The sequence below is a fragment of the Coregonus lavaretus genome, assembly GCF_964263955.1.
Source record: "Coregonus lavaretus genome assembly, chromosome: 19".
Taxonomy (NCBI): Eukaryota; Metazoa; Chordata; class Actinopteri; order Salmoniformes; family Salmonidae; genus Coregonus; species Coregonus lavaretus.
The window spans coordinates 36,540,531-36,684,709 of NC_140006.1; the positions used below are offsets into that span (position 1 = coordinate 36,540,531).

The following is a 144,179-nucleotide window of genomic DNA, read 5'->3' on the forward strand; positions in this document are numbered from 1 at the left end:
TAATAGGTCAGGGCCTCAGTAGAGTTATTACAGAAATGTACTGCTCAAATAAGGTAATGGTGGTCTCTGCAGTACCACTAACATCATGTGGGATAAACAGATAAACAGCACAAAAACTAACTGGTTTACTTTGAAAATCAAGTTTGAAACCACTTATTATCAATATAACATCAATAAACAATATAGCTAGTGTGATATATTCTCATTAGATGCATATCAACATCACTCCAAAACTTTGAGATGTAATTCCAGAGCCATTCTACATACTTGCTTTATGATCAAACATCCGCACACTATTATTAGACTCAAGCATGGGGTGGCAGATATAGTCTCAAGGTTAGAACGTTGGGCCAGTATCTGAAAGGCCGCTGGTTCATATCCTGCGGCTGAAAAGGTGAAAACCTGTTGCTGTGCCCTTGAGCAGTTAACCCCAATTTCTCCAGGGGACCTGGACAATGGTGACACTAGCTATGATTCCACTCCCTGCGGGTGTCTCAGGGGGAGTTGGGATAGGCAAAAAAAAAAAATAATCCATTACACACGTGTATAACAGGATAAATATAAGCACCCCACCCCCATACTGCCAAATGTTGGGATGGATCTCTTCATTTGGACTATGTGGTCAATATGCCACAACTGAAACAAGGACACAGACAGAAGGGGCTATTGAGTAGGTGCACAGGATGTAATATAACAGCAACTCACCTTTCTCGATGTTGAGAATACATCTTATAAGGCAGTAGAGGTATTCTTTCTATGGAAGAAGGAAATTAGCACACACTGACTGCATACATCAAGATTATGTTTTCATACAACAACAAAAATATGTTAACATGAATAGACAACTGGAGTAGAAAATAACAATGATAGATCAAAGTGTTCAAGGTGCCCTCACTGTTTTTCAATTTATCAGTAGCAATTTATAGGTACCCTAACTCAAGATCAAGGTACCACAATATTAAAAAGCATTGTCCTGACCTTTTGAGATATGGTCCTGATTGACTGCAGCATAGCCTCAACTTTTCTCTCTCATAGCAAGTCATTTACCAGCGTCCAATGCAATGAGTCAGTGTGAGTTGAATAGAGTTACTCGAAACACTCACCCCATTTCGTTGTAAAAGATTAATAAGATCTATTGGTCCAGCTGTAATGTGGGCTCCTTTATGTTGTTGAACACTGGAGCTGTAATCCTTCCTCTTATTTGTGTCCGTATACGGATGCTTCCGTATTCCACAGAAATGTCACTGCAAAGGGCAAGAATTGTCTATGAATACTGTGGACATTCGCTGTCAATAAAAATTATATGCGCTGTCCCTTCACTTGAAAAATCTTGCCACGACGTCGGACATCGATGCCATCACGAAACTGGAGCAATGTGTTTCGTTGGCCACAGTCCGGCAGTCATCATGTGTAGATTTCTCTGCTTTTCTTCTCTTTGACTGCACATCAGTAACCTTGTAGCGCAGTGCCCCGCGAAGCTCAGGTTGTATTCCTCTTGAAGGTGCAATGTGTGAGTCCAAAGCGTGCAGTCTTCTGCACTGGTTACAAAGTATCGCTTGGCGTGAGATACTTTTTTTATTGGTTACATTTCATATCCCGACACCACCAGCTGTGCGCGGTGCAGCGCTTTATGGCTACAATTTAATACAGTTCGGTTTTCAACCCGTCTATATACCACCACCTGCTGGTTACCGTTTGGTGGTGGGTCAAATTACATTTAATCTAACAGACAAAACTCACTACAGTAGTTTAGAGTCTACTTCACTGTTGACCATTAGCAAATAGATTAGGCCTACTAGTAAACACTAACCAATCTGTATTTCATTTTCACATACCTCACACTAAAACAAATTCCTTAGGCCACAATTGCCTAGGGGGCACGGCCCAGATGTAAAGTCTATGAGCTCAGTGCTAGTAGTCGAGTTAATCATACACTGCTCAAAAAAATAAAGGGAACACTTAAACAACACATCCTAGATCTGAATGAATGAAATAATCTTATTAAATACTTTTTTCTTTACATAGTTGAATGTGCTGACAACAAAAGCACACAAAAATTATAAATGGAAATCAAATTTATCAACCCATGGAGGTCTGGATTTGGAGTCACCCTCAAAATTAAAGTGGAAAACCACACTACAGGCTGATCCAACTTTGATGTAATGTCCTTAAAACAAGTCAAAATGAGGCTCAGTAGTGTGTGTGGCCTCCACGTGCCTGTATGACCTCCCTACAACGCCTGGGCATGCTCCTGATGAGGTGGCGGATGGTCTCCTGAGGGATCTCCTCCCAGACCTGGACTAAAGCATCCGCCAACTCCTGGACAGTCTGTGGTACAACGTGGCGTTGGTGGATGGAGCGAGACATGATGTCCCAGATGTGCTCAATTGGATTCAGGTCTGGGGAACGGGCGGGCCAGTCCATAGCATCAATGCCTTCCTCTTGCAGGAACTGCTGACACACTCCAGCCACATGAGGTCTAGCATTGTCTTGCATTAGGAGGAACCCAGGGCCAACCGCACCAGCATATGGTCTCACAAGGGGTCTGAGGATCTCATCTCGGTACCTAATGGCAGTCAGGCTACCTCTGGCGAGCACATGGAGGGCTGTGCGGCCCCCCAAAGAAATGCCACCCCACACCATGACTGACCCACCGCCAAACCGGTCATGCTGGAGGATGTTGCAGGCAGCAGAACATTCTCCACGGCGTCTCCAGACGTCTGTCACATGTGCTCAGTGTGAACCTGCTTTCATCTGTGAAGAGCACAGGGCGCCAGTGGCGAATTTGCCAATCTTGGTGTTCTCTGGCAAATGCCAAACGTCCTGCACGGTGTTGGGCTGAAAAGCACAACCCCCACCTGTGGACGTCGGGCCCTCATACCACCCTCATGGAGTCGGTTTCTGACCGTTTGAGCAGACACATGCACATTTGTGGCCTGCTGGAGGTCATTTTGCAGGGCTCTGGCAGTGCTCCTCCTGCTCCTCCTTGCACAATGGCGGAGGTAGCGGTCCTGCTGCTGGGTTGTTGCCCTCCTACGGCCTCCTCCACGTCTCCTGATGTACTGGCCTGTCTCCTGGTAGTGCCTCCATGCTCTGGACACTACGCTGACAGACACAGCAAACCTTCTTGCCACAGCTCGCATTGATGTGCCATCCTGGATGAGCTGCACTACCTGAGCCACTTGTGTGGGTTGTAGACTCCGTCTCATGCTACCACTAGAGTGAAAGCACCGCCAGCATTCAAAAGTGACCAAAACATCAGCCAGGAAGCATAGGAACTGAGAAGTGGTCTGTGGTCACCACCTGCAAAACCAGTCCTTTATTGGGGGTGTCTTGCTAATTGCCTATAATTTCCACCTGTTGTCTATTCCATTTGCACAACAGCATGTGCAATTTATTGTCAATCAGTGTTGCTTCCTAAGTGGACAGTTTGATTTCACAGAAGTGTGATTGACTTGGAGTTACATTGTGTTGTTTAAGTGTTCCCTTTATTTTTTTGAGCAGTGTAATTCCTGTCTTTTGTAAAAACAAGTTGAATTGTCCATCACTTAACATGAGCGAAAAGAAACCTTTATTTTTTTCAAAGATTTTACAAGGATGACATTTCAGTGAGAGTAACAGATGACCAAAGAACTACATAATCATAAATCAAACAATTTCCATGAAGAAAGAAAAATCACTTCACTCCAAAGCAAAACCCCCTCAAAAGCAAATAATAAATATAAATAATACTAGGATGACACCAGCTATGGGGGAGAAAGAGGAAAAATATAGGCTATTTTGTGTCCTAATTTAAGGTTCCCTGCACACCATTGAACCCTCAAAAGTGGTGTTTTGTTTGCTCATCTTCCAATATAGTTCAAAGGATCAGTTTCCATTTGCAGTGGACCAACATTTAATCTACTTGAATTCATTTCATACCCTCTCCATTTAGTTGTATTTGGACCAACATTTAATCTACTTGAATTCATTTCATACCCTCTCCATTTAGTTGTATTTGGACCAACATTTAATCTACTTGAATTCATTTCATACCCTCTCCATTTAGTTGTATTTGGACCAATATTTAATCTACTTGAATTAATTTCATACCCTCCCCATTTAGTTGTATTTGGACCAACATTTAATCTACTTGAATTCATTTCATACCCTCTCCATTTAGTTGTATTTGGACCAATATTTAATCTACTTGAATTCATTTCATACCCTCTCCATTTAGTTGTATTTGGACCAATATTTAATCTACTTGAATTAATTTCATACCCTCCCCATTTAGTTGTATTTGGACCAACAATCTACTTGAATTCATTTCATACCCTCTCCATTTAGTTGTATTTGGACCAACATTTAATCTACTTGAATTAATGTCATACCCTCCCCATTTAGTTGTATTTGGACCAATATTTAATCTACTTGAATTCATTTCATACCCTCCCCATTTAGTTGTATTACAACATCTTATTTTCTATTCAGTAGCTCCCCCTTTGAAACAATAGGCTAATTTCATAAAGACACATTAATGTTTAGTGATGAAACCTGATAATTGAGGTGTACTATTGAATAGCACATGCACAGATTGTCAGACAGGGAACGCTGTCACAAATAAGAACACATTTTCATAATTTATCTGAGGGAAGGGGTTAATGTCTAGAAGATATGGATATCAGCAGATCTTTTTGGTAGGTACAAACACATTTAGTCAGAATGTGCAGCATCTTAAATGTATTTTCACAGGTGTTCATAACAGAAAATGTTTAACCATGTCACTAGCATTCGACAATGACTTCTGAAAATCATAGCCTCACACGATTCAGCAAAATTACATGAAAATGATTGTCAGCTGACACTATCACACGCATGGAATGGAGGGTACCGTAATGAATAATGAGTGATGGTTACATACAACTCATAATAATAGAGTGAAAGATCCCAGACCTAAAACTCAACACGGCAGGGAAGTGACAAATAGGATTTACACAAAATACTACTTTTACACGTGAGAAATCTTACCATCAATGATACAAATTACAGTGCCTTCAGAAAGTATTTACACCGCTTGTCTTTTTCCACATTTTGTTGTGTTACAGCCTGAATGTAAAATCGATGAAATTGAGCTTTTGTGTCACTGGCCTACACACAATACCCTATAATGTCAAAGTGGAATTAGGTTTTTTAAATATTTTTTAATTAATACAAAACAAAAAGCTGAAATGTCTTGAGTCAATAAGTATTCAACCCCTTTGTTATGGCAAGCCTAAATAAATTCAGGAGTAAAAATGTGCATAGACTCCCTGTGTGCAATAATAGTGTTTAACATTATTTTTTTATGACTACCTCATCTCTGTTCCCCACACATACAAGTATCTGTAAGGTCCCTCAGTCGAGCAGTGAATTTCAAACGCAGATTCAACCACAAAGACCAGGGAGGTTTTCCAAGACCAGGGAGGTTTTCCCCAAAAAAACACAGACATTTAATATCCCTTTGAGCATGGTGAAGTTAATATTACACTTTGGATGGTGTATCAATACAACCAGTCACTACAAAGATACATGCGTCCTTCCTAACTCAGTTGCCGGAGAGGAAGGAAACCACTCAGGGATTTCACCATGAGACCAATGGTGACTTTAATGGATGTGACAGGAGAAAATTGAGGGAGGATCAACAACATTCTAGTTACTCACAATACTAACCTAAATGATAGTGAAAAGGAGGAAGCCTGTACAGAATGAAAAATATCGCAAAACATGCATCCTATTGCAATAAGGCACTAAAATAAAACTGCAATAAATGTGGTAAAGAAATTAACTTTATGTCCCAAATACAAAGTGTTATGTTTGGGGCAAATCCAACAACACATCACAGAGTACCACTCCCCATATTTTCAAGCATGGTGGTGGCTGCATCATGTTATGGGTATGCTTGTCATCAGCAAAGATTAGGGAGTTTTTTTAGGATAAAAATAAACAGAGCTAAGAACAGGCAAAATCCTAGAGGAAAACCTGGTTCAGTCTTCTTTCCAACAGACACTGGGAGACACATTCACCTTTCAGCAGGACAATAACCTAAAACACAAGGCCAAATATACACTGGGGTTGCTTACCAAGTTGTCATTGAATGTTCCGGTGTGGTCTAGCTACAGTTTTGACTTAAATCGGCTTGAAAATCTATGGCAAGACTCGAAAATGGCTGTCTAGCAATGATCAACAACCAACTTGACAGAGCTTGAAGAATTTTAAAAAGAAGAATATGCAAATGTTGTACAATACAGGTGTGCAAAGCTCTTAAGAGACTTAACCAGAAAGACTCACAGCTGTAATCACTACCAAAGGTGATTCTAACGTGTATTAATAAGTGAATACTTATGTAAATAAGATATTTCTGTATTTCATTTTCAATACATTTGCTATTATTTCAAAAAACATGTTTTCACTTTGTCATTATCGGGTATTGTGTGTAGATGGGTGATTTTTACATTTTTTAAATCCATTTTGAATTAACTTAGTCCTAAATATTTCTAAAATTAAAAGCATTGTATTTGGGACAAATCATTCACTAAACGTCAACTAAATCTTGTAATGAATAATGTGGAAATTGAGCAAGTTGAGGAGACTAAACTGCTTGGAGTAACCCTGGATTGTAAACTGTCATGGTCAAAACATGTTGATGCAACAGTAGCTAAATTGGGGAGAAGTCCGTCCATAATAAAGTGCTGCTCTGCCTTCTTAACTATCAACAAGGCAGGTCCTACAGGCCCTAGTTTTGTCGCACCTGGACTACTGTCCAGTCGTGTGGTCAGGTGCCACAAAGAGGGACTTAGGAAAATTACAATTTGTTCAGAACAGGGCAGACACACACAGGCACAGACACACATAATAAGAGACGCACTCTACACACACGTACACATGGACGTTGTATTGTAGATATATGGTAGTAGAGTAGTGGCCTGAGGGCACACACTTAACATGTTGTGAAAAGTGTTATGAAATGTAATGTATATTTCAAATTGTATATAACTGCCTTAATGTTGCTGGACCCCAGGAAGAGTAGCTTCTGCCTTGGCAGGAACTGAGGATCCTTAATAAATAAAAATACACATTTAGGCTAGGAATGACATGTGGCCCATTGTTTACCTTGTTACCTGGCAACTGTAATCAGGAACAGGAACTAATGGGTATCCTTAATAAATACAATAGAAATACAACAAAATGTGGAATAAGTCAAGAGGTATAAATACTTTCTGAAGGCACTGTACATCAATATTGTTTCTCTATGTGTGACAGGGTAGGCCTACTACAGGTTTGAAGATGTATGTATTGGTAGTTTCATAAAAACTAAAAAGGACATTCAAAGGGGAAAGTAAAATGTCAACTTCAACTGAAAAAAAGGGTTCACGCAATCAAATATTTTTTTCCCAAATGGGTTATGTGGTAGTCTCGAAAACCCGAACCTAGGCAACACAGTGACTAGGGTCTGGTTTGAAGTATGGACTCTTGGCATAATGGAACTACGTCACTACTTTATCCACTTAAATAAAATACAAAATAGTAGCTACCAAGATGGAGATCACAGAGCTTATTTTTAATGAGTGCATTTAGCAAGTGGCTAGTTTGCATAAACTACCTCAAATAAAACCACTGCAAAGGTTTTGCCTGCAAACTTTGGTTTAGAATCGCGACATTCTGGCATGTCTGCCTCGTGGTTTGTTGGAAGAGTACCCGGAAAATGTTATTTTTTCCCCTTATCAACATACACTACATGACCAAAAGTATGTGGACACCTGCTCATCATTCCAAAATCATGGGCATTAATATGGAGTTGGTCACCCCCTTTCTGCTATAACAGCTTCCTCTCTTCTGGGAAGGTTTCCTTGGAACATTGCTGCGGGGACTTGCTTCCATTCAGCCATAAGAGCATTAGTGAGGTCGGGCACTGAATAGGCCTGGCTCGCAGTCGCAATTCCAAATAATCCCAAAGGTGTTTGATGGGGTTGAGGTCAAGGCTCTGTGCAGGCCAGTCAAGTTCTTCCACACCGAGCTCGACAAACAATTTCTGTATGGACCTCACTTTGTGCACAGGGGCATTGTCATGCTGAAACAGGAAAGGGTTTCCCCAAACTGTTGCAACAAAGTTGGAAGCACAGAATCGACTAGAATGTCACTGTATGCTGTAACGTTAAGATGTCCCTTCACTGGAACTAAGGGGCCTATCCCGAACCATGAAAAATAGCCCCAGACCATTATTCCTCCTCCACCAAACTTTACAGTTGGCACTATGCATGGTGATCTTAGGCTTGTGTGCAGCTGCTCGGCCATGGAAACCCATTTCATGAAGCTCCCCGATGAACAGTTATTGTGCTGATGTTGCTTCCACAGGCAGTTTGGAACTCAGTGTTGCAACTGAGGACAGACGATTGCAACACAGACAGTGTTGCAACCGAGGAGAGACTATTTTTACGCGCTACGCCCTTCAGCACTCCGCGGTCACGTTCTGTGAGCTTGTGTAGCCTACCACTTTGCGGCTGAGGCGTTGTTGCTCCTAGACGTTTCCACTTCACAATAACAGCACTTACATTTGACCGGGGAAGCTCTAGCAGGGCAGAAATGTGATGAACGGACTTGTTGGAAAAGTGGCATCCTATAACTGCCACGTTGAAAGTCACTGAGCTCTTCAGTAAGGCCATTCTACTGCCAATGTTTGTATATGGAGATTGCATGTCTGTGTGCTCGATTTCACACCTGTCAGCAATGGGTGGGCCTGAAATAGCCAAATCCACTCATTTGAAGGGTTGTCCACATACATTTGTATATAGTGTAGGTAGTGACAGTTCCTCTATGCCAAAAGTGTCCATCATTAGGGGCATTCCTGACAGATCTTACAACGCCTGGATAGGCATTTTAAGTATCAGCTAACCACATCATATGTTATAGAAATCTGTCAGTCGATGACACAGTTGATGACAGGGCACGCTTGATACATGCAATGTCTGAGCAGGGGAACGCAACCATTGAAACCAGACCCTAGTCACTGGTCGCGTTCCCCTGCTCAGACGTTGCATGCATCAACCATTGGTTGCGTGCCACGTCCGACTGTGTCATCGGGCACCAGATTGCTATAAATATGATGTGGTTAGCTGATACGTAAAATATCTATCCAGGCGTTGTAATATCTGGCCTGCGTCAGCAACGGGCAGAGGAACGCACCCACTAGTTTCCCTAGGGTCAGGTTTGAGACTAGATCTGTGGTGGGGGCTACACAAATCTACACCCTTTCACTAAATATAAACTAACTACTGTGTCTACAACATCAATATACAAATGGACTAATATTTATTCTCATCCTCTGCCACATACTGACAGAAATGCCTCCCGTCGGTCAAGAAACTCGTCAAGGTATGGCCAGAAATTATATTATTTCAAAGTGAGTTCATATCCTTCATTCAGTTATCATTTTCACACGGGACAATGATAGCTGGCACTGAATACCTACATTTAGCAGCTGCCAGAGGCTTCTAACTTTCCTTAGTAGTCAGGTCCAGACTTCCACTGAGTCTTATCCCAGTAGTATTCACACACTTCATGTCTATAACCTCTCTGAACATAAATTAATGTTCCCATGCAACGCCTCTTATGAGTAGCTGACCAATAAAGGAAAACATGATTTAATACATCATTTCATGTTTAAACTTGGGGCTCTAGGGATAACCTCCCTGCTTACTGTGGATTAATGAATTAGCCATGTAGCCATGCAAAAGATAAGTGCGTTCTACAAGTGCTTTCTTTGTGGCATTACATATATGTGGAGCTGTGATTCTTTTTAAACTAATAATTTGGAGGTCATTTTAAAGAGCAAGTGATTACAATAAGTTGGTTATGGTGTTCTTTTTACTCTACTACAGAAAGATAGACTTAAGAAAAAAACTCTAACTTGTCTCGCAAACTACAGATCTTTCAAGTCCACCACTTCAGATCTCGAGACAATAATGTTTTCCTTTAATTGTTTCAAGAGCCATTCCACCACTTTCCTTCAGAAAGACCAGAGCGGAAAGCCAGTGAAATTCACCAGCTTTCCGTTTCAGAACATCTGCGACAACAGACCTCATGTAGAAAACTTTCCAACTCAAAGTTGAAAAAGATGAATGGTCAGTATTCTTCCGGCTCCTGCACCATTTGATTCCGTTTGAGACATTCAACAAGACCACTTTTGGTCTGCCCAAACCCTCTCTCCTTCTCTCTCTCAAACATGTTCAAATGCAGAGCATGAGCACGGATCAACTTTGAGGTTAGAATTTTTCCCAAATCGACTGACTGCTTCAAGAGTTTCCTCCCCTTCTTTCCCTCTCTGTCTGGCAGGAGGCGGTTTTGTAGAGTGAGGTTGGAGGGGTGTGAGAACTCCTCTTCTCAGTCTCTCTGCTCCGAGAACAATGTCCTCAGCCAACAAACTTTTGGTGTGGAGGAGAGGTGGCAGGGATGTGACTCCTGTGTCCCCAATGAGGATCCACGACCTTTCACCCCTTGACTCATCATCGAAGGGCTCGTCGCTCCGACGGTGCTACCCGGGCGTATGCTGCTTCTCCTTTTCTCAGTGTGCGAGCAGCGCCTTCTCTCTCCCTCCTCCTCTCTCGTCTGTCCAGCTCTACCCCCATTTTGCTCTCACTCTTGTGATTGGTTGGTTTCTCTCGGTCTCTTTCCTGTTGCTTTCACACAGTGGTGCTTCAGTTGTAGCAGTGGAAAACGGGTATCCATGTTTGTTCTTTTTTTAAATATTACCCAGATTAAAATGCCGACGAACTAAGCTCAGCACAGGCTTAGCTCCTTTTCCCACAACCTAAGAGTCAAATAAAACAAAGATTACTTTTATACCCTGACAAAGAGTAGATCTAAAACAGCTTCTGGTATCCCATTTACTCCACCTGATATTATGATATTACTAAACAACACATCTTACAGTAACTGTTGGCTTAGCTCATAGAATATAGAGCAAAACGTTCAAATGTAGTCTCTTACACTCTAGTACTGGGACAGTCCAGTCACACCATGTTGATAGGCTCTTTCCCCTTGGTAGGTGGAGTCTTGGGAGAGGGCCACGTCAATCTGGGACTTGAACTCATCGCCAAGGTAGCTGTCCTGTAAGAAAAACAGCAAAGGAGAAGCTTTTAGCCTGCATGTACATGTCTATGTCAGACCAAGAACGTCTGCTATAAGACACAAATGTAAACGTTCTACTGCCTTACCTGAGAGAGTTCAGGCTGGGAGAGGCCAGGCTGGCTCATCTGGGAGGGCTGGCTCATGGTGATGTAGCCCTGGGTGAGTGGTCCCTGGGAGAAGGGCTGGGAGCCCAGGTCCTGGCTGGCCTGGCTGCCACTCATGAGGCCCTGATGCACGCTGCCCCCGCCGTGGTTCCCCATGCCACGGCTCCTCTGGCGCCCACCTCGCGCCCCTCCGCCGCCCGCCTTACCCTTCATACCTCCACCACGGCCTGCTTGGGGGCCGTTGACCTGGCCCAGGTAGCCTGGCGGGGGCATGGGAGGCATGACCAGGTTGAAGGGGATGGGGATGTTCATGGAGGCCATGGGGCCCGGGCCAATCATGCCGATCTGGTCGTGGGTCTGGAAGTACATGTTGGATGTACGTCCTAGAAGGAAAACAAAGAGACCATATTGAACAACGGCAAAACCGGTACAGAGACACACAAGTTTACAGTTTGACGTCATCTCTCACCAGTGTTGCTGCGGTCATACACAGATCCAGGAATAAGAGCCTCTCTGGCATCATACATGGCTGTGCTCATGAAACGGCCCCCCTGAAGAACCCACACATAGAACAAACATTTCAGTAAGTCTGTAAACTGTAACACACACACAGTAGCCCATGTTCTTTTAACAATGGTGTACTGTCTACAGCCAAAGTAAATCATGAAAGTAAAACACCACATAAACATGTACATAATCCAACACACGTGTTTAAGGGGTGGGCGAGACTCACAGGGTTGATGGCGTTGACTAGCTTGCGGGGCTTGCTGAACTGCATGAGGCTCTCTCTCAGGTTGTTGAGGGGTCCCTCCACCAGAACCTTCTGCTCCTTGTAGTAGTTGAGCAGGTGGTTCCACAGAGGCTGCTTGGACAGGGCTTTGGGGTTGCCCACAATGATAACCCCATACCTACACACACACAGATAGGACACACTTCCTTTCAAACACTTCCTTCACAGATACAGAAAATAATATGACGTAAATAATTACTCTTTGCAGTGTGACAGTACTTTGTTACTGCCCGAGTAATGATAACTTCTAAATCCTCACAGCAAAACGTTGACATAATTCCAAAGACAAATATTCAAAGTCTTGCAAAACTTGAAAGACAGGATAATGCTACTATTTTTCTCATTATCTGTTGAGCATCAGGAGACAGAGAGAATGGTCCAGGTGTTGTTTACCTGGCCCTGGTGAGAGCCACGTTGAGACGGCGCGGGTCGTTGAGGAAGCCGATGCCCTGGTGCTCATTGGCTCTGACACAGGACAGGATGATGAAGTCCTTCTCTCTGCCCTGGAACGCATCAACGCTGGCTATCTCCACCTCCTAAGGACAGCCAAGAAACAGGAAAGCAATTAGATAAGCTAACATAGACGCATGCACCATTCCAGTCATCATCTGGCCTTCACTTAAAACATTCGAATGGATGAATGATTCCATGAGCACATTACTAAACCAATGTAAACTGGTTTATTTATATTTATGGACTCACATTACAAGCTATAATTATCTTTAAAACCTGCTACATTACAGTGAGAATATGACTGACAGACTTGAGTGCCGCAGCGGACCAGATTGATCACACATTTTACATCCAAGCCTGTGTGTTGTACCTGGTAGAGCTTGGTGTGGAGGGAGCCACTAAACTGCATGTACTGCACCAGGTAGGACCGCTGGCCCTCGTAGGGGGTGATGATGCCTATCTGGTCAGGCTTGGCCCCAGCCTTCAGCAGCCTGGTGGTGATCTTCTCCACGTTGGAAGCCTCAGTCCTGTACAGCGGGAGAGAGAGAAGAAAGCAAATTCACGAAACAAGCAAAACATGCCCTTTTTATGACTGGAGTCTGTCCGTTTGGTCAGTGTACGAAAGCACTGAAATGACATGACAAATGCTTTAGTTTGTCAAATACCTGTTTAGATAGGAGGTTCCAGAGCTTGCGATTTCCTCCTGGCCCAGGGTCACGTAGAAGAACATGGGCTTGTCTGGCTGTGGCCACTGGAAGTCAAAGCCTTTCTTGATGCGGTCAGCTGTGTAAATAAAATAGAAATGGGGAAAGGGAGTTAGTAAAATGTACATTAAGGTTAATCCAGATTTAAGTATAAATGAAGCCAATGTCATGTTTTACCTTTGTTTTGGGTGTTTGAAACCTGGTGAAAACTGAGTAAATCTGGCTGTTATAAGGAAATACATGATTGTTTTGTTTTCTTTGTCCTTCGAGACGGACTATCTAAACTACCCAACCAGTTTGTACACAACAGGGAGTCCATTCCCCTCTTGCTGGCCAAGCACATCAGCAGGGCAAGCTCACCCTCACCTGTGTTTATGAAGGTTCTATAGACGGGTTGGTTGACAACGTTCCAAAAATGATGCGCGTAGTAAGTGTGGTGTTATGATTTTGAACGGTTAGATCGCTTGCAATAATGACTAGAAGCTGCCATGTTGGAAATCATAGTTGGCTCGTGTCAGCTCGTTGTATCTTGTTATTGATACCATGTCTTGACTCATGTCATGTCTATGCTAATATGGCTCAAATTCACTAGCTAGCTATCCAGCAACTGTAACGATGTATTTGAGCGACAACAAGTCCTCATTGTGCAAATGTATTTATGTTAAACATTTGAAAACTGAATATAGTTTACATGTTGTCAACAATCTAAGCCAACCCAGTCTGTTCTGCCCCATAGTTGCGCACGTGTCGGTTTTGTTGGTAAACAACCAACCCGTCTACACACTGACCCCGACTTCCATTCCTCACTGACTTACCTGCGGTGACTCCGTTCTGCAGGGAGCCCTCATAGAAGATGTTGGAGGGGAAGGCGCTGAGGGCCGGGTGCATACGGTACTGCACCTGCAGACGGATGGGCCTGATGCCCAGCACCACCAGACGCTCAAACAGGGACTGGGACAGGCCTGCCTTGGCTGCCTTTTTACACATCACTACTGGACCCAGCTGGCAGTGGTCTCCCACCAGGATCAGCTGGAAAGAAACAAACAGAGAGAAATCATAGATTTAGTATGAATAGAAAGGCCATTCCAATTCAAATCCAATGTTGTGTGGTGTGGAAACTAGCATTGGGTGTAGTGTTTGCATATCACATCTCAGAGAACTTAGCCCCTGTCTCAGTGTTCTGCTCTTGCAACAACGTCAAATTCAACCAAGCACAGACATCCGGAGCAAGGTGATAAATGTAACTGCACTTTTCCCTCAGCAACAACCTTTGATAAACATTCTGTACGAGAAAGAGGGAGAAGTTGGGACCTGTCATGGAGCTAACTGACTGGACATCATTTTTCTTAGAGATTGCCCTGAGACGTACCTGCTTGGCCCCCAGTATGACAGGCACCATACACTCTGGCTCAGTGGCCTGGGTGCTCTCATCGATGAGGATTGAGCGGAACTGCATCTTGGCCAGGCGGGGGTCTCCTGCCCCCACACAGGTACAGCAGATCACGTCAGCATTCTGTGGAGCAGAGATGGGAGACGTGGTCAGTGATAATCAACTTGAGGAAGTAGACATTTATTTACAGTGGAATTATGTCATTTTTAGGACTTTGTTTTAAGGGAGAGTGTGGAATAGGGACAGGTGTTACCATGAGTAGTTCCCTCTCGGCGGTGCGCTTCAGGGCCCTGTAGCGCTTCTCATCAGAGGAGGACAGCTCCCCAGTCTCGTCCTTCAGCTGCTGGAGCTTCTGAAGCTCTGGTATACTGCACACAGATACAACAAAAAACACAAACTGACAAACCAGTACTCTTTAGTGTGGAGAAATGATGTAGCCTATGATGAAGGTTCAGGTTCAGGTTCAGAAAAGCTGCAAGACAGAGGAAAGGCCTCTGAACATGAACTGAGGATCTATGCTTTCAAACTGAGGCAACTCTCATTGCCCATAGCCAAGTTCTCAAGTGGAATCGATCATTTGTCTACTGAGATAGCGGGACACCTGATAAGATAAAGACACCGTTCCTCTCTCGATAGCAGTCCCAGGTTACCTGTCCATGTTGCGGATCTGGTTGTGCAGAGCCAGGAAGGACACAGGGGAGTCGATGGCCTCTCTGCTCTTGGCAGACAGCCTCACCACTTTCAGACCTGACATGTGGATCTTCTCAGTCAGCTGGTCTACCGCAATGTTACTGGGAGCGCACACCAGCACAGGCCTGAGGACACACACAACTAGTGTTAGGGATGGACAAAGTGCTTATAAACCTTTAAGTTGGTCAATTTAGAAAATCTGTATATGGTGTCCCCTATTAAGTGAGCACATCTTACCCGTTGCCCTGTCTGGCCAGGTGATACACTACAGTGGCGGAGGTGACAGTTTTCCCAGTGCCAGGGGGCCCCTGGATGAGACTGAGAGGACGCTGCAGCACAGTCTTCACAGCATACACCTTTGTGATGACACATTTTAAAATGCCAAACATTCAGCAAATATAGTTTTAGATGGGATAACTCAAATCTACTCATAGCTTCTGCATTTGGTAACACCCACCTGTGAGTGGTTGAGGTCAGGCAAGCCCTGGGCAGTGAAGCGTTTGGGCAGCTGACACTTGATGACCACGTCCTCCACCTCGTGACCCAGCAGCTTGTGGTAGATGTACCCGGACACAGAGGTCTCATCCACGGCAAAGGTCTTCAGGGCACTCTGCATCCTGGAGGAAAGTTTGAAACAGTGTGTAATAGTTAAGTCCATTGCCAAGCAAACCGAGCTCAACCCATTTGTTGCGTTTCATATCGATTGGTGTCAGAAGGTTCCTACCGGTCAAAGGAGGTGGATTTCCACACAAAGTCAACCTGGAAGTTATGTGGTACTTCCACGGGAGCCCCAGCACTGCTCCTCAGCTCAATGGCTATCTCATCACCATAGTCTATTGTCACAGGATTAAGGACTACACACAAACAAAACACCTATTCCTTCCAGAGACTAATGCAGAGATATTGGGGTGCTACTGAAAGGACAAAGTCAAACAGAGAGACAATCATAGCCAATCAAATGTTTGAATTTGAATAAAATGAGTAACTGAAGAGTAAACGGTAATATAAAATAAGAGCATAACAATTAAAAAACAACAGAAAAGATACTGTCTGGGACTTTGATGACATGTCCAATGCCTTTCCAGAGTGGGGCAAGGTCTCCCTTATACCTCAGGCAAATCTCATCACCCTGCATCAGGCGCATGTCTACAGAAACACAGTGAATAGTAGAAAAAAGAAGGAAAGCGAGGGCAAGGGAATTAGCTGATGAAAGGCACAATTTAGAATTTTTAGATTTTAGGACATTAGTCATACAAACACATAATCGTACACATTCAGACTCAGACTATAAGACACTCCGGCATGCTCGTCAGTGAGAATGCGAGGGAGGTTGTGGCCGGAATGGAATGGACATGGACCACTCGTGGACACTTTGTGACGTTGATGAACAAAAAATGAATTACCACCTGAGTCCGTCTTGGGAAGGCTGAAATAAGCAATCCGCTTTTTATTGAGTCCCAAGTCCCACCTGACAGTTATATTGTCTTGGGTCTGTGAAACAAACAGACAAGACAGCAATTAATTTACCATTTAAAACAAAACTGCCTTTACCTTCACATCCAAAAGCATGAGGAGCTAGCCTGAACACTCCAGCAGAAAACAGCGGAACTTACCTGGGACTCTTTGAGTTTCTTATCGTAGTCGGCCTCCAGTTTGACCAGGGGGCCAAAGATGTTCTGGTACTGGTAGGCATCCTCATAGCGCAGCAACACGTGCTGAGGCTCCTCGTCCACGCCGGGCTTCTCCAGGTCCTCCAGAGTGGCTGTGGGGTTTTCCTGAAGACACCCAGACAGACAGTCAAACAACAGCCATAGATAAAGAGAGTGCTGCTTACTCCGTTTGAGATTTAAAATTCCAAAATAAAAGCCAGTAGCTCTACACGACCAAAGTAAAAGGCCACTGGCCTACAGTAAGCTGCTGGGTTAACTCATGCTAAATGTACATTTAAGTCATTTAGCAGACGCTCTTATCCAGAGCCACTTACAGTAGTGAGTGCATATATTTTCACGTACTAGTCCCCCGTGGGAATCGAACCCACAGCCCTGGAGTTGCTAGCACCATGCTCTATCAATTGAGCCACACAGGACCATAAGGTAACTAAGGTAGCTTATGAACCTTCCAGAGCTCCTCCAGCTTGTTTATCTGCTGGGCGGTGATCTGGCGGGCCCGGAGCTGCTCCTGCTCTGAGGGGATCTTAACCAGCCAGGACAGGAAGCAGCGGTCCTGGATCAGCGGCTGCCACTGGGAGCTGTCCCAGTTGATGTCCTTCAGACTGCTCTGACTGGCACATGGCTGCCTGCATTACCAAAACAAACAATACGTCCATTAACGCACTCTACTACAAAATCCCTTTGATTCAATGATAAGAGCAATTGGATTATGGGTCTAAAAAGGGCCAAGAACATTTAGAGAAATATGACAACTGATCATTGTGAAACAGAATGGTACAACGAAGGTTAGTAAACACCATAGATCTGCTTTACCTGCAAAGCAGTACCACCACAGAGTCTGCCTTGGCAGGGATGAAGCCCAGGAGGAAGACGTTGCGACAGCCACAGTTGTAGCACTCCAGCACCGTCTCCCCCAGAGGACCATCCTTGTGCAGAGTCACCTCCTTGGACTTGGCTCTGACCAGGTGGTTCACAATGTGGCTGAGAGAGAAGAATATGAAAAGATGTATCAACATTTATAAAATGTCCTTTGGGACTCCAAGTCTACATGTGCCTCTTTATGTGTGTGTATAGTCTACCACGTAGACATTTAAGCTACACAACAGACAAGAGCGGGTTGGTTGGTCTTTGAAACTTACCTGCCAGACGTATTGCCACGTCCATTGCAAAACCACTTCTTGCTGGTGTTGCAATACACCACGCAAGCAGGATCGTGAATGCCACAGTAACTGGGGGAAGCAAAACAAGGATAATGTCACAACTGTCAAATCTTTATGGGTAGGAAAACTATTTTTTCTTTAAAAATCTGCAAGACAGCACTATACGATGCATCAAACCTATTTATGAACATTACCTGCATGCATGAACTGGGAGGTCTTTAGTATAATAGCTGTCTTCCTCATCTTCTTCAAAGTTCAACTCTGCAAGAAGTTGACTTGCTTTCACAACAGGGTCATCCCCATTCTGCAGAACTCCATCAGGCCCATTCGCCTGGAGAAAACATGGAAATGTCAAGACAATAGCTGCGGGCAAAATAATGTCAATAACCTGGAAATGGACACCACAGATAAAAAATGTTTTAACTACAAGTGCATTTGACAGCTAGCTAACTAATTTACTATCAAATGTACTTGTAGCAAGCTCACAGCAGCTAGCTAGCATACCTGCTATGTAAAGCAGGCAGATAATGAATTTAAGAATGCTACACTCAGTGCCATGGCGTTATCAAGAAAATGACAGGCTGCTTGACACTCCTGGTGTCCATCCCACAACGAGTACATGCAGATTAGCTCATGCTAACTGCTAAATTATATGTAAACATGCTAGCTAAGCTAACTGGTTAGCCAGCTGCGTGGCCTCTGGGACAGATGCATGTGTTTTCTTTGTAACTATACAGCTACTAGCGTGCTAGCTGTGCTTACATAGCTCCTTCTGCTAAACTAGTTAGCACGCTGGCTGGCTAGCTAGCTACCTACAAGGTTCCGTATTTACAATACCCTATAGCTTGTTAGCGAGTTTTTACTCGCTAGTTTGAAACCAAACAGGCAACAAAAATTACACGAACCTGGTTGTCCAACTGACTCTGCGTTTGGCCTGTTTGAGTCTGGCTCGGCAGAGTAAAATCCGTGAACTCATACTCCGAACCCTGGGTATCCGCTCCAAGCAACTCCGCTTCCTCCGTGTCCAGGAACGTGAGAGTCTGCGAGCTCGGCCCGTACGCCTCAACACTCATTTTCTCCACCAACAGTGATATTTCAGAATTCTATTTTAAATTCGATAGCTAACTCAGCAATGTGTAGATATTCCTGCCAAAATTAAACGAACAAATATCGAAAAACCTAAGTACATGAATAAACTGAGAACACACGGCCTCGTTAGCCTCAACTCCCACTCGAAGTAATGACGTAACACCTTGCACACCGCACAAAATGCATAGAACACATAAAAGCTCGTTAAATTTGACAAAAGCTGGATCCCTTCTAGCCAGAACCACATTCAAAGAGTGTCCATGGCATGACGTTTACACATAAGGTGAATATTTTTCACAATCCTTGATTAGGCCTACAGTCAGAATTTGTTTATCATGAACAGTCATTTAGCATATGCTGTTATCCAGAGAGACTTACAGGAGAAGTTAGGATTAAATGCCTTGCTCAAGGGTCACACTGATAGATTTTTTACCTAGTTGGCTCAAGGTATCAAACCAGCAACCTTTTGGTTATTAACCCAACTCTCTTAACCGCTGGGTTACCTGACGTCTCGCAAATGCTTACTCTTTCCTGATAATATTATGTAAGTAAGATGAAGTTCAATCGAATGCTTTCCAATTGCAATAGATGTAAATGATGAATTCATAGGAAGAAGAGCACATACAGTAGCCTACTATAGGTATACCAATAGTTATTTTACTTGGTCTGGATTAAGCTTATTGGCACATTTTTCTTTAAGTGGTTTAATCACAGCATTAGACCTGTTCCATATTCTGAATTATAAACTGGGTGGTTCAAGCCCTGAATGCTGATTGGCTGACAGCCGTGGTACATCAGACCGTATACCACGGGTATGACAAAACATTTATTTTTACTGCTCTAATTACGTTGGTAACCAGTTTATAATAGCAATAAGGCACCTTGGGGGTTTGTGGTATATTGTCAATTTACCAAGGCTAAGGGCTGTGTACAGGCACTCCGCGATGCGTCGTGCTTATGAACAGTCCTTAGCCATGGTATATTGGCCATATACCACACCTCCTCGGGCCTTATTGCTTAAGTAGAGAATACTGATACCGAAGACAAAATAAACATTTTCATATGATTATTCATCACATTACAAATATTGATTGTATATGCAAAAAATTACCTGAGATAATAACACATGATTGAAGTATATTAATCAAAGAAAACATATTGTTGCGTCCTTATATTGTACACTATACAATATACAGATATTGTACAATTTCACAACAAATATTAAACACATGTTTAGAGATGATACAAGAAATGGCACGCTACATTAACCATTATGTCAAAGCGAGAGTGATTAGTGAGGGGAATAAGGAACTAAAAAGGGAACTATTTAAAATAGCCAGTCATACAGTTGTCAGAAGGATGTGGCTTAAAAGCACACCAGTGCACACTGGATATACAAAGATGATTCTCTCATCTACAGCACCGTTCATTGGACCATTACAGTCGCTTTGTGAAATACAGTCAAATATCCATACCCAGAGCCATAGATATACTATATGTGGATACCAGAGGAGGCTGGTGGGAGGAGCTATAGGAGGATGGGCTCATTGTAATGACTAAAGAGAGGGCTATCAGCGTTATCTGTCCTTAAATCTAGAATCCTTAGTTGCTACATCCATTTCGGGACTTATAAATTAATGCTATATTACCATTGATTCTTGAAGAATATAACTTATAAATGCCTCATGAGCTTAGTTCAACTTTCATACCCCATCAGAACCCAAAATATAAGCTTATTGTACTCCAATGTTTGTAAACAAACTAAATGTAAACAAACTCTGTATAGCCTCAAAACATGGTTAAAACTATATCATGGATGGTCCTTGAATATAGCTCTGTCTATGAATTTGAAAGTGGTTACATTTCTTCAGGCCCATCCCTCAGCTTTTTACCAAAACAGAGGCTGGGTCTCTGTTTTGTATTTGTTTCAATTACGGATTCCAGCTTTAAGTGCTTTATCTGTCAATTGGGGACAGGAGCAGTGAGTTGAGGACAGAGGTCACCAGAAGTCATTCTTTAGTGAGCGTGCTGATGGTGCTGGTGGCTGCAGTGGTGGTGGTCGTGGTGGTGGTCATCATCCTCAGCTTGACCCACAAGCTCCAGCATCTCCCCCACTACGGCCTGCAAGGCTCTGCCTAGGTCCTGGGCACTGTAGGGCTTCTCCAGAGGAGGAACGTGCACAAACGCTGACCTGCCCTTCCCCAGGTACAGCGACGTGTAGTAGGTGTAGTCACACAGGTATCTGACCGGGACAAAGGTTAAGTTAGGGTTAAAGAGACAACAGAAGACATTAGCTTTTATCAGAATCAATGGATTTGCCATTTAGGTAAATGGGATTTCTGAAGCGGCAACTTCAGATTACAAAGGGATAGACCACCCACATTATTATATAACACTATCTTATCAATACCTATAAAGTATGCTACAATTAAAGATTTTGACGTTCATAGATAGGATACATTTGTAATTTGGGTGAACTATCCCTTTAATGTAGTTTCATTGAAAAACTATGAGAAATAGTGGCATGTGACAGGTTGAATGAGAGTAGAGTCGAGCACGGCACTCACCGGCCTGCGTCCTTTGATACTGACACTGCCACGCCCAGCCTTGAGGAGTTGACCCTCTTGCAGACCAGGTCCATGTCTATGACTGAATCGATGCAGTCAGGACCACCGTCCATGCAGCACTGAGAGTCTGGACAGAAGCTGCAGTTGTCCACCCGCTTGTAGCCGTGGTTGTGGCCACATTTCTCCAGGGTGACCGTGGTGGCTATCCCAGAGACCCCGACATGGACCACCAACTGTTGACCCATGGAGAAGAGGATGTGTATTAAATGTAGCCACCGTTAAATGAGTTATACCAATAAAGACTCTACATCATGTCATTAAGGGTTCACCTGCCGAACACTATTACTAATACCTTTAACCATGCAGTAAAAAAATATACTGTGAGGAACAACACTTGACATTTGCTGTGATTTCCTGTGGCTACCTGTGGCTGATGCTGTTTCCATAGCAATGGCAGTAGACTCTGAACTGCCTGGTACTCCACTGGCACCTCACAGACATATAGATCCACACTCTGACCCAAGCCCAACCGCTCCAGTTCCTGTACACAGAGGAAACAGGAAGTGTGTAAGGAACAACAAACCCTATTTAATTCGATAAAGCTTTATTGTTCCATTTGAGATATTTGTTGTGCCTCATGATTGTAAAAACCGGTTGCTTTTACACCTGTTGTGATAACACTAATTACTATAGTAACAACATTGTATTCATACATTGTTAAATAGTGAAAAGTGATTACTTATTCATTGTTAAGTAATTAAGCATTTGCTGTTATGACAGAAGTGCTAAAGCAGACCATTCCTTATTCCACTTGTGTATTAACATGAAACGCTAATATCCACTTGTGTATTAACATGAAACGCTAATTTCGACTTGTGTATTAACATGAAACGCTAATATCCACTTGTGTATTAACATGAAACGCTAATATCCACTTGTGTATTAACATGAAACGCTAATATCCACTTGTGTATTAACAGGAAACGCTAATATCCATTAGGCCCTACTATGCAATAAAGTAATTATTCTTAAATGTGATACAATTTTGTGTTACTACTCATGTGGAAATCAATGTAAGGTGTTACCAATAAGAATAGACCTCTTAATAATGCACCATACAGAACACGCAACAAACTCACTTACCTGCACTGCCACCCAGCTAGCATTCACGGTGTGATCGCCAAAAGGTTCAAACCCTTAAAAAAAGATAGATGATATTGATAGTCTTTTAAGTCCTCACCTAGTAACACCAGTATACACCAATGTACACGAAGAATAAAAACTATTTTTTTATAGCTGCTTATCACTCTAGGCCTATCTAAATGAAAGTCACAATAATCTTGGTCCTCTGTAGCTCAGCTGGTAGAGCACGGCGAGCACGGCGTTTGTAACGCCAAGGTAGTGGGTTCAATCCCCGGGACCACCCATACACAAAAAATGTATGCACGCATGACTGTAAGTCGCTTTGGATAAAAGCGTCTGCTAAATGGCATATTATATTATTATTATCTTAATTCGAAGTCTAAAGGTTATATCAAGTTAAATATGACCTATTACAACAGCTGACACGTACAGTCAATTGTAACACAATATATGCCAGTGAATGCATGGGTTTTATAGATGAGATGACACTATACTACAATTTCCATTTAAGTTATATCGGAGAAGAGTAGGCTAAGAATATGCTTCTTGTCAACACGAATGTAGCCAGCATCATTCACAATAATATCGCAATAGTATCACGACAAGGCAAAAATGTATCTATAAATGGCTGAATGGCTACAACGATCCATAAATGGCTAACGTTACATTGTCGCCTCTGCCTTGATCTGTCTGTCATAGGTTGGTTTGCTCCTCTGCCTCACCATTACAATTCATACATTTCAACCTGACAGACAGGCTTTGTGAATGTAAGATGAAGATGCATAATACTGTACAGTAGACTGTCAGTAGTTGTACAGTAGTTGAGGAACAATGTCGTTTTCAAGATGACACAATATACAAGTCATTCCAAGCTTTAATAGTCAGGCAACTCATTTTAATCAACAGTTTATAGAGAACTGTCAGCAAACTATAAGATAGTATAGGGTACATAAATCACTTACCTGTCACTATTACCGTCCTTTTAGTCGACATCATTTGTGAGTTATAGTAAATTCAACAAGAATGTAATCTACTCTTTTAAAAACCTGATGAGTTGAGAATTCTTCCTCGATTCTCTTCCGCTATCTATTCATTATTTTTGCAAGAGCTCGAGCGAGCGTTCTCGGTTTTTTCCGGTCCTTCTACGCTGTTGACAACACTAGTCTATACCTCAACATCCAGCCACCTATCACCATCTACTGCAATGGAATTCATGCTCCCCACATAGCGCATGAGCTCATTAACTTGTCCAATTTGGCTTAACCTTTTGTTGAAATGACATATTATAACCGATGTGAAATGTCTAGCTAGTTAGCTGTGCGCGCTAGTAGCGTTTAATCGGCGACGTCACTCGCTCTGAGACTGAAGTAGTTGTTTACGTTAACCCTGTACGGGCGGTGGCTTTTGTGGAGCGATAGATAGCTATGCTTCGTGGGTGACTGATATCAATGTGTTTTGAGGGTTCCTGGTTCGAGGCCAAGTTGAGGGATGGAAGCAAATCTCTGTTATATTGATGCTGTTGACCAGGATCAATCAGTTTTGCTCTGCCAAAGACCATCTATTATATCGACAAGATAGCCCAGTGGAAATACATGTCCTCAATAGTCGACAGTATGAGTCGTAATACCCATAAAGACTAGCGGTCAAACAGGGAAATGGTTCCAATCGTTTTTTCACCATTCATTTTCCCCATAGGGGATTTTATAAACACTTAAAATAAGGTCTGTGTTTCGTGTAGGCTTTCCCTGCCGTGACATTTTGATAACCATGTAAATCTCTCTAGGACAAGGTGACTTTCATCTATATATTCGCCTGTATTTGTTTTTTTCTCCCCAATTTCGTGATATCCAATTGCAATCCAATTACGATCTTGTCTCATCGCTGCAACTCCCCAACGGGCTCGGGAGAGACAAAGGTCAAGTCATGCGTCCTCCAAAACTCACTACTTAACACCTTCCCACTTAACCCGGAAGCCAGCCGCACCAATGTGTCGAAAGGAAACACAGTTCAACTGCGCCACTCAAGAGGCCCACATTACTAAACTTCTATTAGATCAAATAAGCCTCACGTAATTTGACACTCTCTCATAGACCACCATACAAAAAATGGCTTATCTCACGAGGACAGATTTTGGGTGGAGTCAATCCTCCCTCTTCGCCTCTTCCTCTCTGGCTTCCCCAGCTGCTGGGATTGCTGCGGAGAAGGTGGAGGTCAAAGGGGGGTGAGTGTAACCGATGTGAAATGGCTAGCTAGTTAGCGGTGCCCACTAGTAGCGTTCAGTCGGTGGCTTCACTCCCTCTGAGACCTTGAAGTACATATTGATACATTTTTAAAGGCTTTCCAAAGCCACAAGATAGCACATTTTAATTAATTGTTGTTTATTAGGCCTTTCAATTCTTATGTTCAGAATCAGATTGATTTCCCCCATGCATTTATAATCGCTTTATTTGGTAATATTGACACTTTGCCTGTAATAAAATCTAATGTTTTCCCAACTCGCAAAATTGGGACAGCTTCAGCAGAATTGAGCAATCCCAGCCGTAGAAGCCTTTAAAGTCATAGCACCTGGTAGGGTATTCATTGTGTCAGCTATTGTACACTTCAGTACAAGCATGTAAATGTTGTTACATCTCACTTTAGCTCTCATCTTAGTTTTATCACATTTCTGTAAAGCAAGAAATTAATCCGTAAATAGAATTTGAGTGGAAAAATATATAATGAAAAACATTTGTATTATGTTGAAATATTCTTTAAAACCAGCTGGGTTGGTGTTAATGTTTTCATAAAGGCACTCCCATTTTGATATCTGTTTACCATAACAACTTATGGTTTGTATTCAGTCCATACCCCTGTTTCAGGACATGACTCATACATTCTAGCCACTGCCTTCTGAATGCCTGATTCTAAATGCCATGCTGAATATGGATGAAAAAAATAAAAGGCAGTTGTTTCTGTCAAAAATAGGAAGCTTTTGGTTGGTGTTCGTTTTTAATGTGCTGTGAAGAAAGGTGTAATCTATTCCAAAAAAATTGACATCAAAGGGAGATTACTTCACTAACGGAACATCTTTCAATTGATGACATCCTAACCATATGTATTTTGAATTCATTCTATTCTACAAAATCTGATTTTCCCTGAACGAACCATCATAGGCTATTTAATACACCATATAAAGAATGCTGGAAGATTTTTATCTGAATATTGACGCCCACTTATAAACACACACACACACACACACACACACACACACACACACAGTCTTAGTATAGTTAAACACGTACACACAGACACACAGCCCAATCGCCCATTCACCACCCTCGCATCCTTCAACAACCTCAATCCCCTTCCCCCATTCATTCACCTGCTCTTGCGTCACAGCCTATGTCAACGTTGCCATGGAAACAAATGATGCCCTTGCTATTCTGTGGTGCTGATACAGACAGTCTACGGACATCATCCCTTCCTACGGGGGGTTATTGTCTATTATGGCTGCCTAGAACCACCCGCTGCACTGGGCTATTCATAGCAACAGCAGACAGCCATCACCGTATGGGGCTTTCTGTTCTGAGGTGGTATATCTCTCATGTCTTAACCAGCAGGTCTCTGATATTTCTGGGCAGATACACTATATATACAAAAGTATGTGGACACCCTTTCAAATGAGTGCATTCAGCTATTTCAGCCACACTGATTGCTGACAGGTGTATAAACGTCAGCACAAGAACTGTTCGTCGGGAGCTTCATGAAAGGGGTTTCCATGGCTGAACAGCGTCGGCTGGAGTGGTGTTAAGCTCGCCGCCGTTGGACTCTGGAGCAGTGGAAACGCATTCTCTGGAGTGATGAATCACGCTTCACCATCTGGCTGTCCGACGGACAAATCTGGGTTTGGCAGATGCCAGGCGAACGCTACCTGCCCCAATGCATAGTGCCAACTGTAAAGTTTGGTGGAGGAAGAATAATGCTCTGGGGTTGATTTTTATGGTTCGAGCTAGGCCCCTTAGTTCCAGTGAAGGGAAATCTTAACGCTACAGCATACAATAAAAATATTTTTTTTTTTGTCATTTAGCAGACGCTCTTGTATACATTTTTGATTTTGACATTTTTCAATGACATTCTAGACGATTCTGTGCTTCCATTTATGTGCCAACAGTTTGGGGAAGGCCCTTTCCTGTTTCAGCATGACAATGCCCCCGTCCATAGCGAGGTCCATACAGAAATAGTTTGTTGAAATCGGTGTGGAAGAACTTGACTTGCCTGCACAGAGCCCTGACCTCAACCCCATCGAACACCTTTGGGATGAATTGGAACGCAGACTGCGAGCCAGGCCTAATCGCCCAACATCAGTGCCTGACCTCACTAATGCTCTAGAGGCTGAATGGAAGTAAGTCCCCGGAACAATGTTCCAACATCTAGTGGAAAGCCTTCCCAGAAGAGTGGAAGCTGTTATAGCAGCAAAGAGGGGACCAACTCCATATTAATGCCCATGCTTTTGGAATGAGATGTTCGACGAGCAGGTGTCCACATACTTTTGGTCATGTAGTGTACAATATCCACTGCCATAACCAACAGATGAGCTATACACTGAGTGTATAAACATTAGGAACACCTTTCTAATATTAAGTTGCACCCCCTTTTGCCCTCAGAACATCCTCAATTCGTCGGGGCATGGACTCTACAAGGTGTCGGAAGCATTCCACAGGGATGCCGGCCCATGTTGACTCCAATGCTTCCCACAGTTGTGTCAAGTTGGCTGGATGTCCTTTGGGTGGTGGACCATTCTTGATACACACTGGAAACTGTTGAGCATGAAAAACCCAGCAGCGTTGCAGTTCTGACACACTCAAACCGGTGCACCTGGCACCTACTACCATACCCCATGCAATGGCACTTAAATCACCCTGTGAATGGCACACATACACAATCCATATCTCAATTGTCTCAAGGCTTAAAAATCCTTAATTTTCCTGTTTCCTCCCCTTCATCTACACTGATTGAAGTGGATTTCACAAGTGACATCAATAAGGGATCATAGCTTTCACCTGGATTCACCTGGTCAGTCTATAGGCTACTAACCATTCTAAGAATATTGAGTTGAGTTCTTTGTCAAACATTGGCTGCTAAAAGAACAACATGGTTTCCTCATCCCTCTGCAGTATCTCCTTCCTAATTTCTGTTCAAACCTACCGGGAATTACTTCCCCAATAAAGCACCTCTTAGTTTATTTGCACCAAGCTGTGCAATCACTCTTAGAAATGTGTTTGGATTAGAAGACACAGTATTAATTTATGAGGTCAAATGTTTACATTCAGTGACTGACTGCATACCTAGGATTCCTGAGCCCATGTTTTTTATGTGCCTTGACTTGCTACAATCTATCCTCAGATGTATCCTTGTCTGCTTCTTTATCATCATATATCCTAAACTGGACAGAGCTGTGAGAATGTTGTCATCATATATCCTAGACTAGACAGAGCTATGAGAATGTTGTCATCATATATCCTAAACTGGACAGAGCTATGAGAATGTTGTCATCATATATCCTAAACTGGACAGAGCTGTGAGAATGTTGTCATCATATATCCTAAACTGGACAGAGCTATGATAATGTTGTCATCATATATCCTAAACTGGACAGAGCTATGAGAATGTTGTCATCATATATCCTAAACTGGACAGAGCTATGAGAATGTTGTCATCATATATCCTAAACTGGACAGAGCTATGAGAATGTTGTCATCATATATCCTAAACTGGACAGAGCTGTGAGAATGTTTGGAATTGGAACCACCATAGATCACTTGCAGTAGGCTGACACAATGACACAATGACACAATGACACACACACACACACACACACACACACACACACACACACACACACACACACAGACAGACAGAAAGAGTGTGTGTGTGTTTGGGGGTGATAAATGAAAGTTTATAAGTGTGTTCATTCACATACAGCTGTCAAGTTGGCGTGGGAACATTGTCTAAGTTCCCCTAAAGACTGGGCTGGTCAAGAGAGCTGAAGAAACCTTCTGTGCCCCTCCCTAGTTCCTTCCCCGCCCAGTCTCTTTTGGCGACCCTGCGCGTTCTATTTTATGACATCAAACCACAATGCACTGCACTGTTTGCAGTTTACCTAAAGTCTCCATGGCAATATGGACTGGTTCGGCCCTTATTTAAATCAGACCGGAAACAAACGTCATTTTGGGCCAATCTTAGCGCGCTAAAGTGACATAATGGAATTTTTAGGGAGAGAAAGCAACAGAGGGTTGGGTGTGCGCATAGCAGTTGTGCCATCTGTGAAAAGCGTTAGTACGGGCGAGAAGAACAGGAAAAGCCAAGCCACGACTATTGTTTTAGCCTCAGGGATACAGGTAAAGGGAAATAGTCGATTAATTTAATCCGAGTTTGAAGATAGGAACAATACAGGAAATGTAACCTGAACTGTGTGTTTTATTGCCGGAGTTTAACGGTTGAATTTTCTTAGTTTATGCGTAAACTTCAACATACCCTCGTGTGAGGGGTTAGAATGGAAACAACCCTCTACCCTTGTAATGTGTTGAATACTCGAGGGATTTCAAGCCTCTATTCCTACACCAGCATGATGAAGAAAGACATGAGTCTAAACCTGGATGACCAAAGCTCCAATCTGAAACCAAATCTCCGGGACGCAGAGGGAATTCTGAACTCCCCGGACTTGGGACTCTTGAAATTGGCGACTCCGGACCTAGAACGATTGATTATCCAATCGAATGGAATGGTTACCACGATCCCAACCTCTCAGTTCCTCTACCCAAAGTCAGCCAGCGACGAACAGGAATTTGCGGAAGGCTTCGTGAAGGCCCTTGAGGATCTTCACAAGCAGAACCAGCTGAGCGAGGGGACGTGCGTACCACCGGACAGACTGGACCTTATCGGCTCCAACGCAGCCCCGGTCTGCTTGCCGTCAGATCTGCCAGTGTACACGACGTTGAACGGCTATGGAAATAGCCCACTGGGCACCACAGTGAATTATTCCACGGATACAATTCCATTCCCACCGCCACCTTCTCATCTGATGAGCGCGCATCAACAGGCGGCTGCGGCGGCGCTGTCACGACTCCAGGCGTTGAAGGAGGAACCGCAGACAGTCCCCGACATGCAGTGCTTTGGAGACAGCCCGCCTTTGTCTCCTATTGACATGGACAACCAGGAGCGCATCAAAGCAGAGAGGAAAAAGCTGCGCAACAGAATAGCGGCGTCCAAGTGCCGCAAAAGAAAGCTGGAGAGAATATCCCGTCTTGAAGACAAGGTCAAAAACCTTAAGACTCAGAACACTGAACTGGCCTCCACAGCCAGAGTGCTTAGACAGCAAGTGGCCCAGTTGAAACAAAAGGTTATGAACCATGTCAGTAATGGATGTCAACTTCTCCCAAACCAAGTGCAAGCTTACTAGAGGATAGTGTAGGCCTATGAGGCACCCACCACCATGGGGTTTGTTATCCTCTGGGGATATGGACTAACTGAAACTCAGTAGGCTATTTGCCTTTTCTAATAGAATACAAATTAATTGCTAAAAATCAATTAGAACTGGAACACTATGGGTCTCTCTTAAAAAATGTGGCTATAATTTTGTAGCAAACAGACTAATTTTGCTGCCCTCTTAGGAGGAACATGCACTATCAGCTCTCCAATGGACAATAATACATAGCCAACAAGGATAGCATTATCTGCATGTAAACTGGACAATCTCAATGAGTGCAACTAAACACCAGGATGTCATTGAGTACATGTCATCCACTGTGTAATATATAATGCCTTACTTGTTTACAAGCACTTATTTACCAATGATAAATGTACATTTTATTTACCAAAACATGTCTTATTTTGCATAGTGTCTTTATATTTTCTGCAAATATGAATTGTGCATGTCTTGTAAGCTCTTGTGTTGGCCACAGTAATGTAATGTTGCGCAACTCTGTGTATCTGTCACCATCCATGAATGTAGCCGTCATTGTTGGCCCTATGTAGCCATTTTGAATGGGATTTTACCTCTCAAAGCTGTTTATTAAATTCTATGAATTATTTAATCTGTTGTCAAGTGTTATTGTGGACCGACTGTACTTTATTGTCCTATTACACATTGTGCCAGCTATTTATTATAGCCTCTACCAGAGATGGATTATTGTAGAATAGGTGCATATTATTGTTTTTTTCTCAATCCTGTTGTATTACAGGCTTTGTTACATTAGAAGCAAAAGTAAAATAATGCTTGAACTGAACTGCATCCCTCAATGTATTTGATGAGGTGGGTAGCAGTGGGAGTGCTACACTATTATGCCACCTATTGGCTTGATGAAGGTAATATCATTGTCAGTTTGGACCGAGAGGCTACTTTACACCTAACACAAAAATGTGCCTCAAAGACAGATTTGAATAAATGTTGACTAGGTTTCCATGCATACTGCTTTTATGTTTTGTTTATTAATTCCTTGTTTTAGCAAACCTGGAGTTACAGTATTACAGAACAATTCACACGACTAAAACCCAAGAAGAAAACCCCACATTATTTACAGGGGGGAGAGAGGACAGAGGGGAGGAGAGCTAAGAGAGAGCTAGCTGAATTGAACAGATACCTAAGTCAGAGGCAAGTTTACAGCTGTAGCAAAAACACAATCAACAAAAAACAAAAGTTAACCAACGCAGTCAAAATAATAGGACTTGATAAGTACTGATCCTACTTCGAACAATTTTCCCTTTTTGAAAACTGCCACAGTGTAGGCATACATGCCAAATGCTTCTCTATCATTACTACAATATGGCAGGCCTTTTATTCAGCTCTAATAATGTGTCTAACAAGTCTTGTTCTAGCGGGTGTCGTTTTTGGAAAGAAGACTAAGCAAAGCTGTTTAAAGGGTCCTCGCTATGTGGGATCCTTAGGACATCCCTACCCCCCATTGAAGTTTACATTTAAAATGGTTAAGTTTATGGTTAGGTAAGTGTTATGGTTAAAGGTTAGGGTACGGGTTAAGTTTAGTCTAGGGACGTCCTAAGGATTCCGGATAGCACGAACCCTGCCTAAATCCTTCACGCAAACAGTATTTGTTAAAGACATGCCCTTTAGCAGGTTTGTTGGCTGTTAATATTTTCCATCCAGGAGAGACCAGAAATGGACAAAGTATTGCTCTAAGAGGAATACAGTATTTATTCTGGTATTATTACACCCACCCTAACGGCTTCAGAGTTGGTTTAAAAACATGGAAAATGGACGTAAAAGTAATTCCCATTGAAACAGCTCGTACATTATCATGAGAACATACAGTGGAATGGGAAGTGTCTTCAGCAGGAGTATGTCAACACAAGTTCATTTCAAAGGACATCCTGGTTTTGAACTAATCTCTCTATACAATAATGATACGTTTTTTTTCAACTGTGATAGTGCCCGCAAACAACAATCTATGAAGAACCTAATTCATAAATAAATAAATAATAAATACTGTTTGTAAATATAGATGGTCGTGACAATTGACAAAATGTCTTCATGTGCCTGAGTGCATTTAGTTTGGCTCTAGCTAGGTGTTTTCCTCATGTATATGCCAACAAGCATTTCTCTCTACACTGAAACAGAGCAAAATCACATAAACATGACGTTGAACATGCTTCAACAAAATCATAATTTCCTCCTCACAAAATAAAAAACAAACCATACTGACTGTCAGACATCGGAAAGTGATTGGAACGTGATGTAAAAATTGGTCAGTGTTGTAGCATATGGGTGCAGTAACCCAGTGTCGTTCTGACTGTGTGTGTGTGTTGTACACATGAATAAGAGGTAATTGTGCTGTAGAGTAGCAGTGTTATACACTGACAAGAAATTAGAAGCTTCATTTTCAACTGTTCTTCACACATGCTACATTCTTAAAGCAAAACAAACCAGTTTGATTCAGAGGGGCGTGGCCCACAACAGCTTTTACAGAATATCCATGTAAAACATTTTTTATAACAACAACAACATGCACCTCTCACAAAGCACAGATATGTCTACAGAAATGTTGTAATTGTATACTATTTCTTTATATATTTTTGAATTTTAAAATGTATATTAATTATACTCTGAACATTTATAGATACAATTCTTCTCTTATACTTAAAGACACCTTTCTCCATCAATCAATATTTTCTATCAAGGTTAAAAAAATTAAAAATAAATAAATAATAATAAATAAATATATATATATTTAAACAAAAAAACTGGGACAGGGACCAGTACTTAACACATCATCACGTTGTCTTTTTCTTAAATTCAGCAATGATCAAATATTAGAAAATGACCATGATTGATAACCAATATGCATGGGATTTTGGTCGGATATGTTTAAAAACACAATCTCATCCAATTTTTGTTATCACAAATTTGGACCATATCCTCACTCACGCCAATGGATTTGGTGGCTTAATATGTTCGGTCACCAGCCAATCGGGGACATATAAAAAAAACAGCAAAGCTATCGACAGTAAACAGATAATCAGCAATGTGGCCCTTCGAAAAAAGACATGAAATCCTTTCAGGTTCGAGGCCGCAGTAAGGGGAGTCAGAGGAATGTGAACTTTGAACTTACAGTAGAACACCTATGGACCTATGGACTGAAATACGGAATAATGGAGTTTTCAGCTCTTCCATCTAAACACAAACCCATCACAGACCTCTACCACCAGCTGAGGAGGCTGTAGGAATGGGGCGTGTGAGAGGTCAGGTGTGTGTGTGTGTGTGTATGGTGCGTGTTTAGCAAGCACAGTCCTGGTGGGGGCGTTCGGGCTGCTCGGTGAGCTGGGGCCCCTGTTTGGCCCCTGTGATGGCGGGGTCGGCGTTGTCCAGGCTCTCCGACATCTTCTCACAGATGATGTCCACCAGCCGCTCAAACGTCTGCTTCACATTGATGTTGTCCTTGGCACTGCACTCAAAGTACTCAAAGCCTGCAGAGGAGAGGAAAGCCAGAGATGTCTGATGAATTAAGAGTCATTTGAATCTAACAAGTGATGTTTACTTGTTGTAATCATCAACACTTTACATGAATTTGTCCATATGTCATGAAGTTGCCCCAGAACTACTGGAATGTCATTACTATACTGTACACAGTAACTGCAGATTTAGCCTTGAAAACCCAACCCTAGGCAACAGTGACTAGGGTCTGGTTTCAATTATGGACTCTTTATGGCATAGACCTACATCACTACTTTATCCTCTTAAATAAAATACAAAATAGTAGCTAGCAAGATGGAGATCACAGAGGTTATTTTTAATGAGTGCATTTCACAAGTGGCTAGTTTACATCAACTACCTTCACTAAAACCACTGCAACGGTTTTGCCTGCAATCTTTGGTTTGGCATGTCTGCCTTGTGATTTGTTGGTTGACCTGTCTGTCTGAAGAGGACCCGCACCCAAAAAATGTTTTGTGCCAAAATAAAAAATGTTGGGTGCCAAACAAGAGTCTAGTCACTGTTGCCTACGGCCGGGTTTTCGAGACTACTGCAGGTTAGGAACATAAAACTTGTTTTCTAGTGAAAGGAAACTGGTAACTTGTTATTATTATATTACTGGGTAATTAAGTACAGTATTCCAACTCACCCAGTTGGTCAGAGAGCTGCCTGCCGCGGTCTGCTGCCACCACCCTCTCATCCTCCATGTCACACTTGTTTCCCACCAGCAGGACCTGGGCGTTGTCCCATGAGTACGTCTTAATCTGGGTGGACCTGAACACACATATACAAAATTGAGTTGTATTAAGGATCCTATCATAACTTTCCAGATACACATTTTTTTTAGTTCCATGCATGGACCCTCATCCAACAGGCAAAGCTGCTTGATTGGTGCTGTCATTTTTCACCCAGTCATCAAATTATGTAACTTTTGCAGAACATAAATACAATACAAGGCCAAATGTACAGTCGTTGTACACACACACACACTATTGCCCAGTGGTGCCGTACCAGTCCTGCACAGCATTGAAAGAGTCCTCGTTGGTGATGTCATACATGAGCAGGAAGCCCATGGCTCCTCTGTAGTAGGCTGTGGTGATAGTCCTGTAGCGTTCCTGGCCGGCAGTGTCCTGGGAGAAGCACACATTATATCACACAATCAATCATTGTATCATGCACACACGTATACTCTGACACAAAAATAGCCCTGCAGCAGAAGGGCCCTCCAATGTACTACCACATAAAACAATGCACTAAGTTTAACCTCACATCCATCTTTAAACATTGCAGCTGGATATAACAATGAAGTTGTGGATTAAAAAAAGAAAAAAGACAGATACTAACTTCAATATTCCATGTGATGTCTGAAGTGTAGTTACAGTATCAATTTATAGCCAGCACATGCAGCAGTGCAGTATATCAGTGTAAGATTATGTTTTAAACAAGCAGTGAGTTGGCAGTGCGATAGAACATAACAGTAACATAACACATAGAGAAATGCAATAGCTCTCGAAGCCATTTTCTGATGTGTTTAAGCAAGTTTTATGGGCGTCACCAGGCCATAATGACGCTGCACGTAGGAGAGACAGCAACGGCAGGCGCTTTGGAAAATGAATTGAGGTCAATTTAGGAAAACAAGACACATTTATCAGCATACATGTTTGTTTTTTGGCTTCAGCGATCTTATAACACTGAGACATGGTCATGTTCACAGGATCATATGAATATAAACCCACATTGACAGCATATAATCTTGATTTATTCCATACATGTCAAGCAACATAAATCAAGATAATATCTTGGGAGAGTGGATTTGCTCGCTTTACTAAAATGCGCCTCGGATCTGGCAACTGAGAAAACCGTTCAAATTTCTATAAAAACATGTGGTCAAAAGTTGAGAATGACACAAATATTAATTTTCACAAAGTCTGCTGCATCAGTTTTTATGATGGCAATTTGCATATACTCCAGAATGTTATGAAGAGTGATCCGATTAATTGCAATGTCCCTCTTTGCCATGAAAATGAACTTAATCCCAAAAAAACTTTTCCACTGCATTTCAGCCCTGCCACAAAAGGACCAGCTGACATCATGTCAGTGATTCTCTCATTAACACAGGTGAGAGTGTTGATGAGGACAAGGCTGGAGATCACTCTGTCATGCTGATTGAGTTAGAATAACAGACTGGAAGCTTTAAAAGGAGGGTGGTGCTTGAAATCATTGTTCTTCCTCTGTTAACCATGGTTACCTGCAAGGAAACACGTGCCGACATCATTGCTTTGCACAAAAAGGCCTTCACAGGCAAGGATATTGCTGCTAGTAAGATTGCACCTAAATCAACCATTTATCGGATCATCAAGTACTTCAAGGAGAGAGGTTCAATTGTTGTGAAGAAGGCTTCAGGGAGCACAAGAAAATCCAGAGCTTGCTCAGGAATGGCAGCAGGCAGGTGTGAGTGCATCTGCACGCACAGTGAGGTGAATACTTTTGGAGGATGGCCTGGTATCAAGAAGGGCAGTGAGGAAGCCACTTCTCTCCAGGAAAAACATCAGGGACAGACTGATATTGTGCAACAGGTACAGGGATTGGACTGCTGAGGACTGGGGTAAAGTCATTTTCTCTGATGAAATCCCTTTACGATTGTTTGGGGCATCCGGAAAAAAGCTTGTCCGGAGAAGACAAGGTGAGCGCTACCATCAGTCCTGTGTCATGCCAACAGTAAAGCATCCTGAGACCATTCATGTGTGGGGTTGCTTCTCAGCCAAGGGAGTGGACTCACTCACAACTTTGCCTAAGAACACAGCCATGAATAAAGAATGGTACCAACACATCCTCAGAGAGCAACTTCTCCCAACCATCCAAGAACAGTTTGGTGTCGAACAATGCCTTTTCCAGCATGATGGAGCACCTTGCCATAAGGCAAAAGTGATAACTAAGTGGCTTGGGGAACAAAACAACATTTTGGGTCCATGGCCAGGAAACTCCCCAGACCTTAATCCCATTGAGAACTTGTGCTCAATCCTCAAGAGGCGGGTGGACAAACAAAAACCCACAAATTCTAACAAACTCCAAGCATTGATTATGCAAGAATGGGCTGCCATCAGTCAGGTTGTGGCCCAGAAGTTAATTGACAGCATGCCAGGGCGGATTGCAGAGGTCTTGAAAAAGAAGGGTCAACACTGCAAATAGACTCTTTGCATAAACGTAATGTAATTGTCAATAAAAGCCTTTGACACTTGGAATGGAATGCTTGTAATTATACTTCAGTATACCATAGTAACATCTGACAAAAATATCTAAAAACACTGAACGACTGTAGGTCTAGGTGAGCATGTGTCATCAAATCCTCAAACTGCATTTTTCAAGAAACAGTAATCATAATCCTTATAATGAGAATCTCTCTTGTGTATAAAGGTAGCACCCTAGATCAGAGCTGTGTGCGCTGTTCCATAGCGAGGTCTACTCTGATAAAGGGGGTGGATGCAGATGCCTCACCATGACGCACGTAGTGTCACAACCAATCTTCTTCAGAACTAAACATATTCCTCACAGGAGCCACAGACAGACAGAGCGAGAGAGAGAGGGAGAGAGACTGGAGACACAAACCAAGTGTACCGATACTGCTCCTCTCTGCCCCCTCCGCTGTCATAGGCCTCAAATGGAGATGAGTGCAGGAAAGTATAGAGGTCTGACTGGCCAAAATCCTAAACAAACTCACCCCCTAAAAAAGCGTAACTTTCAAGTCTAGCCTATTGTCATGGGATATTTCCCATACAGTCGTCTCGTCTCCCCCCCCGACTGTATAGCGTATTGATATCAAACTTGGAGAACTAGCCTACTTGCCTAGACCTTTGTGCTCATTCATATTTCATAAGGTAAAATAGTTGTCACCAACCCTGGTCCTGGAATGCTACAAGTTACGTAGGTTTTTGTTCCAGTCCAGCTCTAATACACCCGATTTAACTGATCATGCTCTTGTCAAGAGCCTGCACACCTTGTACAGTAGCACTCCAGGACCAGGGTTGGGGATTAGATACCACTGCGGTTGAATCTGTCAATGTCTGTTCTTCACCCAAACTAGCCGACTACATATCCATTAGATGAGGTAAATGTGTAATTTGTATGACAGTAATTTGTATGCACGCATGACGGTAAGTCGCTTTGGATAAAAGCGTCTGCTAAATGGCATATTATTATTATTATTATAATTTGGTGGAGCAATCCCTTTAAAGCAAGAATACCCCTAATAACATACATGAGCTCATTTGTGTTCAACAGAGGGATGATTGAATCAGTTAAGGTCAGTGTCTTACCCAGATCTGCAGCTTGATCCTCTTGTCGTTTCTGTAGATGGTCTTCACCTTGAAGTCGATGCCCACCGTGCTGACGAAGGCCGGTGTGAATGAGTCGTCTGCGTAGCGAAACAGGAAGGAGGTCTTACCCACACTGCTGTTGCCAATGATCAGGATCTTGAACATGTAGTCAAAGTTCTGGTCTGAGGTCTCCTTCTGTCCATAGGTGGCTGTTGCGGAGGCCATCTTTGGAGGGAGAGAATGACGACAAATTGAATTAATGCCTTTGTTGCCCATTTAAAATAGAAACATTTCTTCAGTCAAAATGGCAGATTTATCCATTTGCGTTGTCAACAATCAGAGGATCGTTTTTTAGAGAAATCCATGAGCACCTCTTTGGTAAATATCTGAGGAAATGGGCAGGTAAGTAGAACTACCAAATGATGATCACTCATCCCACCCATATCCAACATCTACTGTCTCTATGAAAAATAGCTACATCAAAATATGCCAGCATGTTTTGACATCAAACTAATAACTATGGAGTAATTTTTCTAAACGCTTCCAACAGCAGTGGTCAATAGAATGAGTAATATAATCTAACACCTCCCTGGGAAAGGGACAGACAACAATCAATAAAAAATGTGTGTCAGATCATACTGATTGATGTTGACTATGTTCAATGAGCCATAAAGCCTTTTAGTGAATGATTGACATGAGATTACAGTCACACCCTTCAAATGTATTTAATCAACTAAAGATAAGGATGTTTTAAAATAGCCTACAGCAATATATTTTTGTGGAAGGCTATGGAATGGTACAACATATTGAATTAAAACCAAAATAAAAGTTGAATTTGGAAATAGGCGTATGCTTTGATTCTATGGCCAATTACAGTATTAAGGACCCATATCCACATCAGTGTGATTTCGATGGCTTGAATGTCATTGCATATCCTTGCTTTTCAAGAATCTAAAATGCAACTAGATTTCATTGAGTAATACCATAATAATAATTTTGACATTGAAAATGTGGACTCCTCCCAGATCTGATAATACAGGCATCTTTGATTGTTACTAACGGAGGTGAGGTCAGGCCGAGCCTACTTTCAAAGAAATCTATCCACTAAAGCACAGGATCAAAACTGATTGACCCTCATAACATTTCCATAACACTTATCTTGAGAGGTGAGAGTCTTGTAAACATCATATGTGTCCTGTGGCGCTGTATAGTCAGTCCCTGCACATTCTAGTGCGCTTATAACGTTTAAACAGAAAGAAACGATGCTGTAATAATCTTTATATCTTTCATAGTAAAGCAATGTAATGAAAACAGCATTTTGTTATAAATAAACGTAGATAGATAGTCATTGCTCCGACATTTCAGACAGTGAAATCGCCTATGCGCACCCAGACCAAGATAAAGGAGGCGGAAACTGCGGGGCTTAGGCTAAGCATCCGCTAAACTGGCTAACCAGCTATGGCTGGGTCAGTGGGTGTCTTGAGAATATATTTTAGCTAATGTCGTATAATTGAATGGACAGGGACATGCATTTACATCAGGCGGTTTGACTTGACATTTGCTATAGTCAATGTATGTAGATAATTGTACTTACATGGGTAAGCGGTCTTGGTCACCGGGAGATCAATTAGGCTAAGACCAACCCATTGGGTCGCCACTGTTTAGCTAGCTAGCTATCTGGCTAGTAAAGACGCCTATCTAGCTAGCCAGCCAGTTGCTACTGCTATCCTCAAGCTTGTTAGATGGGGCTCGAATGGCTCGCGCACCATTCAATGGGAAGAAAAAACATACTTCTAAATATGTTTATTTCCCGAATAACAGCTGCTGCTGGTCATTCAATAGGATTGCTGTTGTAATGGCAGAAAAACTAGGCTACATTCTTTTAAACAGCCGCATTGACAGCATTTTCACCCAATGAAAATACACGGCTCCCTGCAATTAGGCTTAGCTAGCATCCTAGGCTATTGATGCTAGCGAAGCATCCTAGCCTCGCTATATGTCAAATGAAGGTTATTCTTCCTTATTTTGCGACTAAATTTGTCCTCTCCATTCTTTGATTTACATCTGCCAACATAATCGAACACTTTCTAGTGCTATTATAATTTGTTTAAATGCCTCGCAAGATAATACAGCTTGCGGCTTACCGTGAAATGTCTGTTTTTATCTGCAGCTCCGTCGCAGCAGAACCCAGTGTTGCACCTGCAGAAGCTCGGGCGTCACTTGAATGACTGTCACCGAGGGGGCGGGCTCAGAGTAGAGCTAGAGGATTACTGGCAGTCTTGAATACCAATCGAGACTGTTTACGCTCACTGAGCGTTCTAGGGCCCACCCACCAACACCTCTCTGAAAGGTAATCCATTATTGAGGGGACTAGTTATGGATAAAGGTAAAAATCGATTGTCAAATAATTATTTCCTGATTCATAAAAAATATGTTGCCACCTATCCCTTCAAATCAAATCAAATGTTATTTGCCACATGCGCCGAATACAACAGGTGTAGACCTTACAGTGAAATGCTAACTTACAAGCCCTTAACCAACAATGCAGTTTTAAGAACAAAAAAAAGTGTTAAGTAAAAAATAGATAAGTAAAAAATAAAAATAGTAAATAATTAAAGAGCAGCAGTAAAATAAAATAACAGTAGGGAGGCTATATACAGGGGGTACCGGTACAGAGTCAATGTGCGGGGGCACCGGTTAGTCGAGGTAATTGAGGTAATATGTACATGTGGGTAGAGTTAAAGTGACTATGCATAGATAATAAACAGAGTAGCAGCAGCGTAAAAGAGGGGGTGGTGGGGGGCAATACAAATAGTCCGATTAGACATGATTAGCTGTTCAGGAGTCTTATGGCTTGGTGGTAGAAGTTGTTAAGAAGCCTTTTGGACCTAGACTTGGCACTCCGGTACCGCTTGCCGTGCAGTAGCAGAGAAAACAGTATATGACTAGGGTGACCATTTTTAGGGCCTTCCTCTGACAACACCTGGTATAGAGGTCCTGGATGGCAGGAAGCTTGGCCCCAGTGATGTACTGGGCCGTATGCACTACCCTCTGTAGTGCCTTGCGGTCGGAGGCCGAGCAGTTGCCATACCAGGCGGTGATGCAACCAGTCAGGATGCTCTCGATGGTGCAACTGTATAACTTTTTGAGGATCTGAGGACCCATGCCAAATATTTTCAGTCTCCTGAGGGGAAATAGGCTTTGTCGTGCCCTCTTCACGACTGTCTTGGTGTGTTTGGACCATGAGTTTGTCAGTGATGTGGACACCAAGGAACTTGAAGCTCTCAACCTGTTCCACTACAGCCCCGTCGATGAGAATGTGGGCGTGCTCAGTCTTTTTTTCCTGTAGTCCACAATCATCTCCTTTGTCTTGATCACATTGAGGGAGAGGTTGTTATCCTGGCACCACACGGCCAGGTCTCTGACCTCCTCCCTATAGGCTGTCTCATCGTTGTCGGTGATCAGGCCTACCACTGTTGTGTCATCGACAAACTTGATGATGTTGGAGTCGTGCCTGGCCATGCAGTCATGGGTGAACAGGGAGTACAGGAGGGGACTGAGCATGCACCGCTGAGGGGCTCCCGTGTTGAGGATCAATGTGGCAGATGTGTTGTTACTTACCCTTACCACCTGGGGGGCGGCCCGTCAGGAAGTCCAGGATCCAGTTGCAGAGGGAGGTGTTTAGTCCCAGGGTCCTTAGCTTAGTGATGGACTTTTAGCTAAGGACCCTGGGACTAAACACCTCCCTCTGCATCTGGATTCTGGTATGACTGTATTTTGAATAAGTATGTTTTGATTTAGAATTATTGTCCTATAGAAATACGTTCAGATAAACATATGTCATCTGAATTGTGTTGAAAAAAAAACATGCATATCATTGCAGCATTCCATGGTCAACGTTATTCCCAATAAGCATCCATGATGTCAAAAAGCATGAAGACTTCTTTATTGGCAAGGTGGACAGGCGTACAGTTACAGTAAGAGCATTGGAACCCATAGTAAACAGTTGTGTTTGGATAGTCGAGACTGCAGACTGAATAGTTCTGGTCAGGAGAAAAACATAGGAACAACGTGCCTGAAACTCAGAGGAATCTCCTACTCTACTGATGTTATCGAGAAAATGTACAGTTATGAATATAACTACTGTTCCCTGAAGGAAGGAACAAGGTATAACATACTATGTGGGGTCAACGACCAATCCTATTCACCTGAAGCAAACTGAAATCAAGCCCAACGGGCCAATGAATGCAGAGCCCGCCCTCGGAAGCTCGCATACATTTCCTAAATTCAGTACTGCTCATCAGCGAGCCCAAACCCCCTGATGGCATGGGGTTAAAATATGTCATACCTCGTTCCCTCCTTCAGGGAACAGTAGTTATATTCATAACTGTAAGTTCCCTTTCAGTCAGTCACTCGGTATAACATACTATGGGGACATACAATCATGCCCCAAGCCGGCTCAGAGGGTACCGAACGGTAGCCCAAGCACACAGGTTCCACCGGCTCCAAAATGGGTTTACAGAAGTCACCTTTTTCTCTGATACTTACCCGAGAAGCCTGAACTGTCAGAGCCCCATATAGGGACCTAGAACCTGCTGCAACTTGGCTATGCGCACTGACAAGCTGCCACTGCAGCCCAAGTCCATAGACCCCACAGTTCCAAGAACAATACTTACCTTGCAGGCCTGAAATGTCAGAACTCGTACCGCCCAAAACAACCGCAAGCCCAAAACAACTGTCAGAACCGCAAGCCCAAAACAACAGAACACCTGTCGTGACTCTGTAAAGCGCACGCGCACAATGAACCAAGGCAGCCCGCGTGCTGCCACAGCAGCCCAAGGCTCAAACCCACAAGGAAACTGTGGTAACCCGGACAAAAAGCTGCCTAACATTGACCACGGAGGCCCAAGTCCATAGACCCTTGTGCATAGCCGCAGGAAAAAAAATTGGGGGTGGGGGTGCTGCTATTCTGTCACCGACGGGACAGTCAGCTAATACAGGACTAGTAAAAGGCCCAGTGCACTACTTTTGTGAAGATAAAAATATATATAATTATTATTCTGATTTTTCAAGGGGTGCTGCAGCACCCTCAGCACCCCTACTTCCTGCAGCTATGCCCTCGCGGTTCCAAAAAGTCTCACACAGAGACCCAAGGAGTCTGGAATGCCAGAACTCACACAAGGAACCAAAACAACAGGGCACCTGCTGTGACACTTTGGAGTCTAATAGCACGTGGAAATCCCCAACACGCTTGGCTGACGCCAAGGCCATGAGCAGGGTAGTCTTGTAGGAAAGGACCTTCAGGTCTACAGACTCCACTGGTTAAAAAGGAGGCTTACTCAATGTGGAACCGCACCACCAGTGGATGGGACCCCGGGGTAGAGCCGTCAATCCCTACATGACACGCCGAAATGGCTGGCATATAAACTTGAATATGGAAAAAGAAAGGCCCTGCTCAAAAATCTCTTGCAAGAACATCAGAAACTCCTTTAACCTGACACCAAACCTCAAACACGCGCCACTTATATGTATACAACCCTCTCCTAGAGGTCGCATATGCCGACTGTAGTCATAATCACGTTTGAGGGTGAACCCCTAGTCCTCAAATTCAACCTTTCAGGAGCCAAACCGACAGATCAATGTCTGTGGTCGTGGGTGCCAAATTCTCCCATGCACCTGCGACAATAGATCTTGACGACACGGAACCCCTCCACGGGTCCCCGCCTAACAGGCGGATGATCTCCGGGAATCAGGGTTGTCTGGGCCAACGGGGAGCCACCAGAATCTGAATGAGTTTCCACCCCAAGCAAGCAAGACAGCACTCGTATCTTTACTTTTTATTGTGAAACCACATGCCCTAGGGCATGGTCAGAGGTTCACACTCGGCTGGTTAGGCTTTTTGAACTTCCTCCTACCATTGGCCATCTTATTCAAGCAACGGAGTGCTGGCTACACAAGCAGAGCACAAAGTAGTTTGCTTTTAGCAAACACAAAAATTGATACCAAGACCCAAAACTCACAACATCTAGGTGGACGAGTCTATCCCCACTAACAGACACCTAAGACGGCGCCGAATCTCGTAGCCTTCATGTGCTTGAAAAATTGTAAATTGCGTGACACGTTCTTCCTTCAGGCGAGCTGAAGAGCGAAGAATTTAGGAAATGTTTGCGAGCCCCGGTATTATAGCCAGGAAGGCGGGGCTTCCGAGGGCAGACTCGGCATCTATTGGCCCGTTGGGCGTGATTTCAATTTGTTCAGGTGAATAGGATTGGTCGTTGACCCCACATAGTTGTTATACCGAGTGACCGACTGAAAGGGAACCGGAAACTTTGAGTATTTCTGCTTTCTTTTATGGCAGACATAAGGAATAAAACATTTGGTTGAGTACCAGAGGAGGCTGGTGGCAAGATCTATAGGAGGACGGGTTCATTGTAATGGCTGGAATGGAATCAAACACATCAACATTTTTTACATTTTAGTCATTTAGCAGATGCTCTTATCCAGTTAGTGAGCGCATGCATTTTTTTCTCTCATACTGGCCTCCCGTGGGAATTGAACCCACAACCCTGGCGTTGCAACGCCATGCTCTATCAACTGAGCTACACGGGGCCGCTGTTCCAATCATTCCATTCCAGCCATTACAATGAGCCAGTCCTCCTATAGCTCCTCCCACCAGCCTCCACGGTTGAGCACTGTAGTTGAAATCTGTCCCATTCTTTCTCCCAAAGCTCGGAAGGTAGCTACAAATAAATACTCAGCCTCCGACAAAGTCTATAGTTCTTCATTTTCGGACAGATATAGAAATAATAAATAAACTGTACACAAAGCATTGTGAGGAAAAGATACAAAACAATCCATGGTAGACAGAGAGCATAACTGAATCCTCATGTGAAAATACTGTCATAACAACGGCTGGTGAAGACATTTTGCATGACAGCTGAGGAAGACAGAAAGGCTTGCTTGAGTTCTGAACTCTTTGTGCTCCTTAACTACTGTGTGCATGGCACTGGTGTCTCCCCACCATATCTAGTATACAATCTATGAGGAAAGTAAACTTATGCAAATATAAGGCTCCAGAAAGTCACATTTCTGGATCTTTCGTAAAAACACAAAAACACATTTCCTCCACGGTGTAGGTTCAAAAGTTTGTGTTTCGTCCACAGATTAGCTTATTTTAGATACTTGAATACTTTCCTTATGAATCAGCCAATGTCATGCATCTTTGTCAAAACATTTTGCAGTTACAAAAAAAGGTTTAATTCCATAACACAAGTCCCCCAATTTAGCTTCAGTGGTCCAGTCTGTGCTATGCATCAATTGGAATAATCAAGCCACATAATATCAGAATACGGAATACTAATGTGGATTAGTCAACAGAGTTACATCACACTCGACTGTCCTTGAAGCACGGACTTATAAAAGTACTGTAGAAAGTGCTTTGGTTTCTTTACAAATTCAATCAATCTAAATGTCCAACCATTCAAACATTAAGACAAGTACAGTTATCAGTGGATTATTGTTCTGAAACAGAAAACCTATGGGTAGAAAGGGTACACAGGGAGGGCGACATGATCAACATTGCTGTCAGTCAGTCATTGGTGGAAATTAGCCAGGGGCAAAATGGAAATTACAGTACGAGTTGTGTCATGCTTGCTTGGCACTTGTACTGTCATTGGCGATGTCCCCGTGAAGAGCAGAATATTGACCAATGACAAAAGGAAAAGGGAGTCAAACTTCCGGCACAGAAAACTGGCCCATGGCCAACGGTCTTTTTTTTTTTTTTACAGTTACAATTGCGCTTGAGTGGCACATCATTCACACATCTCTGAAATAGTTTGGCAAATATTACATCATTTTCTTCACAAACCAAGATAACATATGTAAATGCTACCAATGTATCTTTTTTTAATAGTTCAACTGGTTGACAGTGTGACCAGATGATGGTACCTGAAGTTAGTAGGAAACGTGAGACCTGTACTGTAACAACAATAACAGACTTGAAAGGACATTGTAGAGTTTGGCTCATTGTCCTGTGTGGCTCACTTGGTAGAGCATGGCCCTTGCAACCCCAGGGTAGTGGGTTCGATTCCCACAGGAACCAGTATGAAAATGTATGCACTCACCACTGTAAGTCGCTCTAGATAAGAGCGTCTGTTAAATGACGCAAATGTGTTTATGGATTGCCTCAAGCCCTTTCAAGCAGGATGGGGATTGGCTGTGAGTGAAATTGTGGAGGCAGACTGATGCCATAAAAAGGTTAAGGATAAAGCAGTATGCATACACTTTGAGGGACTTCAAATAAGGAAAAAAAACAAAATCTTAACTGAATTGCTTGTTTTGGATACCCCTGCCTACAACAGCAACACAGCTAAAACCAATCCATTTAACATTCCTATAGTCAATTTACTGTAGGTATGGGCATTTTGAATGTCTTGAATTGCAGTACACGTTCAGACTTTAATTCCGATATTCAACACTGGGAGGTGCCAGGTGCACACCGCATAGCTTTTGGTTACTTATATGACCCTATTAGGACTGGCTCAGGGTTGGTTTTGTTGGTTTACACGTAACAGTTCAGGTTAGGACTGTGGAAGGAAGAACTGACCCTAAATCAGTTGTTAAGAGTGTGACTGATGAGAGACCCCCAGCGAGGCACCCAGTTGCTGTTACAACAGAGGTACCCAAAAAGTATTGTGCTACATTTAAACATTCTCTTCCTCAAGCCATTCTGAGGTCCTGCTCTGTACTTGGTCCTTTGTAGGTCAAATTTGGTAAGGTCTGCAGTTTACCGGTTTAAACCACTTTCTGCACTAGTTTAAATGGACTTAAATTAAAGACCAAACGACCAGCAGTTGAAAAGGCAGGCAAATATTGCCATTGGCCAAGTCCCTGTTTATTAATCTGTTTGGTATAATGTGTCAAAAGCCTTTGTGGTGTTTGTTGTTACTAAGTTCATCGCTTCGTCAATTGTTTCAAGCGGTCATAAGTAGTGAAAAGGAAGACGTGTTCCGCAAAACTCCTCGCTCTTTTGTCGTAGGTTGACTGGCAAAACAGAAAGGTTGGTTTTCTCAGTGTCTCTGAGAAACATAAGACGAACACAACACATGTCCAACTCAGAGACGTATCGGTAAAACACAAAAGACCAGCTCAAAAACACAGTTTCCTGTTCTCCGCAACCGAACGAGAAGGAACAGTGGGGCTCTCCTCTCTCCAGTACAAGTTGATTGCTGTGTAAGTGCAGACTTCCTGAACGCACCCCCTCTACGTTCTCTACCCCAGCTTTGTCCTGCCATTCAGTCCAAGGAAGCCAGAGATGGGGGTTGAAGGGGTCAGGGGTGAGGTGCAGAAATTCAACAAAAAAACAAAAACAAAAAAATTACATTGCACTGATGTTATGTACCTAGCTTGAAGCGCCTCACACCGGCGTTACCTTCTTGGTCATGTTCTCTGTCTTCGGCGGCCTCTCTTTCCGGGTCAGAGTCTGTGGACAAAGTCCTGCCACCAAGATTGAGGACAGAGGTGGCCATTTTGGAGAGTACTTGCAAGTGTGGGTGAGCAGTGGCAGACACGGAATGGAGTCTGCTGTCCGGGTCAGTCCTAGAAGGCTCCATCCCAGTGCTACTGTACCCCTCCTCTTCCGGAGGACTCTCTGTGTCGGACTCGCCCTCCTCCTCCTCTAGGGTCAGCTCAAACTGGAACTTGTCTCCTGTGGAGGATCCACCTCCACCCCCTCCGGCCCCCATGGCTCCCCCAGGCAGGCCCACCTTATCCTGGGCCTCTGGGGTGGGCGAGGGGCTGTGGGGGATCATGCTCTGGTACCACTCGCGATTGTCCTCCAGCGTGTCTAGGATGTCCTGGGCATCAGGGTGGACCAGGTCTGCCCACGTCTCCCACAGAGGGTGGACAATGTAGTCTATGAAGCCCACCTGTAGGGGAAGAGGAGTATAGTCATTTACATATTAGCAAAAGAGGCAGAATTTTAAAGCCCAGACTGTGTGTTTGTAGAGGAGGTGAAAAATCTGTCGATGTGCCCTTGAGCGAGGCACTTAACCCTAATTGCTCCAGGGTCACTGTCCGTAATGGCTGATCCCTGGCCGTGACCCCACTCTCCGAGGGTGTCTCAGGATATGCAAAAAAACTAATTTCCAATTCACACGAGTATAATACACACTTGTACATGTAAGAATCCACATTATTATAACTATTATAATTATTATTGTGTGTGTGTCTCTCCTCTGCATGTGTACATTGTGTGGGCATACTGTACTGTATGTGTCTTAGTGCCTGTGTGTGCAATAACTGTACCTGGTTCTTCTCGATGGAGGCGTTGTGTTTGTCACACATGGGGCTGATCTCCATGCCCTTGTCCCTTTCCCTGTCCCCCTGGGTGAAGAACTCCACCATGATGCGGTCAGTCCACTGGCGGTAGACCTCCAGGGGCTTGGTCGGGTTACTAAGGTCTGCACAGTGAACCATGTTCTGGAGGACCTAGAGAAACCAAAAACAGTTCTTATTGAGCATCAAGGAAATTAAATGACCATACAATCATATGACAATAATATGGTCCCAATGGTTCTGTTGGCTGAAGCAGGGTGCTGTCAGTCAAAACCAGTGTTTTGAGTTCAATTCCTAAATATGCCACATACACTGAATTCATGTGGTAATTGTACGAAGCTTTGGATGAGGCTCAGAATAAATTAGAGGAAAAACAAAAAGAAATGGAGAAACTTATTCAAGAAAGATCAAGTGTAATATATTATAAAAAATAAAGCAAACTGGATGGAATATGGGGAAAAATACACCACATTTTTAAAAATCTTCAACATAGAAATGCTACCAAAAATAATTTACTGAAACTGGTTACAAATGACGGAGTCACCCATGATTCACCAAATTATATTTTGAAGGAGGAAGCAAAGTACTTTAAGCATATTTTTTCGTTTCAGTCGCCTCTATCTCCTCTAACTGAAGCTAATTGTAGGGATTTTTTTTCTATTGATAATGTAAAATTAACAGCCATACATAAATACTCATGTGAAGGTGAAATGACAGAGGAGGAACTTCTGGATGCAATTAAAGACTTTAAGTCCGGGAAAATTCCAGGGTAGGATGGCATACCAGTCGAGGTATAACAAACCTTTTTTGATATACTCAGAGGACCGTTATTAGCATGTTTTAACCACTCCTATGTAAATGGTAGATTATCAGACACTCAAGAAGAAGGTCTGAATTTCATTATTACTGAAACAGGATACTGTCACGCCCTGGCTCTGGGGAGTCTTAAATGTTGAGCCAGGGTGTGGATTTAGTAAGATTGTCTCACCCCATGTTCAAGAATGGCCTTTTCCCCTTTATTCAGATTACAACCTCTCACTTTCAGTTATTTGAAAAGGAAATAATCTCCCAAATATCACTATTTCTAAAACAAGCCATAGAAAGTTGGTTGCAATTTCAATTTAATCCTCCAGAAACGACAGAACAAATAATGCAACAAATATTGTGGTTAAACTGAAATATACTAATTGATTAAAAATATATATTTTTTGAAGAAATTTTAAAAAAAGGTGAAATCTTCGTAAATGATATCATATGTAGGACTGGTGGAGTTATGTCGCACATGCGGCTAACAAAAACACAAAATTCTAGGCAGAGTTACAAAGAAAAAGCCATATCTCAGACTGGCCAATAAAAGATGGGCAGTCTGAGATATGGCTTTTTCTTTGCAACTCTGCCTAGAAGGTCAGCATCCCGGAGTCGCCTCGTCACTGTTGACGTTGAGACTGGTGTTTTGCGGGTTCTATTTAATGACGCTGCCAGTTGAGGACCTGTGAGGCGTCTGTCTCAAACTAGACACTCTAAGTATTTGTCCTCTTGCTCAGTTGTGCACTGGGGCCTCCCACTCCTCTTTCTATTCTGGTTAGAGCCAGTTTGCGCTGTTCTGTGAAGGGAGTAGTACACAGCGTTGTACGAGATCTTCAGTTTCTTTGCAATTTCTCTCATGGAATAGCCTTCATTTCTCAGAACATGAATAGACTGACGAGTTTCAGAAGAACGTTTTTTGTTTCTGGCCATTTTGAGCCTGTAATCGAACCCACAATTGCTGATGCTCCAGATACTCAACTAGTCTCAAGAAGGCCAGTTTTATTGCTTCTTTAATCAGCACAACAGTTTTCAGCTGTGCTAACATAATTGCAAAAGGGTTTTCTAATGATCAATTAGCCTTTTATAAAATGATAAATTTGGATTAGCAAACACAACGTGCCATTGGAACACAGGACAGATGGTTGCTGATAATGGGCCTCTGTATGCCTATGTAGATATTCCATAAAAAATCAGCCGTTTCCAGCTACAATAGCCATTTACAACATAAACAATGTTTACACTGTATTTCTGATCAATTTGATGTTTTTTTAATGGACAGAAAAATGTGCTTTTCTTTCGAAAACAAGGACATTTCTAAGTGACCCCAAACTTTTGAAAGGTAGTGTATATATATATTTGCGAGAGAAAAAAACATATGGGAAATTGGAAGTGATGCAGACAATTACATTGATGGAAGTTACAATCTATCTGCAATATTCGCTTTGGATGACAGTGTCAGACAAATTGCCATATCATCATCTAATTCACATCGGTTATACTGAATATGAATCCCTTCTATGAGAGTGAATTTTATCATTCTGTGAGTCTTACCTGGATACGATCTCCATAGTTGTCTAGTAGAAGTACTCCTAGACTGGTCACCTTCTTGGTCTCCACCATGGTCTTCAGATCAGCCAGCAGGTTCATGTGTTTGGACATGTCTGTGGCTAACACCATGTCTATGACCATCTTGCGTAGGGACTGTCTCTGTTTCTTGCTGAGGTTCTGGAAGATGTCACAGTTGTCCTCCTGCAGCAGCTTGAAGCCCACGGCCAGGTGGTGGTTCTCCAGGACCGACACGTCGTTGTACATCAGGGCCAGCTCTGAGTCTGGATGGACACACAGGAGAGGAACAGTGCTTACACACAAGGATAGGCATTCTACAGCAGGGGTCTCAAACTGGCGGCATGTGGGCCAGATGCGGCCCATGAGACAGTTTAATGTGGACACACAACCACAAAGGATTCCAAGATTTTAAACATCTCCGTCCTAGTGCCCAGGGGGATATGTGAACTCACTGGTGTTGATGAGGAACTGGTTGGACACCCCCGGGTGGTCCACATCATGTATAGCACTTGCAAACAGAGCAGCTAGGATCTCCAAGTCAGTGAACACAGCCTGTAGAGATGGGAGGAACACAGGGATGTTAATGCAGATAAATATTGTACAGCAGCGGTCACCAACCGGTCGCTCGACTGGTCGATCTCCATGGCATTCCTAGTCGATCGGCAAACATGTCTGTAAAAAACAACAACGAAGCCTTACGGTCCCTTTTTTGTTTTGTCTTGCGTTGTTGGCGTTAGGTGCACCTGATTCAGCTGCACGCCGGGTAGGCGACATGTTCCCATTTTGAAACATTTCATGTGTCTTAAGGTACAAACTGTGCCTTCCCGGCGGGCCTGGAGAGCAAATCAAGTGCACTATAGGCCTACCGCTGGCCAATTGGATGGCTCAGATTACAGTGTCTGCAGTAATGTAACAGGCGTAAAAGAAAGCAGCAGCAAAGTTGATACTGTGAGATTTCAAAACTTTTAAAACCATGACTAGAGAGAGACTGTCAATGAACACAGAAAAGAGCTGCTGTTTTTATGAGTGAGTTCATGTTTAAGTTCTTACTCAGCACTGTTTATTCAACACTTTTATAGGCTATTAAAATGTGCGTTCTTCCTACTTCCACTCGCACTACAACCAACACTGCAGCTGTAATGAATGAGTAGGAAAGTGTATTGATAGGCTTGTGTTATTATTAGCGGCTTGGGTCTTTTTTAATATCGAGGAATATTTCACTTTCTCTGTTCATAGGAGTAACAACTTTAATTTGTGCATGAGGCAGAAATAATGCGGTGCGACTTGAGTTTCACCATTATCTGAAAGACGGTGTCCCTTTTTGGTCATTGTAAGCAGAGGAAAGGAAGAGCGGAGGGACGTTGAGAGGCGGACCCTCAGTCTGCTGCTCTCTCCCTCTGCTGAGACTGACCATCAGATGCAGGCACCACCAGCCCAGTAAAATAAACTGACCATCAGATGCAGGCACCACCAGCCCAGTAAAATAAATAAAAAAGCACATTATTTAAATGTATGCTCACTCAGCTGTGCTTCACAAGTAATACATCAACTGATCTATTACCGGTGTGATCATATAGCCCACCTTAAATGGTCCGAACAACAATGTATTGGCAGGGCAATTCAAGCAAAGCCAATATGCGGTGATAATGTATTGGGCCTATAGCCTACTGCACAAACCTAATTGTTACATTACTGTTTTTAATAGGTTAATGTTGCATAGGCGCAGGTTTTTTAAGTCCTGTTAAAAAAAATCTTAGCGGTAGATCTCGGCTTGCATTTTGACTCAGAAAAGGTTGGTGACCACTGTTGTACAGTATGTGTGTGAGAATGTGGTCGGACTTGTGCATAGGCGCAACAACAATATGGGACAGGGGGGACACATGTCCCCCCAATTTTCAAAACACCTCAATTGGTCCACTTTCATTAAAAAAAAATATTCTAATGCCCATAACTTAGAAGTTATTCGATGTAGTGTACAGCCCTACAGTAGGTGTACTGTTTTGAACATTACAATGCATTGTCGTATACTTAAGCAATAAGGCCCGAGGGGGTGTGGTATATGGCCAATATACCACGGCTAAGGGCTGTTCTTATGCATGACGCAACGCGGAGTGCCTGGATACAGCTCTTAGCCGTGGTATATTGGCAATATACCACAAACCGGAGGTGCCTTATTGCTATTATAAACTGGTTGGCAACTTAATTAGAGCAGTAAAAATAAATGTTTTGTCATACCCGTGGTATACAGTCTGATATACCACGGCTTTCGGCCAATCGGCTTTCAGGGCTCGAACCACCCAGTTTATAATTTTATTTTTTTTACAGTAAAAAACAAAACAAAAAACAGTATTGTCAAAAAAGAAAACAAAAATAACCTGTAACAATGATGCAATTGTACATTTGAAATGTGTAATAAAAATATTTTTAAAACAAAACAAAAATACAGTACTGTCAGTTTTTAGCTAAAACGTTGTATTGTATTGACATACCTCCAGGGCGGGCGTGGAGAGGAGGACGTGGGTGGACTGGACCACGTCTGCAGCGTGGATGTTGTTGTGGTAGGCCACGTCGTGGTGGTAGTGGTCCTCCAGGGTCATCATAAAGGTGATGAAGGTGTCTGCAGGGATCTTGAATGACTTCAGCAGCTCTCGCTCCTATATGGAAAACAGAGGGATAAAATACATATATGATTTTCATCATTTTTTAGCAGTGACTTTGTGAATTGTTTAGCCATGTAAGAGGGCCCATTTAGAAGAGGACTCATTTGGAAACATGCGGATGACATACCTGGAAAATTGAATAAATCGCCACCGTCAGTGGACGATTCCCAGAATATTCAGATATTTTGAAAATATCCACACCCCATCGGTTTATATCTTCCAACTGCTGCCAGATGGAAAAACATTTCAGTTAGAAAAAACAGCAGATCCTTTAACTCCAAAACGTGCTGGGGACTATTAGATCCAAAGAGTGACAGAACTTGTGGCAGAACAGAACCCTAAAAGTGAGGTACTTTCTAATAGTTAAATCGTCCGAAAATAAGGGATGTGTAGACTACCTTGGAGAGAAAGCCCTCCTGAGTGGAAGCGACCCCAAAGCGGGGGATGCTGGAGGGGGCCACACTAGGGATGATTCTGGGCTTCTTCACCCCCACGATCTGGGACATGGGGCGCTTCTTATTGTCCATCTTCTCCTTCTTCTCCTTGGTGGGCGGAGACATGATCTCCATGTCATGTTGCTTTTCTGTGTTACAGACAGACACAGAGCATTATTCCACAGTTATTCCACAGTTATACCAATAGAGTTCAGAAGGGTTGTCTATTGAAACCAGGGCTGGTGACACTTTACACTGAGTTGAAGTTGCACAGATATCATGTAGTTGCTTGGATTCGTATTGTCTTGGTGTAATCACATGTAATGTTACAGGCTTTGGTTTCTCCATTTATATTTTGAGGTTGGACGTTAGGGGGAAGGTGTTTTAGCTGTGCTAGCTCAGGTGCTATTTAAGAGTGGCTGGCCCAGTGCTCCGCTGGTCTTGAGAGACGTGGAGGGTTAACACCTTTAGTTGGCTCTCCCCATTTGATTTCTAGACAAACAATCCTTTATCTGATCTTCCCTGTTTTTATTTTGCTCCACTTTGTGGTTTGGTTCCTGTCTTTAAGTTTGGTTTGGGTTTTTATTTTGGTTGCCTCTTCTCAGCCATATTTAGTGGGTCTCATGGTGGGTGTCTTTTAGGTCCCACTTGTTGTTGCTAGTCAACTTTCAGTGCACTCCCCCATGAGTGTCTTTCAGAACCCCTCCTAAAACCCCACCTGTTTCATTTTGGTTGTTGTCAGTGACTATTTGTTAGTTTCCCTTTCTGTTTGAGCGACAATTTTAGTTTTTCTTGCTGGGGAACATAACAGTAACTATACAATAAGTATACATTAGAAACGATTAGGTTCACATTACAGTACATACATATGGTAGATGTCTCTACTAAGACAGTCAGACAGTGAAGGGTGGTGGAGAGAGAGACGTACCTAGGAAGGTGCTGGAGATGAACTCTGACACCTGGTTGCCTGATCTGCTGGTCTCTGATAGCTGAGTGAGCTCTCTGTTCAGCATCCTTTTGAACTGGTGAGACAAACAACAACAAACTGCATCACTCAGACTGTCACAATATAGTCTCTACTGTAGAGCTCAAATAAAAGATCCCAGATATGTTCCATATGCACAAAAAGCGTATTTCTCTCATATTTTCTGCACAAATTTGTTTACATCCCTGTTAGTGGGCATTTCTCCTTTGCCAAAATAATCCATCCAACTGACAGATGTGGCATTTCAAGAAGCTGACTAAACAGCATGATCATTACACAGGTGCACCTTGTGCTGGGGACAATAAAAGGCCACTTTAAAATGTACAGTTTTGTCACACAACACAATGCCACATATGTCTAAAATGTTGAGGGAGCGTGCAATTGGCATGCTGACTGCAGGAATGTCCACCAGAGCTGTTGACAGATAATTTAATGTTCATTTATCTACCATAAGCTGCCTCCAACGTCGTTTGAGAGAATTTGGCAGTACGTCTAAACGGCCTCACAACCGCAGACCACGTGTAACCACACCAGCCCAGGACCTCCACATCAGGCTTCTTCACCTGCGGGATTGTCTGAGACCAGACACCCAGACAACTGATGAAACTGAGGAGTATTTCTGTTTGTAATAAAGCCCTTTTGTGGGGAAAAGCTCATTCTGATTGGCTGAGCCTGGCTCCCCAGTGGGTGGGCCTGGCTCCCAAGTGGGTGGGCCATGTACACACAGGCACACATACTTCTTGCACACACACAAAGATGAATGGACACATCTGCACACACACTTTATGGACTCACTCTTACACACATGCACAAGCACTACTGACACACACACACACACACACACACACGTGCACGCTGCAAAAACAGCATCACTTCCCAACTAATTGCAAATAACTCTGCAAAGGACAGACACCTACCTGTATTACACATTAATTCACCAAGCAACACGTGCATCCCATCCCATCCCATCCCGTCTTACCTGAATGTACATCCTCGACACAGAGAACAAGTAATTGAAAGAGAACAAGTAAATTACTTCGAGCATTTCAGCACTAAATAAAGCATGGGTCGAAAAAAAAGAGAAAAAGAGCAGAGTCCTTCCTGTAGCTACTGCGCTGAGTTTACATCCCGTACTGTGTTCCTGTCCTGCTTGCCTGAGTTCCTTAATTCCACTGCAAGCAGACAGTCAACACGCAGTGCACTAGGAAGGTTTTATCCACACACTCTACTCCTGCCGCTTGCGCTCCTCTCTCCCTCTGCAGCGCTGTTCTGCCTGCTGCTCCGTGTGTAAACAGAGCGCAGCACACGCTACTCCCAACTCTAGAGAACAGCACACGCTACACCACCACGTGTGTGCCTGGCATGTGTGTGTGGTGTGTGCATCCAGGGAGAGACTGTGTGTGGTGTGTGTGTGTGTTTACCCAGCGCACATGGCTCTTGCGTGGGGAGGCTAATCATGGAATCACACAAGCTATAAACTCCAGTCTGGAGAAATAAGGAGGGGAGAGGGGGATGAGGATTGATGGATGGAGGGGGGATGAGGATTGATGGATGGAGTGGGGGATGAGGAATGATGGATGGAGTGGGGGATGGGGGTTGATGGATGGAGGGGGGGATGGGGGTTGATGGATGGAGGGGGGGATGAGGTTTGATGGATGGAGGGGGGGATGGGGGTTGATGGATGGAGGGGGGGATGAGGCTTGATGGATGGAGGGGGGGATGGGGGTTGATGGATGGAGGGGGGATGGGGGTTGATGGATGGAGTGGGGGATGGGGGTTGATGGATGGAGGGGGGGATGGGGGTTGATGGATGGAGGGGGGATGGGGGTTGATGGATGGAGGGGGGGGTGGGGGTTGATGGATGGAGGGGGGGCTGGGGGTTGATGGATGGAGGGGGGGTGGGGGTTGATGGATGGAGGGGGGGATGAGGCTTGATGGATGGAGGGGGGGATGGGGGTTGATGGATGGATGGGGGGATGAGGCTTGATGGATGGAGGGGGGATGGGGGTTGATGGATGGAGGGGGGGATGAGGCTTGATGGATGGAGGGGGGGATGGGGGTTGATGGATGGAGGGGGGGATGAGGATTTATGGATGGAGGGGGGGATGGGGGTTGATGGATGGAGGGGGGGATGAGGCTTGATGGATGGAGGGGGGGGTGGGGGTTGATGGATGGAGTGGGGGATGGGGATTGATGGATGGAGGGGGGGATGAGGATTGATGGATGGAGGGGGGATGGGGGTTGATGGATGGAGGGGGGGGTGGGGGTTGATGGATGGAGGGGGGGCTGGGGGTTGATGGATGGAGGGGGGATGGGGGTTGATGGATGGAGGGGGGATGAGGCTTGATGGATGGAGGGGGGGATGGGGGTTGATGGATGGAGGGGGGGATGGGGGTTGATGGATGGAGGGGGGATGGGGGTTGATGGATGGAGGGTGGGATGAGGCTTGATGGATGGAGGGGGGGATGGGGGTTGATGGATGGAGTGGGGGATGAGGATTTATGGATGGAGGGGGGGATGGGGGTTGATGGATGGAGGGGGGGATGAGGATTGATGGATGGAGGGGGGGATGGGGGTTGATGGATGGAGGGGGGGATGGGGGTTGATGGATGGAGGGGGGGATGGGGGTTGATGGATGGAGGGGGGGATGGGGGTTGATGGATGGAGGGGGGGATGGGGGTTGACGGATGGAGGGGGGGATGGGGGATGGGGGTTGACGGATGGAGGGGGGGATGGGGGTTGATGGATGGAGGGGGGGATGGGGGTTGATGGATGGAGGGGGGGATGGGGGTTGATGGATGGAGGGGGGGATGGGGGTTGATGGATGGAGGGGGGGATGGGGGTTGATGGATGGAGTGGGGGATGGGGGTTGATGGATGGAGGGGGGGATGGGGAGTGGCGTTTTATACACAGCTCCAACACATTAGATACTGGGAGTTGGGGGAAGGGTGTGTGTCTACCGATGCAGACATGCAACCATCCCATTCATTCATATGGAACGAGCTCCAAACGTCAGAAGGGATTGGCGATTTCATTCATATTTCCTAATCGCTGATGAATGGAGTGGTTGCACTGTATTAGTGGCCTTTCACATTTGTCCAATCAGGATCAGCACAAAACGCGTTGGCAGAGAGACACGATCGCTGGCTTAGTGGGCTCTTTTTAATTTGGGAGACCACCGAAAGTGCATTGGCCAAAATATACATGTTGTATTTATTTATTGCTCACTTTGACATAACAGTGAACTAATAATATCCCTTTTGTTTTAATGGAGAGGGGAAAGGTCACTTGTTTTGGCTAAACAATTAGGAAATTAGATTAAATCAAAGTCTGAAAGAGAGTCTTTATAGATATTGTGCAGCTACAGAAAATTTGATAAAAATTCCCTGTAGATTAATTTGGCTAAGTCATGATGCATACAGAGTTCTACATCGCAGTCATTCTTGACAACTCTTCATAAAGCCAAGATGGCGCTGACTCAATGGTGGGCCTTGGGCTTTTGTATTGTACCTCCTTTAAGTCCATCATAGTGAATTAACTCAAACTGAACCAAATACTGATGTACGACATTAGTAGCTTCAGCCTTACCATTAAAGTCAACGGTACAAGTGAGTCATGAAAGCTCCCATTGTTATGAGTGTGTGTATGAGTGTGTGTGTGTTTGTGACCGTACCTTGTTGGAGGCCATCTCGCTGACAGAGTGGCGTGTCTTCAGAGTATCCAGCTGCTCCAGACACCAGTCCAGCTCATCCAGAGTCTCCACAGCCAGCTGCTGAAATGGCTCCTCTGTCATACCCACACAAGGACAACACACAATGCGATGAGCACACAATTTAATGTTCTTTTAACATTCAACATTCAACAATTATTCAATAATTAATTATTCAATCTAGAAGTCCCCTTTGCTGTTTATATCGATGGTTACATCATCAGTTCGGTTTAAAATCAGATTGAATGTAATCCTAATCTTACCCTAATTGCTAAATGGCTGAATGAAATGTGTGTATTTTTGCTTGCCTGTGTATTTTTTTGTGTAGTATAGAACTCAACCAAGCAAACCCTTTTCAAACACTCACCTGCTAAGCTTGTTTTGAACATGGATGGTGGATTACTGCCCGTTCTCCTGTGGACACACAGACATCCCAGTTTGAGTAAAATGTATATCTATGTACTGTATATCTATTGTTCACTTCATCATTACAGTCAACAGATTTGGAGGGGCACGTGGGTTTGGGAATGAGTGGTGTAGACTTAACTTACTTGCTGGGTTGACGATCTTGCTGATGGGTCAAAACGGCGAAGTTGCTTCTTACCGTCCTCAAGCTGGCAAGCACCTACAAGAACGGACAAGATTAATACACATCCTCTTTACTGCCTCATTGTGATAGTCGAGGCCCTTCATGTATGAATAAAAACATTTAGAATATGTATATGCATACTCCGTGAAGTGTTACAATGTAACATTTTACACCACAAAAGGGCTACGCATACATTGCAATGAAGTACAAACCCTGTGTTTGCCTTGCAGCATTGCGTTGCAGAGGCAGTTGCAGTGTGTTCTGTGTGGTGCATACGTTGGATTTATCGAACGTATGCGTCAAACTGTATGCCTAAACGGTTTGACAGAAATGGTAGCAGAAGGTGAATGTTTAACTTTTGCACACATATCTAGATGATGCTGCATACTATTTTGCGCAATGACCCAGTCGGTGTGTTCAAAGCGTCACTGACACAGTTGGTGTGTTCAAAGCGTAACTGCCTCTGCAATGCAATGCTGCAAGGCAAACGCAGCGTTCCATTGGAAATGAATGTACTTCTGGTGTACCAAAATGCAATAACGCTGTCGGTTTGATCGAGGCATTAGTGTTAAATAGTGGCTTGCAATAGTTCATTTTCAACAGGTTTACTAAACAAGCGAGCACTAGTAGCAGTGCCCCTGAGACATCATAATTACAGGCTAATGTGGTTAGAGAGGGAGCCTCCTCGCTCCAATACGTCACACATGTCAGAGTCTGGGCACCAATATTAAATCGTGAGTCAGCACATAAAAAAATACGCTATCTGGTTTCCCGGCCGGGGTGGATTTTTTATCAGTCAGCAGCCGTATCGAGGAACGCCATATTGGATTCCTCGCTTGTTTAGTAAAGTGAGTGCAGCTGTGACGCATGTCCTCCGTCACGGGCCAGGATGCCGCGATGTGCCAGCAGCATGCCAAAGGCTGTTTCGGTGGCCCTCTACTAGTGTCACTGGTGTCACTATAGTGACAGCCGTGACTTCACTGGCCCACTGGCAACAACCTTTTGTAGGTCTCTTAAAAAAAAAAAGCCTAACATTACTCAGAATCAGTTAGTGTTCAGTTACATTATTTATTCCTTGTTGTGTTGGTGTGCTTAATGAAGGTGAAGTTACATAACCACTGGACAGATTAGAGGGCACGTTACAAATAACAGGGAGAATTTGGCTTGGCAAACCAGAGAGTGCTTAAAGAGCAGTGGGACAGATTCTAACCCATGCTGGCAGCAATACATTGTACAGTACATGTGCTCCAGAGGCAGTGGCCTAGACCACCCTTGGCCAATTCGTTAACCATTTGTTCAGCTGAAAAACACAGGAAAGGGAAGAATATTTCAAAAACGAACCTGTGCAAATGGTGTCACAATCATGTCTTCTCCATGTCTATAATGGGGGAAAAACGAAGATTAAAAAAAAAGTACAGTAATAGAAACAGTGAAAAAATTGCAACCATTTAGTGTGCATACAATATTTAGCCTAAATCCAACATGACTACTATGGTATTAATGTCTACTGTACACATTACACATTTGCATTGAATGATAATCATTAATCAAGACAGTTGATCAGTGTTTGTGAAAAAACACTTCAACAACCTGCAGACTGACATCAAAGCAAAGAATCCAACAAAAAAAGGTAGACCAGACAGTGTGAAATTGAGGTCAAACAAAGGATGACATGCACTGTACATTATAGGAACCGTGAGGTAGGGAGAAATGAAAGTCCAACTGGTAAAGTTACAGGGCTGGGGTTATGCTAGCGTCTTTTTCTTGAAGCTTCACATGCAAAAGAAAAACAACTTTCCTTGGGGTCACAGGAAAAACCTGGGGGAGGGGTCAATTTTTAGTCACTGGTGCCATGGGGAGGGGATGATGGCTCTGAAACCTGTAATGGAGAATGCGGGATAGGCCTTTGAGGGGACAAATCAAAGTTTTGTCAAGTTCTTCTCACCGAGACAACCAGTTGACTTCCCAGTGCTTCAAGCTTTCTTCCCTTTAAAAACAGAGGCAAGAGTTGGTGACCTGCAACCGATTAATCACAAACTAAAGTGTTTAGACACAGGGAAACTGTCTTAGGCTGATGTAGACTGGAAAAACAAACAGCAAAAGAAGTACAAAAACAAGAAAGTCGCCCATTTTTCAAACTTTGGCTGCAGTACAAACACGTTATTTTTACCCCCTCAGCCCTCGCGCTAGACACTTTCCCTCGAGAGAGCGACTGAAGAACTTTGATCACTTGTGGGGTTGATATGACCTACAATTAAATGCAAACTGTAGTCACTTGTCAAACTCTGGTGGCCGCAAAGTTTCAAATTTAATCAACACGGCTGCATTTTTGGCATGTCAGACAAAATTATGACGCTAGCTTGCAAATAAATATATACAGTGCATTCGGAAAGTATTCAGACCCCTTGACATTTTCCACATTTTGTTACGTTTCAGCCTTATTCTAAAAATGATTAAATTGTTTTTTTCCCTCATCAATCTACACACAATATCCCATAATGACAAAGCAAAAACAGGTTTTTAGAAATGTTGGCACAATTTTTTAAATTGAAATACATACGGAAATATCACATTTACATAAGTATTCAGACCCTTTACTCAGTAGTTTGTTAAAGCCTTTGGCAGCGATTACAGCCTTGAGTCTTCTTAGGTATGACGCTACAAGCTTGGCACACCTGTATTTGGGGAGTTTCTCCCATTCTTCTCTGCAGGATGGATGGGGAGCGTCGCTGCACAGCTATTTTCAGGTCTCTCCAGAGATGTTTGATCGGGTTCAAGTCTGGGCTCTGGCTGGGCCACTCAAGGACATTCAGAGACATGTCCCGAAGCCACTCCTGCGTTGTCTTGGCTGTGTGCTTAGGGTTATTGTCCTGTTGGAAGGTGAACCTTCGCCCCCAGTCTGAGGTCCTGAGCGCTCTGGAGCAGGTTTTCATCAAGGATCTCTCTGTACTTTTCTCCGTTCATCTTTCCCTCGATCCTGACTAGTCTGAAAAACATCCCCACAGCATGATGCTGCCACCACCATGCTTCACCGTAGGGATGGTGCCAGGTTTCCTCCAGACGTGACGCTTGGCATTCAGGCCAAAGAGTTCAATCTTGGTTTCATCAGACCAAAGAATCTTGTTTCTCATGGTCAGAGTCCTTTAGGTGTCTTTTGGCAAACTCCAAGCGGGCTGTCATGTGCCTTTTACTGAGGAGTGGCTTCTGTCTGGTCACTCTACCATAAAGGCCTGATTGGTGGAGTGCTGCAGAGATGGTTGTCCTTCTGGAAGAAAGGTTTTGGTACCATTCTCCTGATCTGTGCCTCGACACAATCCTGTCTCGGAGCTCTGCGGACAATTCCTTCGACGTCATGGCTTGGTTTTTGCTCTGACATGCACTGTCAACTGTGGGACCTTATATAGACAGGCGTGTGCCTTTCCAAATCATGTCCAATCAATTGAATTTACCACAGGTTGACTCCAATCAAGTTGTAGAAACATCTCAAGGATGATCAATGGAAACAGGATGCACCTGAGCTCAATTTCGAGTCTCATAGCAAAGGGTCTGAATACTTATTTGAATAAGGTATTTATGTTTTTTTATTTTTAATAAATGTGAAAAAACGTCAAAAAAATTATAATCTGATTCCGCTTCGTCATTATGGGGTATTGTGTGTAGATTGATGAGGACATTTCTTATTTTATAAATTTTAGAATAAGGCTGTAACGTAACAAAATGTGGAAAAGGTCAAGGGGTTTGAAAACTTTCTGAATGCACTGTATAGATTACATTGATTTTAGCGTTGGCAAATTGGATCGTAGTGAGGAGCATATAAAACATAGCTAGCTTTATAAACATATTTTGGGGAATTCTGAAAATTATTGGAATTAATGACTAAACTATAAATCTTGCTTGCCAGCTATGGGTAGCTAGCTACCTGACAGCAGCGCTAGCTACGTTAGCTAGCTAGGTACATTAATAGCTTTAGGTTGGTTGTTTTTAAGGTCAACTTCAAGATTTCCACCAAGGACGTTGCCTCTCCGATCATCACTCTCCCTCGCTTGGGCAAGGGACATTTAAGGTACACTAGGATGTGACGATGTAAAATCTCATTCAAGGCCTGAGGGTTTAGGGTCGAGGGCTGTCTACTTTGAGTTTGGACTTCAGCCTTTGTGTAATCCTGCCGAAGCGGAGTTGACATGCAAGCGTGCTGGGATGGAAAGAACAGCTGGTTGCAGTAATAGGGGCTATCAAACTGGAGTACGATAGATTGTGCAAACCCGCAGAGCAATACAGTTTAATATAGCATATAGCATGTCCTAATAAAACTGTGCTCTTGAATACAAGCACAATAATGAGCTTAAGATACAGTCCACTAAGTAAGCTCTTTCGAAGGATATCTTTAGAGACCACACAAACTACTGCATAAAAAAGATGCTCTAAGGGAGTGAACGTTATTTATAATAAGGGGTTACATGTAGAAAATCAGACCTCTCTAAAATGAAAATGGATGGCCCTCCCTTCAGAAAAATATATTTTACCTAAACCCTCCCTGAACACTTGAAAAAAAAACAAGTGATCCTCCACTATACCCAAAATAATCATTAAAACAAAGTAGATAGCAGACAACTTATTGGACAGACCAGAGCCTTAGATTAGCAGTTTTAGAAACTGAATGTACTTCATCCTGTAAGCATTACATGGCAATGCCGGAATTTTTATAGAGCACAGGGCTGCGGGCCAGAAGGTTGAGCGTTCACAGACCACCATGGACAAGAGTAGAGGTAGAAAGATCTCCTTTATAGTAAAAGCATTGTATGAATCTATCATCGTATTTAAAGGTCAGAGAAAAATTAACATTTTATAAAAATGTCATGCAATTCTACGTCATTTTACGTATTAGCAGAATCTTTTTTAAATGACAAATTACCAAAATGACAGGCTAAGAATGGACAGAATGGCCCATGTTCTGAATTCTGTCGCTGTACATTTCAAAAGTGCTGAACAAATAGTTACATTGACTACGTCCGTCCTAGCGCGCTCATTCATGTCTTAATCGAAATTACAGATTGCCTCTTATCCGCTCGTCGTCCCCTTATGCCATAGTTTGTACATCTCAATTGTCAGTAGAAACCACATTTGTTTAATCAAGTCAGCCATAAACAGTTTTTTTTATGGCAGTAAATGAGGCTGAATGAACTGTTTCGCTGCCAGACAAGGCTCCGCTGATAGCCAGGTGTAGCAGTGGTAAGGTGTTGGGACTGCTGTTGGGACTCTGCTGTTGGGACAGCTTTATGTAGGCCCTAACAGTTTGTGGGCACCTTTTGTCACTGTTATAGTGCAATTAATGTATTGTTAGTGTTGTGTTGTGGCTTTGCTGGCGTGCATCTAATTACAAATACAATATTTATTTATTTTGCTCCACGAAGATTTACATGCTAAAATCGCCACTGGGCAGGAGTATGGGGAAACGTTAGTTACAGCATGGTGAGGGTAAATTAAATTATTCAACATCTTTCTAGCTAGCTAGCTAGCAACATTAGCGAAGCCAGCTGCAGTCACATATTGGCTACCTAGCAACATGACATCATTTCTAATTTCTGAAAGCAGTGGAAACGCAATTTGAGCTAGCCCACCAAGGCCAGCCCAACTTGGGTTGACTTTAAAGTACCAATGGGGCTCTTCTTGTTAGTAAAGTCTAATTAAAATGAAGACAGAAATGAATTATGCCTACTCGAATTTGCCTACTTTCAGCACCATGAGCTGTCCATTTCCGATTGATTGTGCCGCAGCTGCTGCTTCAAGTTTCAGCACCACAATGGAAATTACTCGAATCTGGCTGATTGTGAGGAGAATAACTCTGATAAATACATAATGGGCAAAAAAACATATTGTTTTGAATAAAATCTATTATAGTAGTAGCAAGCTATCAAAGTTGACCTCCAGTACTCCTCCTCATCTTCCACCTCTCCTTCTTAACCTGAACAGAACATAGGCTATAAGCTAGTCCGTGTGCAAGATAGTGAATTTTATGGACTAAGCCTAATAAAATAAAATAAATCTTAAGAAGCCTTCGACTCTCCTCCTGAACTGTAACCGTAGGCCATTGGTTAGGCAGCACACAAAAACGTTTTTGATCAGCAAGAGCAGAGAGGCCGGGGTTGGAATGTCCATTGCAGTGTGTAATGCAGCCTAGTTTTATTTACACCATCCCAGCAGCTATCTTAGAAATACAACTGCACTTCTCCGAGCATGCACTTCGTAGCCTATAGCCTATAGGCTATGGTAATTTGATTGAGACCACACTAAATAGCCTATAGGCGCACTTAATATTCCGCACTCAGCAGAGAATCAGAGATGACTTGCGGCATCGGGCACACATTGATATACAGTATAGCCTAATAAGCAACTACTTCTAAAACACTGAGAAATATTGACATTTCATCAATTACAAATTACATTACCCTCCATTGGACTAGATTTAAAACAAAACTAAACCCTCCTCTTGACTGAAATTGAAAAAGCATGACCCTCCCCTGGACTTGATTTAAAAAAAAAAAACGAAACCCTCCTCTTGACTGAAATTTAAAAAGCATGACCCTCCCCCATTTTCCTCCAGGTAACCATTCTGTACATTTCTATCCATTCCTTACTGTGATTATACAGTACAAGGGAAAACTTTCAAATGGGCCTAATGTATTCCCCATGCTTTGCTATCGGAATTCCGTTTTGGAAAGTGTTCCAAGAAGCAATTCCCTTCCACATATAATTGTATCTGTTCCACAAAACCATATCTGTATATAACCTTGGACATTACGAAAAGTGGAGACCTTGCAAAATCAAGGCATACACTGAGACATCTCTGCTATGACGCTTCCCAATAGATATGAGTGGAAGGTGAAAGGTCACAGAGGGTGACAGTACCAATAGGGTGGGGGGGGGGGGGGGGGGGGGCACTTACAGCTCGCTGGCAGTGGATGAGTTCCTCGAGGGGGCCTTGGGTGAGAGGTCAAAGTCCGAGTCGGAGCGGTAGAGGAAGGACTCGCGGCGCTGGCTGTGGTAGTTGGCCTGGAGCACCAGGCCGGAACCAGGACTGGTCTGGGGGTCCAGGGGGCTGCGACCCACCGACAATCCATTCTCAGCATCAAAACTATGGGGAGAGAGAAAGAGGGAGAGAGCAGATGAGAAAACAATTTACTGTTTCAAACTTGTAGCCTAAACCAAAGCTCCAACTCGACAATAAATATCTAAGAACTGTTCAAATTACAGTGAATATGAATTTCACATACAACACCCTAAGGGTATCACCCTTTAATGAGAGTGAAGAGAGTATAGCGAAGAGTACCCTGAGATGGAGAGGGATGGAGAATATGCCACAGTGGATCTCCACACGTATCATGATTTAGCGTCTTTCAATGAAAGCTGCTTATTATCGTCATCATCATGATTTATAATTGTAATAACCATGCTCCAAAAAATCATCCACGTCACAAATTATGCTCCGTCACTTAATAAATGGAACACACCTTGTGCACACACACACACACACATACAGAGAGATAGTTACAGCACAATGCACAACCGATTTTAATAATTCGCAACAAGGCACTTTTCTTTGAGACTGACGTCAAGTCAGACATCACCAACGGGACAAAGGATTCAAACACCTCCTTTCCCCCCTCTAAACAAATTGAGTGCATTTAAGAAGCCCAAACTAAAAATATCAATGGCGTCAATCATCGGACAAACCCTCCATATGAAGGAAAAAAACGAGTGGTGAAGAGGGTGAAAAAAAACGTATCATAATACATTGTGGAGTTGACTACGTCAGAACAGTGTTTCTGAATGGTGTTGGCTGGTCAGACCATGGGAACTGGCTGTTTAATGACGAGGGTCAGCCTGAGGCACCTGCTGCACAGATTCACAGATCTATAAACCATCTTTAAGGCCATTCAAATGGATATGAACGGAATCATTTACACTAAGATTAGTGCTGCTCTGCACCGCCTAGCCCAGGCTGACATGCGTGAACAGTTCTCTTTGATAATAATGCATCTCACTAGCCTAAAGGGGCTTACTCTCCTCGGGAACCCACTGCAAGGTCATGATGATGTAGGAGTCGAGGGGGAGAGATGGTCCGTCTCCGGCCAAATAAAGGCATTTCTCATTCTCTGTGCAGTTCCACCTTGATCCACATCCACATTCCGACAACCTCCGCCAACATCCAAGCTTAGCTCCACTTGGTATGCAGGTTCTGATGAACTCCAGAGCCTAAATCAGCGCTTTAGCAAACAACCATTGCAGTAACTGTGGTGGTTTTTGGACAGAAATTGGATTTAGCTTGAGCCCTTTGAAAAGAAATAGTGCAAAGTGATATGAAAAAATAAAACCCTCATGCTAAAACAGTTATGGAATATGGAATTGAAACTAACCGAGCCAGAACTGTCCCACTAAGCTATATGGAATTGTTTTAAGAAGGTCATACCATGGATCATTTAGCTATTTGATTTTGAATTTTAAGACCCCTTGAAGTATCAACATTTTTGTATTTTTTATCATTAGATGAAATAAATATTTTGGGTCTTTCTGCTATTAGCCCATACAAACGCATTGAATAACATATTCATTACATGGAACAACAGATAGTTGTCCTAAATTAAAAAATGTAAAACTAAAGTCTTAGTCAAATCCAATACAACACAACACAGAGTGAAACTCTCTGTATTTCCAAGTGTGGTGGTGGCAGCATCAGGTTATGGGTAGGCCTGTGCTTGTCACGGGCAGGGACTGAGGAGTTTCTTAGGATCAAAATAAATATGAAAAGAGCAAAGCCCAGGTAAAACATTTGAAGAAAACCAGACTCAGTCTTCTGAAAACCTAACCCTAGGATAGAGTTGTATTTTTCAGCAGGACAAATACTAAATGTTTAATGCCAAAGACACACCAGAATTAAAAAGCAATTTTGCACTGACCAAAAAGTGTAAAGGTTTCATATCACGATATTTAGATTTGAAATATTTTGGACATCAGAGCAACCTTGAGGGAATCTTATTTGAGTCAGAAAAGGATGTTCATATGATAGGTGAGATATACAAAACATTGCAGAGAGCCTATCTAACTGACAATCTCTATGAAAAAAATATAAACTATTGGAACCAAGACTTAAGAAGAACTGATGTTGGCACAAGATGGAGGGAATGTTGGAGCACATTAAACTAACACAATTACAGTTAACGAAAATGTACAAATATAATTTATTATACAAGAGACAAAAATCACAAATTCTACAGCAAATGGCAGTCATGTCTTAAGTGTAAAACTAACAATGACTCAATAATCCATGCTTTCTGGGAATGCTATAAAGTCCAACAGTTATGGGCGGAGCTAGAAAGTTGGCTGTCAGAAGTATTACAATGTAAACGTACTTTCAATCCGTCTGTCTGCATATTTCAAAACAGTTCAAATACTTTATATTTTAAACTCATTCTAACTTTTTAAAACCAAACACATGCAAGTCAAATTGTGGGAATTATACCCATGTAGATTTTACCCATGTCAAATCTACAATGTAAGAATGGCTACAATAGGCACTCCAATCATTTCTCCACCCACTTCATTCCCTGGGATGTTGCATGAAGACGCTAGTCTGTTACATTGTGTTATGTAATCGATGCAGAAGCCCCCCTCCATTCATGTGACAGAACAGAGAGAGACAGAATGCACAGAGAGAGACAGAATACACAGAGCGAGACAGAATACACAGAGAGAGACAGAATACACAGAGAGAGACAGAATACACAGAGAGAGACAGAATACACAGAGAGAGACAGAATACACAGAGAGAGACAGAATGCACAGAGAGAGACAGAATACACAGAGAGAGACAGAATACACAGAGAGAGACAGAATACACAGAGAGAGACAGAATACACAGAAAGAGACAGAATACACAGAGAGAGACAGAATACACAGAGAGAGACGGAATACACAGAGAGAGACAGAATACACGGAGAGAGACAGAATACACAGAGAGAGAGACAGAATGCACAGAGAGAGACAGAATACACAGAGAGAGACAGAATACACAGAAAGAGACAGAATACACAGAGAGAGACAGAATACACAGAGAGAGACAGAATACACAGAGCAAGACAGAATACACAGAGAGAGACAGAATACACAGAGAGAGACAGAATACACAGAGAGACAGAATACACAGAGAGAGACAGAATACACAGAGAGAGACAGAATACACAGAGAGAGACAGAATGCACAGAGAGAGACAGAATACACAGAGAGAGACAGAATACACAGAGAGAGACAGAATACACCGAGAGAGACAGAATACACAGAAAGAGACAGAATACACAGAGAGAGACAGAATACACAGAGAGAGACAGAATACACAGAGAGAGACAGAATACACAGCGAGAGACAGAATACACCGAGAGAGACAGAATACACAGAAAGAGACAGAATACACAGAGAGAGACAGAATACACAGAGAGAGACGGAATACACAGAGAGAGACAGAATACACGGAGAGAGACAGAATACACAGAGAGAGACAGAATACACAGAAAGAGACAGAATACACAGAGAGAGACAGAATACACAGAGAGAGACAGAATACACAGAGAGAGACAGAATACACAGAGAGAGACAGAATACACAGAGAGAGACGGGTGCGGAAGGGAAGAGTAAGAGCACAGACTGTTAAACGCTGAGACAAGCAGAGAGACATGAAGAGAGAGAGGGAAAGAGAGTGAGATTGAGAGAGTGTGAGAGTGTGAGAGAGAGAGAGGATTCTACATTGGCAAGAATGAGGTGGCATTGCGAGGGGAGCTGTGTGTGTGTGTGTGTGAGAGAGAAGGAATGAGAATGTGTTCTAAAGATACCTGTGCCAGTAGCTTGTACTGTCACTCTCCCTCCTCTATCCCTCCTCCCTAATGGTGCACCTCTCCCTCCTCTATCCCTCCTCCCTAATGGTGCATCTCTCCCTCCTCTATCCCTCCTCCCTAATGGTGCACCTCTCCCTCCTCTATCCCTCCTCCCTAATGGTGCACCTCTCTCTATCCCTCCTCCCTAATGGTGCACCTCTCTCTATCCCTCCTCCCTAATGGTGCATCTCTCCCTCCTCTATCCCTCCTCCCTAATGGTGCACCTCTCTCTATCCCTCCTCCCTAATGGTGCACCTCTCTCTCTATATCCCTCCTCCCTAATGGTGCACCTCTCCCTCCTCTATCCATCCTCCCTAATGGTGCACCTCTCCCTCCTCTATCCCTCCTCCCTAATGGTGCATCTCTCTCTCTCTATCCCTCCTCCCTAATGGTGCATCTCTCCCTCCTCTGGCTGATTCCACATGCTCTGACTGCATGGTTGCTGCTGTCTCTGCCTCCGCTCGCTTCTGCCTCTGCTAAAAATAGCCTCTTTGTGCGGGAAATAGAATCAGAGGTTCTAAAAATAGGTTTTTAGGTGGAACAGGTTCCCTCTCTCTCTGTGTCCCCCGCTCCCTCTGCATTGCCGAGGCCAGATTCTTCCCTCCATTCATGAATATTTATGTAGTGTTTCTATTTGAAGCAGATGACAAGCTAAATTTAGTCTCCATAACAAATCTCCGCCCGTCATTCCCTCGCTGCCACTTACAGAGCTTCCACTCAGCGGCCCGGTTCAAAGCCTTCTGAGTGGGCCTTCTGACTTAATCATCAGGTTGGACTTTGTTAACCCTTCACTTGAGTACTACTCTCTAAAAAGAAAAGGTTCCTGGAGTATCCTTTAGGGGTTCTTCAAATTGAAACTGTGGGGGAACCCCTATAAGTTCTTAGAATAACCCTTTGAAAGGGTTATTCAAAGAACCCCTTTTAATGAATCCTCAAATAACCTTTTTGAATAACCTTTTGGGGTAAATGTTTGAACTACCCCCCCTCCCCTATTATTATTATTAATAATAACAATAACAACAATAACACAATATTTTAGTTGTCAGTGTTTATTAGGATTTTAGCAGCAAAGCAGAATAAAAACATCAAAATATGAAGTAAACTCCCAGCAGAGCCCCAAGTCCAATGGATATATCCTCTGTCGTGTTGATGTTAATGTGTTGATGTTCTCCGTATCCATAGACAGAATGATTTTGCAGTGCATGGTGATCAAACAGGTTTCCTGTTATATTCATCAGAGGTGTATGGAGGGTGAAGTCTGTGAATCCAAAAAATTTTAATTATACAGATGATTAATAATAATAATAATAATAATATGCCATTTAGCAGACGCTTTTATCCAAAGCGACTTACAGTCATGCGTGCATACATTTTTGTGTATGGGTGGTGGCGAACCCACTACCTTGGCGTTACAAGCGCCGTGCTCTACCAGCTGAGCTACAGAGGACCATAAACAAAGAAAATAACTAACCCCCCCACTACCATTATCACCACCGACCAACTACCCTGTCATCACTAACCCCCCACTACCATTATCACCACCGACCAACTACCCTGTCATCACTAACCCCCCACTACCATTATCACCACCGACCAACCAGCCTGTCATCACTAACCCCCCCCACTACCATTATCACCACCGACCAACTACCCTGTCATCACTAACCCCCCACTACCATTATCACCACCGACCAACCAGCCTGTCATCACTAACCCCCCCCACTACCATTATCACCACCGACCAACTACCCTGTCATCACTAACCCCCCACTACCATTATCACCACCGACCCAGTTATAACATCTGAGATGACCAATGATCGTGTGTGTTGAGAGGGGTTAGTGATGACAGCAGCCAGCAGCCAGCCACACTAACACAAAGACACCAGACAGTCGGAGCCCATATAATCCACTGAAGGAAAAACCTGCAGTCAATCCAATGGAAACCATTTTTAGTATTTTCCAGTGAGTCAGGGCTCTAGAGTGTTATCATTTTGCGCACATACGCCCCTAAATATTTTACTGTGCTACATGGAATTTTTATTTAGGAGCACCAGTGCCCCTAGGAAAAACAACGATTTTGTAATGGCTGGCAATTCTCATTAATACCTAGAATATTTGTAATTGTGCTCCTAAATGTCTTTATGTGCTTCTACATTTTTCAACTTAGAAGCACCTGTGCTCCTTGTAAAAACGTCAGTGTAGAGCCCTGTGAGTGCAGGGTTTTCCTTTTCTACATTATACCCCTTTACAACCCTGCTTCCAAATACCTTTTACAACCCTGCTTCCAAAGACCTTTTACAACCCTGCACCCAGACCTTTTACAACCCTGCTTCCAAAGACCTTTTACAACCCTGCTCCCAAATACCTTTTACAACCCTGCTCCCAAAGACCTTTTACAACCCTGCTTCCAAAGACCTTTTACAACCCTGCTTCCAAAGACCTTTTACAACCCTGCTTCCAAAGACCTTTTACAACCCTGCTTCCAAAGACCTTTTACAACCCTGCTTCCAAAGACCTTTTACAACCCTGCACCCAAATACCTTTTACAACATTGCACCCAGACCTTTTACAACCCTGCTACCCAAGACCTTTTACAAGCCTTCTCGCAGACCTTTTACAACATTGCACCCAAATACCTTTTACAACCCTGTTCCCAGACCTTTTACAACATTGCACCCAAATACGTTTTACAACCCTGCTCCCAGACACTTTACAACCCTGCACCCAAATACCTTTTACAACCCTGCTCCCAGACCCTTTACAACCATGCTCCCAAATACCTTTTACAACTCTGCACCCAGACCTTTTACAACCCTGCTACCCAATACCTTTTACAACCCTTCTCACAGACCTTTTACAACCCTTCTCACAGACCTTTTACAACCCTGCACCCACAGACCTTTTACCTTCCTGCTCCCAAATACCTTTTACAACCCTGCTACCAGACCTTTTACAACCCTGCTCCCAGACCTTTTACAACCCTGCTCCCAGACCTTTTACAACCCTGCACCCACAGACCTTTTACAACCCTGCACCCAAAGACCTTTTACAACCCTGCACCCAAAGACCTTTTACAACATTGCACCCAGACCTTTTACAACCCTGCTACCCAAGACCTTTTACAAGCCTTCTCGCAGACCTTTTACAACATTGCACCCAAATACCTTTTACAACCCTGCTCCCAGACACTTTACAACCCTGCACCCAAATACCTTTTACAACCCTGCTCCCAGACCCTTTACAACCATGCTCCCAAATACCTTTTACAACTCTGCACCCAGACCTTTTACAACCCTGCTACCCAATACCTTTTACAACCCTTCTCACAGACCTTTTACAACCCTTCTCACAGACCTTTTACAACCCTGCACCCACAGACCTTTTACCTTCCTGCTCCCAAATACCTTTTACAACCCTGCTACCAGACCTTTTACAACCCTGCTCCCAGACCTTTTACAACCCTGCTCCCAGACCTTTTACAACCCTGCACCCACAGACCTTTTACAACCCTGCACCCAAAGACCTTTTACAACCCTGCACCCAAAGACCTTTTACAACCCTGCTTCCAAAGACCTTTTACAACCCTGCTCCCAGACCTTTTACAACCCTGCACCCAAAGACCTTTTACAACCCTGCACCCAAAGACCTTTTACAACCCTGCACCCAAAGACCTTTTACAACCCTGCACCCAAAGACCTTTTACAACCCTGCTTCCAAAGACCTTTTACAACCCTGCACCCAAAGACCTTTTACAACCCTGCACCCAAAGACCTTTTACAACCCTGCACCCAAAGACCTTTTACAACTCTGCACCCAAATACATTTTACAACCCTGCACACAGACCTTTTACAACCCTACACCTAAAGACCTTTTCACAAGTACTATGGAGTTGAGCACAATCATTCTTGATTCTAAAGATGGGGTGTCAAACTCAGTTCCTGGAGGGACCGCGTCGCGTGTCTGTCTAAATGAAGACCTAGACAACCAGGTGAGGAGGGTTCCTGACTAATCAATGAAGACCTAGACAACCAGGTGAGGGGAGTTCCTGACTAATCAATGAAGACCTAGACAACCAGGTGAGGAGGGTTCCTGACTAATCAATGAAGACCTAGACAACCAGGTGAGGGGAGTTCCCTACTAATCAATTACCTTAACTGATCAATCAAGTACAAAGGAGAAGCAAAAACCTGCAGAAACTCGGCCCTCCAGGAATTGAGCTTGCCAGTTGACACCCCTATTGTAAGGACTATAATCTAGATATAATCCCAGGAACTCCCACTACGCACTCTTTGTTGTGTTTGAGCACCAGGTGGTCCGACTCAAAGTAATACACATCTGGTTCCTCCTCCTCCTCCTCCTTCTCCTCCTGCTCCTGGCTTCTTCCTCCCAGCACCTCCTTACTGGGTGCCCAGGCCCCTTCTCGGAGCTCCTCGTAGTCCCGACCGCCCACCCCTGCCCTGTCCTCGTAGTCCCGACCGCCCGCCCTGTCCTCGTAGTCCCGACCGTCCGCCCCTGCCCTGTCCTCGTAGTCCCGACCGTCCACCCCTGCCCTGTCCTCGTAGTCCCGACCGCCCACCCCTGCCCTGTCCTCGTAGCCCCGACCGTCCGCCCCTGCCCTGTCCTCGTAGTCCCGAACGTCCGCCCCTGCTCTGTCCCAGTCATCCCCACCGGCCCCCTGCTCCATGGGAACCGACGGAAGAGATGGGAGAGACCCTCCCCTGGCCTGGGTGCTGGAGAGTCCTGAGGAGGGGGTAGAAGTAGCCTGGGTGGTGTCCAGATCCAGCCTGCGACAGGCTCCCTCCACCCTCTCCCTGCTCACCTCCACCCCTTCTCTCAGAGGGCCGTTGTCCCGGAGAGGGTCCCTGGGAGGGGAGCAGGGTTTGGGGGAGGAGGGGGCCCCAGCCTTGCCCCCACCGAAGGCAGCCCTCCGGGCAAAACATGCACACGACAGTACTCATACCTTGGTTTTTGTGGTAAATGTGAATAAAAAAAACTGTTTTGATAATGGTTTTCATTCACATACCTTGTCCATAATGTAGAGGCCTATGGGATTTTCCTTGAAGAGGTAAGGGAGGAGGATGGTACATGTGATCTGCATAACATACCAACACCAATTGACATACCTTTGTATGCCTCCTCCTCTGTATACCTACAGACACAGAAACAAAAGTTCAGTCATCTGCACCCAATACAGCTAGCCTTCAACATATTCTTATAGCAGACATATTCTTACCTCTTTGTTGATTGATATCCATTGAATTGTGTCCATTTTCTGTTTTAGAAAGATTTGCACAAATATGAAAAGATAGATGGTAATGGTATCATCATAAAACAATATCAATTTAGATCATACAAGACACAAACCTTACCTTAAATTGTGGAGATCTTTACATTTTTCAGTTAAGTGCCTGCACCTGCTGTCCTTTCAAATTCATATCCAAATGTTTCAGCTGGGCAGTTAGGTTCCTGCAAGAACCCCCACCAACTAATGAGGTTCCTCGATGAACCCCACCTCCTATGGGGTTCTTGGAAGAACCTTTTGGGGGCAATTTTCAGTGCCAAGAACCCTAAGGTTCTTCAAAGAACTTTGAGGATCTTAGAAGAACCCTTGTTGAACCCCTAATTTTTAGAGTGTACACAGTGACAGCGTACTACGGTTCATTTGCGTAGTTGTGTCGTGGAAACCATATTGTGCGAGAGTACACAGTGTTTCCTTAGCGCACTGCTGAGCTAATCTTGTTTGCTAAGTATTGAAAGTAAAAAATCAATTTTGGAAATGTTCAAAGTATGTTGAGATGAAATATGATTGCCGTTACACTTGACACATTGGAAGTGTTGCGTCGGCCAATTTTGGCCATATCAACAAACATGAGTGCAATCTTAGAATTTTGTTTTTGCTATCTAGAACACAAAATGGGTTCTTCGGCTGTCACTATAGGAGAACCCTTTGAAGAACCATGTAATGGTTCCAGGTAGAACCACTTTGGGTTCCATGTAGGACTCTTTTCACAGAGGGCTCTACATGGAACCCAAAATAGTTCTACCTGCAACCAAAAAGGGTTCTACCTGGACCCAAAAAGGGTTCTCCTATGGGGACAGCCGAATAACCCTTTTGGAACGCATTTTTCTAACGTTTCAAATGGTGTTCATACACTTATAGACGCAAGACCACAAGTCTACATGTACAACCTAGGGCTTCTATATGGAGGCGTGACACCATAATGAAATGCTGAATATGTCAGATCTGTATTTGTTTGGTGTTCAGGGTCAAGTTCAGAGCAGAGGAAGCTCCCCTATAGCACCACCATGGCTCTTTGTGCTTCTGGACTTTAAAAAAACAAACAGACGCCATTGTCTTCTCTCATTCACATGCCCACCAGTCACACCCTCACGCACAAACAAACACAAGTGTGTCACGCCCTGACCTTGAGAGCCCTGTTTTTCTCTAGTTGGTTTGGTCAGGGTGTGAATTCTAGATTTTCTATTTCTATGTTGGCCGGGTGTGGTTCCCAATCAGAGGCAGCTGTCGATCGTTGTCTCTGATTGGGGATCATTCTTAGGCAGCCATTTTGCCTACCTTAGTTGTGGGATCTTGTTTTGGCTTGTGGTTGTGCAGCCTGTTGAACTTCACGTTTGTTTGTATTTTGTTTGTTTGATTTGTATTCAGTTAATAAAGGAATATGTACGCATACTACGCTGCACCTTGGTCCGATCCGTCTATCAACGAGCGTGACAGAAGATCCCACCACCAACGGACCAAGCAGCGTGGCCAGGAGGAGCAGACATGCTGGACACAGGTGGGGAAGACATTCTGGACATGGGAGGAGATATTGGCCGATAAGGGACCCTGGGCGAAGGAAGAAGCCCAGGCAGGAAAGGATCAACGGCGACATCGTAGTTCAAGACCGCGAAGGAAGCCCGAGAGGCAGCCCCAATAAAACATTTTTGGGGGGCACACAGGGTGGTTGGCACAGCAGCAGGAGGCCCTGAAAGAACTGACTGTGGAGGAAGAGGAGGCCGCTATGATAGAGGCCCTCCAAGACCTGCAGCTCAGCTCTCTGAGAGAGGAGACCACCACCTTACGGGGGCTGATAGCTAAGAGAGAGATCTTCCTTCAGAGGGAGGCGTTGCATAAGGCCCACAGGGAGAGGGAGTCAGTGGATGCACTGAGAGAGGAGCTGGCCAGGCAACAGGAGGAGCTGAGAGCGGAGTTAACCCTCCAGCAGCAGAGAGCTCAGTCCTTAGAGCAGAGGCTGGCGGAGTCAGGTTTCAGAGTAGAGCCAACTCCCCGCACTCGTTTTAAGGAGCGTGGGACCATACAGGCACCCTGTTATGCTGTGATACGCACTGTGTCTCCAGTGCGCATTCACAGCCCGGTGCGCTTGGTGCCCGCGCCCCGCACTTGCTGGGCTAAAGTGAGCGTCCAGCCAGGACGGGTTGTGCCAGCTCCTCGCACCAAACCAGTGGTGCGTGTCTCCAGTCCGGTACGGCCCGTGCCTGCTCCTCGCACCAAACCTGTGGTGCGTGTCCCTAGCCTGGTACGGCCCAAGCCTGCTCCTCGCACCAAACCAATGGAGCGTGTCCCCAGCCCGATATGGCCCGTGCCTGCTCCTCGCACCAGACCAGTGGTGCGTGTCCCCAGCCCGGTACGGCTCGTGCCTGCTCCTCGCACCAAACCAGTGGTGCGTGTCTCCAGTCCGGTACGGCCCGTGCCTGGTTTGGTCCTCGCACCAGACCAGTGGTGCGTGTCTCCAGCCTGGTACGGCCCATTCCTGCTCCTCGCACCAAACCAGTGGTGCGTGTCTCCAAACCGGTGAGGGCCCGTTCCTGCTCCTCGCACCAAACCAGTGGTGCATGTATCCAGTCCAGCTCCGGTTAGCTGCTCCACGCCAGTGCTGGAGCAGTCCGCTCCACCAGTGTCTAGTCCAGCTCCGGTTATCTGCTCCCTACCAGAGCCGGGGCAGTCTGTTTCACCGGTGCCAAATTCAGCTCCGGTTAGCTGCTCCACTCCTGTGCTGGAGCAGTCCGCTCCACCGGTATTTAGTCCAGCTCCGGTTATCTGCTCTTCCCCCATGCCGAAGCCTTCCCCTCCACCAGGGTTCGAGCCGGAACCAGACGTCAACCCCTCTCCAGGGTCGGGGTCTCCCACACCAGGGTCCAGACAGGGCTTGGTGCATCGTGGGAGGACTGCCGACAACCCCTCTCCAGGGTCGGGGTCTCCCACACCAGGGTCCAGACAGGGCTTGGTGCATCGCGAGAGGACTTCCGGGCCGGAACCAGATGTCGGCCCCTCTCCGGGGTCGAGGGCTCCCACACCAGGGTCCAGACAGGGCTTGGTGCATCGTGGGAGGACTTCCGGGCCGGAACCAGATGTCGGCCCCTCTCCGGGGTCGAGGGCTCCCACACCAGGGTCCAGACAGGGCTTGGTGCATCGTGGGAGGACTGAGAGGGGAAGCATTGTGCCGGGGTCCAGACCGGACCGGGTGTGTAACGGGGAGGCAGGAAGGGAGAAGAGGTTAATACCGACGTCGCGCCTGAAGCCGGAGCCGCCACCGAGGCTAGATGCACCTTTGGGGGGGGGGGGGGGGGGGGGGGGGGGGGGGGAGTGGGGCACTGTCACGCCCTGACCTTGAGAGCCCTGTTTTTCTCTAGTTGGTTTGGTCAGGGTGTGAATTTTGCCTACCTTATTTCTATGTTGGCCGGGTGTGGTTCCCAATCAGAGGCAGCTGTCGATCGTTGTCTCTGATTGGGGTTCATACTTAGGCAGCCATTTTGCCTACCTTAGTTGTGGGATCTTGTTTCTGTTTTGGCTTGTGGTTGTGCAGCCTGTTGAACTTCACGTTTGTTTGTTGGTTTGATTTGTATTCAGTTAATAAAGGAATATGTATGCATACCACGCTGCACCTTGGTCCGATCCGTCTATCAACGAGCGTGACAAAGTGTGAACAGAAAAGAAAAGAACGGAAAGGAAAACAGTCCAACATAATCCTGGGGAGTGGGTGTTCAACACTATATCGGCACAGTGAGTGATCTGAGAGCTGTAGGATTGTGTTGTAAGACTGTTTTTTTCTTTCTTGGGATAGAGTCCCTCTACAGGGCTTTGTTGAAATCACAAATCTTGAATGAACTAAACCAAGTTCCCTAGAACAATGGAGAGACGGTAGTAAAAACAGCTATTGATATTCTCATGATATAAGGCCTTCACATTGAAGAAGATTATGTGATACTGCAGTAGTGCTAAACACACATTTCCCCCTCTGGGAATCAATACCATACACTCACCGACCAGTTTATTAGGTACACCTTCCCATTTACTAAAATGTACATACAGACAGTGAGTCACGTGGCCGTGGCTTGCTATATAAAGCAGGCAGACAGGCATCGAGGCATTCAGTTACTGTTGGATTGAACGTTAGAATGGGCAAAACTAGTAACCTAAGCGACTTTGAGCGTGGTATAATCGTCGGTCCCCTGCACACCGGATCCAGTATCTCAGAAATGGCTGCCCTCCTGGGCTTTTCACGCACGACAGTTTCTTGGGTTTCCCGAGAATGGTGTGAAAAACAAAAAACATCGAGTCAGCGGCAGTCCTGTGGGCGCCAACAGCTCGTTAATGAGAGAGGTCGAAGGAGAATGGCAAGAATCGTGCAAGCTAACAGGCGGGCCACAAACAGACAAATAACAGCGCAGTACAACAGTGGTGTGCAGCGATCACCAACACTGGACAATTGAGGAGTGGAAAAACATCTGACGAATCCCGGTTCCTGTTGCGTCATTCTGATGACAGAGTCAGGATTTGGCGTAAGCATGGCCCCATCCTGCCTGGTGTCAACAGTACAGGCTGGTGGCGGTGGTGTACCGCCGTCTAATCTGCAGCCACCGCGTGATGCCATCGCATCAGCATGGACCAACATCCCTGTGGAACGTTTCCGACTTATAGAATCCATGCCCCGAAGAATTCAGGAAAAGGGGGGTCCGACCCGGTAGTAGATGGGTGTACCTAATAAACGGTCTGGTGAGTGTATAGTCATTCATTCTTGTCTAGAATTTAAGTAAGTTACTGTGCAATCCAATAGCTTTTGTGTATAGAACCGCATTAGGCTGGGGGCCAGACAGACAGACATAAAGGCAGACCCACTGGAGAAAATAGAATGTTTCTCTGAAACACACCTGATTCTCCTCTGTTCAAAAGCCCACATTCCAGGTGAAACATTTCATGAAAGAAAATGAGGTGTGTTACTTAACGAGCAGCTTGGTAAGTAAGCGTGATTGATGTCAGCCTGTCAGTAGGTCGGTTACCTGACACCCCTTCCTGCGTCACTGCATGTCACAGCTGCATCAATTCCAGCTGGGGAACATTAGAGCACAGGAGCTCCCTGCCTGAACTGTGGAAGGTCTGCCTCGTCCCTCTGAGGTACAGTACTATATGAGAGGCAGAGGCGAGTAAGAGTAGCCCTGTAAAACCTGGCCAGGCCTGTCATCCTACTACTCCTCATCCACAGAACTCTCCAGACACACACCGTTACACCAGACCGGCTGGTCAGCACCGTACAGTAAGTTACACCAGACCGGCTGGTCAGCACCGTACAGTAAGTTACACCAAACCGGCTGGTCAGCACCGTACAGTAAGTTACACCAGACCGGCTGGTCAGCACCGTACAGTAAGTTACACCAGACCGGCTGGTCAGCACCGTACAGTAAGTTACACCAGACCGGCTGGTCAGCACCGTACCATTTTCCATGTCAATATCTGGTAAACAGAAGGCTGTAAATTAAAGCCGAACCCACTGTCTCACTTTCTTGAAATGAGAAGTGCTAACTCTGACAAAGGCTCGTAAACAGAAGTTAGCATTGTCTTGTTATTCCCTCCATTGCACCTGCAAGGGTACTAACGAGCGACACCACCAATCCACCAACAAAAATGGCGAGCAACAGAGTTACATCATCTCTTGTATTGTACACAGCATTGACTGCATCATCACTTGTAAGGCCAAGACAAAAGAAGAGCCATGAGCAAGGTTGTTGTTATTACACAAAAGTGTCCACTGACAACTCAATGAAAGCTACCGTAAACAGCAAGGTCTGGTGCATAACTAAACTTTGTTCGATTTTTCACTCTAGTTGCGTGTGAACGAATGTTGTGGTCATCAATCCACTGACCCCAGACATAGGGAGAGTGGGACTTTGTTTGTTTCCCCTGTAATTCCTTTCCTGTGGCATTAGATGTTAGGCCGCAGGCAGGGTGAGGAGGGGAGGTAGCGAGTGGTACTGAGGTGAAACTATAGGCCTGTTGGATCAGGACAGTCCCTGGCTGCTGAGGTTGAATAAGAGGTATACTGGGACACAGTTTTTGGTTCAGCCTGTCTGCTGTGAGGGTGCTGTCTAGTCTCCATTGTTCCTAATCAGACATTAGAGAGGTCGTGACCCTCGCATGGGGAATGGCCTGGGCCCAGCAGAGTCTAAGTATCGGCTCAGCGAACACACTCAATTCACTGACTATTTATTTAATGGACTATACAATACATAACTGAGAATTGTACATGGAGAGTTCATGTATTTGTAGCACTTAATTAGATCTGCTTATAAACTGCTTATAAACATCATTACATATTTTGTTTACTAGTAAGTCAAGTAAATACATGTATTAGGCCTGTTGTTCATGATTTGTCAATATGAATTAGTACATAAACAAATGACATGTAATGGTGAATAATTACTAAGAGTTAATTAATGGCTGATAAACTATTTCATTTTGGTTTATGAGCAATTTACCCTCAAATAAAGTCATATCACGTATTTGTTCATTTGATTTTGCACGTCTTATTGCATGAGCAGCCAAGAGGAGAAGCAGCCAAAAAATATGAAAAATCACAATCTGGGTCTGTATAATCAGCACGTGCATTTTGGCTCGCCCGTTGAATGGTTTTGCATACATTTCTGTCTGCACTCACATTCACTGTGTTTATATTACTTTATTGGGCGGCTATATACTGTACGTTCCCTGTATTTTTGCACGTTTCCACGCACCATAGTCTTAATCTGGGAACACAACGTTCTAGATCTCATTAATGTCAATGAATCTAAGTCAAATGTCACGATCGTCGTATACAGAGGACCAACGCGCAGCGTTATTAGCGAACATGCTTTTATTATTGATACACGAACAAAATAACAAAAACGATACGTGACGTCCAAAGGTGCAAACCACAAACCTACAACAGGAACAAGATCCCACAAACACTGTGGAAAAACAGACTGTTTAAATGTGGTTCCCAATCAGAGACAACCAGCAACAGCTGACACTCGTTGCCTCTGATTGAGAACCACTCTGGCCAACATAGAAACACAATACAATAACTATACCCTAGAAACACAAAACTAGAACAACATAAAGAACACTCACACCCTGGCTCAACATACAAGCGTCCCCAGAGCCAGGGCGTGACATCAAATCAAATCAGACTTGGCATGCCAAGGACCAGAGCATTAACCGCAGAGCAAGACATTACAAGACTTCCTTGTAAGATACAGTAAATCATAGGCAAACAAATGGCCCAACTCCAAAGACAACTAATTAACTGTTGTGTTTGGGCTATACACACGCACACATGCACACACGTAGGCACACTCCTTGCTGCACAATACATCCGTATGACTCTATAAACACACGTGAGATAACAATCTGTTGTTCCTAGACGGTTAAATCCACGGCTGTGCTGGGTCATGTTATGGGGATGCGAGGATCCCAGAGGACGTGTGCTCTAAGTTCTCTCTGAATGTTTGAATCACCGTCTCCAAGCACAATCCTTTTCCTTATCCCGCAAATAAAAACAAGACGTACGGCACTAGGACGCCCGGAAGAGAAGCAAAGCCCATACAGTCTGAGAGGTCTGATGAGGACATTTTATATAGGCCTACAGTACAGACCCCTTGTGAATTAGTATATAATGAGTAATGACGGATAGTGCTACTAACTAAATACAGACCCAGCCTAACCGACGCCATAACACATAAATAAGATACTAATACCGACTAAAACAAAAAGAGGCCCACGTAAACAAAGTACATTAGCACAATTCTGCTCTCACGTACGCTTCTCACATAACAGTGTATTGTGAAGAGGACGGTTGCTTCGGTAGTGTAAAAACGCTCGAGTTGAGAGCCTCAGAGCCATAATTCATAAAAGAGCCTTCTAATTACAAACAGAGCAAATGGGGGCGCATCAGTCTTTCCATTCTGGAGCCGTGCACTGTTCCGGGCCTGACCTGGGCTGTTCCGGGCCTGACCTGGGCTGTTCCGGGCCTGACCTGGGCTGTTCCGGGCCTGACCTGGGCTGTTCCGGGCCTGACCTGGGTTGTAAAAACAGGAGGGTCTCCTGTGGGGCGGAGACACACTGAGGGCTCTCTCTCTGTTATTCTCCAGGATCGTTTTGCACTCGAGAGAAAATGGAGTTGAGAGGGGAAGGGTCTCGGGGTAGGCTATTGCAGTGTGAGTTCCAGGGCTGAGGTGAAGGGAAGGGGATGTGGTCTGGAATTAAACTCGGGTGACTGGTGAGGGGAAAGTAGCAGAGGGAAAACAGCTGGGCTAGCGATATTATTACTGTAAACATCTGCAGCGTTAACGCATGTAGCATTACGTTATGTGGCATTAGCAACGAATTTACACAGAAACTATTAGCATATGCGCTAATGATCTAGTATTGCTATGGCACACATTCACCGTTTTCTCAGGAACGTCTATAAAAGCGTTTCACATCTTCTTGAATCTGGAGATCTCCTTAGTGGACAGTTAAGTCCGGGGGTATTAGGAAAGCATCCACTCTGGAGAGTCAAGAGAGTAATTCAATCATGACAGAACTCTCAGTGAAGCTGTAACAAATGACCCAGGTGCACACTTAAGGAGTGCAACCCAATACCACCAATACCTCAGTCTGTGAATGGATAGATGGATGCCTGTGAGGATCTCCAAGACCCACCATTACTAACCTACTCAGAGGTGATTTTAAAAAAGCTTGGAAGTGCCTCCAGACACATTTATAAAAATGAGTTCTCTCCTGGCTGTTACCGGCACTTCCCTTGCCAGAGGAATGAGAGCTATATTCTGTGGAAGAGGCTTGATTACTTTATAATCTGTGTGAATTAGGTGTTTCGTGTACCAGCTAATGGCTTGAATTATTTTACCACGAGCGCATTGATGTAACATTCCATGGAATTAAGCAATTGTCGACCTATGGCGCCAAAGCGATATTTAAGTCTAATCTAATCTTTCACGTTTTGTTAGAAAGTGTTTCTACTTTCTGACAAAAACAATTGCTTTCTGCATTTGGCCTCCAAAAAATCAGAACGAGCCCAGGATTCATATTATCTAAATTTGACATCTCAAGCATTAAGATCTTTTCCACTCACTTCAAATTGAGTTGGACGAGGGAGTTCATGTTCCAGGAAGTATACTGTAGAATACTGGGGATCACGACAAAAGCACCCTCAATTACCTCATTCACTTACCACTAGCCAAAACTGTCTGTGCCCCAAAACCCTTTACTCACATGAAATTACTCAACACATAAATCAAACCTCCGCTCAAACACCAAGAAGATAGACCAGACACACAAACCTCATACTTGTGTGCTGTCAATGTCTCATTTAGAAATAATCCTAAGGCTCCATTGAATTTCTCCACTTCCCCCCGTGCCATAACTTACATGTCATTGCCACTTTATATCTTTACTTCGCCTTTTAAGGAGAGTGTTGGGGGAAATTAAATGAAAGGGCCTTCGAACAACAGCTGGATCTGAACGGTTGAGGAAACAGAGGTGGGACGGCATAGCTAAAACAGATTTAATAAACGAATGGATTTAATCAACTGGTTTTTCGCATTCAATTTGAGGTGAGGATACACTGTGACCGCTCTCGTCTGCCTCCCTCAAGCATATTACAGCAGCTGGTAATACAATTTTAAAGGGCAATGGTTTTTCAATTAATAGAGTGAGATTGATCCATGTATCATACACAGGATGTTCACAGAGCATGACAGTGAATCGCCATGATTCACTCTGGAATTCCAATAAATATGTCTTCCTTCCTATCTTCTAAAAAACAGGTGGTACATTTACAGTGGCAGTGAGGTTCTACAAATAACCCAAAATATCCCACGTCAGCTGAAGTATGCCATCACAGACCCTCCAAGAAAAAACTGGTGTTCTGGAGGGAAGCAGATGTGCACAACACTTACACTGAACAAAAGATTAAAACGACATGTAAATAAAAGATCCCAGAAATTATCCATACACACAAAAACCTTATTTCTCTCAAATGTTGTGCACAAAATTTCTCCTTTGCCAAGATAATCCCATCCACCTGACAGGTGTGGCATATCAAGAAGATGATTAAACAGCATGATCATTACCAGTGGGAAAAAGTACCCAATTGTCATAGTTGAGTAAAAGTAAAGAAACCTTAATAGTTAATGACTCAAGTAAAAGTGAAAGTCACCCAGTAAAATCTACTTGAGTAAACGTCTAAAAGTATTTGGTTTGATACTTAAGTATCAAAAGTAAATGTAATTGCTAAAATATACTTAAATATGAAAAGTATAAATCATTTCAAATTCCATATATTAAGCAAACCAGATGGCATCATTTTCTTGTTTATTTTAATTTACGGATAGCCAGGGGCACGCTCCAACACTCAGACATAATTTACAAATGAAGCATGTGTTTAGTGAGTCCGTCAGATCAGAGGCAGTAGGGATGACCAGGGATGTTCTCTTGATACAGTGGGGGAAAAAAGTATTTAGTCAGCCACCAATTGTGCAAGTTCTCCCACTTAAAAAGATGAGAGAGGCCTGTAATTTTCATCATAGGTACATGTCAACTATGACAGACAAAATGAGAAGAAAAAAAATCCAGAAAATCACATTGTAGGATTTTTAATTAATTAATTTGCTAATTATGGTGGAAAATAAGTATTTGGTCAATAACAAAAGTTTCTCAATACTTTGTTATATACCCTTTGTTGGCAATGACACAGGTCAAACGTTTTCTGTAAGTCTTCACAAGGTTTTCACACACTGTTGCTGGTATTTTGGCCCATTCCTCCATGCAGATCTCCTCTAGAGCAGTGATGTTTTGGGGCTGTCGCTGGGCAACACAGACTTTCAACTCTTTCCAAAGATGTTCTATGGGGTTGAGATCTGGAGACTGGCTAGGCCACTCCAGGACCTTGAAATGCTTCTTACGAAGCCACTCCTTCGTTGCCCGGGCGGTGTGTTTGGGATCATTGTCATGCTGAAAGACCCAGCCACGTTTCATCTTCAATGCTCTTGCTGATGGAAGGAGGTTTTCACTCAAAATCTCACGATACATGGCCCCATTAATTCTTTCCTTTACACGGATCAGTCGTCCTGGTCCCTTTGCAGAAAGACAGCCCCAAAGCATGATGTTTCCACCCCCATGCTTCACAGTAGGTATGGTGTTCTTTGGATGCAATTCAGCATTATTTGTCCTCCAAACACGCCGAGTTGAGTTTTTACCAAAAAGTTATATTTTGGTTTCATCTGACCATATGACATTCTCCCAATCCTCTTCTGGATCATCCAAATGCACTCTAGCAAACTTCAGACGGGCCTGGACATGTACTGGCTTAAGCAGGGGGACACGTCTGGCACTGCAGGATTTGAGTCCCTGGCGGTGTAGTGTGTTACTGATGGTAGTCTTTGTTACTTTGGTCCCAGCTCTCTGCAGGTCATTCACTAGGTCCCCCCGTGTGGTTCTGGGATTTTTGCTCACCGTTCTTGTGATCATTTTGACCCCACGGGGTGAGATCTTGCGTGGAGCCCCAGATCGAGGGAGATTATCAGTGGTCTTGTATGTCTTCCATTTCCTATTAATTGCTCCCACAGTTGATTTCTTCAAACCAAGCTGCTTACCTATTGCAGATTCAGTCTTCCCAGCCTGGTGCAGGTCTACAATTTTGTTTCTGGTGTCCTTTGACAGCTCTTTGGTCTTGGCCATAGTGGAGTTTGGAGTGTGACTGTTTGAGGTTGTGGACAGGTGTCTTTTATACTGATAACAAGTTCAAACCGGTGCCATTAATACAGGTAACGAGTGGAGGACAGAGGAGCCTCTTAAAGAAGAAGTTACAGGTCTGTGAGAGCCAGAAATCTTGCTTGTTTGTAGGTGACCAAATACTTATTTTCCACCATAATTTTCAAATAAATTCATAAAAAATCCTAAAATGTGATTTTCTGGAAAAAAAATCTCAATTTGTCTGTCATAGTTGACGTGTACCTATGATGAAAATTACAGGCCTCTCTCATCTTTTTAAGTGGGAGAACTTGCACAATTGGTGGCTGACTAAATACTTTTTTCCCCCACTGTAAGTGTGTAAATTTGATATTTTTCCTGTCCTGCTAAGCATTCAAAATGTAACAAGTACTTTGGGTGTCAGGGAAAATGTATGGTGTAAAAATTACATAATTTTCTTTAGGAATTAGGTGAAGTAAAAGTAAAAGTTGTCAAAAAATATAAATAGTAAAGTGAAGTACAGATACCCCCAAAAACTACTTAAGTAGTACTTAAAACTATTTTTTACTTAATTACTTTACACCACTGATCATTACACAGGTGCACCTTGTGCTGGGTACAATAAAAGGCCACTCAAAAATGTGCAGTTTGTCACACAACACAATGCCAGCGTGCAATTGGAATGCTGACTGCAGGAATGTCCACCAGAGCTGTTTCCAGATAATTGAATGTTAATTTCTCTACCATAAACTGTCTCCAACATCGTTTTAGATAATTTGGCAGTACGTTCAAACGGCCTCACAATCGCAGACCACGTACAATCACACCAGCCCAGGACCTCCACATCCAGCTTCTTCTTCTGCGGGATCGTCTGAGACCAGCAACCCGGACAGCTGATGAAACAGTGGGTTTGCACAATAGAATCATTTCTCCACAAACTGTCAGAACCATCTCAGGGAAGCTCATCTGCGTGCTCGTCGTCCTCACCAGGGTCTTGCCCTGACTGCAGTTCGGCGTCGTAGCCGACTTCAGTGGGAAAATGCTCACCTCCGATGGCCACTGGCATGCTGGAGAAGTGTTCCCTTCACGGATCAATCCCTGTTTCAACTGTACCTGGCAGATGGCAGACGGTTTGCTGACGTCAACGTTGTGAACAGAGTGCCCCATGGTGGTGGTGGTGTTATGGTATGGGCAGGCATAAGCTACGAACAACGAACACAATTGCATTTTATCGATTGCAATTTGAAAGCACAGAGTTACCATGATGAGATCCTGAGGCCCATTGTCGTGCCATTCATCTACCGCCATCACCTCATGTTTCAGCATGATAATTTAAGGTATCTGTGACCAACAGATGCATATCTGTATTCCCAGTCATGTGAAATCCATAGATTAGGGCCTAATTTATTTATTTCAATTGACTGATTTCCTTATATGAACTGTAACTCAGTAAAATAATTGTTGCATGTTGCGTTTATATTTTTGTTCAGTGTAAATATGCCCTACCTACTCGGAACTCACCTAATCATAACATCATATGTAACATAAAATATAGCATAACATGACATATAGCGGGGGAAAAACGATTGAATTTCTTTGCAGTGGAGTGGAATGTCTCTGCTGTAAATAGAGTAGGGTCCAGTAGGGTGCGAGACCGGTGTCTGACGTCAGACTAATTTGTATCCATCCTCCCCATACAGTTCCACCCCTCATAAACCTATCTGTTTATATCTCAAGGGGCACCCATGCAGACAATGATGTATGAGAGAGGGCCTAACCTTGCCTGATGACTCAAAATGAATTCCTCCGCTGCTCTATGTTCGCTACAGACTTCAGTCTGAGACTGCCATAGTTGAAGTCGTTTGTGGTGACGTCAAAATGAGGGGTATTGTACAAAACAAAGTCATCAGCGATTGGATCATCGAAAGGCATTCTTTACCCACGTGTGTTCTGGCTCTGACCCAACCCATCGGTTTCTGGGACCAATCAGAACGGTTAGAATGTGTTTGTATTCTAGAAATCGTCTGGGAGGTACTCAGATCCAGACTTATTGCGGAGAAGAAACTAACGTCTGTGGAAATGGAGTAGCGTTTGGCTGGAGCAAGAAGTCTGAGTAGCCAGGCAAGGCCTGACCGTAGTGCAAACCCCTGTATCTCCAGCTGGTAGTTTAATAACCATGTCAACGCTTCTTACGTTTCTTCATGAGAATAGATAGCCCCTTGGGAAAGGAAGACAGAGGGGGGGGGGGGGGACACACTCCTTGTAAAGAGTAAAGCTCTTGGTGATTGAACATAGGCACTCCTACAGATGATTAGAGATTACTAGGTAGACGTTTGACGGATTGTCATTTTGCTTACTTAAGACAGCTGGAGCTCAGGGATAAATTTGCATTTGCTCCTAGGTTCTCCAACAGACAACGGATTTTAAAGCAAGTCCATATGCACAAATAACCACATACAGAAAGCCACTTTTAAAGCCCTAGTCCTCCAGAGCAGACAGCAAGAAAATGGGTGGTGAACAATCAGCCCAAGGAGACTGGTTACAACAATAGCAGGGAGCTTCTTAATTTTGGTTGTGTTATCGATTGCCCTCGGACCACTGATGATGGAGCACCAGACTGTCTGTTAGCTAATTTCCTGCAATTCTACACATTTTGTCATGGCTTATCCCGTGTTCTTATGCTATCTGAATGACTCAAACATTATAACAAAATCAATGGGGGAACCATGTCATGACATTTTTGGAATCTTTGATACTCCCTGACTGTCTGTTTTTTATTCTGGTGGTTATTAGTTCTCAAAGATTATCTTCTTTAAAAATATATAGCTGCATTATCTTTTCTACAACAAAACAATTAATATTTTTTTACATCATATTCTTGGAAGTGGCAGCCACGATTTAGCAGTTGAGGCCTGCCGCTGCTAAATGAATGTAGGGGAAACACTGCCCATCAGTTGCCTATCTCATGGTCATACAGCACAGGAAGGTGAGAAAAACAGCTGGCTGTTCTCACAGGTAGGAAAAAGCTCTGTTACAGTACAAGTGTGATTGCTTTTTCCAGTAAAGCCATCCTCCAACTGAATTAAATATACAACTACTTTTATTCCAGAATTTTGCAGAGTTGTTGGTTATTGTTCAGGTAAATCCTACATAATCTGTATCCAAATGCTGAAAAAAAATATTCGAAGTCATATTGTTCAGGAGATACAGGAGGCTAGAGAGTTCCCTCTGACTCCCATACTCCCAAATGTTATACATTAAAACGAATAAACATAGATCATGCAGGAGGACAGGGACAGAGGAATGAAATGCAAAACTGTCTTTATCTCAATGTCCTCCCTAATAACCTCCCCACTGGCATTGAGGATTATACTGTATGTGACGTACAAATCTCCAACTTCTTGAGCTCTGTGAGAAGAATCGAGGGAGAGCTTTGTGGTATGAACATAGATCTGTGTGTGTGTGTGTGTGTGTGTGTGTGTGTGTGTGTGTGTGTGTGTGTGGCTTGTTCTCCCACAGTCCACACAGTCTAACTGATAGTGGAGGGGAGAAGCTTGGAGACGCTTCTATGGTACTGTTTAAAGAACTGCCTGCCTGGTGATTATTTCTGGATCACTGTATTGCCTCACCGACTCTCTATCTCAACTGCCTGTCTCTAATGCTCTACTCAAGGCTACTGTTTGTATGTAGGAGGCAATCCTTGAAGTGATATGGATGTAGGCTACAGTATGCGTGTTTGAATTATAAAATAAAGCTAACCAACTAACTAATAAGTTAAGCTCATAATGGAGGATACTACATGATAATGTAGCTGAGAGGCACATTTGAAAATGTGGGGGGAAATTTTAAATTTCGCAGCAAACATTTAACAAGAACGAAAGTGAGTTTAGTTGGAGTCATCTCAACAACCATTATCACAGCTTTCCTTTGAGTCATCGTAGCAATTTTAATGACACTACTCCAACGATACTGCATTCTACAACAGCATGCAAACGGCAAGGCAACATTTAGATTTGTATAGCATATTACCGCCTGCTTTTTTGTATGATGTCAATAGGCCTGTTGACGGAACAGGGCGATCCACAGATATTCCCATTCCGCACTTGGAAAGACCGATCTGCAGAAAAATAGAATCCACAGTTTGTTGGCGCACTCATTTTTCACCTTCCCTTTCTCTCTCGCTCTTCGTGCCTCTTCTCAGGTTGGCATCCCTGTACAACCCAGGGTCTGTTATTCATTTTCTGTCAAGAGGGCCAGCTCTCTGGATTCACCCTTGGTTCTCATCGCCTCTTAGGCAGAAGCCCCGGGCTCCAAAACATGGGGGAAATAATAGAAATATGCATTTTATCTGTTCTTCAAGCATCAGGATAAAAATATATATATATATAGGTAATTTCTTCAGCGTTGGTGTGAAATATCAATGACGACAGCAGATGGATGAGTTCTTGAAGCGAAGCAGAAAACCGCAGACTGTCTGCTGTCCGCATTCTACTTGTTCACAGTGGCTCTCTGTCTCCTTACTTAAGTCCATGGTTCAGGTTTCTTCAGGTTCACAAACAGAACACCGTTATCTGTTTCCCTCTAGTTGTTAGAACTCAACCTCAGCACTGACTCCTGTCCCAGTGTAGTCCTACAGGAATGGAAGCGGTGGCTCCTGTGCACCAGCCTGCCACTCTGACCCTATGCTGCCTGTATAAGACAGTGAGGGTGTGTGTGTGTGTGTGTGTGTGTGTGTGTGTGTGTGTGTGTGTGTGTGTGTGTGTGTGCTAGACAGGAGCTAGTTTCACTGTGAGGTCACAGCTAAGAAAGGGGGCGTGGCCCCAAGCAGCATGGTTCCAGAATGTCTGACACATTAACCCTTCGTCGCACTTCCACGGGACTGGAAAGCTTCTGGAGGTGCAACCATACAGTATGGGTTAGTTTAGCTCCTAATACATAAAGGCAGTAATATGAACAAAATCCTGTGCAGATAAAATCTGAGGACAATATTCCTCGATATTTTCCTATTGGGCATAGTAAACGTATATTTTCCCGATATAGCGGAGGGTTTGGCGAAGAGGGGAAGGATGGTTGTTTCCTGGTTGCCAAAAGGATAGGTAGTGATTCATTTCACGAGGGAAATATGATGATGGGGTTAGTGAGTACCTTCTGGGGTACAGGTCCTCCTAAGGAATGACTTATGGTTTAGATTCAGACTTCCTCCCACGCATCCCTTGTGTATTAGGCTAGCCTATGCAGTGGCCAAGGTCAGAAATGGCTAGAGGAAATGTATTTCTGAGGACCATAAATGTGAAATGTAAATATGAAACCATACCTGACTGACCCACTCTAGTCTTAATATGATAATTTACAGCGGGAAGTGCCCTAAAGTCCAATTCTATGAATGTGATTCAAATCTAAAACACAGAAATTGAGGAAATCAACCAGATATAAAAGCCACAAATAATGGAGCACACTAAAACATCTCATTGTCTAAGTATTCAGAGATAACAAAAATACAACTTGGAATAATGGGAAATCAGATATGTAAAATAAAAAATACTATAAGATATTATTTCTACTGCAGAAGGGTGTTGATATCCTGTCAACAGTTCTAATAGGAACCAGGCCTTTCTCAACAGGAAAAAGGCCCACAGATAGAGTGCCTTCAGAAAGTATTAATACCCCTTGACTTATTCCACATTTTGTTGCGTTACAGCCTCAATTCAAAATTGATTAAAAAAAATATAAAAACACCCATCTCCACACAATACCCCATAATGACAGTGAAAACATGTTTTTAGAAATGTTAGCTAATGTATTGAAAATTAAATACAGACATTTCTCATTTACATAAGTATTCAATCAGTCATTACATGTTAGAATCACCTTAGGCAGTGATTCCAGCTGTGAGTCTTTCTGGGTAAATCTCTAAGAGCTTTGCAAACATTAATTGTACAATATTTGCACATTATTATTTTTTAAATACTTTAAGCTCAGTGAAATTGGTTGTTGATCATTGCTAGACAGCCATTTTCAAGTCTTACCGTAGATTTCCAAGCCAATTTAAGTCAAAACTGTAACTATGCCACCCATGAACATTCAATGTCGTCTTAGTGGTCCTCTGTAGCTCAGCTGGTAGAGCACGGCGCTTGTAACGCCAAGGTAGTGGGTTCGATCCCCGGGACCACCCATACACAAAAATGTATGCACGCATGACTGTAAGTCGCTTTGGATAAAAGCGTCTGCTAAATGGCATATTATTATTATTAGTAGTAAGCAACACCAGTGTATATAAAACATAATTCCACTTTGACATTATGGGATACAGTTGAAGTCGGAAGTTTACATACACCTTAGCCAAATACATTTAAACTCAGTTTTTCACAATTGCTGACATTTAATCCTAGTAAAAATTCCCTGTTTTACGTCAGTTAGGATCTCCACTTTATTTTAAGAATGTGAAATGTCAGAATAATAGTAGAGAGAATTATTTATTTCAGCTTTGATTTCTTTCATCACATTCCCAGTGGGTCAGAAGTTTACATACACTCAATTAGTGTATGGTAGCATTGCCTTTAAATTGTTTAACTTGGGTCAAACATTTCGGGTAGCCTTCCACAAGCTTCCCACAATAAGTTGGGTGAATTTTGGCCAATTCCTCCTGACAGAGCTGGTGTAACTGAGTCAAGTTTCTAGGCCTCCTTGCTCGCACACGCTTTTTCAGTTCTGCCCACAATGTCTCTGGAGGATTGAGGTCAGGGCATTGTGATGGCCACTCCAATACCTTGACTTTGTTGTCCTTAAGCAATTTTGTCACAACTTTGGAAGTATGCTTGGGGTCATTGTCCATTTGGAAGACCAATTTGCGACCAAGCTTTAACTTCCTGAATGATGTCTTTAGATGTTGCTTCAATATATCCACATAATTTTCCTTCCTCATGATGCCATCTATTTTGTGAAGTGCACCAGTCCCTCCTGCAGCAAAGCACCCCCACAGCATGATGCTGCCACCCCCGTGCTTCACGGTTGGGATGGTGTTCTTTGGCTTGCAAGCAACCCCCTTTTTCCTCCAAACATAACGATGGTCATTATGGCCAAACAGTTCTATTTTTGTTTCATCAGACCAGAGGACATTTCTCAAAAAAGTACGATCTTTGTCCCCATGTGCAGTTGCAAACCGTAGTCTGGCTTTTTTATGGCGGTTTTGGAGCAGTGGCTTCTTCCTTGCTGAGCGGCCTTTCAGGTTATGTCGATATAGGACTCGTTTTACTGTGGCTATAGATACTTTTGTACCTGTTTCCTCCAGCATCTACACAAGGTCCTTTGCTGTTGTTCTGGGATTGATTTGCACTTTTTGCACCAAAGTACATTAATCTCTAGGAGACAGAACGCATCTCCTTCCTGAGCGGTATGACGGCTGCGTGATCCCATGGTGTTTATACTTGCGTACTATTGTTTGTACAGATGAACGTGGTACCTTCAGGCGTTTGGAAATTGCTCCCAAGGATGAACCAGACTTGTGGAGGTCTACAATCTTTTTTCTGAGGTCTTGGCTGATTTCTTTAGATTTTCACATGATATCAAGCAAAGAGGCACTGAGTCTGAAGGTAGGCCTTGAAATACATCCACAGGTACACCTCCAATTGACTCAAATGATGTCAATTAGCCTATCAGAAGCTTCTAAAACCATGACATCATTTTCTGGAATTTTCCAAGCTGTTTAAAGGCACAGTCAACTTAGTGTATGTAAACTTCTGACCCACTGGAATTGTGATACAGTGAATTATAAGTGAAATAATCTGTCTGTAAACAATTGTTGGAAAAATTACTTGTGTCATGCACAAAGTAGATGTCCTAACCGACTTGCCAAAACTATAGTTTGTTAACAAGAAATTTGTGGAGTGGTTGAAAAACGAGTTTTAATGACTCCAACCTAACTTCCGACTTTTTACATTTTTTTACATTTTAGTCATTTAGCAGACGCTCTTATCCAGAGCGACTTACAGTTAGTGAATACATATTTTTTTATACTGGCCCCCCGTGGGAATCGAACCCACAACCCTGGCGTTGCAAACGCCATGCTCTACCAACTGAGCTACATCCCTGCCGGCCATTCCCTCCCCTACCCTGGACGACGCTAGGCCAATTGTGCGCCGCCCATGACTTCAACTGTATTGTCTGTAGGCCAGTGACACAAAATCTCAATTTACTCAACTTTAAATTCAGGCTCTAACACAACAAAATGTGGAAAAAGTCAAGGGTTGTGAATTATTTCTGAAGGCACTGTGCATAACAATGCATTTTAAGACTAAGTCTGTTGCAACAGGGTATTACTGGCAATTACCCCCCACATGTCAGCTAGGGCCGGGTCTTCCTCATTTCTATTGGGTTGCTGTTCATAAATTCAACTGAACAGAGGTATACACATTAATCATGTAAAATGGACGCCACTGTTTGCTCTGTTTGAGAGCCCTCTGGTTATGAGTTAATCAGCACAATTGCTGGTGCTGACTCATTCAAGCGTTTTTCTTTATTTGTACTATTTTCTTTTACATTTTAGAATAATAGTGAAGACATCAAAACTATGAAATAACACATATGGAATCATGTAGTAACCAAAAAAGTGAAAAATCAGTTGTGTTGTGACATTTCAAGAACTTTGAAAGTTTCTTCAAGTGCAGTCGCAAAAAACATGAAGCGCTATGATGAAACTGGCTCTCATGAGGACCGCCAAAGGAATGGATGACCCAGAGTTACCTCTGCAGCCCAAATAAATGCTTCACATAGTTCAAGTCACAGACACATCTCAACATCAACTGTTCAGAGGGGACTGTGTGAATCAGGCCTTCATGGTCGAATTGCTGCAAAGAAACCACTACTAAAGGACACCAATAAGAAGAAGAGACCTGCTTGTGCCAAGAAACACGAGCAATGGACATTAGACCGGTGGAAATTTGTCCTATGGTCCTATGGTCTGGAGTCCAAATTTGAGATTTTTGGTTCCAACCGCCGTGTCTTTGTGAGATGCAGTGTTGGTGAATGGATGATCTCCGAATGTGTAGTTCCCACCGTAAAGCATGGAGGAGGAGTTGTTATGGTGTGGGGGTGCTTTGCTGGTGACACTGTCTGTGATTTATTTAGAATTCAAGGCACACTTAACCAGCATGGCTACCACAGCATTCTGCAGCGACACGCCATCCCATCTGGTTTGCACTTGGTGGGACAATAATTTGTTTTTCAACAGGACAATGACCCAAAACACACCTCCAGGCTGTGTAAGGGCTATTGGACCAAGAAGGAGAGTGATGGCGTGCTGCATCAGATGACCTGGCCTCCACAATCCCCCTACCTCAACCCAATTGAGATGGTTTGGGATGAGTCGGACGGCAGAGTGAAGAAAAAGCAGCCAACAAGTGCTCAGCATATGTGGGAACTCCTTCAAGACTGGTGGAAAAGCATTCCAGGTGAAGCTGGTTGAGAGAATGCAAAGACTGTGCAAAGCTGTCATCAAGGCAAAGGGTGGCTACTTTGAAGAATCTAAAATCTAAAATCTATATATAAAATGAATGGGGCCATGTATCGTGAGATTTTGAGTGAAAACCTCCTTCCATCAGCAAGGGCATTGAAGATGAAACGTGGCTGGGTCTTTCAGCATGACAATGATCCCAAACACACCGCCCGGCAACGAAGGAGTGGCTTCGTAAGAAGCATTTCAAGGTCCTGTAGTGGCCTAGCCAGTCTCCAGATCTCAACCCCATAGAAAATCTTTGAAGGGAGTTGAAAGTCCGTGTTGCCCAGCGACAGCCCCAAAACATCACTGCTCTAGAGGAGATCTGCATGGAGGAATGGGCCAAAATACCAGCAACAGTGTGTGAAAACCTTGTGAAGACTTACAGAAAACGTTTGACCTGTGTCATTGCCAACAAAGGGTATATAACAAAGTATTGAGAAACTTTTGTTATTGACCAAATACTTATTTTCCACCATAATTTGCAAATAAATTCATTAAAAATCCTACAATGTGATTTTCTGGGGAAAAAATTCAAATTCTGTCTGTCATACGTGTACCTATGATGAAAATTACAGGCCTCTCTCATCTTTTTAAGTGGGAGAACTTGCACAATTGGTGGCTGACTAAATACTTTTTTCCCCCACTGTATATATACACACACACACACACACACACACACAGTGGGGAGAACAAGTATTTGATACACTGCCGATTTTGCAGGTTTTCCTACTTACAAAGCATGTAGAGGTCTGTAATTCTTATCATAGGTACACTTCAACTGTGAGAGACGGAATCTAAAACAAAAATCCAGAAAATCACATTGTATGATTTTTAAGTAATTAATTTGCTTTTTATTGCATAACATAAGTATTTGATCACCTACCAACCAGTAAGAATTCCGGCTCTCACAGACCTGTTAGTTTTTCTTGGATGCAACTCAGCATTCTTTGTCCTCCAAACACGACGAGTTGAGTTTTTACCAAAAAGTTATATTTTGGTTTCATCTGACCATATGACATTCTCCCAATCCTCTTCTGGATCATCCAAATGCACTCTAGCAAACTTCAGACGGGCCTGGACATGTACTGGCTTAAGCAGGGGGACACGTCTGGCACTGCAGGATTTGAGTCCCTGGCGGCGTAGTGTGTTACTGATGGTAGGCTTTGTTACTTTGGTCCCAGCTCTCTGCAGGTCATTCACTAGGTCCCCCCGTGTGGTTCTGGGATTTTTGCTCACCGTTCTTGTGATCATTTTGACCCCACGGTGTGAGATCTTGCGTGATCGAGGGAGATTATCAGTGGTCTTGTATGTCTTCCATTTCCTAATAATTGCTCCCACAGTTGATTCCTTCAAACCAAGCTGCTTACCTATTGCAGATTCAGTCTTCCCAGCCTGGTGCAGGTCTACAATGTTGTTTCTGGTGTCCTTTGACAGCTCTTTGGTCTTGGCCATAGTGGAGTTTGGAGTGTGACTGTTTGAGGTTGTGGACAGGTGTCTTTTATACTGATAACAAGTTCAAACAGGTGCCATTAATACAGGTAATGAGTGGAGGACAGAGGAGCCTCTTAAAGAAGAAGTTACAGGAGAGCCAGAAATCTTGCTTGTTTGTAGGTGACCAAATACTTATTTTCCACCATAATTTGCAAATAAATTCATTAAAAATCCTACAATGTGATTTTCTGGATTTTATTTTCTCAATTTGTCTGTCATAGTTGACGTGTACCTATGATGAAAATTACAGGCCTCTCTCATCTTTTTAAGTGGGAGAACATGCACAATTGGTGGCTGACTAAATACTTTTTTTCCCCACTGTATGTGGGATGTCACGATCGTCTTCGAAATGAGCGGACCAAAGCGCAGCGCGTTGAGTGAACATGACTTTTATTTATATAAAGCAACCACGAAAAAACAACAAATGACGATACGTGAAGTCCAAAAGTTACAAATACTGAAACACGGAACACGGAACATGGAACACTGGAACACTGGAACATCAGGAACAAAAACCCACAAACACAAGGTGAAAAACACACAGAATATATATGGCTCCCAATCAGAGATAACGAGCCGACAGCTGACACTCGTTACCTCCGATTGGGAGTCATTGACCAATCACCACTAAACACAAACAAAATGAAACTCACCCATCCCCAACACCACCAAATGAAATACACCCTGGCTCTAACACACAGTCCCGGAACCAGAGTGTGACATGGGAACTCCTTCAAGACTGTTGGAAAAGCATTCCAGGTGAAGCTGGTTGAGAGAATGCCAAGAGTGTGCAAAGCTGTCATCAAGGCAAAGGGTGGCTATTTGAATAATCTCTAATATAAAATATGTTTTTATTTGTTTAACACTTTTTGGTTACTACATGATTCCATATGTGTTATTTCATAGTTTTGATGTCTTCACTATTATTCTACAATGTAAAAATAAAGAAAAACCCTTGAATGAGTAGGTGTGTCCAAACTTTTGACTGGTACTGTATATATTTGGACTTATTTCACCACAGAGCAAAAATCTAGTAATCAGAGAAGAAGAATGAGCTAAAAGAGCAAGGTCAAATACATTATTTCTGGCTTCTTCTTGTGGTGTGAATACACAATGGCTCTTGTCCTCTCCTCCTCTCCATATTTTGCGTTTTATAGGGGTCTGTGCTATCCGGGATCCTTGGGACATCCCTACCCCATTGAAGTTTACATTTAAAATGGTTAAAGTAAGGGTTAAGGTTAGGGTTAGGTTAAGGTTAAGGTAAGGGTTTAGGGTAGGGACGTCCCAAGGAACCCAGATAGCACTGACCATTATAAAGGGCTTGGGGAGAACTCGGGCTCCACGTCACAATCCTGGAAGCTGGTGGACGTCTGAGGAAAGCCAGACTCCAGTGTTTAGGTCTGGTCAACGTCTTCCCATTTTGTCCTGAGACAATGGTTCTAAAATAGAAAGTTGTAGCCGAAACAGACAGAGTGTTGCACGGTAATCTGGTGCTCCTTTCCAGCAACACAGATTCTGGCAACCTCAAGGTTGCTGGGTTCAAATCTCACTATGTCGTTGTACCAGTGGTGGCTGGTGGCAATTTAAATGGGGAGGACGAGCTCATAGTAATGGCTGTTACGGAATAAATTAAATGGTTTCAAACACATCAAACACCTGGTTCCCCATGTGTTTGATACCATTCAATTCACTCCATTCCATTCATTATTACGAGCCAGCCTCCGCTAACCAGAAATGTGCTTCCACTATTCCTGCATGTGCTACGTGCACAGACTATGTGGACTAGATCAAAGTCTTACTATTATTGACAAGCTCTGACAAAAATTGTATGTCTCTGTGTCCAGTATGAAGGAAGTTAGAGGTAGTTTCATGAACCAATGCTAACTAGAGTTAGCGCAATGACTTTCTTAACCTTATTCTCCTAACCTGCTACGCTAATTCTTCTAACCTGCTGCGTAAGTTCTCCTAACCTGCTACGAAAAGTCAAATCTGACAAAAGCTGTATCATTTCTAGTCAAAACCGTAACCTAGGGAACGTTACTGTTGGCCCGCAGGAGTCAGACTTAATGGTGATGTGTCTGTCTGTGGCCGCCGCAACACCGGCTGCCTGGGCCAACAACATCCCCATATATCAAAACTAATGGACCTGCTCAAGTTGAAAAGTGATTTTGGTGCCATGTGGAGGCATTCATTAACATGAACAGCCAAAGGAAACATTGAGACAAATTGCATTATGCTAGAAAAAAATTGATCACAGGAGAAACAGAGAAAGGTCGGAGGGAGAGTTTTGTCACAATACTCATTATCTCATTTTTGCCACATCATCATGATGATGTGGCAAGTGACAATTAGCGTTTTGAAAGTTATATATCTTGAAAACATGATTGCTGACATTCAAAACATGTTGGGACTATATCAACAATGGAATAATGAAACAAATACCAAAAGATAGTTTCTGAGTGGATTATTCCTTTAACACAAGAAGCCAAACCAGTTGTCACCCAGCTAGGAGCAAACTGTCTCGAGTCTGATGCTTGCCAAAGCCTATATTTAACTATGGCTCAGGGAGGTCAAACGTCACGTTATGGCATGTAGTGTAGTGGGGTATCAGAGTGTAACTGTATGAATCATAAACTGCCATCTGTCAGTGATAGGGGGTATCAGAGTGGTCTGAGGACTAGTCAGGCTACATTACCTAATCCACCCTGGACTGTAGCCCTCCTCTAGGTAACTATCTGGGGGATAACTAAGCCCAGGCATGCATGGTCGATATGTCGTAAAGGGAATATGTGGGCTGTGTGTGTAGGAGGCTGGTGAGGGGAAGACCATGTGTTTGATGTGTTTTATTCCATTCCATTAATTCCGTTCCAGCCATTACTATGAGCCCGTCCATCACTTTATTGGTCAATTGCACACAAGGTCCAATTGAAATGTGAGTTCCCCTTTTAACCCAACCCCCGAATGACACACATGCATACACAAATATACAGGTTTTGGAGAGGTGTGGGGGCTGCCACACTGGGCACCCAGGGTGCGGTTGTTGTTGGTGTTAAGTGCCTTACTCAAGGGCACAACGGCAGGCAATGGCATCTAGGATTTGATACCAGCAACCCTCCGGTTGTCAGCTCACTTCTCGCCAGATTTTTTCCCGTTGGACCCGGGATTCGAACTGGAAGCCGCCTGTGGTATGTTGAGTGTGTGGATGTGTTTAAAAGTGTGTGTTATGTGAGGATTCTGTATTTGTGCATTTATTTGAAAGTGTGTGTGTGTTTACAAGTTTGTGCATTTGTATGCTTCCATTTTTGTGCATTTGTATGTGTGAGAGTGTGTGTATGGGTGCGTGTAAATGTGCTTGATAACAAAATGATGAATAATCCACGGTTTGTTCCCAACCATTGTTCCCTTGCGCAGCCAGTCTCCATGCAAAACCTAGACACTTCCTCCCTCTAGTGGTCACAACAGGTCCTGGTGCCCAGATACATCCACAACACCCACAGCAACAACCTCTTCCCACATGAGAACAGAACAGGTTTCAGTACAGAGGCCAGGTCAGGACTGAACAGTGTCAAGAGACAGATAGGGATTAGTTATTACCTTGTTAGAACACTACAAAGCAAGGCATTAGATGCTTGGTCCCTCCGACACCTATCAGGAATAACATGAATCCTCCTCAAACATTACGAATCGTATCCTTTGAAGCCCATTGACTGTAACAACTACAACTGAACGATCTGAATTGGTATTAAGACCCAAAACAATACAACTTGTTGCCTATACACAACCATTTCTCAGTCAACACGGTGTAAATACAAACGGAGAGACACCTGTATAGCATAAAGCATTTACCAAAAGCTCTTACAGACAGGCACATACTGGGTCTGGTTTAATTGTGCTTCAATGGTGCGCTCTGGGTCTGGACAATAGGGAGGTGAATAGAGAGGTTGGAAGCGGCGGCTTAGCGCGGTGACAGCTAGTGTTGGCCCAGGCCGGGCTGCAGCAGCGCTAGATCGATGTGCTTTGTGGGGAAGTGATTGGGGAAATCAGTCATGCTGAAAATATGGAGCAGAGCAGTGACGCACACGGTCATTGCCCAGCCACAGCAGCAGCGCGTATCGACTATTCTGGGCTCAGGGGTGGCTATTTTTAGGACCTGTGGACACTGACACTGTTGTCCTGTGATTGCGTTACCTCGCTTGACACTGTAGATACTGTATCTCTTATTATAACCCCTCCCTCGCTCTTTCTCTTTCTCTTTCTCTATCTCCCCTTCTCTCTTTCTCTATCTCCCCTCATCTCTTTCTCTATCTCCCCTTCTCTCTTTCTCTATCTCCCCTTCTCTGTTTTTCTATGTGGGTGTTTCTTTTAATAGCACTCTCTGTCCGTTGACTATCAGTGTGTCTCACTCGTTCTCTGGCCACTCACCCCTCACACCCACTATAGATAGATACAGTCGTTATTCAGATCATTGCTAAAAACTGGACAAACACCCCTGTCATAACAGAGCATAGACTATGTATTATTAGGATGCCAAACATTCCTTCCAGACCCTAACTAATGACTGTCACTTATTCTCATGAACAACTATGAAATAATACAATAATACCATTTATTGTTCTTGAATAACTTGTGCAAAACTCTCTCACAAACTTAATCAACATAGATTACACCAATTTAGATTTCCCTAATCCCTGCATTAACTCCACTTTGGAATGGTTTGTGGCTTGATGTGTTGCAAGACAAATCTGGTCATATTATGGGCGTGCGTTCTTTTGTCTGTGGGCTAGATATCTGTTCTGTTCTGTTGTCTTTGCGCTAGATCTGTGTTCTGTTGTCTGTGCGCTAGATCTCTGTTCTGTTTTGTTGTCTGTGCGCTAGATCTCTGTCTTTGATCTGCTCATATGGTTGTGACATAATCACGGCTGGAGGCCTTTGAAGAGTTTAGCTTGGAGGTAAAATGGTTCAGACTGAGATCAAAAGACAGAACTACTAAAGCTCACCCAGCATATTTTAATACTTTAGAGTATTTTCTCAGTTAACTCGTGGTAGAGGAGTGACTGTTTTTTTTTAACAAACCGGCATCAATATCTTTCCTTGACAAAACTTTAGGATTTGAAGAGGCGGGTAATGCTATACACAGACAGAAGTAATTAACATGTTACATGTAGGTAAGTAAGCACATGCAGATGCAGTTACATAGTCCTTAGTATATTGTTTCATAAATATACCAAAAAACCTTTTACCAAATGGGGTAAGCACTCCATAACCACATGTATCTTTCTAGATAGTTACAGGCACAGGAGGCTGCTGATGGGAGGAGGACAGCTCATAATAATGACTGGAATGGAGTGAATGGAATGGTATCAACCAGATGGAAACCACGTGTTTGATGTGTTCAATACCATTCAATTTATTCCAAACCAGCCATTACTATGAACCCATGTGGCAATTACTGAATACTGAATACTTTAGTATGATGCTATGGTGGCCCCCAACCCTCATGGTGTGTGTGTGTCAAGGGAAGCCAGGCATATTTGACCAATAAAAATTATAAAATAATGTATCTTTCCTCTCTCTGTGTTTTCATAATTTTCCGTCTATTGGCAAGTTGTTGACTCTCACAGGAAAAATCATCAGAGCGAGGGAAACAGCGCCCCTCCATCTCAGTATGTGTAGCCCATGTATCTGATGCTGTCTGGAACAACAATACTATGACCTGTTGCCGCCGTAGCATTTGATTGATGCCAGCAAGCATTTGGTCTCCCTTGATAAAAAATAAATACAATAATTAGCCAATCAGCATTGAGCTGAGCTCAACTGTGGGTTGTCCTGGCACAGCAAAACGCCCCCCAAGGGAGGCCAGTTTTGATTAGGCTTCACACCAATCAAATCACATCCTAAGCAAAACATCATCATTGTCAGAAAAACTTGTCTGTTTCTGTTGATGTCCTGCCGTAGCTAGCTTGCTAAATCGTCCCTTTTTAAAAATTGTACCTTTATTTAACTAGGCAAGTCAGTTAAGAACAAATTCTTATTTACAATGACAGCCTACACCGGCCAAACCCGGACGACACTGGGCCAATAGTGCGCCGCCCGATGGGACTCCCAATCACGGCCGGTTGTGACACAGCCTGGAATCCAACCAGGGGGTCTGTAGTGACGCCTCAATCACTGAGATGCAGTGCCTTAGACCGCTGCACCACTCGGGAGCCCACAAATCGTCCCTTTCCTAAGCCATGGATGGAGATGGGGATTTGGACTTGTGGTTTTGATGTAATTCTCTGTACAAGCCAATGATTATGATGGTGATTCTGATCTAACCATAAATTCATATATTGTGCCACTGACCTGAGATGATTGAAGTTCAATATGTAGCCTAGTAGGCTCACATTAACTAGCTAGCTAACATTGTTGCCCATGCAAGGAAGTTAGGCTAGCAAACATTTTAGCTAGGTAGCTTATGACAACAAAAACTAAAAGTGTACAGAGCCATAGACTGTTTTACCAACATGAAAGAGAGGAGGATGGCATTGGTGTTCAGCTAGTCTACAAGTAGGGTGAGCCAAATAGTTGTTTTACTTGTGCACGCACGCGCACACGCACACGCACACGCACACAAATCATTACCATGGACAGCCACATGATATTTATCAACATTGATTAGACTCAATTGTTTTTGGTATCTTTAAGTTTGTTTTCAGTGTATTAAACTGAGCATATATAGTCTTGTTGATTTGATGGTCTTTAAATGTTTAAGTTGAAATGGTGCTGGAATAGTGGAGGCAGTGTCTTTGTGCTGACTTGCGGTAACTCTGTGGTTCTAAAGCAGCAGTTGTTTAGTAAACTGTCGAAAACAGTAACTTGTTTGACCATGCTGCAGGTCATATAACTGTTTGTTATATGCCATATTTGCTTTGTGGACTTCACCAGACAGATGTTGCTGTCTGGTTTTGTGATGAAACAAACTTATGTGTACAGTCGTGGTCAAAAGTTTTGAGAATGACACAAGTATTGGTCTTCACAAAGTTCGCTGCTTCAGTGTTATGAGATATTTTTGTCAGATGTTGCTATGGTATACTGAAGTATAATTACAAGCATTCCATAAGTGTCAAAGGCTTTTGACCAGTACATTAAGTTTATGCAAAGAGTCAATATTTGCAGTGTTGACCGTTCTTTTTCAAGACCTCTGCAATCCACCCTGGCATGCTGTCAATTAACTTCTGGGCCACATCCTGACTGATGGCAGCCCATTCTTGCATAATCAATGCTTGGAGTTTGTCAGAATTTGTGGGTTTTTGTTTGTCCACCTGCCTCTTGAGGATTGACCACAAGTTCTCAATGGGATTAAGGTCTGGGGAGTTTCCTGGCCATGGACCAAAATGTTTGATGTTTTGTTCCCTGAGCCACTTAGTTATCACTTTTGCCTTATGGCAAGGTGCTCCATCATGCTGGAAAAGGCATTGGTCGTCACCAAACTGTTCTTGGATGGTTGGGAGAAGTTGCTCTCTGAGGATGTGTTGGTACCATTCTTTATTCATGGCTGTGTTCTTAGGCAAAATTGTGAGTGAGCTCACTCCCTTGGCTGAGAAGCAAACCCACACATGAATGGTCTCAGGATGCTTTACTGTTGGCATGACACAGGACTAATGGTAGCGCTCACCTTGTCTTCTCCGGACAAGGTGTTTTCCGGATGCCCCAAACAATCGGAAAGGGGATTCATCAGAGAAAATGACTTTTTTTTTCCTGGAGAGAAGTGGCTTCTTTGCTGCCCTTCTTGACACCAGGCCATCCTCCAAAAGTATTCGCCTCACTGTGCGTGCAGATGCACTCACACCTGCCTGCTGCCATTCCTGAGCAAGCTCTGCACTGGTGGTGCCCCGATCCCGCAGCTGAATCAACTTTAGGAGACGGTCCTGGCGCATGCCTGACTTTCTTGGGCGCCCTGACTCCTTCTTCACAACAATTGAACCTTTCTCCTTGAAGTTCTTGATGATCCGATAAATGGTTGATTTAGGTGCAATCTTACTAGCAGCAATATCCTTGCCTGTGAAGCCCTTTTTGTGCAAAGCAATGATGACGGCACGTGTTTCCTTGCAGGTAACCATGGTTAACAGAGGAAGAACAATGTGTTACACCTGTGTTAACGAGAGAATCACTGACATGATGGCAGCTGGTCCTTTTGTGGCAGGGCTGAAATGCAGTGGAAATGTTTTTTGGGGATTAAATTCATTTTCATGGCAAAGAGGGACTTTGCAATTAATTGCAATTAATCTGATCACTCTTCATGACATTCTGGAGTATATGCAAATTGCCATCATCAAAACTGAGGCACCAGACTTTGTGAAAATTAGTATTTGTGTCATTCTCAAAACTTTTGACCACGACTGTAGTTGAATTTATTCCGCCACTATGTGACTGTTGTCTTTTTGTTGTCACAGCCTTTTTTGTATATCACAGTGGCGTATGAACGAATGGGTTATAGAGCAAACAATGCAATTATCACAACATAGGTTTTAATATGGATTTTTTTTACTGGCTTGGCTTCCTCAGTGATCACCCACTATTGCTGTGTTTGTGTGGTGAAGAGGTCCATACTCAAATGGAATCATGGCGTGACTGATCACTGTGACTGTGCTTCAATGCGACACATCAACCCCAAGGAAAGACATTAATGGACACACATCGAACTCCCGGCCCCGGCGCCCTCAGGCTGGGACACCCAGAACACCAAAACCCACCACAGCCAACCTACAAAACCCACCACAGCCAACCTACAAAACCCACCACAGCTTAACTACAAAACCCACCACAGCCAACCTACAAAACCCACCACAGCTTAACTACAAAACCCACCACAGCCAACCTACAAAACCCACCACAGCTTAACTACAAAACCCACCACAGCCAACCTACAAAACCCACCACAGCTTAACTACAAAATGCACCACAGCCAAACTACAAAACGCACCAAAGTGAAACTACAAAACGCACCACTGCTACATGTGTCAGATCTTTAATTTGATCATTATTTTGTTGCATACATTTTTTTTCCTGCGCATCAGGAAATTCAGTCAATTTAAATAAAATCATGAGGCCCTAATTTATGGATTTTACATGACTGGGCAGGGGTGAGGCCATAGGTGGACCTTGGAGGGAATAGGCCCACCCACTTGGCTGCCAGGTCCACCCACTCAGAATGAGCTTTTCCCCACAAAATGGCTTTATTACAGACAAAAATACCCCCCCCTCAGACAGGTGAAGAAGCCGGATGTAGAGGTCCTGCAAAATTCTCTAAAACGACGTTGGGAGGCAGCTTATGGTAGAGAAATGAACATTAAATACTCTGGCAACAGCTCTGGTGGACATTCCTGCAGTCAGCATGCCAATTGCACGCTCCCTCAAAACTTGAAACAACTGTGGCATTGTGTTGTGTGACAAAACTGCACATTTTAAAGTGCCCTTTTATTGTCCCCAGCACAAGTTGCACATGTGTAACAATTTCGTTGAGCTAAGACGCTTTTCTTTGATGTGTAAATGTACAGACTATTCATTTTACTTCTTGAAATCATTGAAATAAATGCAAATAACTTGTGGGCCTATTGTAGGCTATAGGCTATCTAAATTAATTGAACAATTAACAATCCTATGGTGGAACTCCACTCATTTAGTGCGTGAATCAAAAGTGAAAGGGCAAACTTGCAAGAGCCACAAGGGCATTAGTGAGGTCAGGCACTGATGTTGGGCGATTAGGCCTGGGTCACAGTCAGCGTTCCAATTCATCCAAAAGGTGTTCGATGGGATTGAGGTCAGGGCTCTGTGCAGGCCAGTCAAGTTCTTCCACACCGATCTCAACAAACCATTTCTCTATGGACCTCGCTTTGTGCACAGGGGCATTGTCATGCTGAAACAGGAAAGGGCCTTCCCCAAACTGTTGCCACAAAGTTGGAAGCACAGAAACGTCTAGAATGTAATTGTATGCTGTAACGTTAAGATTTCCCTTCACTGGAACTAAGGGGCCTATCCCGAACCATAAAAATCAACCCCAGAGCATTATTCTTCCTCCACCAAACTTTACAGTTGGCACTATGCATTGGGGCAGGTAGCGTTCTCCTGGCATCCGCTAAACCCAGATTTGTCCGTCGGACTGCCAGATGGTGAAGCGTGATTCATCACTCCAGAGAACGCGTTTCCACTGCTCCAGAGTCCATTAGCGGCAAGCTTTATACCACTTCAGCCGACACTTGGCATTGCGCATGGGGATCTTAGGCTTGTGTGCGGCTGCTCGGTCATGGAAAACCATTTCATGAAGCTCCTGACGAACATTTCTTGTTCTGATGTTGCTTCCAGAGCCAGTTTGGAACTCGGTAATGAGTGTTGCAACAGAGGACAGACAATTTTTACGCGCTACGTGCTTCAGCACTCGGCAGTCCCTCTCTGTGAGCTTGTGTGGCCTACCACTTTGCAGCTGAGCCGTTGTTGCTCCTAGATGTTTCCACTTCACAATAACAGCACTTACAGTTGACCAGGGCAGCTCTAGCAGGGCAGAAATTTGACGAACTGACTTGTTGGAAAGGTGGCATCCTATGACAGTGCCATGTTGAAAGTCACTGAGCTCTTCAGTAAGGCCATTCTACTGCCAATGTTTGTCTATGGAGATTGCATGGTGGTGTGCTCGATTTTATACACCTGTCAGCAACGGGTGAGGCTGAAATAGCCGAATACACTAATTTGAAGGGGTGTCCACATATTTTTGTGTATACAGTGCATTCGGAAAGTATTCAGACCCCTTTACGTTTTCCACATTTTGTTACGTTACAGCCTTATTCTAAAATTGATTATTGTTAGTTTTTTCCCTCATCAATTTACACACAATACCTCATAATGACAAAGTAAAAACAGGTTTTTAGAATTTTTTGCTAATTTATAAATGAAAGAACTGAAATATCACATTTACATAAGTATTCAGACCCTTTACTGAAGCACCTTTTGCAGCAATTACTGCCTCGAGTCTTCTTGGGTATGACGCTACAAGCTTGGCACACTTGTATTTGGGGAGTTTCTCCCATTCTTCTCTGCAGATCCTCTCAAGCTCTGTCAGGTTGGATGGAGAGCGTTGCTGCACAGCTATTTTCAGGTCCCTCCAGAGATGTTCAATCGGGTTCAAGTCCGGGCTCTGACTGGGCCACTCAAGGACATTCAAAGACTTGTGACGTTGTCTTGGCTGTGTGCTTAGGGTCGTTGTCCTGTTGGAAGGTGAACCTTCACCCCAGTCTGAAGTCCTGAGCACTCTGGAGCAGGTTTTCATCAAGGATCTTTCTGTACTTTGCTCCGTTCATCTTTGCCTCGATCCTGACTAGTCTCCCAGTCCCTGCCGCTGAAAAACATCCCCACAGCATGATGCTGCCACCACCATGCTTCACCGTAGGGATGGTGTCAGGTTTCCTCCAGACATGACGCTTGGCATTCAGGCCAAAGAGTTCAATCTTGGTTTCATCAGACCAGATAATCTTGTTTCTCATGGTCTGAGAGTCTTTAGGTGCCTTTTGGAAAACTCCAAGTGGGCTGTCATGTTCCTTTTACTGAGGAGTGGCTTCCGTCTGGCCACTCTAACATAAAGTCCTGATTGGTGGAGTGCTGCAGAGATGGTTGTCCTTCTGGAAGGTTCTCCCATCTGTCAGAGTGACCATCAGGTTCTTGATTAAACTTCTTCCATTTAAGAATGATGGAAGCCACTGTTTTCTTGGGGACCTTCAATGCTGCAGAAATTATTTGGTACCTTGTGTAAATAAGGTATTTCTGTTTAAAAAATAAATAAAATTAATAAATGTCTAAAAACCTGTTTTCGCTTTGTCATTATGGGATATTGTGTGTAGATTGCTGAGGATTATTTGTTTTAAATCCATTTTAGAATAAGGCTGTAACGTAACAAAATATGCAAAACGTTGAGGGGTCTGAATACTTTCCGAAGGCACTGTATAATGTAGAACAGTGTAGGAAAGATGGGGAAGGGGGTGTCAAAGGGCAATGGGCCGGATTCAAACCTGTGCTGACTCTTAATGATTAGTTGGTTATTTGAATCAGCTGTGTAGTGCTAGGGCAAAAACCAAAACATGCACCCCTTGGGGTCCCAAGGACCGAGTTTGGGAAACACTAACACAGAGCATACAAAGTATAGTATGCGTACAGTATACACACAGACAGTATAGTTGTGTCAGCATGTAGCTCATCACAACAAACAGCTTACAGTACAGGACTGTACATACCCAATGCACGAGTGCCTTCGAGAGGAGGGGTTGCTGTGGACAGCCTTCCTGGGGAAGCGAGAGTCTTTGTTCATCATTGTGGTGGCTATTTCAAAGAGCCAAAGGTACCGGTGGAATTCAGAGAGACGTGACGGCCTTCAGATGACAGGGGATGAAGAGAATGGAATGCAACATCTCTGTGGACTAAGACTTCTCCAGCTTGTCTGAAATTACCATTCTGTCTGGGGTGAATGTCCAATGTTTCTTGGTACTGTTTGGTCACAAACTAAACATGGTACACCTTGTGAGAACAATCGGTCCACAAAAGCAGAACAAAGTTAAATCTACTGGATCAAGTAGAGACACAAGTGGGATGAATTCAAGTTCAGCTCTGTCAATAACAGGTCTTCATGCAAACTTTAGGGCTGGAGTGTGTCCATGCAATTCCAAAGAATAAAAAATGTTTTATGATAAAGTAGTGGCCTTCATTGAAAAGCAGTGCAAAATCCAGAGATCAGAATATATGCCCAACTGAGCCGCTAAAGTTCTACAGCATCTGGTCCCTGCAGTGGGGATATGTCCATGTGTTTGAAAAAGCAGATTAAGTTCACCCAACTCTGTGTAAACCCACCTAAAAAGGCAAAGAGTGATGCCTGTTAGGAGCCCATCTCAGAAAGCATATCAGTTTACCAACTAGGAGACGGGGGCCAAATCATATCAAATTAAATTGCGGCTCATATCAGCTGTCAGCGGAGATCTGGAGCTAATTCCTTGCTTGTTTTCTTTTCTCCTCACCTTGCTGGAGCCTTCCTCAAATTCCTAAATAGGAAACAGCAGACTTAATCTTCCCAATGGCCGGAGGACTGACGGGGGTGAAAGAATACTCCAAATAGGGTCCAAACTTTTCTCTTAATCCAAAACCCAGCTTAAAACGTGGTACACGGCAGTTCTAGAGCCCAGGTGTTGCTTCTTTCTTTGTTCAAATGAAGGCTCGAACAACTTTATCCCCAGTGGGGAAAAAAGAGAGCGAGAGAGAAGGGGAAAAATCCAGTTTTATAATCCCATTAGATGCTTCCTGGAGTGTGCGGTCCCCTCAACCGTCCATATCGGACTCTCCTCTCTTCTCTCCTGAGACTGCTGGGACTTAACTCTGGCATAGAGAAACAAACAACAACACTAACTCCCCAGAGGGAGAGAATAGAAAGAGAGAGCGAGAGAGGGAAAGAGAGAGAGGGTCATAAGATGAGAATTTGAAGCAGTCTGAATGGTACTGGGGGCTGGGTGGTACTGCTGAAGCCTACGGGGACTCAGCCAGCGAAGGGGGGATGGCAGGAGGAGTGGGGTCTTTTCCAGATGCAGGGTTCCAGTGCAGTCCCCAGATGGTTGCCCTACGAATGATGCCTCATCTGATACCCTATAGCTCTGCTACAAGCTTCACTCATAGGACTGACCGGCTCCCAAACCAGGCAGCAGCAACTCAACTCGGTCTGTAGCTCAATAAAACTGTGTGTTGTTAAAAATCCAATAGATAACGGGAGGGGGAGGTGTCATGGACATGGAGTACTGTCTGAGCGTTTAAATTAACACCTTCTCTAAAATGGGGTTGTTAGCTTCTAGCGTCCTTGGCTTGGACAGTATGAACGGTGTTAGATGTGACCATATGTTCATAAGTGTTCATCTTTTCCCTCTTCAGATGCCCTTCAACATGCCCTTGTTTGTGAGTCCTCAAGTTATTCATACTGAAACAGACTCATATTGTTTATGCTCATGTATACTCTACGGAAGTAAAATCATTTTCACATGAAACAAATATCTCCTGCAGTTGGTTTGCAGCCAAGGACGCTATACACAAATAGTATGGAGGCTATATACATACCGTATCGAGAGCTTGGGACGTTATGGTTCTATCTGCAAAAAGAGGATTCTGAGATAAAAATAAAAATAAATTGGGGTTTGAATGGTGTCAGAAATGTTTATCATGTATTCTTTTGAACTTATGAATTGGGGTATTTAGAGTACTATATAATTTAGGTAGAGAACATTGAATAGAAACAAGGATATGTCAATTACTACATTTTTACAAAAATGCAGATAGAACCTTACAGTCCCAAGCTCTCGATATAGTAAAGAGGCTATATACAAATAGTGTGGGATGTTGCATGAGGCCCAGAATCACTAAGAACTACAGTCATGGAAATACATCAATCTAACAGTCCAAGCGCAAGACGAGGCAAAAATATCCATCTACAATATGTAACATAGCAGCCTCTGGTGGAAATTAGGGGCATTACATTGTTTCATTTTATGTCCAATTTCTAAAACAAGTGACGCTTTTGATCCATAACATGATTCAAATATTGTTCCAACACAATGCAAAGAAAAGTGCTACAAAGCCTTGCACACCAGACCCAGAGACTTGCTTTATTATAAACAGGCTAGTGGGCTAATGTTGTGTTCAAGACAAATGTCTGGTGACCTGAACACAGAATGAAAACTATACCCAAAAACAAAGGGTTAACCTGAGCACAATCAGTGTGAAAAGGAGAAGGTGTGTATCATATCTGTTGAGGGTCATATTGAGGGTAAATCAACTGCAGGAGAGTACAATCATCTGGAGGCACTTGAGAGTGAACGCCATTGGGGTCAGGCCTTGATATAAACACTTTACGTCTGATAACGCCGGATGGCACTTAACAAAACTCAAGACTAGACAAACAACAGCACTAAACAGACAGTAGCATATGCTTGAATTATGTTGCTAATGAAACAAGCACCAATACTATGAAAAAAGGAGGCATCACCTGACTTTGACCCCGTCAAATAAATTGTTCTATCAAATCAAATCAAATCTTATTTGTCACGTGCGCCGAATACAACAATGCAAATAGTCCGGGTAGCCATTTGATTAGCTGTTCAGGAGTCTTATGGCTTGGGGGCAGAAGCTGTTAAGAAGCCTTTTGGACCTAGACTTGGCGCTCCGGTACCGCTTGCCGTGCAGTAGCAGAGAGAACAGGCTATGACTAGAGTGGCTGGAGTCTTTGACCATTCTTAGGGCCTTCCTCTGATACTGCCTGGTATAGAGGTCCTGGATGGCAGGAAGCTTGGCCCCAGTGATGTACTGGGCTGTACTCACTACCCTCTGTAGTGCCTTGCAGTCGGAGGCCGAGCAGTTGCCATACCAGGCAGTGATGCAACCAGTCAGGATGCTCTCGATGGTGCAGCTGTATAACTTTTTGAGGATCTGAGGACCCATGCCAAATCTTTTCAGTCTCTTGAGGGGGAATAGGCTTTATCATGCCCTCTTCACGACTGTCTTGGTGTGTTTGGACCATGATAGTTTGTTGGTGATGTGGACACCAAGGAACTTGAAGCTCTCAACCTGCTCCACTACAGCCCCGTCGATGAGAATGGGGGCGTGCTCGGTCCTCCTTTTCCTGTAGTCCACAATCATCTCCTTTGTCTTGATCACGTTGAGGGAGAGGTTGTTATCCTGGCACCACACGGCCAGGTCTCTGACCTCCTCCCTATAGGCTGTCTCATCGGTGATCAGGCCTACCACTGTTGTGTCATCAGCAAACTTAACGATGGTGTAAAAAAATATATATTTTACGATGGTGTTGGAGTCGTGCTTGGCCATGAAGTGAACAGGGAGTACAGGAGGGGACTGAGCACGCACCCCTGAGGGGCCCCCGTGTTGAGGATCAGCATGGCAGATGTGTTGTTACCTACCCTTACCACCTGGGGGCGGCCCGTCAGGAAGTCCAGGATCCAGTTGCAGAGGGAGGTGTTTAGTCCCAGGGTCCTTAACTTAGTGAATCAATCAACTAGGAACCAGTTTTAGGTGCAGTATTTTCATTAATTGTTCAGAAAATGTTATTTTTCTTACGGACTCATACCAAAGATGGTGGATAAATGAAGATGTTTTACTCAGGCCGTTTACCATAATTGTTTCATTTAAAAAGTGACTTCCGGTCTGCTTAAAAGATTGGCTCTCCCATATGTACCACTGTGATAGCAGCTGGGTCTGGTCTGCTTAGTTAATTGACTGTATATGAATCAGAAAAAATGAGGGAGTGGGATGTCTCGCTTCTTCTTCTGTCTCCGCTCACACAGGACTTTTATGAAGGGAAGTGCTTGTCAGTTCAGCCGCTTTTCTAAGCCAATCAACATAACGCACAATGACAACAAAACATTATATTACACCGAAAGGAACTACTGTGGTTTCCTCAAACATGGTTTCTAACATTTCCCTTAAAGTGAAACATTTATCGTCTTTGACGCTAAAGGGAAAATAACATTGCCTTGCCTGATAAACTTAAACTTCCTGTCTGTAAATTTTTTCCCAACAGACTCCCAGTTTGTTTAATTCCTCCCCTTTCCCAGCCATCCTGCTATAACTCATCTCCAACAGTTTGTTTCATTGTCGCTGTTAGGGGCACTGTACATTTTTGAGGGACTCAGGCCCTTTCCAAGACTCAGTCACTTTCAAGGTGGCCCCTCTTTCTAATATATATACAGTACCAGTCAAAGGTTTGGACACACCTACTCATTCAAGGGTTTTTCTTTATTTTTACAATTTTCTACATTGTAGAATAATAGTGAAGACATCAAAACTATGAAATAACACATATGGAATCATGTAGTAACCAAAAAAGTGTTAAACAAATCAAAATATATTTTAGATTCTCCAAAGTAGCCACCCTTTGCCTTGATTACAGCTTTGCACACTTGGCATTCTCTCAGCCTGGAATCAAACCCAGGTCTGTAGTGATGCCTTTAGCACTTTAGCAACAGACTAATTTCCATGAAACTTTTATTTGGTGTATATCACACAGACTCACATACAGGACCATTAGGAGTAACGTTTAAATGCCCGAGCAAAATGATCCCACCAATAAATGTTTATGGAGATGTATGAACCTGTAAACACTTTTTGAGTTTATTGGTAACGTCTTTGCGAATGCTTTGCACCAATGGCTTGTGTTTCAAGGTTGCTGAAACTTTAACTTGCCTACGATGATTCAGAGGCACCTCTTAACATTCCTGTGTTTTCACTTCTTGTCTCTTCGTTTAAGTCAGTTTGTGTGTGTGATGTTGATGAGTGCATCTGCTTTTCCAGACAATTTTCCACAACTGGTCATTCTCCTAAAGTGCACTTTGCACAAGCAAAACATGTCTCCAGAATCAATATCATGGGTTATGACTAGTTGTACTGACTAGTGGGTCATTAAACTAATACTACCTGTGTGGCTCAGTTGGTTGAGCAAGGCGCTTGCAACGCCAGGGTTGTGGATTCAATTTTCACGGGGGCCAGTACAATTACTTTTTTTTATTAAACATGAATGTGCTCTAAGTCGCTCTGGATAAGAGCGTCTGCTAAATGACTTAAACGTAAACTAATACTAGCATTAAACTAATACTACCATTAAACTACCAGAGCAGAAAAGGTGAACACACGCCAAAAAGCCATCTAGCCAAGAAACACCTCTTTCCCTGACAATGCATAGGAACATGCGGATACTAGACTTAACATCAAATAGAGTAGGAAACTTAGGCCTAACCAGGTATTACAAGTTTGTCATCAGGGAGCCCATGTTCAGACAAGGACTGTATACTGTAACTTCAAAGAAAACTCTGCAGTCTGACAATTGTAACAAATCTTCAGTAAATGTGTATTGTCTGTTGTAGACTTAATGTACATTTACATAAATATATTTTTCTCCTCAGCAGAGCACCTACTGAGTAAGCATTTGACAGACCAACCAAATACCGACCAAATTCCCAAACTTGGGAGTGGGACTTAATGCTCTAAGAATATCATGAACACCTCATATAATTGTTCACAAGAAAAACAAAGACGTATGCAGAATAAAAAGGGGATGTAATGTTTCCTCAAATATTTTTGGGCACTGAGCAAAAGTTGAACGTTGTGATAATTATGTGCAACTTCCGGTGCGCGTTTACTGTGAACACTGAGGCTGTAACCGCTTTAAGTTAGTTTTATCAGTGGTCAAGTAGGCTACTGTGGCTATTTGATCATAACGTAGGCCTACCAGAGTGGCCTATCATCAAAAACAATGGAGAAAATGCATCCCATAATAGTTAATATGGAAATAGCTGTTCTATCGTTCAACCTACAGTAGCAGCCGATGTGTGGTTATCAATGTAGGCCTACATGCAGGGCTCGACATTAACCTGTTTATCCACTTGTGCTTCAGACAAGGAGGTGACTGAAAATATTGTTGTGTTGTTTGATGCAAGAAACCACTTTACAAAATAAAATGCATCATTATACCCATACCATTATTAAAGAGAATCAGGCAAATTATCCTACTCTCTGCCTATTGGCTACTTAGCTTATTCAAGCCTGTCTCAAAATACAACACTGCCCCTTTAAGACAAAAAAAAGCTCTTTAACTGACTCGCTTTTCAAAGATGTCTAGAAATGCACACGTTTTGTTGCTTTTGTGCAAATATTCCCCCATTGCTGACTACAAATGATCTATAACTGGGATAATAACTCACTAACTAGCAAACGATATGAACAAATGTGCACACGTCGCTACATGTAGCTCTCGCTTTGATCTCAAAACAAGCGCATCTACTCACGACCGCTCATGCTGTAAAAACAGTCCAGTTCAAAGTTAATGGCTTGATCCATATATGGCAATGGTCTTTTTGCATATAGGCCTACTGCAGCTCTGATTGGTTATGGCGCACCGGTCTGTGTAGAGTACGGGCCTGAGTCGTGCCTGGCAATGCAGTAGAATCCTACTCCGATGTGTTCTGCCTACACCAAAATCTCTTGGCAGGTTAGTTTTGCATACTAAGTCTTGCATAGCTCGTTTTGTTTTGGTATATTGCATTGAAAGTGGCTAATAGTGCGTTGATTCGATCACAATTCCCACAGTAAAGGGAAACGTTGATAGTGTTAACTAACGGGGAAAACTCTAGAAGTTCAATCTCGTGCTTCTCTGCGCAGGCTGATATTTCTTCTGCGTGGCAGTCCCGGGAAACTGCACACACAGCTTAGCGGGAACATTGATGAGATGTATTTACTTTTTAAAGGGAACAAAGCTTTTATACACCCCCTCTATGATATTGAATTATTATTGGTTTTTTATTTTTTTACCCCATTTTTATGGTATCCAATTGGTAGTTACAGTCTTGTTCCATCGCTGCAACTCCTGTACGGACTCGGGAGAGGCAAAGGTCGAATGCCGTGCGTCCTCCGAAACACAACCCAACCGAGCCGCACTGCTTCTTGACACAATGCCCGCTTAACCCGGAAGCCAGTCGCACCAATGTGTTGGAGGAAACACCGTACACCTGGCAACAGTGTCGCGTGCACTGCGCCCGGCCCGCCACAGGAGTCACTAGTGCGCGATGGGAACATCCCTGCCGGCCAAACCCTCCCCTAACCTGGACGATGCTGGGCCAATTGTGCGCCGCCCATGGGTCTCCCGGTCGCGGCCGGCTGCGATAGAACCTGGACTCGAACCAGGATCTCTAGTGGCACAGCTACCACTGTTATTGCAACAACTCTAGTGTATGGAGAGAAGGACCTTGTAAAACCATTTCTTAAGCGCTCCTTTAAGATTCCATTTGTTTTTCTTCAAATTAACCGTTGCTACGTGGAAAACAACACAACAGAGAAAGAAGGCTTCATATGAGTTAGACCACCTGAGGCCAGCCTATAGAAGAGATTCTGCTCCTCTACAACAAAGGCATCTATTCAAGCACAGCACAAGCCAGTACTTTCAAAAGTTATTGTTAGCCACCTTATATAAAACCCTCACTGCTGACTTAACTTCAAATCACCTTTAAAAAGGGGCCCGAAAACATTTTTTTCTACCAGCTTTGAAAGTTTGCCCTCTAAACACAACGGGGTAGTCATGCAACCCTGAGGGACCCCAAGACTGGATAAGACAGGCATAGAACACAGTAAGGTCTCTACCTGGGAGTGTAGGCCAGAGTGAAGCGCCTCTGTAGACTGATGCTCCGGTTCATCAGCAGCTTCCTGAAGAGCATTGGGGAGTTTCGGGGTGACCCACGGGGGGAGTCGCGGGGGGACATATTGGGGGATATGCCTGGCGACCTGGGCTTGATTTGGATGACCGGAAGCCTGTTGACCAGCTGCTCCTTAGATTGCTCTTCGGACCACTCCTCCTCAGAGCACGCTTCGCTCATGTCGTCAGTCGCTTGATCCTGGTTCCCTCTGTCCCTGTGTCCTGGCTACGCTCTCCTGGTGACTCTGATCAACCTTGAAGCTTGACCGGTCCTATCCTCCTCTCACAAAACGGACTGGTCAGGTCAGCACAGAGGCCAGTAAAACTGGACTTATCACTCCATTAGTCAGGGATACAACTAATACTGACTCTAGTAGGTGCTCTCGAAGGTGCTCTGAGAGAATGTTAAAAAGCTAGACAGCTCTCTTTGTGACCATGTACTTTATTTGAAAACAGCCCTGTCTCTCTCCAAAGGTCATATTCGTGGTTAATGGACTCAAATATTATTGCAGTGCAATCCCTTCCCTTGCCTGCCCAGGCGTTTGTTTACATAACTGCTACTCTTCCCTCCCTTCCTTCTAAATATGGACGTCTGATTTAAAGTGAGTGAGAGGACATGACAGATCTGCCCCCTCCCCCTCCTCTCGCCAGAGCCTAGTGCTGGTCAACTTCAAACTATGCTCTATAATAACTTCCTCTCTCAATTCCTCTGAGTATAAACATTAACGCTGCTCAACTTAACATTACTCTGGTCTAAGTCCCAGTCTTATTGTTTGTGACCATACAATTTGCTTCAAGAAGTCTGTTTGCCTTTCACATGCTCACAAGTCTACCAGGAAAAGTCACATGAAGGGCCCCCGACTATAAAAGGCCAGGGTAGATAAAGTTATAAAGAGCATGGACCCTGTCACGATGGTTCTCTATCTGTGGCTGGGGGGCTCACTCCCCTGGGCGGCTTTGTTTATCAGGAGAAGAAAAAAAGGTTTTCCTGCGATCTTACGACTTGCAGCTGAGCACCGCGCTCCCCAGAATAACCTAGGAGTCGGAACATTTGACGCAGGAGGAACCTATGACAGCCAGCCTGGTAGAGGCTAAGACAGTGTTGCCTTTTTAAAACAGCTTATTTTGGTTCTCTTCCAACTGTCAAATAGTGTCCTTATTAAAGAACACCAATCATTAACAATGGGACGGTGGTGAGAAGAGCTACTCGACCCCTTTGGGACTGACACTCTCACAACTTTCAAACAACCACCTCAGGGTAAATGTCTGAACAAATCTCTCGTTCCAAAGTAATTTCTTACGTAAGAGTAACATTTCAAAGCATCCTTCAACAGATCACTAAGGTTTGTTTTAATAAAATATTAAATACAGCTCAATTTAAATGCTTTTGTTACATAAAAAGGCCTTGTTTTTTAGCTGTTGATTTTGGCATGCAATTCAGACAATGCTAAAGTGGGCGCAATTGAACCCAATGTTTTGGGGGGATAATCAGTGCTAATATTAACCTGTGAAAGCATAATTGTGGGTTGCAGTCACCCCTGGCCCATAGACCACTTCCAATAAAATATTATGAAATTATGCTATTTGGGCAAACTATCCTTTTAATCTAAGCTGTTTTTCAGTGCTGCCCAGACCAAAATGGCCTGACAAAACACAGGGATATTAGCATGACATGTATGATTTTACATCTTTTTGCTTTCGAAAGAAAGCAGTGTCTCGTAAATGCCTCCCCATGAGAACAAGCGTGAGGGCGATGACTGGAGATCTCAGCAGTTAGGTCAACATAAAGGCTATAAAATAGCCACAACACATACAGTTCAGAAGAACTGTATTGTGCCAACTGTTTCTGTTCAAGAGTCCAACACTCTTTAAACACAATTCTAAAAATGTTTGACATTCACAGGATTGATAACATTATGTTTGGAGTAACTGTATCGAAGTGTATACTGTAATAGTTTGAGAGTGTATTGGCTACCAACCCAGTCACGTGTTATCTTAAAACAATTCCCCTGGCACTGCATCAAAACGCCACTTGAAACTTAACATGCAAGCAAATGGCCTTCTCCCCAGACGATATGGTCACAATGAGAAGCATTTAAAGACTGTGAGCCACTGTTGCCAATGCTACCTCATATTGCAATATGACCTGGCTCCCCCTATTGGCCTGTTACATCATCTTCCATTACCCAGCACTTTCATACTACGAATTTTACATTGTGTTCCAAAATAGTCCAACTAGAATCGATTCGAACCACAGCAGACAGGAATAGACAATTCATGTCTCCGGCAAAACAAAAAAGTGAAATTAATGTTTGTGGAAAAACAAAGATAGCTCTTCCTCCCCTTCTCACATGCTGGGCTGATAACAAGAAGATAAACTGACCAATGAAACAGGACTGTCTTCATTCCTCTTCTCTTCCAAAAAAACCAACAACAACCACAGAGCACAGAGGGGGAAGATGGTGGCACAATTTTACTGCTGGTCCAATCAGAAGGTGATGTCATGCTGCAAGGCCCCCGAACCAGGAAGAAAACCCCCACACACACAGACAAGCACACACAGTATTTCACATGTTCCCAATGGAGATAGATGCCCAAGTTGTCATTAGTGAGTCTTGTGATCTATAATGAATCAGTGAAGACAATCATATGGGTTTTGTCTGCTGTTGTATTATTGTGATACAATTTACATGTCTGAAGTTTTAGTTGAGCTGTTATAGGTCATTATCATGGGAAATGAGTTTCCATTTAGGGAGGAAGACATGACAAGCATGAAGTTGACAGTCAAGCTTACCAGACCTTCAACAGAGCCACACAATGCCTTTAATTATTCAATAGGGCACCTACTGTATATGTTAATATTGCATCCAATCAGATATGCTAGTGGGAATGTGCAGGACTTGTATTGCGACCCTTTTACTATTTCAAAGTATCAAAGTATTTTAGATGTTTTTAAGGTTGAAGCAAGCATAACAGGAAAGAGATAGATAGCACTACCCCAACTGTGAGGCTCTAAATCCAGCCCCCCTTCATCAGCTAACTTTCCCACTCTCCCTACACCACACCACAGGGAGAAGAGGCATGGAAGGGGTCCAAACAAACCACAAGACTAACAAGGACCTAGGGGTAAAAAGACACATTGGTTTGGAATTGGGCCCAAGAGCATGTCACTAACTGGAGAGCCCTGGAGAAGCAGCTAGTGATGGTTTCCAGACTCCTAGTGGCCTGGAGGCTGAGTGAGGAGGACTTGGAGATGGCGGGACTGAAGGGGGAGTTGCAGCCTCCCAGAGAAGAATCTTTTGACCGCACAGATGAGGTCAGGCTTTACGATGGACTCCATGGAGGCCTCCTCTGAATATTCATTTTCTTCATGCAGGTAAAACATTTTCCCACTGTCCCTGGAGGGGAGTGAAAAACACGTTAGAATACTAGCAGTGCCCACCTAAAACCTGAGAGGTTTTCTTTTTTCTTTTGAGTTTTTCTTTTACCCTTATTTTACCAGGAACGTTGACTGAGAACACAATGACCTGGAGAATAGTTACAGGGGAGAGGACCCATCAAATAGACAATTCTTCGGTTGTGACTTTGTAGACAAAACTTCAATCTGATTGTGTATTAAAGTTTGGTTGTTTGGTGTTTGTCCATCAGTCAAGATAAATATTCCTACATCACAATGCCAAAATGTAAAAGACATTGCCTCAATGTCAAATATGACCGTCTCAGAAATTACAATGGAACCTCTAAATAAAATTGTTTTCCATTTTCCAGTGCCACAACATAAATAAAAAAATTGGAATATGTGTAGGAGGGTGAGAGAGAATGGGTGTGTGGATGCATGGGGTATACAGTGCCTTCGGAATGTATTCAGACCCCTGGATTTCTCCACATTTTGTTATGTTACAACCTTATTCTAAAATTGATTAAATAAAAAATAATCTTCATCAATCTACTGTACACACAATACCCCATAATGACAAAGCGAAAACAGGTTTTTGGAAATTTTTGCAAATGTATATATTAAAAAATATATACCTTATTTACATAAGTATTCAGACCCTTTGCTATGAGACTCGAAATTGAGCTCAGGTGCATCCTGTTTCCGTTGATCATCATCCTTGAGATGTTTCTACAACTTCATTGGAGTCCACCTGTGTTAAATTCAATTGATTAGACATTATTTGGAAAGGCACACACCTGTCTACAGTGGCTTGCGAAAGTATTCACCCCCCTTGGCATTTTTCCTATTTTGTTGCCTTACAACCTGGAATTAAAATTGATTTTTGGGGGGTTTGTATCATTGGATTTACACAACATGCCTACCACTTTGAAGATGCAAAATATTTTCAATTGTGAAACAAACAAGAAATAAGACAAAAAAACAGAAAACTTGAGCGTGCATAACTATTCATCCCCCCAAAGTCAATACTTTGTAGAGCCATCATTTGCATAAATTACAGCTGCAAGTCTCTTGGGGTATGTCTCTATAATCTTGGCACATCTAGCCACTGGGATTTTTGCCCATTCTTCAGGGCATAACTGCTCCAGCTCCTTCAAGTTGGATGGGTTCCGCTGGTGTACAGCAATCTTTAAGTCATACCACAGATTCTCAATTGGATTGAGGTCTGGGCTTTGACTAGGCCAGTCCAAGACATTTAAGTGTTTCCCCTTAAACCATGCGAGTGTTTCTTTAGCAGTATGCTTAGGGTCATTGTCCTGCTGGAAGGTGAACCTCCGTCCCAGTATCAAATCTATGGAAGACTGAAACAGGTTTCCCTCAAGAATTTCCCTGTATTTAGCGCCATCCATCATTCCTTCAATTCTGACCAGTTTCCCAGTCCCTGCCGATGAAAAACATCCACACAGCATGATGCTGCCACCACCATGCTTCACTGTGGGGATGGTGTTCTCGGGGTGATGAGAGGTGTTGGGTTTGCGCCAGACATTGCGTTTTCCTTGATAGCCAAAAAGCTCATTTTTTGTCTCATCTGACCAGAGTACCTTCTTCCATATGTTTGGGGAGTCTCCCACATGCCTTTTGGCGAACACCAAACGTGTTTGCTTATTTTTTTCTTTAAGCAATGGCATTTTTCTGGCCACTCTTCCGTAAAGCCCAGCTCTGTGGAGTGTACGGCTTAAAGTGGTCCTATGGACAGATACTTCAATCTCCACAGTGGAGCTTTGCAGCTCCTTCAGGGTTACCTTTGGTCTCTTTGTTGCCTCTGATGAGTGCCCTCCTTGCCTGGTCCGTGAGTTTTGGTGCGTGGCCCTCTCTTGGCAGGTTTGTTGTGGTGCCATATTCTGTCCATTTTTTAAATAATGGATTTAATGGTGCTCCGTGGGATGTTCAAAGTTTCTGATATTTTTTTTATAACCCAACCCTGATCTGTACTTCTCCACAACTTTGTCCCTGACCTGTTTGGAGAGCTCCTTGGTCTTCATGGTGCTGCTTGCTTGGTGGTGCCCCTTGTTTAGTGGTGTTGCAGACTCAGGGGCCTTTCAGAACAGGTGTATATACAGTGAGGGAAAAAAGTATTTGACCCCCTCTCAATCAGAAAGATTTCTGGCTCCCATGTGTCTTTTATACAGGTAACGAGCTGAGATTAGGAGCACACTCTTAAAGGGAGTGCTCCTAATCTCAGTTTGTTACCTGTATAAAAGACACCTGTCCACAGAAGCAATCAATCAATCAGATTCCAAACTCTCCACCATGGCCAAGACCAAAGAACTCTCCAAGGATGTCAGGGACAAGATTGTAGACCTACACAAGGCTGGAATGGGCTACAAGACCATCGCCAAGCAGCTTGGTGAGAAGGTGACAACAGTTGGTGCGATTATTCGCAAATGGAAGAAACACAAAAGAACTGTCAATCTCCCTCGGCCTGGGGCTCCATGCAAGATCTCACCTCGTGGAGTTGCAATGATCATGAGAACGGTGAGGAATCAGCCCAGAACTACACGGGAGGATCTTGTCAATGATCTCAAGGCAGCTGGGACCATAGTCACCAAGAAAACAATTGGTAACACACTACGCCGTGAAGGACTGAAATCCTGCAGCACCCGCAAGGTCACCCTGCTAAAGAAAGCACATATACTGTACATGCCCGTCTGAAGTTTGCCAATGAACATCTGAATGATTAAGAGGAGAACTGGGTGAAAGTGGTGTGGTCAGATGAGACCAAAATGGAGCTCTTTGGCATCAACTCAACTCGCCGTGTTTGGAGGAGGAGGAATGCTGCCTATGACCCCAAGAACACCATCCCCACTGTCAAACATGGAGGTGGAAACATTATGCTTTGGGGGTGTTTTTCTGCTAAGGGGACAGGACAACTTCACCACATCAAAGGGACGATGGACGGGGCAATGTACCGTCAAATCTAGGGTGAGAACCTCCTTCCCTCAGCCAGGGCATTGAAAATGGGTCGTGGATGGTTATTCCAGCATGACAATGACCCAAAACACACGGCCAAGGCAACAAAGGAGTGGCTCAAGAAGAAGCACATTAAGGTCCTGGAGTGGCCTAGCCAGTCTCCAGACCTTAATCCCATAGAAAATCTGTGGAGGGAGCTGAAGGTTTGAGTTGCCAAATGTCAGCCTCGAAACCTTAATGACTTGGAGAAGATCTGCAAAGAGGAGTGGGACAAAATCCCTCCTGAGATGTGTGCAAACCTGGTGGCCAACTACAAGAAACGTCTGACCTCTGTGATTGCCAACAAGGGTTTTGCCACCAAGTACTAAGTCATGTTTTGCAGAGGGGTCAAATACTTATTTCCCTCATTAAAATGCAAATCAATGTATAAAAATGTTGACATGCGTTTTTCTGGATTTTTCTGTTGTTATTCTGTCTCTCACTGTTCAAATAAACCTACCATTAAAATTATAGACTGATCATGTCTTTGTCAGTGGGCAAACGTACAAAATCAGCAGGGGATCAAATACTTTTTTCCCTCACTGTATACTGAGATCACGTGACACTTAGATTGCACACAGGTGGACTTTATTTAACTAATTATGTGACTTCTGAAGGTAATTGGTTGCACCAGATCTTATTTAGGGGCTTCATAGCAAAGGGGGTGAATACATATGAACGCACCACGTTTCCGTTATTTATTTTGTAGAATTTCTTGAAACAAGTTATTTATTTCATTTCACTTCACCAATTTGGACTATTTTGTGTATGTCCATTACATGAAATCCAAATATAGATCCATTTAAATTACAGGTAATGCAACAAAATAGGAAAAACACCAAGGGGGATTAATATTTTTGTAAGGCACTGTATATAAGGACCCACTGTTGACAGTGCATGTCAGAGCAAAAACCAAGCCATGAGGTGGAAGGAATTGTCCGTAGAGCTCCAAGACAAGAGTGTGTCGAGGCACAGATCTGGGGAAGGGTACCAAAAATGTGCAGCATCGAAGGTCCCCAAGAACACAGTGGCCTCCATCATTATTAAATGGAAGAAGTTTGGAACCACCAAGACTCTTCCTAGAGCTGGCCACCCATCCAAACTGAGCAATCGGGGAGAAGGGCCTTGGTCAAGGAGGTGACCAAGAACCTGATGATCACTCTGACAGACCTCTAGAGTTCCTCTGTGGAGATGGGAGAACCTTCCAGAAGGACAACCATCTCTGCAGCACTCCACCAATCAGGCCTTTATGGTAGAGTGTCCAGACGGAAGCCAATTCTCAGTAAAAGGCACATGACAGCCCGCTTGGAGTTTGCCAAAAGAAACAAGATTCTCTGGTCTGATGAAACCACGATTGAACTCTTTGGCATGAATGCCAAGCATCACGTCTGGAGGAAACCTGGCACCATCCCTACGGTGAAGCATGGTGGTGCAGCATCACGCTGTGGGGATGTTTTTCAGCGGCAGGAAATGGGAGACTAGTCAGGATCAAGGCAAAGATTAACGGAACAATGTACAGAGACATCCTTGATGAAAACCTGCTCCAGAGTGCTCAGGACCTCAGACTGGGGCAAAGGTTCACCTTCCAACATGACAATGACCCTAAGCACACAGCCAAAACAACACAGGAGTGGCTTCGGGACAAGTCTCTGAATGTCCTTGAGTGGCCCAGCCAGAGCCCGGGCTTGAACCCAATCGAACATCTCTGGAGAGACCTGAAAATAGCTGTGCAGCAACGCTCCCCATCCAACCTGACAGAGCTTGAGAGGATCTGCAGAGAAGAATGGGAGAAACTCCCCAAATACAAGTGTGCCAAGCTTGTACCGTCATACCCAAGAAGATTCAATGCTGTAATCGCTGCCAAAGGTGCTTCAACAAAGTACTGAGTAAAGGGTCTGAATACTTATTTAAATGTGAAATTTCCGTTTTTTAAAAGTTTTTTAAAATAAATTAGCAAAAAGATGTAAACCTGTTTTTGCTTTGTCATTATGGGGTATTATGTGTAGATTGATGAGGGGGGAAAAAAACAATTTAATCAATTTTAGAATAAGGCTGTAACGTAACAAAATGTGGAAAAAGTCAAGGGGTCTGAATACTTTCCGAAGGCACTGTATGTTGGGCAGGAATTAATAAGAATGGATGAGTAAGTCAATGGATGGATGGGTGTAAGTGTGTATGAGAGGTAGGGAGGGTGGGAAAAGATGGGTGGTTGGGACAAGCTTGGCTTGGGTCGGCAAGGGTGGGTAAGGACGGGAGGTTGGGACTGAAATAATGGCAATAGGAAAAATAAAAATAATAACTCATGATCTACAGCAATCCTTTAAGTGGACCACAAAAAAATATAAAATACTACGGATGCTTAATAAGTGGCAAAAAAACAACTATATAATGATAACTTTATCCCATTACTCAACAATATGAAAGCAGATCTAATTAAATGGAACAATCTTCCCATTAATCTTACAGGTAGAATAAACCTCTTCAGAATGGCATGGCTCCCAAAGTGTTTATATCTATTCTCGGTAATACCAATTACCCCACTGAAGACATTCTATAAAAAAGTATACTGGTCATAACAGACTTTATATTGGCAAATAAAATTCACAAGTCAGCGGGTGATTTTAACCTTACAGACTTGGATTTGTATCAACTCGCCACCAAGGGCTTTTACTTGCGACATACAGTATACAGTATAGTTTAAGTGCACTAAAGAGGAACAATGGGTACATATTGAAGATGTGCATGCTCATCCCTAGAATCTTTTTATGTGTCTATTCTCTAAGGATAAAGCTAAGACCATTAACAACTTCATAGTTAAGAACAATATAACAATATGGAAGAAAATGAAACTTATTCTACAAGAACCAATATCACTCCCTAAAAACACAACCCTATGGAACAATCCTTGGATAGCTTTTCAGAATTGACTGATAAATTGGTCCACATGGAAAACTAAAGGCATAGAAACTGTAAATGACTTGGTAATAGGAAATACATTTATTTCCATGACAGAATTAAAAAGCAATGAAATATGAAATACAGAAATATCAAATCAAATCAATTTTTATTTGTCACATGCACCGAATACAACAGGTGAATTACAATTATAGTGAAATGCTTACTCACATTTACATAGAGTGCCGTGAAATGTATTTGCCCCCTTTCTGGTTCTCTATTTTTGCATATTTTTGATACTGAATATGTTATCAGATCTTCAACCAAAACCTAATATTAGATAAAGGGAACCTTTAAAAGATAGTTATTTTATTTATTTAATTAACAAAAGTATGCAACACCCAGTTCCCCTGTGTGAAAAAGTAATTGCCCCCTTACACTCAATAACTGGTTGTGCCACCTTTTAGCTGCAATGACTCCAACCAAATGCTTCCTGTAGTTATTGATCAGTCTCTCACATCGCTGTGGAGGAACTTTGGCCAACTCTTGCATGCAGAACTGCTTTAACTCAGCGACATTTGTGGGTTTTCAAGCATGTACTGCAAGTCCTGCCACAAAGCTGTCATCAAGGCAAAGGGTGGCTATTTGAAGAATCTCAAATATAAAATATATTTTGATTTGTTTAACACTTTTTTGGTTACTACATGATTCCATATGTGTTATTTCATAGTTTTGATGTCTTCACTATTATTCTACACTGTAAAAATTAAGAAAAACCCTTGAATGAGTACGTGTGTCCAAACCTTTGACTGGTAGTGTATATAATTTATTACACAAGACAGAATTCACAAATTTTACAGCACAACGGCAGAGTCATGTCTTAAATGTAAAACTAACAATGACTCAATAATCCACGCCTTCTGGGAATGCAATGAAGTCCAAAAGTTTTGGGCAGAGTTAGAAAGTTGGCTGTCAGAAGTATTACAACGTAAATTTACTTTTATTCTGTCTGTCTGCATATTTCAAGACATGGATAGCCGATGGGTTGGACGATACTTTTCTCGTCAATCATCTTGAAAAAACATATACTTAACTGGAAATCAACCAATCCTCCATCGTTAACACAATGGAAAGGTCAAATGCTTTATTTCTTTAGAACCCCCCAGATATCTCTAGTTTAAACTGACGGATTTTGATGGGGATTTTTTTGCTATGTAACTTAGTGTGTCAATCGACTCTAGGGGGATGAATTATAATCTACATGTTGAAAGTGCGTGGGTGACTGAGAGAAACAAAATGGTGCAGTTTTAGGCCATGTGGCGGAGAGTGATACTGGCGCTGTGGGCGTGAGCAAGTGGGTCTGGGCAGGGGTGACGTTGTGGATGTTTGTGTGCGTCTGTATGTTGTCGTTTGTATGTGTATGTTTTGTATTGTAAACAAATAATAAAAAATAGTTACAAAAAGTAATGATAATAATAATACAGATTGTGTATTATATATACCAAAATACAGTCAAACCAAATGTATTCCTTTACTCCGCTATTTGACAAGAGTGGAAATAGACCTAACAAATCTATAGAATAGGTCTACCTAATATTATTAAAGTAATTGGACTAACAACATGCTGTCCAGTAACAACTGACTCAGTAGATGTAGTATGATAAAGGAATAACAATCCATTGGAAATATCTTACCTCTGTTGAGCTGAAAAACCTTGATGAGGAGTTGCTCTTCACACTTCCCACAGGTCCTGCACTATGAGCCAAGCTGAGAAACAGTCCCATGGAAATGATTTAAGTACAATGTTTTCGATCAAGGATCATCAACTAGATTCAGCCACAGGCTGATTTTTTTCTTGAGTGGATGGTTAAGGGGCCGGAACATAATTATAAATAATTTGTAGACTGCAAATTGACCGCAAGAAGTCCCGACATATATATTTCACTAAAACATATTCATTTCAAACCTTGCTTACATTTGTATACGATCACATAGGCCTACTGTAGGCTATATCTCTCTATTAGGCCTATGCGTGGGAATACTTTGACAGATGTACATCATGAAACATCTAAGAAGCCAGGCCTGGTATTTATAGCTGATTTTGAAAAGGCCCTTGATAAAGTAAGACTGGATTTTATTTATAAATGCCTGGATTTTTTCAATATCTGTGATTCTCTTATAAAATGGGTAAAAGTAATGTATAGCAACCCCAGGTGTAAAATAGTAAATAGCAGCTACTTCTCAGAGAGTTTTGAATTGTCAAGAGGAGTTAAACAAGGGTGTCCGCTGTCACCATATCTATTTGTTATGGCTATCGAAATGCTAGCTATTAAAATCAGATCAAATAACAACATTAGAGGATTAGAAATCCAAGGCTTAAAAACAAAGATTTCCATGTATGCCGATGACTCAAGTTTTATATTAAGTCCGCAAGCTAGATCCCTGCAATGTCGCATTGAAGATAACTTTTCTGGACAAAAACCTAATTATGATAAGTTTACAATATTACGTATTGGATCTTTAAAAAATACTACTTCTACATTACCCTGCAGTTTACCTATAAAATGGGCTGACGGTGAAGTAGACATACTTGGTATTCATATCACAAAATATATAAATGAGCTCTCCACAATGAATTTCAATAGAAAACTTGTAAAAATAGACAAGATCCTGCAACCATGGAGAGGTAAATACCTGTCTATTTATGGAAAAATTGCCCTGATTAACTCCTTAGTCATATCTCAGTTTACTCACTTCCGTTTTTCAAATCATATGAGCAAAAAATATTTCGCTTTATCTGGGATGCTAAACCAGACAAGATAAAGCATGCCTATCTATATAATGAATGTGAATTGGGTGGGTTGAGATTATTATATATAAAAGCACTACATTTCTCTCTAAAAGCATCACTTATTCAACATTTTTACTTGAACCCTAAATGGTTCTCAAATAGATTACTTAGAAAAGCTCATCCATTGTTTAAAAATGGCCTTTTTGCCATGTCTCATTTACGGTTAATTGAAAATTATATATTTTTTCAAAGTATATCTCTCTTTTTAAAACAAGCATTGCAGAGCTGGCTACAATTTCAATTTCATCCCCCTGAAAAGATAGAACAAATATTACAACAAATATTATGGCTGAACTCAAATGTGCTGGTTGATAAAATACCTGTATTTATGGGAAAGATGTTTGAAAAGGGTATTTTGTTTTTAAATGATATTGTACATTTGAATGGTAGAGTTATGTCTTTCATGGAGTTATCAGAATTGTATGGGAAGGTCTGCTCAATCCAAGATTTCAACCAATTTGTCACAGCATTACCCCAAAAATGGAGGAGGCAGGTGGCAGCGGGAGGAGGTAGGGAACTGGTCTGTCTGCCCAATATAAAGGATCAAAACTGGCGGAGGGATAAAAATAGCATAAATAGGAAAGTTTACCAGTTTCATTTGAGGACCAGGATGTTGACAGCTGTGCCATACCGATTGCAAAATAGTTGGGAAGAGATTTTTGATGTACTGATTCCATGGTACAGTGTGTATAAGTTGATATATAAAATTCAAGACTTCGTGCTTTTCAGCTAAAATTATTATATAGAATTCTTGCCACCAACAAAATGTTGAATATTTGGGGCATACAATCATCGAAGCTCTGCAGATTTTGTTTTGAGGATACATAATCAATTTATTTTGGTATTGCCCTCAGGTAGCCTGTTTCTGGTCTCAGGTTCAGGAATGGCTGAAAATGCATAACATTGATCTACAATTGACCCCAGAAATAGTACATTTGGGAGATCTGGAGAGACCGGGTCAGTCAATTACTAATATACTAATACTCTTAGTAAAAGTATTTATCTTCAACTCGCAATCTGTGGATTCTATTCGATTAGATATAGTTTTAAATTGAATGTTAAACATCACAGCATAGTTAAAAGATATATGGTGCGTAGAAATCCGAAGAGGGTGGCCAGCAAAGATACAGTGGGGAGAACAAGTATTTGATACACTGCCGATTTTGCAGGTTTTCCTACTTACAAAGCATGTAGAGGTCTGTAATTTTTATCATAGGTACACTTCAACTGTGAGAGACGGAATTTAAAACAAAAATCCAGAAAATCACATTGTATGATTTTTAAGTAATTAATTTGCATTTTATTGCATGACATAAGTATTTGATCACCTACCAAACAGTTAGAATTCCGTCTCTCACAGACCTGTTAGTTTTTCTTTAAGAAGCCCTCCTGTTCTCCACTCATTACCTGTATTAACTGCACCTGTTTGAACTCGTTACCTGTATAAAAGACACCTGTCCACACACTCAATCAAACAGACTCCAACCTCTCCACAATGGCCAAGACCAGAGAGCTGTGTAAGGACATCAGGGATAAAATTGTAGACCTGCACAAGGCTGGGATGGGCTACAGGACAATAGGCAAGCAGCTTGGTGAGAAGGCAACAACTGTTGGCGCAATTATTAGAAAATGGAAGAAGTTCAAGATGACGGTCAATCACCCTCGGTCTGGGGCTCCATGCAAGATCTCACCTCGTGGGGCATCAATGATCATGAGGAAGGTGAGGGATCAGCCCAGAACTACACGGCAGGACCTGGTCAATGACCTGAAGAGAGCTGGGACCACAGTCTCAAAGAAAACCATTAGTAACACACCACGCCGTCATGGATTAAAATCCTGCAGCGCACGCAAGGTCCCCCTGCTCAAGCCAGCGCATGTCCAGGCCCGTCTGAAGTTTGCCGATGACCATCTGGATGATCCAGAGGAGGAATGGGAGAAGGTCATGTGGTCTGATGAGACAAAAATATATATTTTTGGTCTAAACTCCACTCGCCGTGTTTGGAGGAAGAAGAAGGATGAGTACAACCCCAAGAACACCATCCCAACCGTGAAGCATGGAGGTGGAAACATCATTCTTTGGGGATGCTTTTCTGCAAAGGGGACAGGACGACTGCACCGTATTGAGGGGAGGATGGATGGGGCCATGTATCGTGAGATCTTGGCCAACAACCTCCTTCCCTTAGTAAGAGCATTGAAGATGGGTCGTGGCTGGGTCTTCCAGCATGACAACGACCCGAAACACACAGCCAGGGCAACTAAGGAGTGGCTCCGTAAGAAGCATCTCAAGGTCCTGGAGTGGCCTAGCCAGTCTCCAGACCTGAACCCAATAGAAAATCTTTGGAAGGAGCTGAAAGTCCGTATTGCTCAGCGACAGCCCCGAAACCTGAAGGATCTGGAGAAGGTCTGTATGGAGGAGTGGGCCAAAATCCCTGCTGCAGTGTGTGCAAACCTGGTCAAGACTTACAGGAAACGTATGATCTCTGTAATTGCAAACAAAGGTTTCTGTACCAAATATTAAGTTCTGCTTTTCTGATGTATCAAATACTTATGTCATGCAATAAAATGCAAATTCATTACTTAAAAATCATACAATGTGATTTTCTGGATTTTTGTTTTAGATTCCGTCTCTCACAGTTGAAGTGTACCTATGATAAAAATTACAGACCTCTACATGCTTTGTAAGTAGGAAAACCTGCAAAATCGGCAGTGTATCAAATACTTGTTCTCTCAACTGTAGGTGGGATGGACTGAGGGAGGCTGAGGGTTGGGATGTTGAATTGGAGAGAAGTGGGAGTGGAGTTGCTGGGCGGGGGATAGAATGACGTCAAAGATAAAAGTAAAAAAATAACATTAAAAAGTCAAAATAAAACATAACAAAAAGTAAGTTTGAATGACACTGAGGGGCAGTGTTGTTACAGCTAATGCCTGTTTGCCTGAGGCTGATGCCGTGCAGGTGTTTGTACACATGCATATACACACACTCTCATTCAAATGCACACACGTGCACATACACGGACACACACACACACACATGTAAATAGTGCCATACAGTGGGGAAAAAATTTATTTAGTCAGCCACCAACTGTGCAAGTTCTCCCACTTAAAAAGATGAGAGAGGGCTGTCATTTTCATCATAGGTACACGTCAACTATGACAGACAAATTGAGAGAAAAAAATCCAGAAAATCACATTGTAGGATTTTTTATGAATTTATTTGCAAATTATGGTGGAAAATAAGTATTTGGTCACCTACAAACAAGCAAGATTTCTGGCTCTCACAGACCTGTAACTTCTTCTTTAAGAGGCTCCTCTGTCCTCCACTCGTTACCTGTATTAATGGCACCTGTTTGAACTTGTTATCAGTATAAAAGACAACTGTCCACAACCTCAAACAGTCACACTCCAAACTCCACTATGGCCAAGACCAAAGAGCTGTCAAAGGACACCAGAAACAAAATTGTAGACCTGCACCAGGCTGGGAAGACTGAATCTGCAATAGGTAAGCAGCTTGGTTTGAAGAAATCAACTGTGGCAGCAATTATTAGGAAATGGAAGACATACAAGACCACTGATAATCTCCCTCGAGCTGGGGCTCCACGCAAGATCTCACCCCGTGGGGTCAAAATTATCACAAGAACGGTGAGCAAAAATCCCAGAACCACACGGGGGGACCTAGTGAATGACCTGCAGAGAGCTGGGACCAAAGTAACAAAGCCTACCATCAGTAACACACTACGCCGCCAGGGACTCAAATCCTGCAGTGCTAGACGTGTCCCCCTGCTTAAGCCAGTACATGTCCAGGCCCGTCTGAAGTTTGCTAGAGTGCATTTGGATGATCCAGAAGAGGATTGGGAGAATGTCATATGGTCAGATGAAACCAAAATATAACTTTTTGGTAAAATCTCAACTCGTCGTGTTTGGAGGACAAAGAATGCTGAGTTGCATCCAAAGAACACCATACCTACTGTGAAGCATGGGGGTGGAAACATCATGCTTTGGGGCTGTTTTTCTGCAAAGGGACCAGGACGGCTGATCCGTGTAAAGGAAAGAATGAATGGGGCCATGTATCGTGAGATTTTGAGTGAAAACCTCCTTCCATCAGCAAGGGCATTGAAGATGAAACGTGGCTGGTTCTTTCAGCATTACAATGATCCCAAACACACCGCCCGGGCAACGAAGGAGTGGCTTCGTAAGAAGCATTTCAAGGTCCTGGAGTGGCCTAGCCAGTCTCCAGATCTCAACCCCATAGAAAATCTTTGGAGGGAGTTGAAAGTCCGTGTTGCCCAGCGACAGCCCCAAAACATCACTGCTCTAGAGGAGATCTGCATGGAGGAATGGGCCAAAATACCAGCAACAGTGTGTGAAAACCTTGTGAAGACTTACAGTAAACGTTTGACCTGTGTCATTGCCAACAAAGGGTATATAACAAAGTATTGAGAAACTTTTGTTATTGACCAAATACTTATTTTCCACCATCATTTGCAAATAAATTCATTAAAAATCCTACAATGTGATTTTCTGGATTTTTTTTCCAAATTTTGTCTGTCATAGTTGACGTGTACCTATGATGAAAATTACAGGCCTCTCTCATCTTTTTAAGTGGGAGAACTTGCACAATTGGTGGCTGACTAAATACTTTTTTTCCCCACTGTACATGCAGTCAAACATATTCAGTTGGCCTTGCTGTCATGATTTTTGTTGTCCTTGATATCTTTTGTTTTTTGCATTGTTGTTTTCTGTTTTCCTTTGTCTTTCTCTGTTTTCTCTTTTGTTCATTTTGTTGGTTGTTGGTGCATTGTGGGACGGGGGCTTGGGGGGACAGAGGTTTGGGGGGGACGGGGGGCTTGGAGTTAGGGAATGGAATTATTTTCTCGGGGGTGTCTCGGATGGTTGAGGGGCATCTCTTGGGGAACTGTGGGGGGGGGGATCTTGGAGGGCTGGTGACCTCGCGGTTGGGCGCTTGGGCCGGTGGCTGATGGATCGTTGGTTCGGGTCCCCGTTTTTGACCTTGTGGGAGATCTGTCAATGTGCCCTTGAGCAGGGCGTTGAACCTGGTTGCTTCTGTGTGTCGATCTGGATGGGAGTCTGTTAGATGACTAATGTGACGTACTTGTTGAGCGGCTTCACTGCTAGTATATTGTATGTTTTAAATATTCAATAAGTATATATTTTTTAAAACCATTCCCAATTAAAAAATATATATAATTAAACTGTTGCCACAAAGTTGGAAGCACAGAATCGTCTAGAATGTCATTGTATGCTCTAGCGTTAAGATTTCCCTTCACTGGAACTAAGGGGCCTATCCCGAACCATGAAAAACAGCCCCAGACCATTATTCCTCCTCCACCAAACTTTACAGTTGGCACTATGCATTGGGGCAGGTACCGTTCTCCTGGCATCTGCCAAACCCAGATTCGTCCTTCAGACTGCCAGATGGTGAAGCGTGATTCATCACTCCAGAGAACGAGTTTCCACTACTCCAGAGTCCAATGGCAACGAGCTTTACACCACTCCAGCTGACGCTTGGCATTGCGCATGGTGATCTTAGGCTTGTGTGAGGCTGCTCAGCCATGGAAACCCATTTCATGAAGCATCAGACGAACAGTTATTGTGCTGACGTTGCTTCCAGAGGCAGTTTGGAACTTTGTAGTGAGTGTTGCAACCGAGGACAGACGATTTTTACGCGCTATGCGCTTCAGCACTCGTTCTTTGAGCTTGTGTGGCCTACCACGTCGCGGCTGAGCAATTGTTGCTCCTAGACGTTTCCACTTCACAATAACAGCACTTACAGTTGACCATGGCAGCTCTAGCAGGGCAGAAATGTCACAAATGGACTTGTTGGAAAGGTGGCATCCTATGACAGTGCCATGTTGAAAGTCAGTGAGCTCTTCAGTACGGGCCATTCTACTGCCAATGTTTGTCTATGGAGATTGCATGGCTGTGTGTTCGATTTTATACACCTGTCAGCAACGGGTGTGGCTGAAATAGCCAAATCTACTACATTGAAGGGGTGTCCACATACTTTTGTATATATAGTGTGTATATACAGTGCATTCGGAAAGTATTCAGACTTTGTTACATTACAGCCTTATTCTAAAATTGATCAAATCATCAATCAACACACAATACCCCATAATGACAAAGCGAAAACAGGTTTTTATAAATTTTTGCAAATGTATTAAAAATACTAAACTGATCATTTACATTTACATTTTAGTCATTTAGCAGACGCTCTTATCCAGAGCGACTTACATTATTATTTTAATTTTATTTTTTACATAAGTATTCAGACCCTTTACTCAGTACTTTGTTGCAGCACCTTTGGCAGCGATTACAGCCTTCAAGTCTCCTTGGGTATGACGCTACAAGCTTGGCATGTTCGATTGGGTTCAAGTCCAGGCTCTGGCTGGGCCACTCAAGGACATTCAGAGACTTGTCCCGAAGCCACTCCTTCGTTGTCTTGGCTGGGTGCTTAGGGTCGTTGTCTTGTTGGAAGGTGAACCTTCGCCCCAGTCTGAGGTCCTGAGCGCTCTGGAGCAGGTTTTCATCAAGGATCTCTCTATACTTTGCTTCGTTCATCTTTCCCTTGATCCTGACTGGTCTCCCAGTCCCTGCCGCTGAAAATCATCCCCACAGCATGATGCTGCCACCACCATGCTTCACCGTAAGGATGGTGCCAGGTTTCCTCCAGACGTGACGCTTGGCATTCAGGCCAAAGAGTTCAATCTTGGTTTCATCAGACCATACAATCTTGTTTCTCATGGTCTTAGAGTCGTTTAGGTGCGTTTTGACAAACTCCAAGCGGGTTGTCATGTGCCTTTTACTGAGGAGTGGCTTCCGTCTGGCCACTATACCATAAAGGCCTGATTGGTGGAGTGCTGCAGAGATGGTTGTCCTTCTGGAAGGTTCTACCATCTCCACAGAGGAACTCTGGATCTCTGTCAGAGTGACCATCGGGTTCTTGGTCACCTCCCTGACCAAGGCCCTTCTCCCCCGATTGCTCAGTTTGGCCGGGTGGCCAGCTCTAGGAAGAGTCTTAGTGGTCCAAACTTCTTCAATTTAAGAATATTGGAAGCCACTGTGTTCTTGGGGACCTTCAATGCTGCAGACATTATTTGGTACCCTCCCCCAGATCTGTGCCTCGACACAATCCTGTCTCTGAGCTATACAGACAATTCCTTTGACCTCATGGCTTGGTTTTTGCTCTGACATGCACTGTCAACTGTGGGACCTTTATATAGACAGGTGTGTGCCTTTCCAAATCATGTCCGATCAATTGAATTTACCACAGGTGGACTCCAATCAAGTTGTAGAAACATCTCAAGGATAATCACTGGAATCAGGATGCACCTGAGCTCAATTTCAAGTCTCAAAAACTGTGTCTGAATACTTATTTAAACGAAACATCTGTTTTTCCTTTGTCATTATGGGGTATTGTGTGTAGAGTGATGAGAAAAAAAATATATGTAATCAATTTTAGAATAAGGCTGTAACATAACAAAATGTGGAAAAGGTGAAGGTGTCTGAATACTTTCCGAATGCACTGTATTTTGTTTTGGGCTCAGAAAACTTGGGTGGCCAAATAAAATCACCTGCAGGGGCCGCCAGTTGAGGAACCTTGTTTTAGATCATGTTTTAGATCTTTCATAATACCCTTAAGACATTTGCCTGAACTGGCCTTTTGCACTCAATTTCAACCCTTCTGTATGCAGAGCTAAATGTCCACATCAACCTTTGATGTTGCCAATTGGGTCCTAATCGGATTTGTACTACAATACAAAATGAAGAGTTGACTGTTCAGCTGCAGAGCTAGAGATGAGAATAGAGATGCTGGTTTGAAATAGAGATACTAGTCTATACTTCATTACATGCCATTATTCATGCATGTCTATCGACAAAATCTGGTTTGGCAGGCCAGAGTTCGCTAGAGTTTATATGTCACATAATATTATCTACGGATGAGGAGATAACCTATGTTGACCCCAGCTGAATTTGAGTTTGAAAGGCTTCCAATACGCAATAAAAAGCGTTCTGTCTGCAAAGAGAGGTAGGCCTATGACTAGCCCATTTCAGTAGATACAGTGGGGAAAAAAAGTATTTAGTCAGCCACCAATTGTGCAAGTTCTCCCACTTAAAAAGATGAGAGAGGCCTGTAATTTTCATCATAGGTACACGTCAAATATGACAGACAAAATGAGATTTTTTTTCTCCAGAAAATCACATTGTAGGATTTTTTATGAATTTATTTGCAAATTATGGTGGAAAATAAGTATTTGGTCAATAACAAAAGTTTCTCAATACTTTGTTATATACCCTTTGTTGGCAATGACACAGGTCAAACGTTTTCTGTAAGTCTTCACAAGGTTTTCACACACTGTTGCTGGTATTTTGGCCCATTCCTCCATGCAGATCTCCTCTAGAGCAGTGATGTTTTGGGGCTGTCGCTGGGCAACACAGACTTTCAACTCCCTCCAAAGATTATCTATGGGGTTGAGATCTGGAGACTGGCTAGGCCACTCCAGGACCTTGAAATGCTTCTTACGAAGCCACTCCTTCGTTGCCCGGGCGGTGTGTTTGGGATCATTGTCATGCTGAAAGACCCAGCCACATTTCATCTTCAATGCCCTTGCTGATGGAAGGAGGTTTTCACTAAAAATCTCACGATACATGGCCCCATTCATTCTTTCCTTTACACGGATCAGTCGTCCTGGTCCCTTTGCAGAAAAACAGCCTCAAAGCATGATGTTTCCACCTCCATGCTTCACAGTAGGTATGGTGTTCTTTGGATGCAACTCAGCATTCTTTGTCCTCCAAACACGACGAGATGAGTTTTTACCAAAAAGTTCTATTTTGGTTTCATCTGACCATATGACATTCTCCCAATCCTCTTCTGGATCATCCAAATGCACTCTAGCAAACTTCAGATGGGCCTGGACATGTACTGGCTTAAGCAGGGGGACACGTCTTGCACTGCAGGATTTGGGTCCCTGGCGGCGTAGTGTGTTGCTGATGGTAGGCTTTGTTACTTTGGTCCCAGCTCTCTGCAGGTCATTGACTAGGTCCCCCCGTGTGGTTCTGGGATTTTTGCTCACCGTTCTTGTGATCATTTTGACCGCACGGGGTGAGATCTTGCGTGGAGCCCCAGATCGAGGGAGATTATCAGTGGTCTTGTATGTCTTCCATTTCCTAATAATTGCTCCCACAGTTGATTTCTTCAAACCAAGCTGCTTACCTATTGCAGATTCAGTCTTCCCAGCCTGGTGCAAGTCTACAATTTTGTTTCTGGTGTCCTTTGACAGCTCTTTGGTCTTGGCCATAGTGGAGTTTGGAGTGTGACTGTTTGAGGTTGTGGACAGGTGTCTTTTATACTGATAACAAGTTCAAACAGGTGCCTTTAATACAGGTAACGAGTGGAGGACAGAGGAGCCTCTTAAAGAAGAAGTTACAGGTCTGTGAGAGCCAGAAATCTTGCTTGTTTGTAGGTGACCAAATACTTATTTTCCACCATAATTTGCAAATAAATTCATAAAAAAATTGGGAGAACTTGCACAATTGGTGACTGACTAAATACTTTTTTCCCCCACTGTAGCTCAGGTGCAGTAGCATTGTGCGCTAGACTTCTAGGCTCTCAGAATGGCGGGAAAATAATGCCATCTTGAGGATACAAAACATGCAATTTTCTTCATGCAGGTAAAACATTTTCAATGCACAGTGTGCATACAATGTAATGCATATGATAACTTCTTGATACGTTTTTGTGCACAACTTGTGCTATGGAAATACAAAATGTTTGTGGAATCACTTTGAATCACCTGCTATGCTAATTGCGCGTCTTCTCCATATCTCTTACAACATCAGCATTTTACCACAAACAAAATAAATTGTCCCAAAATTAGGCAGGCCTTCTGCTGTAGTCTCTCCCCGAAAACGGTCTGAGAATGCATGACTGAATAAAGTAGTTGCAGCGATGACAGGAGAACTAAATGTTTTGGAGTCCAAATCAACATCAAATGTATATCGTAGGCATATCGATGCATAATGTTGTTCGATCTTGTTGGGTCGCATGTGGAACTTTTCTTATTTATTTATAGGCCTACTGATCTCATTAATAAATACACATCTGGAGTTGTTATGTTGTTACACTGTTACAATACAATTATAAACACACATTTTGTTTGGGGTTTGACATAATCATTGATTATGCAGCCACAGTATTGGAATGCTACATTGACATACCTTATTAACAATTATCATATGGTAAGCCATTTATTTAACTTTAATAAAACGCATAAGAAACCTACAGGCATATTATAAATGATACATTCAAGTCATACCAGTAAAGTAATCTGTTGAAATTAAAATACATAATTTAAATCTATATCTTAAGATGCTTGAAAAAGCTTTTCCATATCTATAAATAAAATATTAGATTTTTTAAATAACACAAATGCAGTGACTAATGTCTATTACAACACTGATATGTGTTGGAAAGGGAAAGGGGGATCCCTAGTCAGTTGCACAACTGAATGCATTCAACCGAAATGTGTCTTCTGCATTTAACCCAACCCCTCTGAATCAGAAGTACGGGGGAATGCCTTAATCGACATCCATGTCATTGGCACCCGGGGAGCAGTTGCTGTGGGGGTTAACCGCCTTGTTCAAGGGCAGAACGGCAGATTTTTCCACCTTGCCGGCTCGAAGAATCGAACGAGCAACCTTTTGGTTACTGTCCCAACACTCTAATCACTGGTAGATTAGCTGGAGAAAACACACCGACTGAGATGATGAGGCCCGGGACACTGCGTTACAATACTAATAAACTTAAACAGTCCAGGGAGTTGTCTACACTCAATAGAAAAACAAGCAGACAAATCTTTAGGCTATAGTGAAAATGCATGTACCGTACAGTACATGTGGTATGCATTGTGTGGGGGGCTAATTTTTTCACCATAGTTTAGTATATAACACTTAAAGATAGGTAGTGATTTTAAGGCACGTATGATAAGGAATGTTGCCATTGTCAGTGACATTGACATCGAAGTCCTGCGAAGCTCCCAAAGACACCATCCAATGTTAGAGCTTCTCTTCCAACTGTTTGGTTGCTGACCCTGACTCCCCTTGTTCTTGCTCATTCAGTTCAGTGATATCTCCAGTGCTTCCTTCAACATTGTCGCCTGGAACAGCAGAGACCATACTGTTACTGTTAAAGAACATTGGATTCATTGGCAACGTAACAAAATGGTGCCAGAGCAGCACTTAGAGTGTTTGAGGTAGGAGAGGTAGGTGTCTCACCCCAGGGTGATGACGTTGACATAGAGGACTCAGAACTTAGGAGGCAAGAAGTAGAAGTTGATCATCTGTGCTGCGGGCCAAACACACCAGTCCGCCTTGAAGGAAAAGGAGCACAAACAAACCTTGAGAACTAGAGAGGTATCAATACAGAAATATAGAGTAAAATGGGCATATGCTTCTAATCCAAACCATTCTTATCAAGTAAATGAATACATTAAAAAGCAAGATACAATAAATGCCTTCCGAACAAAGAAAGATAATATAATCAATCAGGTAAGAGGATAGCTAATACAAAGGCCAAACTGTAGGGAATAATTAGGGCTAGGGTACTAAAAACACAGTCATACTGTTCCACTAACCTTCTAGAACTCCCAGAACTCCTCCAACCCCTCCGACAGACTATGGTCCTCCATCTTGCCCATACCTGTAGGAAGACAGAAACAACAGTTCCCATCTATAGAAGTCCCTCCAACCCCACTTTAGTGTGAGTTTTGTTGTGAGGTTTTCCATAAGAGCAAGCAAACAGTCCAAGTAGACATTGATTTTACTTAGTATACTGAAATGCTGACTTGAAAATAACTTGAGAAAACACATCCATAACTCACCTATGAAATACCATGCTGCCATGGTCGGTGATGCAATCAGCTGATCGGTGAGGACTTTCTTGCTGACAGCAGGTAGAGCATTGCCGAGAAAGAACTTGTCCAGCCACTGGTACCATTGAGCGTCCTACTGCAAACATGCAACCTGCAGAGGGCAGTGTAACACAGCAACATGAAATACATGTCCTTGCAATTACTGACGCCTATATACTACTATAGTATCTTGAAAAACATAATGAAAATATGCAAAAATCCTATCAACATAAAGCATAAAATTGGACATAAGTGTGTTTTGGAATATTATAGTTGAACTTTTTTTGTGAAGACTATGCATTTTCTTTTGGCTATGATTAGGAATATCTCTTGCCCTCGCACGCTCATGTTAATTGTCTTTCAGAAGTTATTTCATACAACATGGATTGCTGTCCTTGGTCCAGGTCCTTACCTGTACGAGCCCAGTCACGTGCCTTTTCAGGGACCCTCGGTTTCTCTCTGGTTTGCTGAATGATGTCGCCGGCGCAAGCATTCCCCCACAGCTCATGGTATTGGTTACAAGAAGAAACCTGCCTTTGAAAAGCGGCTTCCAGTAACCAGAAATCTTGACGATAAATTCTCTGCTCGACTGGGGAATCATTATTCTTATTACAAACGACGGTTATCCAATAAGTGGTCCACTAGGATAAATGTTACATGTTATTGATATATATCTTATTTAAACTCGAGCTAATAAAACCAACCATGTCGATATGACTGTTCTATTCAGAGGACAACATTGTTGCTGTACTATTAAAGATTGCCGCTAATCGTAGACTTATATAGCCTGTTGTTTCAGTTTCTTTCATCATTCATTCGGGTCCTCTGACTAATACCAGTCCTTGCCGAGCGATAGCTGAGTGTGTGTCAAACAATTATGTATATAAACCCTGGATTGCTGATGCTATGTATTGGCCAATGAGAGGCTTTGAAGCAGCCTCTAGCTGCCATATTGGTACTCCTCAGAAGGAGCAGTCTCCATAGGAATGAATGAAATTCTACAGTATTTAAATTAAATGTATTCAAGTAGTTATTTGTTTTAGTGGGGACACTAACATTAGTACTCTCAAAAAAATTATACTTGAAGGGAAATGTTTGTGTTTATTTTATTTGTTATGTTCAGTTCACATAAAATAACTTAAAAGTATGCATGAAGGTGTCTGTATGGAATATACTTGGCAAAAAAATGAATGTAGACATTAATAAATTAATTTCTATAGCTTCCAAAATATGTTTTACTATGGTGGCGTACAAGGGAATGGCCGGCAGGGATGTAGCTCAGTTGGTAGAGCATGGCATTTGCAATGCCAGGGTTGAGGGTTCGATTCCCACGGGGGGCCAGTATGAAAAAGAAAAAAAATAATGTATGCACTCACTAACTGTAAGTCGCTCTGGATAGGAGCGTCTGCTAAATGACTCAAATATAAATGAAAAGGTACAAAGGACATATTTCTGCTTTGATTAGAAAGACACTGATTAGAAAATCCAGTTTTATCACTGATACACTTGGGACCATAATCCAACCAAACAGCTCAATAAAAATGGTGCATCCATCCAAAACTAGATAGGGTCTACACAACACAAGCATCTTCAAATCAAAACCAAATCAAATGTATTGGTCACATACACATGGTTAGCAGATGTCATTGCGAGTGTA

The 144,179-nt window shown here is 43.3% G+C and overlaps 6 protein-coding genes and 1 pseudogene across 8 annotated transcripts in view; 1 reads left to right on the forward strand and 6 right to left on the reverse strand.

The window, feature by feature from the left end:
• Positions 1-728, reverse strand: part of LOC311146473 (homer protein homolog 3) — a gene marked incomplete at both ends in the record, with an annotated part of 23,602 nt that extends 22,874 nt beyond the window's left edge. The window contains one exon of the mRNA XM_084182978.1: positions 706-728. Within this exon, the coding sequence (XP_084039104.1) occupies positions 706-728 (23 nt within the window). The remainder of the gene's footprint in view (positions 1-705) is intronic.
• Positions 729-9,870: 9,142 nt separating this feature from the next.
• On the reverse strand, positions 9,871-19,365 carry LOC311147103 (regulator of nonsense transcripts 1-like). The gene is made up of 23 exons (XM_084183727.1): positions 19,012-19,365; positions 18,301-18,437; positions 18,086-18,175; positions 17,760-17,927; positions 17,392-17,572; positions 16,890-17,051; positions 16,680-16,767; positions 16,324-16,422; positions 16,001-16,109; positions 15,734-15,893; positions 15,514-15,632; positions 15,237-15,401; positions 14,840-14,954; positions 14,566-14,709; positions 14,012-14,225; positions 13,158-13,275; positions 12,863-13,019; positions 12,433-12,575; positions 11,983-12,157; positions 11,719-11,800; positions 11,232-11,632; positions 11,005-11,124; positions 9,871-10,825 (listed from the first exon to the last, which is right to left on the reverse strand). Exons 1-22 carry the CDS (start codon positions 19,177-19,179, stop codon positions 11,008-11,010), a joined length of 3,312 nt encoding a protein of 1,103 aa, XP_084039853.1. The 5' UTR covers positions 19,180-19,365; the 3' UTR covers positions 9,871-10,825; positions 11,005-11,007.
• A 468-nt stretch (positions 19,366-19,833) lies between these two features.
• LOC311146626 (pyroglutamyl-peptidase 1-like) lies at positions 19,834-24,269 on the reverse strand. Its single transcript, XM_084183157.1, has 5 exons — positions 23,868-24,269; positions 22,906-22,958; positions 22,187-22,303; positions 21,763-21,995; positions 19,834-21,437 (listed from the first exon to the last, which is right to left on the reverse strand). Exons 1-5 carry the CDS (start codon positions 23,899-23,901, stop codon positions 21,212-21,214), a joined length of 663 nt encoding a protein of 220 aa, XP_084039283.1. The 5' UTR covers positions 23,902-24,269; the 3' UTR covers positions 19,834-21,211.
• A 4,922-nt stretch (positions 24,270-29,191) lies between these two features.
• LOC311147218 (transcription factor JunD-like) lies at positions 29,192-30,972 on the forward strand. The gene has a single exon (XM_084183863.1). It carries the CDS (start codon positions 29,438-29,440, stop codon positions 30,341-30,343), a length of 906 nt encoding a protein of 301 aa, XP_084039989.1. The 5' UTR covers positions 29,192-29,437; the 3' UTR covers positions 30,344-30,972.
• Positions 30,973-33,173: 2,201 nt separating this feature from the next.
• On the reverse strand, positions 33,174-40,382 carry LOC311147219 (ras-related protein Rab-3A-like). Its single transcript, XM_084183864.1, has 5 exons — positions 40,323-40,382; positions 38,179-38,403; positions 34,877-34,995; positions 34,515-34,639; positions 33,174-33,861 (listed from the first exon to the last, which is right to left on the reverse strand). The coding sequence occupies exons 2-5, from the start codon at positions 38,401-38,403 to the stop codon at positions 33,671-33,673; spliced, it is 660 nt and encodes a 219-aa protein (XP_084039990.1). The 5' UTR covers positions 40,323-40,382; the 3' UTR covers positions 33,174-33,670.
• Positions 40,383-45,582: 5,200 nt separating this feature from the next.
• Positions 45,583-118,853, reverse strand: LOC311147063 (3',5'-cyclic-AMP phosphodiesterase 4C-like). Of its 2 annotated transcripts, none has more exons than XM_084183681.1 (15): positions 118,392-118,853; positions 66,207-66,395; positions 61,209-61,250; positions 60,605-60,641; positions 59,226-59,299; positions 59,042-59,088; positions 58,639-58,751; positions 54,909-55,002; positions 53,945-54,129; positions 53,674-53,772; positions 53,376-53,540; positions 51,339-51,438; positions 50,872-51,149; positions 48,484-48,666; positions 45,583-48,104 (listed from the first exon to the last, which is right to left on the reverse strand). In XM_084183681.1, the coding sequence occupies exons 1-15, from the start codon at positions 118,622-118,624 to the stop codon at positions 47,571-47,573; spliced, it is 2,373 nt and encodes a 790-aa protein (XP_084039807.1). In that variant the 5' UTR covers positions 118,625-118,853; the 3' UTR covers positions 45,583-47,570. The 2 variants fall into 2 exon arrangements, with proteins under 2 accessions (XP_084039807.1, XP_084039806.1); XM_084183680.1 differs by having other exon boundaries at positions 58,639-58,756; positions 59,038-59,088.
• A 22,815-nt stretch (positions 118,854-141,668) lies between these two features.
• On the reverse strand, positions 141,669-143,123 carry LOC311146541 (mpv17-like protein 2; annotated as a pseudogene). The gene is made up of 5 exons: positions 142,935-143,123; positions 142,493-142,634; positions 142,247-142,311; positions 141,852-141,982; positions 141,669-141,789 (listed from the first exon to the last, which is right to left on the reverse strand). The product of its transcript is annotated as a mpv17-like protein 2 (transcript).
• Between the last annotated feature and the right edge of the window lie 1,056 nt (positions 143,124-144,179).

Bases quoted from the DNA above. Each gene is read 5' to 3' on its own strand.
- LOC311147063 (XM_084183680.1), bottom strand. From the start codon at position 118,624: ATGAGCGAAGCGTGCTCTGAGGAGGAGTGGTCCGAAGAGCAATCTAAG. The intron at 53,541-53,673 runs GTATGTCATCCG...TTTTCCATATAG, and splicing joins CGATTTATTCAATTTTCCAG to GAGCGAGAGCTGCTGAAGTC. The intron at 48,667-50,871 runs GTAAGACTCACA...TGGTTTCTCTAG, and splicing joins ACTATGGAGATCGTATCCAG to GTCCTCCAGAACATGGTTCA.
- LOC311147103 (XM_084183727.1), bottom strand. From the start codon at position 19,179: ATGAGTGTTGAGGCGTACGGGCCGAGCTCGCAGACTCTCACGTTCCTG. The intron at 16,768-16,889 runs GTAAGTTCCGCT...TTTGTTTCACAG, and splicing joins AGAAACTCAAAGAGTCCCAG to ACCCAAGACAATATAACTGT. The intron at 12,158-12,432 runs GTAAACAACACC...GTGTGTGTGTAG, and splicing joins GTGGCTCTCACCAGGGCCAG to GTATGGGGTTATCATTGTGG.
- LOC311147219 (XM_084183864.1), bottom strand. From the start codon at position 38,403: ATGGCCTCCGCAACAGCCACCTATGGACAGAAGGAGACCTCAGACCAG. The intron at 34,996-38,178 runs GTAAGACACTGA...TGCTTCTCCCAG, and splicing joins GGATCAAGCTGCAGATCTGG to GACACTGCCGGCCAGGAACG. The intron at 33,862-34,514 runs GTGAGTTGGAAT...TCTCCTCTGCAG, and splicing joins GCAGCTCTCTGACCAACTGG to GCTTTGAGTACTTTGAGTGC.
- LOC311147218 (XM_084183863.1), top strand. From the start codon at position 29,438: ATGGAAACAACCCTCTACCCTTGTAATGTGTTGAATACTCGAGGGATT.
- LOC311146626 (XM_084183157.1), bottom strand. From the start codon at position 23,901: ATGATGTCGACTAAAAGGACGGTAATAGTGACAG. The intron at 22,959-23,867 runs GTAAGTGATTTA...TCTTTTTTTAAG, and splicing joins AAGGACGGTAATAGTGACAG to GGTTTGAACCTTTTGGCGAT. The intron at 21,438-21,762 runs GTGAGTGCCGTG...TGTCCCGGTCAG, and splicing joins GTATCAAAGGACGCAGGCCG to ATACCTGTGTGACTACACCT.